At 33.0% G+C, this 106,715-nt stretch overlaps 1 protein-coding gene across 1 annotated transcript; it reads left to right on the top strand.

Moving 5' to 3' along the window:
* The first annotated feature begins 12,364 nt into the window (after window positions 1-12,364).
* LOC130450181 (centrosomal protein of 290 kDa) lies at window positions 12,365-106,203 on the top strand. The gene is made up of 20 exons (XM_056788413.1): window positions 12,365-12,574; window positions 16,242-16,327; window positions 21,650-21,835; window positions 22,956-23,091; window positions 25,252-25,388; window positions 25,662-26,048; window positions 34,817-35,001; window positions 35,055-36,992; window positions 37,991-38,285; window positions 42,228-42,827; window positions 46,491-46,663; window positions 46,723-46,932; window positions 51,211-51,424; window positions 51,480-51,658; window positions 51,726-51,991; window positions 56,076-56,347; window positions 91,797-91,963; window positions 94,661-94,856; window positions 95,693-95,968; window positions 105,961-106,203. Exons 1-20 carry the CDS (start codon window positions 12,475-12,477, stop codon window positions 106,045-106,047), a joined length of 6,090 nt encoding a protein of 2,029 aa, XP_056644391.1. The 5' UTR covers window positions 12,365-12,474; the 3' UTR covers window positions 106,048-106,203.
* The last annotated feature ends 512 nt before the right edge of the window (window positions 106,204-106,715 follow it).

Genomic DNA, 106,715 nt, shown 5'->3' with positions numbered 1-106,715 from the left:
TCTTCCTCCACAATACTTCGGTTAGCAACATCCTAATAGATATCCTACATTTTAAATTTTATCTAAATTTCTTAAAAGCTATAAGAACATTTGAAAAATATTCAAATTTTGGATCTATTGTGTTTTGTATAGATTTTCACATGACAAATTTATAATATCTTCTTCAGATTATTGCACATTTTGTAATTAGAACCTCTTGTATATTGGGATCCAGTTCATTTCACATAAACAGTAATTACCAGCTTTCCAAAGATTTCAAACGCCGTGCCATTATGTAATAATCAGCAACCTTCTTGCTGGCTATACCATAAATCAAATAGTACATCACGTTAAAGAAAAGTTGGGATATACATAGTTCATTCGTTGCTTTCCCTTATTCAATGGAGGCACTGTACCAAAAACGACATCATTTAAAATTGGTTTACGATCAAAAATTTCAGCAATCAAATTGTTTGACAGTGATATGTGGACACCTGGAGTATCATTTAAATGGTCTGTTGAATCTTCACTGTCCCGAGAAGCCCCACCACCACCTCCAGTAGATACTCAAGAGCCTGTGAAGCTGAATCAAATGATTCTACAAGTACTGGTTCGCGTCTAGAAATAATATCCATCACATCTGACAAACACGCTTTAGGGGTATGCAAATCAAACAGTTTTTTTCCTATGATAAATTATTTCAGTTCAAAAAAGATTTGCACAGTGACTATATAACATTTTGCTGGACCAGATGACTCCTCCCACAATCCGATTAACACAGAAGTCCTCTAGTGAAGACAATCGTTACATTATATCTAGACTAAAATAACCAGCTATCTTATCGACTTTACAGTTTCATGACAATTATGGTATAAGTTCAGCAGATGTGGACGATAATCTATCTATCTACAGAACTTACATCACCTCGGAATGGAGAATTCATCAGCAACAAATTAGCAGCCGTTACTTTACTTCCAATTCTTCTCGGAAAAATTTTTGTGTCTCGGGGGTCTAGGTGATCTAGAATCCTCACTCAGTTTTAAGGAATGTAAATGGAAAATGGGTCTACTTGATATTAAATTTATACCTAACAAAACGGACGAGTTGTATTTGTTTTTGAAGGAATTGGGGTTTCCGCAGTTAGTTGCTATTAATGAATACTGGTTACTTGAAAATGAGCCGTTTTTTATTGACAAATATAGAGTTATCAGCAGGGGTAATTCAGCTCACGACGGGACTCTAATTTTGTCTATATGCGAGGACTTTTCGGCTGTAATAAATTACGATTTTTTACTAATAGAAAATACTTTTGAGTTTTCCATAACTTACAACCAAACCAAAGATTTATATATTATCTGTATTCATAGACCACCTAAATCTAACACTCATTCCTTTTTCGAGAATCTTCTACATTTATTCTACGCTCTGCCTACTAAGAGCAGAATGCGGAGATTTCAACATTGACTTTAGTAATTATTGTGCCACTCGGGAATCTCTGATAAATATTTTTGATTTATATCAGCTATATATGCACGTGGATTCACACATTCGAATTACTAAAACAACTTCCTCATTACTAGATTACATAGTATCCGACTTCTCACCCCATGATGTGAATCACTTTGTAATTAATTCAGGTCTCTCTGATCATGAAGATGTATTCGCCGAATTTGTAATACCTAATAAATCTCTTGAGAAACATACTCAGTTGGTGAGGATTCACTCTAGGCAAAATTGCATCAAATTTCACAATTTATGTCTAAAAAATTATTGGATAGATTTTTCTGACGATATTGACTCTATGTTTCTCGACAAAATTATCAGGTGTTACAAAACAGCATTTTCTCTTCGCCATCGTAAAACCAAATCATCATAAATCTTGGACTACGAAAGGAACACGTAGGTACTTCATTCAAGAATATGAAATCACTCTTATATATAAAAATGTTCACAGATAATCCTCACGTACTCAATTATATCAATAACTATAGATCATTGTTTGAGAAAACTATCAAAACTATTACTAAAATCGCATCTTGAGAGTTAAAAATTTGTCGAAATTTGATCTGTTATCAATGATTTGAGAAGCAAATCGCGTTCAACAAACATTATCGATTGCGACCCAGACGAACTTAACAATTATTTTGTGAACGTTAGTAAGAATATTAGCTCTAAAATATGCACATGTTGAGATGCTCTCACTTTTATCGTTCCTTCTAAAAGAATCACTGACATTCTCTTCCTCAGACCAGTAAATAGATCTGAGCTAGAGCAAACCATACTCAGCATTCAAAACAAGACATCCTGCGGCATCGATGAAATATCAGCTGAGTAATTTTTGGGTTTACCGGAAGTAATGATTGACGTTTTATGTTAGCTAATAAATGTATCTTTTGAAAAGGGACTTTTCTCGAGTTGTCTAAAAACAGCTATAATAGTTCCTTTGTACAAGGGCGGCGAGAAAAATAACACTAAGACGTATCGTCCTATCGCATTATTACCAATCTCATCGAAGATAATGCAACGACTAATGATAAGCCGTCTATTACCCTTTCTTTTAAAAAATAAAATCCGGACAGCTCAACAATTTGGTTTCCTACCTAATAAAGGCACTAATGACGCTATGTTTTCTGTTTTGAACAAAATATATACATCGTTTAACAATAAATTTTATACGATTTCAGTTTTTTGTGCTTCCGCTATGATTTCGGTATGTTGATCATAAAAGTTTCAATTAAATTGCCAACTGGCAGTGGTGTGCCTCAGGGTTCCGTTTTGGGTCCACTTTATTCGCGGATGACACCAGTGTAACCTGGATTGGTCTAGATGTACAAGCTCTACATTCGACCATGGGCAATGATCTCATAACTAGTGAGTGCTGGTCTGACGCAAACGGTCTTTGTTTAAACACTTTTATCCTATAAAAGAGCTTTAAAACCTCTAAAACTCAACGATGACTTTATACGATCCTCGAATTCGATCAAGTTTCTTGGTCTACATATTGACGGTGCCCTTCAATAGTCTGTACATAAGGAAAACCTGACAAAAAATTAACCTCTGCTTGCTACTGTGTCTGAACAGCTCGATTCTCATACTACTTTGACAACTTACTACTCGTTATTCGAATCGCATCTTCGGTATGGTTTGCGTTTCGGGGGGTCTTGTAGTTTGCACCTCTTCGATTCTATATTCAAATTACGAAAAAGAGCTATTAGTTATATTTTTGGTTTGAGTAGTAGAACACATTGCGAATTCTATTTTAAAAAACACAAAATTCTAACTGTCCCTGCTCTCTTCCTTTTAGAATCTGTATTGTTTGGTTCGCAAGCACTTTTACAGCTCAACTGAGAGACCCATGCAATCCAACCCTACTTGAATTCATTAAACTTCAGTGCGAAAAAATTATTCAATCAGCTACTTTCTGAAATAAAAATGGCAAAAACTTTTGATAAGTTTCTAGGTTTGACAAATGCATTTCTGCTTGAAAGACCTTATTATTCTGTGGCTCAATTTACAATTTACTATAGACTCTAGAAATTGGCATAATTCAATTTGTGATGTAAGATATTATATACATTATCATTACTATCTACTATTGAATTCAATCATTATTTTGTATGTTCATTTTATGTATTTGCTTATGTAAATTTAATTATCAATACAGGTTGCAGCACAATCTTTCTTTTAAAATTTTGATGAATGCGTTGGAATAAATAATGATTTGATAGGCAATCTTGAATACAAGTTTTTGGTTTTTAACTAATATTGCCATTGCGTATTGTTCACGCCTTTGCGCATCGAACATTACGTCATTGTACCAAAGTTACTGTGGTCGGTCTATACTTCAGCGATTTCTATTGATCAATCGGCATTAACGTTTATCTTTACTGTCGATTTCGAAAAAAAATATATATATATATTAACCTAGAAAAATCGTTTTGTCAATAAATAGACTCGAGTTACATGCGAAGAATTCTTGAAGGACATTTTTAAAACAATACCATTGTATCAAATATCATAAACATGTATCATCACTATTTTACTATAAATAAGATTTTTGTAAACAACCTGACGATATTTAATGTTTATAATTAGTTCGATCTTGAGATTAATTGTATTCATTCAAATATTCAAAAATAAATTTTTTAAAAATAAATTTCGAAAACCGAAATTTATAATTCTCGTCCGGTTTTTGCATCGGAGCCGTCAATTACAGGTGATCGAGGATACACAAAATTTTCGTAAAGTCATCGTATAGGTTATATCAATATTCCAAACTCCAGTTATAACAGTTTAAGTTCCATAAATTACATCTCTCACTTATTAAGGACGGTTCTGTTTACAGAATAATCTGTTTGTATTTATTCACTAGTTACTAGGTAACGTACGTAAACAAACGCCCTTAGTTCAAAAGCATCGCTTTCGTTCATAATTTGTCAATACTTTGACAAGTATACGTTTTTAATTTACAAATTCTAACCAAAATAAGTGAAAATGGATTGGAAATATTTGTTGGCGCTGGATTTAGAAGATATAAATGACGAAGAAAAAGATGAACTGTATAATAGTATTACTTGGTTTGACGTGGACAGTGAAAGTTTAGATGAGGCAAAGTTTAAAGGGTTATTGAGGTAAGAATGATTATAACAAGCACATTTAATGCGATGTAGATATTATTAATAGTGCCAATAATTCAAGTAGATATGTTTTTTGAACATTTTTAACTCCACAATCTGCTAGTTTAGAGTAAACAATCGTTAAAAAATACATATCTCTTTGAACTATCTTCAACGTTTCATATTTATTTCCAAATTACCTATGAAGAAAAAATACGATCATTTCATATGGTATCTGATTATATTTTTGACATTGGTACGATTCCCGTGGCTAAGCCATGTTATAAATCGACCCAAAATGTGTCGAAAATTAAGAATAAAATTTTTCGATATCTCGCTTCGTTTTTGAAATATTGATACTTGAAATCGAAAGTACCTAACCTAATAAATAACTGCTCATTTTTATTCAGTAGTCTGTTCTTTTTAATATATTTTAATGTTTTTTTATTTATTTACACTGATGGGATGAATTTATAAACACTGTCGTCTTTCACTCACTTAATTAAACACAAACACTGGATTTAACTAACTTTTATATGATTAACTCATTACTACTTGTATGATTACTTTTCTAATTTATTTAAATTCACTGGTTATTCTTCTATTTTATTCTGTTCACTATGACTATTTATTATAAACTAACTAAAAAGTAAACAAACAAATGACCAATGAGTTAATAAAACAATATAAACAAACCGCCTGCTATGATAAAAACTTGTATAAAAACAAACCTCAAACGAATTCCGCGGTTTATAAAAAGTATAACAAACGTACCGCGATTTCGCCAAAACTTAGAAATCCATTATAACCGGCTTCATGTCGGGGACGAGTTCTTAGCAATATTCTTGGAATACTAGGGTAAATTATCAAAAAATTAAATAAAAAACCTTTTATTTGTTAAATTAAAATACTTGAGTTGAATTCAAAGCGATCAAATCTTCATTTTAGACGAAGTATTGAACGCCATCTGTTGTAACTTCAAGTATCGATATCTCGAAAACGAAGCGAGATATCGACAAACTGTAGTCTTTATATTCGTTTTATTTTGGCCTAATTAAGCTAAATTCCTTATTATATTGCGGCGACCTAAAAATCGTACTCTTCCTATATTTTTGTTGATATGTCATTTCGAAAACCTTTATCCGCGATAACTGTCATTGTCAAACTTGAATTAACACTTACTAATACTAATTATAGATATCTACATCTTATTTCCACCTCACACACACACTTGCGCGTGAGAAAGCCCGTCCCTCTAAGCATCCACTCCCGGATAAATCCGCGAGTGGGTGCGAAGAAGGACATTCCACCACCCCGTCATTTCGACAGGTCCTCATCCTCTTTCGCGTCGCAGTTTCGCGCGTAGAATCCTTCCTCTCCCCTTAGTTCTATGGGAGATTCTGGGATGTCTATCTTTTTTTGTTAAGAGATTAGTCTGTTGGCTATACTCTCTTGGCTTCATGGTCTGAACGTCATAATGTGTGTGTGTGTGTTTCGCGGCCTCGGGTAAACCTCTTCCCACCTTCAACCGGTAGGAAAAGATCTAATCCGAGTTTATTTCCAACTACCATAATCAATTACCTTATTTACCCTGAGATATGAAGGTGTAATATTTGTATTATTTTATAAATTTTGACCATTGCTCTTTGCTTTGTGCCATATTTTTCGATACTATATCTTTCTTTGGACTCCCTCTCTTTTATTTTTGTAATGATTTTCTTGCAATATGTTTTTTCTTATCTGTTTATTATTATTTATCCTTATTATGTGTTCCTCAAACAATTTCAATTGTTGTCCTATCGATTCTATTTTCAGCTCTTCTCTTATTACTCCATTTCTTACTTTGTCTCTTTGAATCCTTTTTATACCTGTTAAATATTTCATAAGTAAATGCTCTAGACAAGTACGGAAGCGGTTGTAACGTGTACGTGCCACGTCGTAGTATGATTATTATGTGCTAAAAAAATGTTTTGTAAGGTGATGACGACCAACGTGACGTACGTGTTTTGTTAAGAATGGTAGGGAATATCTTTTTGTTGATAAGCGAATAAGTGACAGTAGGGTAGAAATTTAATTACGGTCTGGCAGCATGAAACAAGAAATTGTATAAGCGAGAAGTTAAGTAGTGAGCCTTAATATAATGTTTTAAACAAAGCTACACATCACAGATATTTGATGTCGTTGTAGTACATTTTCCGCTAAGAAATTCTAATAAATCATTATCGATTGACGTATTTCCCATCCTGCCACTATTGACAAAATACGTACGTCACGTCTATAAAACATGTACGTCGACCGTTATCACATTTTTTTCAAAAGGCACGTATTTCATTTTTACTGTTATCGACAAAACACGTCACACCTCGTCGTCGTTATCGCAATCTGCGGTTAGGCGCACGAAAATAATACTATGACGTAGTCCGTACACGTCACTTCCGCTCCTGTACTCCTAGAGCATCCACTTTCATATCTACAGCTCCTATTTTGTTTTTGATGATTTTTGAATGTAGGTTTCATATATAAATATCGATATGAGTTTCACTATCGATTTATAGAATGTTTTTACTTTTCTTTTCTGTAATATTTATTTTTTCCATAAGTGTTTTCGAGTTCTCGAGTGCGTAGCAAAGCAGTTGCATTTGATTCCTTAAAGTCAATCAAAATATTATAACCATTACTTTTTTGGTCCTTATTATGATGTTTTTGTTTGGAACGGGCTCTCCTTTCCGATACCACTCCATGGATCCCTTTGAATGTCGGATTATAGTAAAATTTCATTGTTTCATCACTTATTACAATTGATCGGATCCTACTTTCTTTGTCCTCGCTGTAAAGTTCATAACATTCCACTCGACGCTGCTTTCGTACTGCGCTAATAATTCAAGGCACTCATTTTGCACTAGTTATCTTTCCTTAGTATTTGTGTTTTTAGAAATCCTGTTAAGATATAAAAGTGTCATCAAAGGGCATGTGCGTTCAGATCAAAAATGCCGGCTGATGTTTTAAACAAGCTACACCATTATCTGTATTGAATGAAATATTTTGTTTGATTTCGATTGTTGATTGGCCGTCCACAATTTGTTTTTCGGACCTTTGTTTAGTTTGCGTTTTTTGTATTTAAGTTAAGTGTTTTGTTTTTATTATTATTAACTATTCAAATTGATTGAGGGTGGTGGCTTTTTGGCAACCTTTTGGGGTATACAGTACAGTTTGGATATAAAAACTTACATATGAAATATCAAAAGGTAATTTTAAAAGTTTGTATGTCTACAACGAGAACGGCCAGAAAATACTATTAAAAAACGGATTGAGCAATTAATTAAAATTCTCTATTACATTTATCTTGTTATTAGAGTGGGGGATGATGTTATAGGTCATCCACAAAAACAATATAAAGTTAACTGAAAACTGATACAAGTTTGTTTTTCTTTCACTTTATTCTTGAGAGAATAGATCTACCATATCAAACTACAGGGTTATAATCTTAATCTAAACCTAACCTAGAAGAGAAGAGACAACGAGTTTCTTCATCATATCGTGCCTTAAGACAAGTCTTCTCTTTTAATTTATGTGATTTTTGGCAATAAAATCTTCTTGTTGTTCGAAGTTTATCCTAAACATAAACATTTTTTGACTTCATTTCTGAGAAGAGCAATTGGAAGCCATTCTGAAATGAGCTTTCTAGGAATCTTTCCAGTCATGAAATGGTATAACAAAGGGAAGTACTTTGAAGGAGATGAAATTTTATATTACTACTAGCTATAAAACCCGGCTTCGCCCGGGAGTTGATATGAGATGACGTGGTAGAGTCGAAATAAAAAAATAAATTATGACGTAAAAAGTAAAAAAAAAGTTTATTGAAAACGTTTTCTCATTATTTACAATACTTGTTTATAAACAACATTTTTCATTTTATTGTCCGGAGTATATATACATAAATTTTTTGAATTTCCTACTCTTGAGCAAGCTACATATAGCTGATCGTGAGAGAAGCAGGATTCTTTGAGGTTAATGCCACAATATTTTAAAGTTTGTCCTTGCGCTTTGTTAATTGTAAAACTAAAGGCTAATTTTATTGGAAACTGCAGTCTTTTAAATTGAAATGGCAATTCCGAAGAGATCAGAGGTATTCTAGGTATAAATACTGTCTGTCCTTTGGTCTTTCCAGAAATAAGTTCAGCTTCAATGATATTATCCGATAGCTGTTTTACGATCATTCTAGTTCCATTACATAATTTTGGGGAGTTGAGATTTCTGAGTAGTATCATTGGAGTTCCAATTTTCAGACGAAGGCAGTGTAATGGCATTCCTAGTACTTGTAAAGAGTTTAGAAATTCAGTGGGGAAGTTGACACTTTCTTCAATGGATACCATCGTGTCGATCGATTTATATATTTTCTCTTCACCAGGTATTTTCTTTAGAATATTAAAATTGATATCGTCAACAATATTATTTTTAGTGGCCAAAATTGCTCTTTGAAATAACCACTCTGCATTAGTATAGTACTGAATAATATTTGGATAAATTTTGTCGATTAGTTCGTCTTCAGTAGTGGCTATATTACAGAAATCACTATTAAGTTCAATGAGGCCGGTCGTTTGGTCAGTAGGATATGTACCTTCGCCGATTTGTAAAAGTATTTTAGAAAATTGTGCTGTTGTTTCATCTCTTGATAATTCAAATCTCATGTTTTTTGTTAATTGCAGTATTTGTACTTGTGGCCAGAGATGTGATTAGCTAATGACGTATAAATACACAAAATTTAATAACTTTATTATAGCAACAAATTAAATTTAAGACTTTATTGAAATTGGAATTTTAAATTTCGCGCCACTACTACACATGCTACAATTGCTCGCAACGCTTTTGGAAATGCAACCCAAACAATCGTTGTCCTGAATGAAGTTCAAATATTCGATAACAGATGGCGCCACTATACTTAATTTCCAAGTTGTAGGGTTGGAAAGTTCCTTATATCTTTAGAAACATGCCCTTTAGATTAAAACGGGAACTTTCTAGCTTCTGTAGCGGTAGCGTATGTAGTAAAGGCGCGAAATTTAAAAACCTAAATTTTTAAATATTTTGAGAACTAATTTGGATAACTAAAATTATGTCACTTTAACTCCAAAATATACGTTAAATAATGACGTATAAATACACAAAATTTAACAACTTTATTATAGTAACAAATGAAATTTAAGATTTTATTGAAATTGGAATTTTAAATTTCGCGCCACTACTACACATGCTGCAATGGCTCACAACTATGGAGACTATACACTATGACTATTGGAGTGTATAGTCTCCATAGTTGTCTTGAACGAAGTTCAAATATTCGATAACAGATGGCGCCACTGGACTTAATTTCCAAGTTGAAGGGTCGGAAAGTCCCTTAAAACATGCCCTTTAGATTAAAACGGGAACTTTCTTGTTCGAGGAGGGATAAAGGGCTATCACACCACATAAGTCCCTTTATCGTGTCGGGACTCCTTTTTAAGTTTTATCGGCACGCACATTTTATCGACTTAGTTTTATTATATACAGTGCTTTTCAGGGGCAAGCATTATGGCTTATTTAAACTTACTGGAAAAGCCACCCCCTCACCCCTAGCAGCATCCCCTTTATTTTTTTAAATTACTTGTCATATTTTTTATGTAAAATTTGGATACTCCTCTTTGAGCTGATTTCAAAAATGTATAATACTTGTAGGTTAAAGTGGTTAGTTTATGAGATAAACAATTTTTCTTTTAAGAGCACAAATTTTACTTATTATTTACTTTCACCTTATTTGCCTGTACTAAAATGGGTTGTACAACAGTTCAAACTCTTTAATCTTTTTAACTGTGCTATTTATTCTACTTAAAAAATCCAAACAACAAAAAACTCTACTTTTTATTAAAATTTGACATTGTCAACTAAAATTTGTAGTCACTATTGATAGTGTAATTTGATACATTATTTATTTTGTTTCTCCGAAATGGTTTACTCTTTGCAAGAAAGAATTGAAATTGTAGGTTTATACTACCAAAATAATAATTGTGCAAGAGCTGCTGCTAGAATATTTAACGAATTACATGACGGAAGACATGCAACTCATAAGTATGTAATTCAACTGATGGAGAAATTTACCACAACAGGGTCTGTTTGCAATAAAGTGCATAAGCGAGAGGGACTCGTAAATAACGAAGCAATCCAAGTGGCAATTTTAGGGCAAGTCAGCTTAGAGGCTCAACAACCCCAATCGTTGTCAACAATAAGTAGAGCGATCGGTGTTTCATCTTCTACAGTTTTCCGAGTTCTACATAAATTCAAGTACCACCCATATAAAGTTAAGTTGGTGCACGAGTTGAATGAAGATGATTTTGATCGTCGTCTAGAGTTTTGCGAATCAATGACGCAAATTATCAATAACAATCCACAATTGTTAAACAATATTTGCTTTTCTGATGAATGCTCATGTTCATTAAATGGCTTAGTAAGTAGGCATAATTGTAGATATTGAGCTGAAAGTGATCCACATATTATGCGTGAATTCCATACACAACATCCCCAAAAGGTAAACGTTTGGTGTGGTATCCTAGGTGACCACATTGTCGGACCTTTCTTCATCAACGGAAATTTGAATGGTGAATCATATCTTGAGTTACTCAGGGAAGGGGTTGACCCACGTATTACAACAATAATAGAAAATGATGATAACCTTTCCGAAGATTTACTGGTATTTCAACAAGACGGAGCTCCCCCACACTATGCTATGCCTGTCCGACAATTTTTAAACGAAATATTCCCCGCTCGTTGGATAGGTAGAAGGGGGCAGATGATGGAATGGCCACTTAGGTCACCGGATTTAACACCCCTAGACTTCTTTTTATGGGGGTATTTAAAAACAAAAGTTTATGCTACCTAACCAGAATCTCTGGATGATTTACGAGAGAGGATAGAAAATGAATGTCGACAATTAAATCCAGCCGTATTAAGAAATGTCAGAGAGGCATTTCAAAATAGATTATACCATTGTATGGAAGTGAATGGTACTCATTTTGAACACTTAATGTAACTTCATAATAAATAGCACAGTTAAAAAGATTAAAGAGTTTGAACTGTTGTACAACCCATTTTAGTACAGGCAAATAAGGTGAAAGTAAATAATAAGTAAAATTTGTGCTCTTAAAAGAAAAATTGATTATCTCATAAACTAACCACTTTAACCTACAAGTATTATACATTTTTGAAATCAGCTCAAAGAGGAGTATCCAAATTTTACATAAAAAATATGTAATTTAAAAAAATAAAGGGGATGCTGCTAGTGGTGAGGGGGTGGCTTTTCCAGTAAGTTTAACTAAGCCATAATGCTTGCCCCTTCCAACATAAATTGACGTGTTTTTCGATTTTTTCTAAATACCAGTATTACAAAAGTTATTAAAGGTGGATACTTTTATCTGAAAAGCACTGTATATAGATATAGATGAAGAGCATCGAGAAGTGAGATGACAGTATAGTTACATAACAAACAACGGGACAGATGGTTTAGTGAAGAAAGTTTGGCGAAAAGCAAAGCTCAGATAGGTCAGCTCAATATGGAGCGAAGATGTTGCCAATAAATGAAAATTTTCGATAAAAAACATGGAAAACAGTTAGTAGAAGAGAGTTTTAGATAAGGGAATGAGTTGGTGAACAGGCCATTTTGATGAATGGATTTTTTGTGACATAGTAATTAAATAGAATAATTTCGTAGTTAATAATATTTTTAGTGGATGTTTTTCCAAATTTTCTGAGTAGCTTTTAATTTCAATTGTTTTAATTAACTTCAAGGGCTTGTCAGGAAATTTTAAAGTATAAAGGCGAACAGGTGGAAACGTTACTTCACGAGTTAGAAGAAATGGCTGTAAAGCAAGCTGAAGATGAGGCGAGAAGGCAAGAAAGTGAAGCAGACGTGAGGAGCTCGAAATCAAGAAAGTCGAGCTCTATTGAATATGAAAGTGAGTACAATTTTGATAACAAAAAAAAATATAATTTTACATTTTATTTCGAAAAGGAAGATCGTTTATTATTTCTTATTTCTTCCCAAATTCATTTTTGTGAATTTCACTTTATACTTGGTGAAGGTGTAAAAAATAATGACCTATGACACGATGTTAAATGGTCCTTATTGAGATTTGTCATTCTAGTTGCTTTTTTATGTTATTTAGAGTATTAAGTGTAGTAAAATAGCAAGTATAATTTCTTCACTAATCAGAACAAGTCTATTTTTATGATGAGAGATTGATAAAATGAAGGAGCATTTTTTTAGTGGACAATTAAATATTATTTCAAGTTTCACCTCGAGTATTATAAATAACATTGGTATAAATGTGATGAATATATCAGGTGTATACTTCAATTTTCAGCTAATTAACCTGCTTATAATGTTTTATTTTTCCACAAGGTATATTAAAAACATTATGTTATACTTGTTATTTCGGTATAGGAGCTTCAACTTTGACTTTTAAAGAACGTTACATTCATAAATGATAGTTTTATTATAAAAAGTCACCAGTATATGTAGATCTACTTCTTACAAATCAGAAGCTGAAGTGTCTCAACCAGTATTTACATTGGTGACTCAATAATTTCATCAGGAGTTCCTTAGTGTTTCACACTTTTAGAGAATGTGGAAAGGCAACAAAATATGATGCAAGTCGCATTAAGTCTAGCGCCTTCGGGTATCTACTGAGGCGGCAGGGACCTGTATCCGTAGATAGTTTTTACTTAGGTGGATACATTCTGCAGATATGCTTTGGTTATAGTTTCCCTTCTCTCAGACCCTGAAGGTTGACCCAATAATTGGTTTTGCTTCTTTTCAATGGCATCGATTTTTAAGCATAAAAAAGCTAAAAATGTTCTGAAAATAAGCTCATAAATATGCATGAAATTTAAAAAAAGCAAGGAATTTATAAAAACGAATATCTTTATTAATATAACACAGTTTTACACAAAAAACATAAAAATAAAAGTCATTTCGTAATAAGATAATGTAAATAAAGAAACTACTTTTTCTTAAACAATCCATAAACTTACTTCTTGCAAAAAATCACTAAATAATAGGAACAAATGGAATTGTCAACAGTAAATCCCATTCTTCTATCACTTCTAGCACATATTTTAAATGAGAAAAACTTCATTCAACATCCACGCTGGGAATTGGTGCATATTAAAATTTAGGAACAGTCTATCGCAAGATCTTCAACACAATTTCTTTTAATAACATTTGCTATTTGGTTTAAAATTCTATACCCTTCATTTTTATTTAGACTTCAGTCAATTTATTAAAAATTAAAACTCCTGAAGCGCCCACGTACTTTGGAGGTCTCGTTCTTAAATGTTTCGATTATTTCCACAGCTTCTACAAGAGGAAGTGTCTTGTCTTCGAGTTTTGTGATAGCTTGGCTAACAAAGCTGTAGTTAGCCTTAATAAATGCTGAGTTTTGTTTTACCTCTTCATTTTTTACAATCTCTTGACACTTTTCAATCTGTTGGGAAGCCGATTTAGGAAACTCTAATATAATTTCCTTAAAAGACTCAAAATGATCCGCATAATAGTTGGCAGCATCCAGCCACGTACCCCATCTGGTAATAACCGGTTCAGGAGGAAGTGGTACTCCTGTCATTCTATCCCGAAATAATTAAATCCTCAATGGAGCTTTTAAGAAAACTTTCTTTCCAGTTTTAATCAAATCATTTACTAAAGGAAACATGCGGCAAGCATTGCAAGTGCAATGTGTTAAATGTACATAAAAAACTTTTAAATTTGTATAGGCCTTTAACATGTAGGCAGCCGCGTCAGAAAGCATAAGCAAAATTTTTTCACTTGGAACGGGGTTCGGCAAAAAGAATTTCGTTAACTTACCGTGAATAAATCTTGTAATAGTGTTATTATTTGTTTGTTCTAACTGCTTAGAACCGCTTAGAACCGTTGGTGGAGCCATCTTCAATCAATATTATTATCATTAAGTGCGCTATATATCGACCACATGAATCTGTAGTTTCTTCTACACAAAACCATATATAGCAAGTCAATATAGTTTTTATGTAAAGTGGATTCGGCAGGAATATGTCTGTTCGTGTATTTTTGTACAAAAGAACTAAAATTACTGTTATTTAGTTTTGTTAATGGAATATTGCAAGATATCATCATTTTACATAAATCAACGATAAATTCTTTTTGTTCAATTTTTGTTGAAGAGCCAACCATCGATTCCAATAAAGTGTGTTGTTTATTTTTTTCTTTTTTTAATTTATTTAAATTCTCTTGATGAACTGCAATTTTAGTATGTTGAACTATATTGTACTTTTTGTCGCTGTTTATCTGTAACATGATTCGATTTTTTTCTTAAAAAGTATATAAAATAAGTTAAATTTACCACTTTAAGGCAGGCCCTGCAAATTAATTTATTGTTTTCAAATTTCAATTCTGTGTAACCTCGTATCCATTCTTCTACCGATGGCTTCACTTTAGGCATTGTTACATAAATATTATACTATGTAGGAATACAATACACTCTAACCTTTCGCCTTCCGCGATTTCAACCGGGTAATACTGTTTAAGTCAAATGATATTTGGAAATCGAATAAAAGCTGCCGAGGGTATTCCCAAACTCTCCGCAATCGGCCTACGGTATTCCCCGAACAATAGACATATGCTGGGTAACGCTAGTACGATGTTGTCACATTGTGGCTTAGGTAATATAAAATCAATGAATCGGAAATATATTAAAAACTGTTACATACCGAAAAGTAAATGTATAAAATTAGCACCGAATACACCACTAATTAAAATTAAAATATGCATAAAACTGGCACAAAAAAATTAACCCTGTGAATTCTCTTATTAAAATTCATGCTTATATGTGATTAAAATAGATCTGCCATTAAAAATTACTTATGGCATAATAGTTAGAAATCCGCGCGTTAGTTATAACCACCGTATTTCTAATCACTTCCACTGTGTCCTCAACAATTTTACATAATTGTTTGTCTGTCAATGATTTAAATCAATTATATATTGAGGTTTCTCTATTATTTGGTGAAGGACTGATTTTTCAACGTTTATGCGGCCCTTCCAAATTTTTCATAATTGCACTACTTATACCTCCTCACTAAATAAAAAACCTAACAAACGTATTTCTACTGAAATTTGTCGGGAAGAGATTTTTTAAATTAGAATAAAATAAATAGCTTATGGTTATAGAATATTAATAAAAGACCAAAAACTTGTATTAGCTCACGTACATTTTTGAATACATGTCGTCAATATTTAGATTATTCTATAATAATAATTAAAATGACCGTACTTAGCTTTGGATTAGAAATTGACTTTTATCACTCTCTCGCACATAAAAATAGACTAAAAGCTAGAAACAATCATTTGATCTAAATTTTATTTTTATTATTTATCATAATACCAATAGAAAACATAAAAGACCTGGAAATCCTTTGTGAAATGATTTGCCAATTGGATTATTGGTTTACTTGCATCATTTTGATAAGGACCTATTTTGAAAGCAATGTAATAAATTGGTATTTATAACATTTTACGATTTAACGACCGATTTCCGAGACTTATTTGACAATAAATAGATATAAAGTATATTGTTATAAATTTTACAGATTTGGAACAAAAATACTTGGAGTTAAAAGTCAAACATAAAAAAGCTATTAAAATCAATGAAAAACACGAGGATGAGTTAAGCAAAGTAAGTTTATTCCCAAAAGTATTAATCTGATCTTTCCAATAACTAAGCTAATAGTGAGATTGAGTTTATGAAGAGCGCGTTTATTTTTTTGTAAGCGTTCTCTTTTACTTGTACTAGTACTACGTGTACGTGTACTTAATAGCATGTACTTTTTATTTTATCTAGTAAGTCTCTAAGGTGTATGTTTTTGTGGAAAACCTTCTACATGTCGTCTTCCAATTCCGGAGATCTCGGCCGTCCACAAGGTGGCAACATCCGACCTAATTGATGCTTAATTTATAAAAAAACATATTAAAAAAAATTCATCACTCATAACAGTTTTAATTTGAAAGTATGTAGATTTTTCAGCGACATGAATTTTTTTATAGTTTTTAACATCCTCTAGCTTATAAACTCCTGGAAAAAATTAACGCACCACTCATATTTTTTTCGATATTCTTTGATTGATAACTTACTGTGCGACAAGAAGACCATGGATCTTGTTTGACAGTGACAGTTGTTATTCAAGTTAACTGTAGTATCACATAATCTTGATAGTAATTTGTATTAAACCTCGTTTTAGACTAAAACTGTGTTAACACTTTCTTAAATAGTTCTGATTAAAGTTTCTGTTAGAATCAAGCTGTTGATGACAATTGTTTTTATTACATGCATATTTGGAAGTTCATTTGAGAGTATATCAAGTAAAAAAATGAGCCGCCAAAGAAATTCGTCAAAGGAGGAGGCAGTGCGAGTATCGACTCTCCTGAATTAAGGATATTCAATGCGATATGTCGCTGGTTTGTTAGGAAGACATTATTCCATAGCGAGGCGACATAATGAAATGGGTTCGAAGACCATCGAAGACCAAGACCAGGGCGGAAACGTTGCACTAATCAAATTGATGATCGTTTGAGGCAACGTGCTCTTAGAAACAGGAGAGTTACCAGCAATCTGGAAGCTCCTAAAAAATTATCAGACGTTCGAAATATCGATATACCGTCTCGAATAGTTAGAAGAAGTTTACATGTAGCAGGGTTAAGCAACAGAAGGCCAGTCAAAAAACGCTTTGCAGAGAACACACATTTCAGAGATTAAATTTTGTTAGACTACATCAGAATGACTATCAATGATTGGAAACGGGTTCTGTTCTCCGATGAAACTAGAGTTATCCTTAAAGCTCCAGATGGACGTGAACGTGTCTGGTGAAGGCAAGGAGAAAGGTTTGCTTGCTGTAATGTTTCTCCTAAAGTACATTTTGGTAGTGGTCTTAAACTTTTTGGAGAGGAATTTGCTTCAATGCAGGTACGGAATTGGTACCTATACGTACAAGGTATATGAATGCCCAATATTACTTAGACAACGTTATTGCCTTTTGCTATGTTTATTGGGCCTAATTTTTTATTCATGCAGGACCACGCACATCTTCACGTGGCTAGACAGGCTACTCACATGATGTCGGTGTTCCTTTATTAGAGTGGTTACCTAACTGTACAGATCTGAATCCTATAAAACATCTATGGGACTATCTCAATAAGAGGATTCGAAGTCATAGTCTCCCTGTTTCTAATCACAACCAACTCATAGAGGTCGCTATTGAAGAATGGGAGATTATACCACAAGGTTTTGTTGAACATTTCATATAAAGCATGTCGTGATGCATAGATGCAGTGATTAGAAGTAGAACAGAGCCTACGGGGTATTATGGTTGACCCATATGTATTTATTCTCTGTTACTGATTTTTTTTTCAATTTGTAGGTATGTGTGATAGCTTATTTATGCATTTCCAGCGAAAATAAACTTTTATAGAAGAAATAAGGCAAATTAAGGTTATGTTAAGGTCATTGTCGACTAACTTTTTGTTAGTCGACTAGCTGTTTAATATTATTTCAATGTAACTTAGTTTTATTTTGTGTTTATATTGTAAATATTTAGATTAATTACAGTGGTGCGTTAGTTTTGTCCATGAGTTTAACAGCCCTAACTTGGTTAATTTTTATATTCGCCAAAATTTTGAAGACATGAAAATTTTATGCTGTATAATTTTTATCCAAGATTTTTTTTCTTTTTGCCTCTTGTCGAACATTTAAAAAAAATATTTTCTTAGACGACTTTAGCCATTTCAATGTTGACAGTTGACAGTTTCACTTCGATGATTTCGGATAATTATTTGTTTTGTCTATATTAATGAATAACAATGAATGGTGATGAAAAAGAAAATATCAGCGATGAAGAGTTACTCGAATCCATGCCACCTGATCTAACCGAAGAAAGCAATGCGACCGTTCTTAATCCGTTGCCGGATAAATCTCGTGCAAGGTACGAGCTATTTATGAAGTGATGTCACCAGAAAAAGGCGAAAAACCCAACGGAAAACGTAATGCTCGCTTATTTTTCAGAAAAATCTAAAATCTGGAAAAGTTCTACTTTATGGTCTACATTTCAATGATTAAAAGTACTGTCGAAATAAAACAAGATGTTCACATCAACAAATATCCAAAACTCATCAATTTCCAGAAGAAACAAAACAAAGGGTAAACTGCAAAAAAATCAAAAACTTTAACCAGAGAAAATATAATAGAATTCTTGTTACATTCTTATGCGTCGTCTAAAAAATGTTGTGTACGCCGCGGCTGAAATACTACTTTGTTGGATACGTCTGTTGCTGGTTTCGCTTCGCTCGTCTCGCAATTTTCAGACTCATCCAACTTCCAGTCCTTGGCATACAAATAACTATTTCACATCGCAAGTATGTTTTGAAAAAAATTATTACTGTTTCTCTTTAGTTTCCTTAAAATAACATATTGCCAAAATTCATAGAAGAACGAGTGAAACATCCTTTATTGTTCCGAAATTGGTACGTGTTTTGGGCAGATTAACAAACCCCACAACACGATTTCATAGAGCCCCAAGGAAGTTATGTTACGAACTTCGCAAATAAACGACTTGAGCGACACAGATTTACCAAATAATATTATGAACAACTTACGCAGCGAAGAAGACTTGGAAGAAGTCATGAGAAGCAGAGAAAATGAAGATATTCACTAGGGCAACATAGAAGAAACAGTAGAAAGCATATATAATAAACAAGATCAAGATGACTAGCAAAAATGAGAATTAATTACTAAATAAAAACAATTACATAAGGGCCAATGACTATTTGGAGCTTGAAATAATAGAATTTTTAATGACTGGGAGAAATCACATAACAAGATGAAATTAGAAACTACTAAAATGTTATAGAAGTCAAATAATCGTTCTGGTTCATTGTCAGAAGGTACTACAATTTTGGTTGAAGCTTCAGATGTTGATAGAGGCCGCCTTGCTCCAAAAATGTATTGTTCTTAGTAATTAAAGTTAATAATGATACAATGAACGTCTAAAATGGGCCACTAAATCGATCAATTTCGAGGAATAAGCTTCTTTAAGTTGACTTACAGTATATTTCGCAATTTTCTGATAATACAAAAACATCCTTTACGAACTACCGCAAATATATCGGCAAAGGGCTCGAGTTAAAGTGTTCTCAGGTGCGACTAAAAGGTATTTTGCACTGACAATAAGTATTCCTATAAATATCGAAAATAAAGTTGATTCTAAATGCAAAAATAATCAATACATAGTTTTAGTATCATATTATGTACCCATATAATTGTTAATAGAGGTCTAAAAAAAATAATAGTCAAAAACATAGTTACTACATATGTTACCATATATGTTTTTCATTGACGACTGTTTAGCGGTAATTCCTAGTTTCAAATGCAAAACATTTCTTGATAACTTTAATAATTTAACCCAAGTATCCAATTCACTTTATAAATTGAAAACAACAACAAAATGAATTTCTTAGACGTGACACTAAATATTATACAAAAGAAACATGGTCTGGAAGATATCTTAATTATAACTCATGCCATCCCAAATCACAAAAAATAGTGTCTTTATATGATTAACAGATAGAGCATTAATATTAACTTGTCCAGAATATCACCGTGAAGTAATAAAAAAACTCGAAAATACTTTGAAGAATAATCAATATCCAGAATTCAAGTGATAGTGAAGATGAAGTCATTTCCGAACCTAAAGTTCAGAATATAATGTCAATGATTCCCAAGCAACATCAAATGCGAATGATAATTTGTGGACAGAAATTCAAAAAAACCTGAATTATTTATTTTCCAAGAAAATGTTGGTGTGAAATTGGATTCGACAAACTATACAGTACAAACGCTAGAGGATTTATTTTTTTCGGATAAATTTCTTGCATTACTTGTGGAACAAACTAATTTATATGCTGCGCAAGAAATTGAAATAAAAAAATCTAATAAGTTATCAAAGTGGCAAGTAACTTCTTCTAAAATAAAACTGATCAAGTTCGTCGTCGCGTTGATTGGAGAAGAGATTCAACCAGTTTCAAAATAAATGAAATTGCAAGAGCTTCATTATTTAGAGAGTCTACCACCTACCGAAAAGAAGCAGCGCCGACAAAGCCATGTCGTATATGTATCCAAGCAAAAAAAAATCGCAGAGAAACGCGTTATTTATGCATTTAAAGAAAAGCCAGCCCTTTGTTCAAGATGTTCAACAAACAAAATATTATTTTATTTCGTGAATTTTTTTGTTCGTTTTTTAATAAATTTTCTGTTCATGCAAGCCAGCATTGATTTTTTGTTCTTTTCCCAGAAACCATATATCGATATTAGCACTTATATATTCCGAGTTTAATCGTGGCTGCACAAAAATGGCAAGTAAACACCGGACGAAATAACTCGTCCTAGAAATCTACGAGTTATCTCGTAGTTGGCAGTCAACGTGTTAATCATGATATATTAACTTTTGAAAATGTCCCCAAAGTAGGAGCGAAACAACCTACGAACCCAAAAAATTAGGGAGAAAAAATAAATAAATTTATGCTACCAAATAAACAGCTTCAAACTAGTTTAACTAATATTCCCTTTTTGTGGATTGAATTTGTCTAAATCGCGTTGTGAATAGTACGCTTGGCTTAGATGTCGAACCCATGTGAGTGAATCTACCCACAATGCGATCTGAGTATTCTATATTACCCATAACGCGATAACCTCCTTATATTCTCGACTTTTGTCCTCAAATCGTGTTCTCGGTTTTGATAATTGGCCTAAAACATTGTGTCCACATCTCGTTGGGGGTATAATTTGTCATTGTATACACCAAGAATACACTGTATACGTGTTTTTCAGACTGATATTGAGAATATCATGGGATCATAAAATTGGGTTAAAGTTATTTCAATCCTTTATAAAAATTTTCGCATTAATTGAATGATTCTTATGAGATAATCAATGATCAACTTTTTCTTTAAGCTCAACAATAAACTCAAAGTTATCGAAAAAGAGAATAAGCGTTTACAACATGAGCTGCAGTCCGTACCACAGGAAGCGACCAGTGAATCAGATTATTCGGAGAGTATTAAAGATCAACAAAAGGAGTTGGTAGAAACTTTGCATAACAAAAATCGACAAATATCCGATTTACTACGGGAAATAGAGGTATTATTATTCTTTGTTTTCAGAAGTGGTCTTAAAGTTTTAAGAACTGTTGGCAACATAATTTTATGACGTTTTCAATAATAGGCTTGGAATATTTAAAAAAAGTATATTCTTTTTTAACGAAAATAAGTAAAAATTAACTTAACAAGAATAATGGTGTTTATTCCAATTCGATAGGATTAGTATAAACTGACTTACAAAGTTTAGAAGTCTGGATATATTTTACACCACGCGAGGTCCGTTTCAAATATGTACTACGTAATCAGCGCCGATTGTGTCGCAGAGCGGCCCGCTTGTTTGACAAAATGCTCCTGGCTAGAGTGACTTGTCGCTATTTTGACCACAAAGCGTTGATTTGTGTATAAAAATTGAGCAGGGGTTTGTACGTGGTCCATCAGATAACTTGCCACCAAAGAGATTCCCTTGCAATGGCTAGTTATTTTTCCACAAATAACGTCAAGGTAATGAGTAATAAGATAAATTGTATATCAGTTATTTCAAAGGTGTTTGATAGGAGAAGTACTTCCATGTGAAACTATTCTTTTTATTGAAGATTGGAGATACCTTGCAATTGCACCTGGCAATTCTCTACAAGGTCTAGATTCGTCCATTTTTGGAGAATTTGTCGCAAATTTGGAGCTTGGCGCCCAATTATATCCTGAAGATGCTCGACTCAATACAGAGCAATTCGACTTATAGACACTGTTTCACCGATACCTCCACGACAGATGCTCTTCCGAACTCTCCAACAAAATACCATTTAAAGCAGTATCTGCCAGACTTACTCGTCAGGCAGACGGGGTTAGGTTCGCTTGCAGATGTCCAGAATGTCAATTTATCTGGATTCTTTACTTTGGTGAAGCGCTAGCGTGCGGAATCAGTTAACAAGGCACATCTTTCCCGAACCCTACAACATAAAGAAAGGTTTACCTTTTTGTACTTGCTTCTTAAATAGAAAAAAAAAATAATCTATTTACTATTTATTCATATAGAGTGCATTCCTTTTGACATTTTGTGGATATTGTTAAAACGAATATTATTAGACAAATCAAAATTGAAAAAATATACATGATGACGCTTATAAAAGAAGTTTTGATTGTAACTGAAGCTATTTCTTTAGGAAGTCGAGAATGAAAATACTGTTTTGAGAGATAAACTATCGAAAGTAAGAGATGAACTGTCGGTAGCAACTAAAGAAATTGTCTCGATGGTTGATTCATTGAAAGTTAAAGACGAGAAATTAAGAGAAAACTCTGGTGAGTATGATAAGCAGAATCTGGAAAATCTTGAATTTGGCCCTTTTAATATAGTTTACTTGGGTTGTTTGTGTAATTTGCAATAAAAGTTTAAATTAAGTCCTATGTCGGCCTACTTGAAATAAATCTGCTGTAATTTAGGAGAAGCTTTGAAAGTTAATATCTATCAGCTAAAGTTTTATTACTATTTATTTGATTGAACTTATTTCTACATCTGAAAGATGAACCTTGTTTTAGCTACTTGCCCCAGTTCATACTCCATTTTTATGAAATATTTTTTAGTTCTATTGTCCCTACAATATAATTGTCTCTTGACATTATTCGAATATATTGTCGATAGAGCTTTTGTGTTTCGTATAATGATCCAGTTCTATTTTCCATTCCATTATTTTTTGATTACGTTTCTCTTTTAAATTCTATTGAAACTTTCGCTTTTGTTTTGACTTCTGACCATATTATAGTCGCAGTGATACATAGGATGATACAATAATAAATCTTATTATGTACGCTTCATAAAAATGTGATGAATTTTTTGAGAATCAATTCTAATTTTATATTATGAATCTTCGAAATTATAGTCTTTAAGGATTTTATAAATATAGTTAAATGCGGGGTATACTTTCCATCAGAATATTTAACTATTAAATTTACTAATAATATTTTTTATAAAAGTACAAAAACAATTCATATCTTTGTAAACGAATATACATATGAAATTTCACGTCAGTGGTTCACTTTCAGATCATTCAGTATTTCCAATTTTCCGACTTTTATCAATGTTTATGATTTGCGTTTTCTCTTTCTCACTCTATCTGCCTTGAAGTTTCTTTAAAAATTTCAGTTATCTTTAGCAAATTTGTCCATAATTTATGTTCCTTATGCTCTTACTTAGAATTACTATATTCAATGTTCTAGTGCTTTTCTTGGTTTTCTGAATTCCTTGAACTCATTACTAGAAACTCTTACTACAGTTTCTTGCACTATTTCTTCGTTATCTTCTAGATTTACTTCATCTGGGCCAGTTGTTTTCTTAAGTCCACTATTCCCTTCTCTATTTCGTACATATAGACAGAATATCTAGTGTATTCAAATATCTATTTAAAAGTTATTCAGTCAGATAAATCCTTTGATTGGTTTGGAAGATTATCAATTAATAGTAGTGCTCTTGATTCAAGTTTTTTAATACATACCAAAAATACTCAGTAAACCAATTCCGAAACATTTTCAAAGTTATCCATGGTTTATTCTTCGACTTCCAAATTACAGGCACAGTCGATTTGGATATTTGTTTAATCTCTCTTGGGGTTTCGGAATGATCAACATCAAGTAGTTCGTTGATGTTTTGCAGCTTGAAATCCTGATACACGTTTGTTTCCATGGGATACAAATGTTCGATTTGGCATTTCCAAAATAGACCTGATTCGTAAACATTAAAAACCCATAATGGATAGTCTCTCCGTTGATTTACTTATTCCAGATATTTTAATTGCCGCTTTCATATCACCACTCCGTTGCTTCTTCTTAAATATATATGTTATTAAGATCAGTGGTCCTAAAAGGCTGTTTCATTAAGCAAAAATGAGCGAGAAAGAGTTACTGGCATGCTCACTGAACACTGTCCGGTGAATTATCATCTGAAGAACATCGGTGAAACTTCTGATATTATCGTTTCTACGAGGAACCAAAGACAACAAACAAACCAACAACTCTGTAAGTTTGAGGCTGTCCAGAGGAGGTTAGCCGCGTAATTCCCAGACAGGTTGCTATTTCACTGGTAATCAGTCCGACTACACAATAGATCAATAGGTTAAAGTGTTAGCGAGATAGATTTACAGTTGTCACTCCATAGCTCGTCTAATCTAATATATGGCGCTCCGTATCAGTCTCTGTTGCTCAGTTCATCTCAGATTATTTCTAAACGCGATAAATAAGAATTAGTAGTCCTTTGTATTGTATCCTCTCTTCCAATTCTTTAGTAGCGAATAATTACTGACATGGAAATACAGACAGGGTCTCAAAAATATATTACCAAGTTAGTTTGTAGTAAATCTAAACTCTACCACTTCTAATTGTCTTATATAGATGGCCTGAATGATTTGAAAAAACTTTAATTCAAATTGAATTGACAAAGGTTAGTTAGTAACTGAATTAACTTTGTAGAGAATATTGAAAAGCTGTCGTTAGAAAATGAACATTTGAAAGAAGAATACAGTAATCTTAAACAAGAAAAGCAATTAGCTGTAGACCAATTAACCGATACTCTAAATACACTTAAAAATCAAATGAAAGACTTACAGGTAAGCTATATCAATGTCAAGAAGATATTTAAGAAATAAAAAATTAATTTATGTTAAGGCCATCGTCGGTTATGTCTTGTAAACACAACAGATTGGTATATCTTCATAAGCTGCAATAAGTTGAACTTTAGCTTCTGAAGATGCTAACGTCTCGTGTTGGTGAATCGTGAAGAACAAGACACAACCGACGACCGCTGAACAGTCCAAAAACTGTATATATTGGACGATGGTCACGAAAGCTTTAAAAAATTCAACAAATAAATCTATTTTCAGGAATCTTTGGATGCCAAAAACGAGGAAATACAAGGTCTCAAGCACCGACTAAAAGAACCAAGCTTAAACTCTTCTCTATCCAGTCTTCCAAAAGATGATCCTGAACCGTCTCAACTTGCAGCACTTCAAAGGGCTTTACACGATAGAGAACAGCAACTTTTAGAAATGCAAGTTCAGTTGAGAACAGCTACTAAAGAAATGGAGGAATCGACTACACTTTTAAGTAGATTAAAAAAACAAAAAGAGTTGGAACATGAGCGAGTTTTAGAATTGGAGGCAAATGGTGCAGAGATGAAAAATCAATTGAAAACGACACATGATCGATGTCAAAAATTACACGACAATTTGGTGTTGGCCGAAGAAACTATAAGAATTAAAAACGAAGAAGTATTTATAATTACATTACATTAGATTGGTTTAGATTCAAAAAATATTTCTTCTGATCTCACCTTACAATTTGGTTGAAAATTTTTTTATACTTATATCTGTTGTAGAATTTTTGTGGATCAGGCGAAGTAAATAATAAACTCGTATTTCAGCCTAAAAATGCCGACACGCTAGTCAGTGATGCTTTTAAACACTTCAATACTCTCCCTAAAAGTATAACTGACTAACCAACTCACACAGTCTATAAGCTATTATTTCGAACTAAACCAATTTCCGAAAACAACTTCACAAATTTAGGTTTTGGTAAAGGCTTCGTCATAATATCAGCAACCTGTTCGTCACTAGATACATAAATGACGTCAAATTCGCCCTTAGCATATACATCCCCAACAAAATGATACTTAACATCAATATGTTTTGTACGAGCATGAAATTCTGGGTTCTTTATCAACTTAAGTGCGCTTTGATTATCGATACATAACAATGGATTTTTTACATTTTCTAAACCTACTTCACTGATGATGCGCTTTAACCAAATTAAGTCTTTTACCGCCATAGCCGCACTCACGTATTCGGATTCAGTCGTTGATTGCGCGATACATTGTTGTTTTTTACTGAACCACGTTACAGCCGCACCCCCGAACTTACAAATTACTCCCGAAGTTGACTTTCGCGTATTTACGTCACTCGCGAAATCCGCATCACAGTAGACCTTAAGATGTTCCTTGAAAGTTTCCTCCTCAAGATCTCCATACAAGAAAGCTGTCTTGATGTCGAACTGTCGTAGATGAAGCTTCTCCATAGCAGCAAAACTTAACACAACACGAATAGTCTCAAAACGAGCCACGGGACTGAAAGTTTCATTAAAGTCTATCCCGGTTTTCTGCGCACAACCTTTTACGACAAGACGCGCCTTAAACCGCTCAATTTCACCATTGTCTTTATACTTGATACGAAAAAACCAACGATTTCCGATTACCTTTTTGTCAGGAGGTCTTTCAACTAACAACCACGTGTCATTTTGTTGCAGGGAGCTCATTTCTTCTTGCATAGCACGTAACCATTCAGTCGAATGTTCTGATGAAACCGCCTTCTCGAAGCTTTCTGGCTCACTCTGAGCAACCCACGCTACAGGAATACCGTAATAATCTGGAGCATTGATTTTATCCCTGGGACGTAACTGACGTGTTGTAGTTTCTGAAGACACCTCTTCCAAAACTTCTTTTGGCTCTTGCAGCATTTCTGGTATCTGATCTTCATCGTGATTTTCTTCTGATGTATTCTCAAATTGAGTTGATTTTAAAACTATTTTCTCCTCCTTAAAAATCACATCATGACTTAATACCACATCATGTTTTTCCGAAACCCAAATACGATACCCATCAAGATGTTCAAGATATCCGACAAATATGCCTTTCAATGCCTTTTTGTCCAGTTTTCTACGTTTTTGTACAGGTATGTGGACAAAACAATCCGTACCAAAAACTTTTAGGTTACCAATTCTGGGTTTCTCAGCAAACCATAATTCATATGGGCTTTGATCTTTGATTTTGGTTGGTCCTGTTCTATTCAAAACAAATACAGCAGTATTTACAGCTTCGGCCCAAAGAAACTGCGGCAAATGTGGCTTTGCATGTAACATAGAACGTGCTGCTTCCATTAAGGTACGATTTTCTCGTTCGGCACTTCCATTTTGCTCCGGGCAGTAAGGAGTTGTTATTGTATGTTTAATACCTCGTTTGTTCAGGAAATCTTCAACCTCCTTATTCACATATTCGCCCCCACCATCTGTACGCATTTCAATGATGTCTCTACCAAAGCGTGTTTTAATTTCCGCGCAAAAAAGTTCAATTTTGTCTTTGACCTCCGATTTTTCACGAAGAAAATAAACAGTCCGATAATTACTGTAATCGTCTTTGAAAAGTACATAATATCTTTTCTTACCTGGACTTTCCACTTGAATCGGTCCGCACACGTCCGAATGAATAATTGCACGCGGTTGTAATGCAATATTCTCACGTGTACCGAACTTGAGTCTGTGATGTTTACCGAACGCGCACGCATCACACAACTCATTGTTTAACTTAAGTTCAACTCCGCGATTTTTCATAACCATCTGCACGTGTCGTTTATTTTGATGACATAACCGTTCATGCCAAAGTTGCAGTTGATCATCCACTGACGCGGCAGAAGCATTATCCGGCGAAACCACTCGCATTAAAAGTTGATATAAGTTACCCGCTTCGATCCCGACAGCCACCAATTTTTTACCTCTACGAAATGTACATTGAGTACCATTATGCGTCAGAGTGAAATCGATACCCTTTTTAGCGGCTACGCGAACCGAAAACAAATTTTTCGACATTTCCGGAGTATAGAGGACGTCACATAAAGTTCCTGGGCACCACTCACCGTTTACAAATGTCTCCATATCAATGTCACCACTTCCAAAAGCTTCCACGGCGGCACCATTACCTACATAAACCATAGTTGGTTTTGCAAATTCTTTAAAATTTACAAACCAGGTCCGTCGATTTGTCATATGCTGCGAAGCTCCAGAATCAATGAGCCAATGATTTTGTCCACTCCCGGTAGTATTCCCAACAAAGGCTTCTCTCTTTTACTTGACGAGCCTTCACTTTTATTTGGACAGTCCTTTAATAGATGTTTTTTGTAGCCACACGAAAAACAACCCCGACAGTCTTTAAACGTGTGGTTGTTTTTGCGGCATAACGAACAACGCGTCACAGAATCAGCTGAAGATGACTTCCCGAAACGATTTTTCTTTCCAGCAAACTTTCCTGAAACTAACGCTACTTTAGACTCATGTTCAACATTTTCAGAATTGCCAAATCATAGTTCTTCAGTTAGTAGTCTTGTTGTCAAATTTTCTAAAGTACGTTTGCTTTGTTCTGTGGAATCCCAAGCACTATGAAAGAAGTTGAATTTAGGTGGTAATGTGGAGAGTATTCTCGTTATCAACATAGATTCCGGTATCTTACCACCCAACTTATCCATCTTGTTTGCCAGCTGCTCAAGACTTGATATGTGATGCGCAATACCACCATCATGACTCCACTTAAATTCAAAAAATTGCTTTTGTACCAACGCAAGGCTCTCTTCGGATTTAAGATCGTAAACACTGTGCAGTTTTGACCACATTTCATGAGCCGTTGTACAATTCATAATTAACTGCAAGGGTTTTGTTTCAATTGTTGTGACAATCAACTTACGGGCAAGTTTCTCTCTTTTGATCCATTTTTTAAGTATATTCTGGTAGTCCGTAAATCCTTCAGTTGGCCGTTGTTCTGTCCCTTCACAAATTTCTAACGAGTCGTCACTGTCCAATAGCGTTTGCATCACAAACCGCCACTGCGACCAGTTGTCAGCATCACGCAGTTTATCTATTTTCGGTTTGTCAATTTCCATTATGGCAAACTTGACCGGCGAACGATAGCCGAATGCACTTAGTTTTTACTCAGTCGCACCCGCACTTCACTTTTCCGTTACACCGAAAAAAAACCGAACAATTATTTACTTCCACTACACACCTGGGCCCATAACCTGTTGTAGAATTTTTGTGGATCAGGTGAAGTAAATAATAAACTCGTATTTCAGCCTAAAAATGCCGACACGCTAGTCAGTGATGCTTTTAAACACTTCAATAATATCTTACACAGGCTTTCTCCATCGGTAACGTTTCTTCTTCATCTATAGGTCTGCTGGCAATCTGCATTTTATTTTATACACATTGCTCGTGACTTTTTTTTAGTATTAACACAAGGGCTGCGATCCTAAATCTAGTTAGATGTTGTAACAAAGCTATTTTTAAATTGATGGTATTGTCTCAACTCAAATTAGTGTTCCATATAAGAATTATTACTTCCTTATAAAATAGCTTTTTAATCTCTAATTACCCTGTTGATTTTCTTTTAAGCAACTTATTCCGAATTTAGACAATTGAGGGGTTTTTTGTCTGCCTTCCTCAGATTTCGATATGACGATAATATCAGACTGCAGGTCATATAGGGTGAGTCATGAGGAACTTAATGTATTTCTACCCTAGGTAGAGTCCCTAGGAAGGATATCTTCTACTTTATTAATTTACAGACTGATTTGTGAAATTGACCATAAATTTCAGATGGCTATAATGTTTATACAGCTAATTTGATTTTTAACTGATATTAAATAAAATTAGAAATTTCAGGATTGACTTTGGAAACATTCAATATTGCACCCTGTATAATATCTTATTCAGTTTCAAGTGAACGATGAAATATTTCCAAACATTGAACAACCGTAATGACGTATATAAATACTGGGGTATTAATTTGAACAAAAAAAAAATAAATTTACGAAACACTAAATTGATTTTTTCAAAGTCGGTCCTAGAATTTCTTAGTTTAGCTAATACCAGTCAAATGATTCATAGTAGTGTACTACATCATGAAAAACTTTGAAAAGCCAAATGTTCAATTTCAGAAATAACTCTGTAAGTTAATAAAAAAGAGGAGTTAACACTTTTTAGTAACTACATGTTATCCTCCTTGAGGGACTTTACATACGATAGAAGCATGTAAAGTTTCTCATGACTCACCCTATATAAAACATTTTCTTTGTATTTATTTTTTGTTATATTGATTTAGAAATTTCCGAGCTATTGCTGACGTTTCCATTAATCCGCTTCCTGTAATGCATTTTGTGAAACTTTTTGATGTTATTCCTGTTGCCCATAAAACAGTTGAAACTTGTTCTTTTTGCCACAGTTCTCTAAGTTTTATTTCAATTGAGGTGTACTTGTAATTTTCCCTAATGTTCATAAGATATGTTCTTTCCAATTTTCTCCCCTTCTATATTTTAGAATACATGGTATCATTAACTTCTTAATCGATTTTTGCGGTGTCTATCTATTTATTCGGTACCAAACAACACTCTGCTTCATTGTCTGAAATAATCTATGTGAATGAATATAATGTCTGCTTCAACTAGTCTTCAAAGTGATGGCGTGAAAGTACTGACACCGGTGTTTTATTTGTGTTGTTATTTTTAGTGGGTTTGGGTTCTTTATTGAGAAATGATGAAGTCCAAAGTTGAAAAAATGTTCAGTTTATTGAAGGTACCTTTTGAATCGTTTGACAATACTTGTTTTCATTAACAAAACTCTTGCTCAACAATCGTCGGATTGTTGCTCAATACTCAACAATTCTTGAGATTACAAATTGGAGCACGTTTACCTGTCGTCATTTCCTTTCGCTTTTTCGCTGTCGCGAGAACATGTCTAAGAGTACTTGTTCCCTGCCAACTTAACTAAATTAAAAATTAATATTAACATGGTTACCAACTTTGAATGTATATAAAACAAAATAGTGTGAGGTAAGGATAGGATCAAGGTTGGGATAGGTCGGGTCAGCTGTCAATTTGATCAATTCTCAACAATTTGTGTATGATATACAGTTTTTATGTCGATTAATCTTCATCTTCCTTCTGATCGTTCCGTAGTTGTTCTTTCGATGCACGAGTTTGGATGTAGTTACCGGTGTTCAGTGAGGATTGTAGTTACCAGTGTTCAGTGAGGATTGTAGTTACCGGTGTTCAGTGAGGATTGTTCTTGTAAGTCTACCGAACTCATCGCGATCTGTTTTCGACAATTTTATCACAAATATATATCTAAAGATTGGTTTGGTATTATTTTAAACGAGATGCGGGAACTATGTTGCGTTTTTAGTATTAGTTTGATTTTGTTTCTATACTTTTGTTATAATTATTTTTATGTTTGTGCGGTCGATTGTTGAGTTTTAATGAAAACCCAGATATTTGTATGTAGTTGAGTGTTTTGTTTTCTTCTATTCAGAATGTTCCTATTTATATGTGTTCTGTTGCACCTTGTGGCAAAAGTTTCAATATCATCCATTCCATTAATCAAAGCAGTGCTGGAAGTCTTCTTTGGTGAGTGCACTTAGAAGCTTTGCCATTTTTTGCTTTACCGCTTCTATCGACTCAAATCGGGTCCTTTTCAAAGCAGATTTTATCTTCAGAAATAAAAAAAGTCGTACAGTGCCAAATTTGAAGAATAAGACGGGTGTTCGAGCACAGATAGCGCGTTATGGGCAGTTGCGTTGTCCTGGTGCAAAATACACGAGTTGATCTTTACAACTCGGTCCGTTTTTTACAAACTCGTTCTCACAGTGTTGTCAAAACTGACAAATAGTAAGTCTGGTTGACAGTCTGATTCTCTGGAACCCATTCAGTCATCACGATACCGTTAATGTCGAAAAAAACGATCAACATTGCTTTGATTTTTGATTTGCTCTCTCGGCCATCACTAAAGCGCTTACACCACTAAAAAAAGATTTTATATTTTTGATGGTTTAGGGCACAAGCGATGTCACATATCACTTGAAGAGTTTCGTTGGAAAATTCTTGTCTTTGGGTATTTCATTTGTTCTAATTTCTTTATGTTCATTGATTGTATGTATGTAGTCAAATTGTTTTGTTGTTTTCAGTTCGTTCCATGATAATGTTGTCTATTACAACCTTTTTGTACTTCTATTATCACATTGCGCTCTGTAAGGTCTTCTAATTAAATAATTAACAATACTCTTATTAATATAATATCTCCAATTATTAACTTTAAGAACATGGTATTATTTTGTATGTCTATTAACTCAGATAATCAGGCGCTCTTCTATGAATTCTTACTGCCTTCTTTAATCGTATTTTGTTTTTACAGCAACCATTATGTTTTTTTCATTTTGATGATTTGTTTAGTTTTTTTACTTAAGCGTCCTTGTTCTTATAATATAATAATTATAATCCATATTTCCATAGTCCATATATAGTTTTCTGCAAACGTACGTTAATACATTTTATAATTCCTACAATGCTAAGAGGTGGCATAGCGGCAGTAAACATCCTCAGTATACTCTTGAAACTACTGCAGAGAGAAGATATTTCTTACTTTAGGTCAATTGACCTTCTACTTGAATCGTAACTCAAAAAATTATGTGAGAATTGTATAATTCAAAATTATGAGAGTTGTATTATGTGATTTTTTCCATCTAGAAACCAATAAGATGCCGGTATTAATAGTTTTTACTGATATTAGATATGTCATTGAGATATATAATGCGATCCATTTGTATGGAGTAAATTCAATTTTACCGTTATTATGTACTATGTGGAAAAGCTTGGAAAGGATCGATTTTTATTCTTAAATTGACAATTTACAGTATGAAAATATTAGTCCCCTCCAGCACCCCCTCGAAAATTTTAAATGAGAAAGTGGGTCAATGGCCCCTTGTTAGAACGGGATTTTAGTTCTCAGTTCAGAAATATAAAGTTTTTATAATTTGGTGCAATTATAACTGATAAAATTAATTTTTAAGATTGCACCAAATTTAAAAGACTCATTACATTTTGCTGAACTATTACTACTACTACTGTGGCCACTCAAATCCCGTTGATTTTTGGTTTCGCCAAGAAGTATCCTCTATAGTTTTCTATCCTCAGTCATGTCTACTTCTCCAGCAAGTTTCCTTACATCTTCATCCACTTGGTCATTCCATCTTGTCTCTTCTCCCCTTCTTCTTACATGACCCAGCCTCCTAATTCTACTTTTTATCAGAGCTACAATATCTGGTTGTCTGTACCGGTCTCTGAGTTCTCTATTTTTTCAGTATTCTCCATACTCCTTCTTCGAAAACTGGCCCATATATCCTCCTTAATATTTTATTTTCAAATGTTATTAACTGCTTCTTGGTGTGCTTTGTTAGTGTCCACACCTTAGCTCCAGACAATAAAACTGGCTTTATTATGACTGTGTATATTCTTATTTTCATATTTTTTGACAGCAGTTTACTTTTAAGTAATTTTGATAGGTTCCAAAAACATCTACTGGCTGCATTTAACCTCATCTGTATTTCTTCTTTTATTTTATTGCTGCTGTTCATAGTATAATCCAGGTACTTAAATTCTTCAGTAATTTTAAAGCTGTATACCATAATGTCCATCGTTGAATGATTGGGCTCTGCAATTGTTCCCACTTTTATATATTCAGTCTTATCTTCATTTATCTCCAATCCTACTTTTCGTGCTTCTTCTAAGAATACTTGTGCCAGTATTTTCAGGTCACTCTTACTGTTCGCAGTTGAAGCTACATTATCACCATAAGCTAAAAAAATTTATTTTCCCTCCAATATTTGCTTCTCTTGGAATAGCTTCAGTTGCTTTCAAAGCTTTTTCTAGAGCAAGGACAACCCGTCTCCTTTTCTTACTTCTGTGGTGATTTCGAAGGTATATGTGTATTCTTTTTCTAGTCTGACCTTTCCTTTTAAGCCTTCAACACACATTTTCACAAGTCTTATTATCTTTTCTGGTATTTTATTCTCTCCGAGCATATCCCATATTTTTGATCTTATTAGGCTATCATAAGCCTTCCTACAGTCAATAAATAGTACTCCATATTCCCAGTACTTTGCTGAACAGACGACTAAAATATCTTTCCATCAAAGTGCCACATTTTTATTTAAAATTTTCGAGGGGGTGCTTATAATTCATAGGGGGTGCTGGAGGGGAATTTTTATACAGTAAATTGTCAATTTAAGAATAAAATCGACCTTTTTCAGGTTTTTTTCACACAGTACATAATAACACTAAATTGAATTTATTCTATAGCAAATGAAGAAAACCTTCCTTAAAGAACACCATAATTAGACATTGAAGAGTCTCAGTAATTTTATATAAATATCATTTAAATTTTTTTGTTCTAGCTCAACCATGTTCTTGAGCAACTGCGAAATGACGGTAAGATAGATTTAGCTGAAAACCTAAAGGCACATATAGGTTTCAAAACACAAATTAAATCACAAGAGAAGCAAATCATATCTTTGGTCAGAGATACCAACAGATTACAAGAAGCCATTGAGAATTTAGAAAAGGAAAATTGCTATTTGAGGTAGCTGAATTTTTAAATTTCTTTTTATAAATTTAAAAACGTGCTCTTTCCAGGGAAACTTCAGGTTTAACGCAAGAGGAAAAAGTTGATCTTGTGGGTTATACATCCAAACAAAGAAAGCTTAAAAAAGAGAATGAGCATCTGAAAAATCAACTTACAATCAAAGACGAAACTATTGTTAAACTTAAAACTGAAGTACACAAACTAAATAAAACAGTAACATCACTCACCAACCAAATTTTGGAGTTAGGACATGAGCCTTCACATGAATTCGTTGAAATGTTTTCTTTCCCAAGAGAAAATAGTTTGATCAAAAAAGAAAATAAGTCCTTAGTAGAAGAAAATGAGGCTCTGAGGAAAGGTTTACATGAGGTAATGGCTTGCATAAATGAAAAGAAATCGAAACTGGAAATTAAATCGGACACATTTGAGAAACTTCTAAGAGCTCTAGATATAAAACATATAACTGGTTGGTACCATCCAGCAATGAGGCTTCAAGCTGAACTCCATAATTTAGAAGGAATCAATACAGAATTAAGAGAACAACTCAGACAAGCAAGAATTGAGAACAAGATCATTATAATCGAGAAGGAGAATATGCAAAATAACGAAGGAGATGGTACTGATGGTACTGCTTCTGATTCCGGAATACAAAGTGAAGAAATTATTTTAGAAAATATTGAGGATAATATTAAATTGTTATTTAATAAAAACAAGAATCCTGATACAAAAGATCTTTCGAAGATACAACAGAAGATTTTGCTTTGGATAAAAACTATACTTCATTCAAAAACAGAATTAGAAGATGAAATCAAACTTGGCCATAATGAATTAATATCATTAAAAGAGGAGCATAATATTTTATTAGAAAAAACGAAAATTTTGATTAGCGAAACCGATGAGGAAAAGGTAGAAAAGATAAATGATGTTATTCTAACAAATATTGCACTAAACAGAAAAGTTGTGTATCTGGAAAACGAAAATAGGAAGCTATGTGAGAAAATTGAAATTTCACAAACCGAATTTAACAACATGCAACGCAATCATTTGCAGACCATTAACAATATTCAATTGGACAATAATAAGCTAAATGCTCGTTTGAAAATGTTAACGAATTTGAATAGTACCACAGTAGATTTTGAAACTTATAAACATATGGAGAAAAATTTGAACGAAATGACTATCAAATATAGAGAATTATCCGCCGCAATGCAAAAACAAGCGGATGATAAATGTTTAGAGTTCAAGACGCTCCTAGAATCCCAAAAATCTTTACAATTGGATAAAGAAGAGTTGAAATCGAAGTTGATGAGTTTGCTATCGAAGCAAGCTTTAATAAACATTAATGACAGCGATGATAAATCTGAAAAACTTTCTCAAAAAATCGCAGAATCTGAAGTGAAAGAAATTACAGAAAGACAACGAGCTAACCACATAAACAATTTATATGAACTAGTGAGAGAACAATTGAATAAGTCTGAAGAAAAGTTTGCAGAATTTTCTAAATTTAACGAAGAATTATTAAAGAAAAATCTGAATCTTCAAGAACATTTGAAAGAAATGGAAGAAAAAATATGCGACTACGTTGATAGAACGGTCTACGAAAAAGTGAAACAGGAAAATAACAAGTTGATAAAAGAAAACGAGGAATTGATAAAAGAAAACGCGAGTTTCAAAACACAAGATGAATTGGAGAAACGATCTAAGGAGTTTGAAAGAACTTGGAACCATTCAAAAGAACAAGAGCTGCTAAACCTGAAACACCAAATCGTTGATTTGATTTCAGTGTCCGATGAAAAAGTGATAATAGCTCAATTAAGCGACGATGTTATACAAAACAGGAAATCAGTGGAGTTTTATAAAGTAAGTGTCAACGGATTGAATGAAGAACTTGAGAAAATGAAGGATATGCATTTAAAAGATAAACTTGAATACGAAAGGGACCGAAATTTGGCAGAGGAAAGAGAACGTGCACTGAACAAGCAATTGGGGTGAGTGTATACATTTTTAAAGATATTTACTATATCAATTTTTTAAGCAAAAAAACCCTTACAAATGTTTGATGGAGATCGGATTGAAATCTCTTAATGTCGATTCACAAACTTGACATTTTGTGCGCCGTCAACTGTTGGTCTCGCCGACCACCTTTAGTAGTTAAGTTAGTAAGCGGTCGGGGACATAGGTCTTGAGATAGGCCCATTATACTGCAATTATTCTACCAAATGGCCAATATTCTTTGTAAAGCAAATCAGGCATCTTGGCTTGAACCTTTTAACGTTGCTATGCAAGCTGTATCACGCAGGGTTTTTCTAGTCATCTCCACAGAGTTTGTCTTACGAGCAGACTATACAGATATGTACTCGTAATTACTAACCAAAAATGGGTTCTGAGTTCATTGGTTGTTCTGCTGATCCCGGTGTGGCGAGTGAATCAGCCTCGCTGTTGTCCTTGTTGCCGAAGTGACCGAGTACCCGAACGCGTTGGATACATTGGGATCACTGTGTTTCTGTCACGTTGATTAAGTATCGCATGTCCAATACTCCAGTTTGGAAGATGGTAGCATGTTTCACAAGCGATTTTCGTTATTTTGGAGTGCTTTTCTTAAGTACAAGCTAACTACGGTCAGGCGCCTCATTATTTAGTATTGTGGGCTTAGAGTAACCTCAACACTGTCGGTGTTGTGTGCCTCCAAGCCTCTATTATTAACGGTCGTAGGCGCTATTCGGTAACTGCTGGAACATGCGTAAAATTAACGTGGCTACCGTCTTGTTGGGTATTTAAATCAAAGTAACCCTATATGCCCCAAAGAGGTGAACAAAATAATTAACATATGATTAGTGATATGTCTTCAATGGAAACAAATTTGATTCGTTCTTCCTATTTGCACTAACGGCCGACGGAAGATAACGTTCTTGGCATCCGAATTTCTGAAAGTTTCAAATTTTGAGTTGATTTTACCTGCATGTCGCTAACAGAGTCATCATTGCAGGCATCTGAAGACCTTATTGGGCAATCAAAGGCTACAATTTTATGGTTATGTACCGTTGACTTCTGAAGAGCTTTATATGAGTAAGATAATCAATATAAACAATCAAGAACATGAAAGTTTCCTTGCTTTACAAAAAGCAAAAGAAGCAGAAAAAGAAGTGGATCTGCTTAAGCAAACGTTGAATGTGGAATTGAATTATCTTAAACAACAAAAAGAAATTGGAAATGACAGTTATAAGGAGGAGTATAAAAAAATGGCGAATTGGATGCAAGAAAAGAAAACATTGCAAGTAAATGTAAGAAAGACTTTTTTTTAATCCTACAAGTAGGTAAAAATATATGTCAAAAAGAACAAATAAGCGATCACAGCTTAATGAAAAAAGATTCATAATAATATTTCCAAAATTAAACATTCTATGCAGCTGAAATATCCTGAATAAAGGGTGGGGTGTTTTTAGAGTACTTTAAATCGAAATCAAACAATTTATTTTTTAATATTAAATGATTCTTTTCTTTTTTCAAAGACATTAACTTTTGAATATTATCGTCGCTGCGCGTTCGAAACCGCGTAAGAGCAGTTTGTAAAGACCGCGTATTTGCTTTTTAATGATTTTACAGGAGGAAGAAAAAACTTGCTGCCAAATTCAGGCCTCCTACTGTTCCTCGGTATTGTTTCGATAACACAACTGACGTTTCTCATTGGATAATTCAAATCAGATCAAGTCTAGTATAAGCCAAAAGGCGTTTAGAATCGGCCAGCACGATATTTGAATTTTGCGCGTTTTGCTGTTACGCGGTATTTACAAACTGCTCTTACGCGGTTTCGAACGCGCAGCGACGATATATAATCTGACTCGAGGCGAAGAACTATAGCCCCGCCTAGTTTTGTCAAACTTTTAACGATTAACTTTTAAAAAAAATTGAGAATGAATGGTTCATAACTATAGCGAAAGCGAAACAAGAAATGATATCGTTGTCATTATTAACTGTCTTAGACTTTTAACAATCAGATTCAAAATACCTTTTTTTGAACTAGAAAATGTGGGTTTGCAGCTTTTCACGAGAACTGGCTGAGTGGTTGAGAAATCGCTCGAAAAATAAATCGGTCAGGAATAGTTGAGTCCTATTATTTGAGAAATCTTATTTAGTATAGATCAAATAAAAAAAAGCGCCCTCAAAACAAAAAACTTCTCTAATAACTGCAGCAGGCAGTACTCAAATAATGAAAAAAGTATAGTTCAAGAATGTGATGTAAATATTCCGTGGTGGATTATTAAAATATTGAACAAAAATGAGTTGCGTCCAAAATTGATAAAAACGCATCATAAAATTGTCATGTAGCTGTTTTTTCGCCAGCTTGCTGCTTTTAACTTGTCTGTATTCTTCAAGGATGTAACTTCTCTAAGGTAATTTCATTTGATGCAAAAAATCAAATTAGGTGGTCCCGATCTCCTTAATTGCTACTGACGCGATTAAAATCTATTTAAAAAACATTGAGTGGCACTTTACTGGTTTGGGCTATTTTTACAACATCTGGAGTCGATAGCGTCTGCAATATAGAATATCTAAGTCAATTTAGTACCAGATTTTTTAATTCATTTTGTCTTCAAGAGTATAATTATAAAAAATGAAGTACCGATACACCAAGTAGTAATTTTATGTTTAAACTTCTATATATATATATATATATATATATATATATATATATATATATATATATATCATGTGGGGCATTAGTACTCTGTACTAATACGGTTCCTTAGATTTTTTTGTCGTCAGCTAGAAACCATCCATTGACGATAATTTTAGGTTTGTGGGACATACATTCTCTTCAATCTTCTTTCTGCTAATGGTTAATAGTTTATTTATTTATTAGTTATTGTGGGCGTTGGATATATTTTTGTATCTAATGGAATGGTTCTTAATTACATCTCTGATTAGTGGGAAGTTCAAATCGCTTTGAGCTGTTTGGTTAGAAACGTACCAAGAGGCTATACTCACATATGTAGTGTTTTAGATTGGAATGTTTTTGGTATTTTCGTATTTAAAGACTTACTGCAGCCTCACAGTTCTATTCTATACGTTCAAATGATATGAATATATTTTTATAGAAGACCGAGACTTAGTTAAGACCTTTTAAGTATCCAATGCGTATTACGTAATTCCAGATCTAATTATTTTCTTTTGTTTTGGATATATATATCTTCAATGTGATATTGTTGTCTAAATAAGATTTCAAAATAAAGTATAGTTGTTCCGTTAGGTGTGGTTTCAGTTTGTAGAGGAAATCATCATCCCCAACTCTGTCGAACACCTATTGTATGTCGAGAAATACTCCAGTACCAAATTTTTTTTTATTATGTTTATTGGGAGTAGGCTTATCGGTTATTATATAGCTTCCGTTGCGAGTTTGCTAAGTATCTAAGTCATAATAAACTGAGCATCTTCCATTGTATTGGATACTGTCAGAGGCGTAATATACTATTATAGATTACTGTTGACAATACCACTACTGTTCTTGCAAGCTTCTGTAGTCAGGAGCTTTTGGGAATTTTGGAGTTCTATTTAATCGAGCTTTAGGCAGACTAAGAGATCCGTTAATGTAAAATATGGACGGACGCAAAATTCGAGTATTTTATCCAATAATATGCATTTGAAAGCGTTGAAATTGATAAATGTAAGAACAGCTTAAATAGAGACAAAGGGCCTATTCCTTAATAATGAATGTTAAGATTCCTGTCAAGGAGGTTTTCCCGGTGGAATTAATTTTCGAGGGAGAAATTTTCTTAGTGGGAAAATTTTGTATAAAACAAATAAGTAAAGTTATTAGGTTTTAGTTTATCTTCAGTTTCTGGAGACGATAATTTGGTTATCAAAACGCGCGTCAGACAGTGTAATTATGAGTGTTGGTCTAGAGGTTGAGTAAATAGTGTATTCAGTATGAATATCACCAACGGTTCCAGAAATTCCAACTTAGTTACCGTCGGTCATTGAGTTTTTTACTTTCCAAATAGTGTGATCTCACGAGAAAGGTTTTAAACCTAAGTTTGGAAGGATTTACTCTTTGTTTGATGTTGTGCTCTATTTAGTTTGTGGCTTATCCTATTAAGGTTTGTTTTGTTTAAATGATTTCGGGTTTGTTGCCATATACGTCACGTATTTCATTTTTCTTCTGCAAGCTCTCCTATATGAAGAGGAATGATTTTTTTGTATACATTTTTGGCGCTGTGGTGTTACGTCCCACCCTGCCTATTTTTATGACTGTTGTTAAACAGTTTTCGGCTTGCTCATCATCTTGATTTTCTTTTATCATTGGGATTCAGCACATTTGATATATGGTTTTGTGCGATATGTTTTAGCTTCAACAAAATCTTGGCATTGTGTTATATTTCGTTTATTTCTCGGTGGTTCTATTCTTATCATACAATGTTGTATATATTGTGATTCAAACTAATTGTTTACTATTGTTTTATTGTATTATAAAGTATAAAACTTTGGTGAATAAGTCTCATCTTCCACTGCTTGTACTAAATTTTCTAAAATTTTTTAATGGTCATCAAACCATTTTTTTCTGTAATAGTTTCCTTTGGAAGTGACTGGAACCTACTTGTGAGGATAATTTGAAATACTTTTCCTTTGACTTCTGGCGTTTAAATCTTCTTCTTTTTGCTGCTACTGTTTGCCATGAATGTTTAGTAATCTGTGAGTCTCGTATGAGTTCATGAGACATCCGATGTGTTGGATGTTGGTTGTATTTGCACTGCATTGTGGACTAATACTATGTACTTTATGTTCCTGGCCCGTTTTCTTGTAGAAAAATTATCACCAAGCATTTATATGTAACTTAGTCCATATTGACTCAACTATTTTATTTAATGAAAGCAAAACAGTTGATACGATACTAGTTTTTTTCTCCTAAAATTCCAACGATTTTATTTATTTCGATGAACGTCTTCTACGGCCGATAGTGTACTTTTTCTTTATTCAAATAATTAAGCTAATCCATTTGTTCGATTTTTATTTAATTTTTGGCTGTTGATAACAATAACATGACTATTACTAGAGTGAAGATGTTGTTAAGCCCTAGAAAATCACTTTTCCATCAAAACGTAATCGTACCATGTATATATAAATGCTGGAAAGTATTTAATTCCGAATTGATACGAAACGCGTTCGGTCATAAACGATTAGATACCTGAGTTTTGTTTTATACATGTAAGAATTTATTCTGTTTATAGGAATTGCGTTTAAAACGTCAGCTCGAATTCAAAGAAAGTGAATTACAACATTATATGGATAGAACAAAACTGCAGGATGAGCAAATAGCAAAATTAGATCATGAGCTGTTACAGATATATAGACATATTGATATATCCGACACCGATACGAACATAAAAAAAGTCTCTTCTGAAGAACCTCTTCAGAAACCAGAGTCTAAAAAATTGATAATTCCAGAACCTAAGCCTCGTACTTTGAAATTGACTCGAGCAGTTTCGGTTCAAACGAACGAAGTAGTTACTCAAACACCCACGATTCTCTTAGAAAATAACAATGTCATTGCAAATCTGAGAGGTGAATTATTTAACGTTCGAGAAGATCTCAGTAACAAAGAATCGCAAATAAATCAACTGAAGAGTAAAATCACAGAACATGAGATGACCATTAGCATGTTTCGTAAGCAAATTGGTGATAAACAGAGCCAAATATCTTTTTATGAGAGACACATAATGGAATTACAAAATAAGAAAAGTGAGATTGCAAACAATGGCGCTGGAGGAGATAATATCAACATAGGAACCGAAAGTAACGGGCAGACTCAAGAGAATTTAGTTTTAGTGGTAAGTTATTTCAAAATCATACATCAATACATTTATTTAAATTAGTCGATACTTTCGTAGTTTTTATATTTAAATTTGGCGTTTCGGTTGAGTGACAAATATGAAATAAAAACAACAAATGGTTTGATTTTTTATGTTTTTGATTTTTAGGATAGGTTAAGTTGGGTTAGATTACGTTAGCTAAGGCTAGATTAAGTTATATATATAACTGAACAAATTACTATAATTACATGCTAATTAGTATATCAAAAATTAATGAAATCTTTTCCAAATAATAAAGTTTATGTTTATTTCATTGCCTTTCAAAATGATCATTATTTGAAATATTTTTCAATGTATTTTTGAGAATCGAAATCAATACTTAACGCGAAATGATTTCGGTATCGTGTATCGTTTAAAAAAATATCTAGAATCATAATAAGATGATTACGAGGATGGTTCCAGAAATACCTGGCCTGATCTAGAGATGGCGGTATTAGAAAGTACTCAATCTATACAGCTCATATTTCAAGTTTCAAGACGTTTAGTATTTGTTTGGCGGCCATTGATAGTGAACGTTATGAATGAACTTATAAGCAATGAAAAAATTAGTGATCGTTATGTGATACAATATATTTATTTGAGAGACGTTAGATCAACCAATGTGAAAGCTGAAGTAGATTCTACTCTAGGTGAGACTGCTCGTTCATTATCAAGAATAAAATATCGGGTAGAAGAGTTTAAACGAGGCCGTATGACCTGCGAGGACCAGCATAGCATTGGTCAAACAAATGGGGTGACATATGTTGAGGAAATCCACTAAGCGGTACTGGATGATGGTCGAGTGAAAGTGCGTGGGCTAGAACCATAGAGATATTACCAATAGAGTAGGCATGCCTACAAGTGAGCGCGTCTTGTGAACGAAAAGAGAAAGAGAGTCATTCATTTGTTGCTTATTGCGCATGTGTGTCTCTGATTCAACAGGCAACGGTAAAGTGCGTACGTAACCTGTACGTCTGTAAATAATGTGATAAAGATTATTAAACATTTGTTGTCGAATATGCCTTACTACTGTGTTCTCTGCAAAAAAGAGCCAATACCTGGAGATAAAAGTGGCAGTTTTCATAAATAGAAATAATTTATAATGAGCGTAAAAAATGGCTACTCGTCTGTTATTTATTGCTGACGAATATTTTATGAAGGAGCTTACTGTTTTGAGTAAACACAAGCTTTTTGAAAACTTGAATATATTAAATTTTATTGAGTAGCAAAAATAGCTGATGTGCATGACTTAAGATTTGAAATATAATATAATCGAATGTATCGTACGCAATTATTAGCTCAACATATTTTTATTAAATATTACTTGGGAAATATACGTTTTCATTGCACTAGATTTCGTTTATCAACAGTATTGCGGGGAAGACCTTATTCTGTTTCAATTTATGCTCTGACACCGTTCCATCTGCAGGCAAGGTCATGGTATAGGTTTTTTGGGATGCCCGTGGGATAATTTTTATTGATTATCTTGAAAAAGGAAAAACTATCAACAGCGAGTATTATGCAAACTTAATGCAACGTTCGAGCGAAGAAATCAAGCGAAAAATGTCACATTTGGCTTAGAAGAGAGTTTTGTTTTATCAAGACAATGCACCAGCTCACACTTACGTTATTGCAATGGCCGAAATCAATGAATTGAAATTGCATGGACCCTCTTCGCCAGATTCTGCCTCCCAGACTTAAAAAAGTTACTTGGTGGTAAATAATTTTCCAATAATGAAAAGGTGATGTCAGCAATAAATGGCTATTTTGAGGAGGTTGACGATACTAATTATAAAAAGGGTATCGAACTTCTTGAATATCGCTGGGAAAAGTGTATAGAGCTAAAAGGAGATTACGTTGAAAAATAAATAAATGTTTTTCCAAAATTTATGTTTTTTTTTGTTGGGACAGGTACTTCTTAGAATCGTCCTTGATAACACAAGACTTTCCGATATCGAATAGTTTATACATACTATGTATCAATGATATCTTACGACGTCTTGTATAGAAACGTATTTTCATAAATGAAGCTTCTTCTTGTTTCTTTGAGAAGATTTGGTGACATATGAACCTCAACTATCTAAAGAATCTACTCCTATTCAAGAGACCCTACATTTTATATAGCAAACTGTATCTATTTCTATTCAAGCCCGACAATAATAATATCTGGTGATAATTTTACAATGACTGACTATCGCTTATGGAAACCAAGTCTTTTACTCACCTCTATAGATGTCAACTAATAATATTAACAGGAAATTATCATTCGTCATGATTTTTTATAGAGTCTTACCTCTCTCACAATCTTTACCAGGAACATAGTTTTTAACTTGAATACGTAACTCAGTATTACGAGGCATATTTTTTAAGTAAGTACCGTTTTGCGATTCCGCCGCCGCAACCCCAAGGTCGGCGTTCAGCACATGAGCGCTGGTTACATACATCTCTTGTCTACGCACTGACGCCATTACAGTCTGATTCTTCATTTTGTACGTTGTTTACTGAGTGTTTAAGATGCCTCCGACAATCGTGAGTCCCGTCGATTGTGAAGTACGGGTTGTGATGCGATTTCTTAGTGCTAAAGGCGTAAAACCGATCGATATTCATCGTGAGATTTGTGAAGTTTACGGACAAAACATTATGAGTGATGGAATGGTAAGGAAATGGGTGAGAGCATTTAAAGATGGCCGCATGATGAAGAACGGAGTGGGCGTCGTCGTCCTTCGGTCGTTAATTAAGATTTGGTGCAGAAAGTGAACGAAAAGGCGAGAGATAACAGACGCTTTACAATTTCATCATTGTGCGACTACTTTCCTCAATATTCTCGTAGTGTTTTGTATCGCATTGTGACCAAGAACTTGAAATACCGGAAATTGTGTTCACGTTGGGTTCCAAAAATGTTGACGGATTTGCACAGAACCCAACGTTTAGGCAGTGCATCGACTTTCCTTGAGCGGTACCACAATGAAGGTGAAGATTTTTTAGACCAAATTGTTACTGGTGACGAAACATGGGTGGCCTACGTTCCATCAGAATCGAAACAACAATCCATGGAATGGCGACATTCATCATTACCCAAAAAAGTGAAGTTTAAGCAAACAATTTCTACCCGGAAAATCATGTGCACAGTTTTTTGGGACAGAAAAGGAGTATTGCTAGTGGAGTTTCGGCCTCGTAATGAGACAATCGATGCAGCGTCTTATTGTGAGAAATTGAACAAACTATGTTTCTTTTGTAAATTCTCTGTAAAAATGTTTTACTTATGTTTGTAATTATGCTTCGATGTTTTAGTGACTTTTTGGGATCTGCATCTAAACAATTTAAAACAACTAAATTATATCTTCTCATAGAAATATTTATCGGACCTTCGTCAAAAATTACCAAATACTTTATTTTTCAAAACTAGAATTACGCTAGAAATTAGTCTCCAGTCAAAACCAAAAAATAAAAATTGATTCATTCGTTTCACCTATTTGGGGACACGGTATATGAAAATTGATCAAAATCTATTAATAACTTTTGGAACTGATTTTATTTTCAATTTATAATATTGTATATTCATATAAGATATTTACGAAGAACTGTTTTGATTGATGAATCAGAGTTAATTTAAATTATACTAAGTTTCAATTTCAATTTAAGAATTCGCTGAGAGATTTGAAACAAGAAATAACGACTAAAGATGAACAAATAATAAAACTTCAAACACTCTTAAAAATAGACCGAGATAAACATAGCTTAGCAGCAGCTTCCTTACAAGAAGAGCTTCAAAATATACAGAAGCAGTTGATGGACGAAAAACAGAAAGTTAAAAGGTAAAATCCAGTTCAACATCTATTTCTTTTCATTAGCATTCTATTGTAATATATTGTAGTTTAGAGGAAAATTCGATTAAAAGTAAGACAAATCGAGTAGCTATTGAACAATATGTGAATCAAGTGCATGCTTTGGAACAACATGCTTCTGAATTACACACCAAATTATCAACACTTGAAGCTCAACTTCAGTCCAGTAGACAAGAAGCGATCCGCTGGAGGACGATGGCGAACGATAGGTTAACAGCTATGGAAGATTTGAGAAAAAAGTAAGTATCACTCATTATCCAAAATTATACGTGCTTGAGTCTATAATTTCTTGTGATTCATCAGATTATATAGAAGAACTAATAGTCCAATCGATCACTAATGTAATGAAAAAAAAAAAAAAAAATAAACCATCTAAAGGGTGTCCGGTGGCAAAATTAGGATTTAAAATCTATACAAGGTCTTTCAAAACGTTTGCATGAGAGTTATATCACTGCATTAAGCGAAAAAAATTAAAAATAACCAAACAATCACATGTCTATAACGCATAGATTAATCGTAAATTAAGTTTTAGCCAATCAAATTTTGTGGAACGTTTAAGTTCCTCTCTATCGAGCGGTCGAGAGAGCCATAAAAGTATTTAGCTGCAGTCGAATCTTTGAACTTTGCGTTATAGACATGTGATTGTGATTTTTAATCGATTTCGATATCGATATGAACGTTTTGAGAGACCCCGTATAAACTACAGAAAATATTCATTTCTAGCTCAATCAATAAAATATAGACAAATGCGGGTTTTATTTTATTAAAATTACATCGTCAAAATGTTGGCCATTACGTCGGATACATCTTTGAAACCTGGCTTCTATTTTGTTTGCGACTCGCTGGAGAAGTGCCGCCGAAATACCATTGATTTCACGAACGATATTTTCTTTCATTTCAGAGATTGTAGTCGCACTTGTTTCGTACACTTTACTTTTGAAATAACCCCACAGAAAAAAGTCCGGGGGCCTGGATGGCCAAAGGATGTCACCGAAACGGCTTATTAATTAGCTAGGGAAGAAATCACGAAGCAGCGTCATGGTCTTCCTAGCAGTCTGTGAAGTGAAGGCAGGATGTTCTCTCAATGTAATTTTGATTTTTCACACATTCAATCAAATGAAAATGGGCTTCATCCCCCCAAAAGATAGTGTTGACTGTGCGAAATCACTCCAACATTGAATCACAGAAATTTTAAATGAATGAAATTTAAGATCCTTCTTCAATATTTCATGCATTATAGTTTTTAGAAGATCCAAAGCTCTCTTGCAAACGGACTGACGCGGATTATCGCACAAACTTGCCGCGACGAGTTCAATGTTTTCATTCGTTCTCAACGTCCTGCTGTGTCCCGGTCGTGGGTTGTTTTCTGCTCAACTTGTTGATCAGAATCTTCGCACCCATGATCGAATCAAATCATCACTTGAGGTGTCACGTAGCTGTCGAATATTGTAACGTGTACAAAATCTTCGACGAGCAATTTCACATGGATGTTTGGCTTTGAAATACGCTTCGATTGCCCCTTCCTCGCCCCTCCGCTCAATGGTTACGGAGAAATTCGAAATTCAAATCTAAAATCTGCCTCCGGACACCCATCAGAACTAATAAATAGACCCTATTATAAATTTTTATGGCAGCAATTACTTATGCTACATCTATTTCAACTTATCTGTTTCTTACACTGATGTTTTGGGAAAAGTAGTGTCAAGGTTGAACACGTATCGGCTTATCTTGTCTGCAGTGCAATCTGGTCAGAGTTCTCAATGCAAAACAATGACTCACCAGGCTCTAAAAAGGTCTGTCAATCAAAGTCAATCAAGAAACTTCGAATATTACAAGGGACTACTGAAATGTTTGCTTAACGATGTGTAAAAAAAGGGACTTTATAAACGAATCAATGGCCTTCTCCTTAATCATGGCAATTCCTGTTCACATCCACCTTATTCATGAGATTTAGCACCTAATATGGATAATGCGACGACAGACAGATGAAACCCATTTTACAGTGAAAAACTGTAAACCTGTCGAGTTTTCAGAAACAACACTGATTTTCATGAAAATTTGGATTTATCATCTATTTACTCTCTTTTTCAAAACCTATCCTGTGCGGAAGTATGCTTTTTACTTTTTAGAGGCGAAAAATACCCCTTTAAACAGAAAATTGAAAAATCTTGAATTTTATTTTATATGGTCAAAATAAAGTTAAAATGAATTATTTGTATATCTCTTGACACCCTCTAACAACAAATGTGACAGATAGAACTGCTTTAAATCCTCCCTTGGAAGTTACAAATTTCAAAATGAGCGAAAAACTTGTTATTTTTGTATATTCTCTTAATTTATTTGAATGAAATTATTGTTAGACGAGACGCTTCAACCCTTATAAATCATTCCTCGAGAGTATGAATTTTTTATCAAAAATAATTTTCTATTTCAGTGGCTAATATTCAAAGCTATTTGTTTTACATTCTTTGTTTTTAAACAAACTTTTTATGTATAATCTCCTCTGCACGGAACATGAACACAGGCAGTCCTAGAAAAAGCAAATCATTCTTAACCAAGTTCAATTGGAGAATTTTTTATTGATTTGTTCGTTTCTCATCAATATTTAGGAAATAAATTTGACACACTTTTGTAGCAGAAAAGTCTTTGCTTGTATTTGACTGTTCCATTGTATTATAAAAATAATTAATAAGCTATTGTAAGATGCAAGAATCACCCCTAAAAGTAACACGAAGCGTATTATAAACGAACCTTCACAAAAAATCGATGATATTTAAATATATATAACAGTGTAATAACAAATAATAAGTTATTTGTTTGGAAACTTTATTGTTGTGGGACAGTGGCAATCAAACACCAAAGTTTCTCTTTTCATAATATATTTCATGCTTTTAATAGGTTGCATCATCAGGGACTGAAATTATGGTAGAAATATGAAGTAAAAATATGACCATTGTATGTATTCAAAAATTTGAAATCACTTTCATTAATTAATCGAGAATTGCCACGTAATAACTTTTTCCATGAAATATTAAATTCATTCGATCCAAAAAAAAAAAAATATTTCTAAATTCAAATCCGTCCAATTGAAGGTTATATTAATTTAGGTTGGTTTATGTTGAATTGTTAACCACTTTGAGCAATATAGGCTGTATATATATCCTAAAAACAGGCTTGAGAGGTTATACGATGGTCACTGACCTCTTAAACTGACCATCACTATTTCAACACAAGGGATTTCATAAACTATGTTAATCAATTGTTGGTTGTTGATGTTCTATCTCATTTTATTATATATTCCTTATTTCTTAGAACTTTTGATACATTAATGCTTTTAAAATATTTTCATAAAGACTTAAAATTAGTCGAAACGTCAATTTTTATCTATCTTTTAAAAATTATTAAAAAAAATCTAATTTATATACCATAATCATGAAAATGGTTAGACTTACAATATGGTTTTCGTTTGCCCTCGTTCTTTGATTTCTTTAAAAGGAAATGGAACTTTTCTTGATTCGATTGTAACGTCAATATAAAATAGCTAAAAGTTTTCCGCGACAATCCTACAGACTGCGCCAAGTATATAGTAAGCATAATACACATAAACACGTGCGTACACTCATTCAATAAACGTACAATTACTTATATACATACACACAATTCAGTAAATACCGTTGAAATACTTTCATCATATCCCAGCTGCTATTCGACTGCATGCAGGGTGAGTCATGGAGCAGCTTTACATACTTTTACCATATGTACAGCCCCTCGGAGAGAATATCATTAGGCTACTAGAAAGTGTCAACTCCTCTTTAATAATTTGGATAAATTTTCATTGGCTATTGTATTTAGACAGCTCATTTGATTCTTAAAATTTTTTTATGGTGCAGTACTATCAAGCATTCGACTCTTATTAGCTAACTCAGAAATTCCAGGACCGACTTTGCATCAATTTAGTATTGGTATTGAAATTGAAACTTTTGGAGTTATTCGTTAAAGAAGGGTGAAAAATATGCCATTTTCCAGTCAAAACTGTAGTTTCAGCCGTTAACAATTCCGAAAGTATTAATTAATAATAATTTAAATAAAACTTTCAAGCAGAGTAACTAGTCGATCTATTGATTTCAGAGGTAACATTCAGCATAAAAGAGTTCTCCCATGAAGGGTTGCCTTAACTGCTAGTGTAAAGTACACTTCGGCACATGGTACATTTTGAAAAAGGTTGAGAATACGAATCCAAATTCTCAAAAAAAAATGTGTGTTGCTTCTCATAATTTCACGAGAAAATGACTGATAAATCAACTAAAAATGCTTGAAGTCACGGCTTGAACGTTTCTACACAAACTTTGAATTATTGTTACTTTTCAACTTTTTCACTTTTTAATTAACGTTAGTATTCAACATACTTTTTGATCATACACCGTTTATTTAATCTAGGATGTCACCAGAACTGAAATATTTTTTCGTGTCGATGTTATGGATTTTTCCTGAAACTTTTTCTAATCAATTTTTTTTAGTTTAGAGAAACAACATGAATCAGAGCTAGCGTTATATAAATCAGATGCAGAAAAACTGAGAGATCTTGGAAATGACGAAATAAATAGCTTAAGACAATTAATAATAAGACAAAAGGGAGAATTGACAGGAAGACTGGATACCGATATCCAACGATTGGTTAGAGAAAAAGATGATAAAATCCACGAAATGATTGTAAAACTACGTCAAATGAAGGTAATTTTCATACTGCCAAAACTTTCTATTACTACCCTTCATCATTTCATTCTAGACTGTCAAGAAAAACGAACAACTGGATCAAGAAATTCCAAAGCCTTCCGATGTAGAATCATCAAAGGAAATGTTAGAAAAAGAATATTTTTTACTCAAAAAACGGTACGAACAGTTGACGGTGAAAGAGAGAAGTGCGAGGAATGAAATTCGGGAATTGAAATGTCAATTATCAAAAAAGTAACTATCTATATCTGTTCTCCTCAATCTCATTTTGAACACATTTAATTTATTTTTTATTCTTAAGACCGGTTAGTGCAAGAAGTGATAAATCAGAAAAATCCATCAAAGATCAACTTCAAAAGAAAATAACTTCTTTGCAAAACGAAATTATAGACCTTAAACAAAATCTGAATGAACAATTAGCGATAAATGAATCACACAAAATACAAGCTAGTGAAGATTTTGATAAATGGAAGAAAATGAAACATTTCCAACAAACCGCCGAAAAGTTGAAGAACAAATTGAAAGAGAGAGATTGTGAGTTTGAGAAGTTGCAACAAACCAGTACAGGTAAGAGAAGAGATTTTAAAAGTTACAATCATAAAAATTATCCAGTACTTGTATTATTTAGTTTCTGTTTTCTAAAAATTTTGTTAAATAATGGAAAATTTTCAGTATTGGTATAGACAAAAAATTGTATTTGTTATTTTTATGAGTTCGGATACAACCTCCTAAATTGAAGAGGTATTCCAAAGTGCTGTTTTGTAGCAGACACAATCAAGCAACTGCTACTTTGAATACAATGTTTAAAATTATTTAATGTTTTTCAATGGCTTTCTTCCATAATAATATACATATTTTATGCATATTTGTGCATATTTACGAAAAATCCCGAAACACGTCCAAACCTTTCAAATGAAAGGCACAGCCCCCAATTTTTGAATATGAAGTATAGGCTTGTGTATGTAGTTTAAAAGGTCAATGCATTCAAAATTGTTGTCGTTTTCAAGTTTAATGCAAAAATCAAGATAAAATGAAATATTAGGATTACAGGAATTTGTTACAACATAATTAAAAACTAGAATATATTGTAAAATGTAATAAAACGTGAAACACTAAAACGAATTATGTATGTCAGTCAAATGGATGTACAATATATTCACCGTGAACGACTTAGCAACGACCTAAGTTTAAATAAGCTTATTTAACATTTTAGATATGATCGACATAATCGCAATCATGCTAATAACTGATTTTTCGTAGTTCGGGTGGATTAGATAAATATCTTTTTCAAAGCAAACAAAAATACGTCTATAGTTCTTCCAATATCAATTGCAGATTATGAAAACGAGTTCGTAACCCTTGCCGACAATTTTGTTTGATCTACCATACGCGTAGATACCTCATTTTATAAATTTATTATTACTATTCGTTAAATGACAATGTAATCATTATAAATTGGACGGGATTATACGCCGTTATTTAGTCACATGTACTTAATTGTAGTCCTACTTGGAACTTGGAAAAAATCATTATTATACCTCGCTAACTTGCGACTTTTAAATTATAAAACGTAAATAGACGAGTAAAATGTACTTGTCTGTAATGGTGTTTGGTTTAAACTGGGTACCAGGCGTGAACTGAGACCTCTTTGTACCCCATTCGTTGTTTTATCTGGAAAACGAAGTTTCAAAGCAAAAACCGTTGCAAATAAAACAAAAGAAAAAAAAACATTTCAATTCCAAAGTATCTTTATAAATAATCATGGTAGTCATAATCGTCTGAACTAGAGTCATCATTTGATTGAATTATGATGGGTTGTAAAGAGGATGATAACACATACTCATCTTCTTCTTTGATAACATGTTTAACACAGTTTTTCCAAAGCTCTTGACGGTCTGCTGCTGGAATTTTTATACACTCTTTTTACTCAGTTCTTCATGTTAACGATTCGATGTTTTTCTTGGTAAACCGTGGAGATGATGAATTTTGACACATATCGATCAAGTTCACGTGGACTGATGGTTTGTTAGATTTTACCGATTTTAAACGGGGAGTAAACATTATTATTAATTTATCAATTTGGTATGAGTGCCGTGCGTATTTATGAAATATTGATTGTTCCTCGCCTAATTGACTTCTGCAATTGATATTGGAAGAACTATGACAAAGTGATCATCATTTGGCAGGGAGCTCTACTCGACGTTTCGTTTGAATCTCGGCTAATGCGTGTAGCACTATTCGAAAACTTTATAGATCTCACCTAAAGCTTTTAAATTGAGATGAATGGTATCTTTAGAAGGTCCTAAGGAATCCAAAAATCAGCGAGTGACTGATACTAGATTGGTTTTCTATTGTAACCTCAATATCCGACTTAGATGGCCGACCTGAACACGAACCATCTTCAAGTGTCCAACCTCTACTATTAAAACGATTTAACCAATGCTGTATTGTTGGCTCAATAACTGTGTCTTCCTCTTTAATTTCACTCATTTTCCTTGCTGCCATAGCTGCTTTAAACTTTTGTTTCCATACTATTTATTATGAAAACGTACTGCGTCGTCAAAAGAAGAATAGAGAATGATTAAAACAATTGTATCTACTATTCATAGAATTATCGACTGGTCTTAATAAGTTACATGTTAAAATTCAGGCACAGGAATTTTCACATATAAAAACCTACATTACTTATGAGACACCTTCCATATTTGCCACTTCTACGTTGAATGTTTGTGCCAGCAGAAAAACGCGACCCTAGTAAACAATTTATTGCGGGATTATATGAGGCACGATTAAAAATATTCAAAATACTGTCCGCGGCTAACCAATAACATATTGTATCTGCTCTGTTATGGCCTTCCAATGACAGGAATGTTTTTAAAATGTTTCTCTTTACCGCATTTTTTTAATTTTTGGGAGGAAAGTCTCATGGTGTTAAATCTAGTTAGCGAAGTGAATGTGGACAAACAAGAAACCTTTTAGCGGCTGACACCTGATGAATTAGAAGTGATTTGTGGCACGATGCATTGTCATCATAATAATCCTTTGTGAAATTCGGAATTTTCAGATGATTCACTTAGACCAAACGATTATTTTACTCAGAATGATAGAAAGCAATTATATTCTTTCTGCTAAACTTTGGATGACGGGCCCTTTGAGGGTGAGATGAGTGACTCGTTCTCTATTAACTTATAAAGCTCTGCCGGTTAATATAAAATTAAAAAAATATCATTTCATTACTTTGTGGTGCTTTACTTATATTAAATTGACTGGGCTATATCAAAAACGTAGATTTATAGGGAATTTATTTAGCCCTTTTTTGAAGGGCAATGCTTAAAGGGTTCGAAAATGGTATCAGTCATACGTTAGGGTACGATTTGTGAGGTCATATATTAGTTATTGTAGAAGTTACAAAAAAGCAAAATATTTGTTAAAAAAATAATAACTTTTTGTTTCCCATCAATTTTTAAGTATATCCTTTATAGTTTCTCAGAAATTTTGAAGGAAAAGATTGATTTTTAAGAATTTCAACTTTAAAAATAATTTTTTTCGAAATTATGAATTCTAAATCTTTTCAACTTCAAGAAATCATTATTAGTACGTGAATTGAGAAAATCATTACTGGATTATATTTTTATTGCAACCTGGGTACTATTGCTAAGGGTGAGATTGAGGTGTTTTTCTACAAAAAAAAAAATACAAATCGATTTTATTTCGTCCATAACTTCCTTAATTTTTATGCTAGAGAGTTCTACTAACTCTCATTTTAAAGCTTTTCAAAAGTACTTTGAAAAAGATTTGACACAATTACCTCGAAAATTTGATCGTTTCTCCGTTACTCGATGTTGAATTTTAAAAGATTTTCTTTCGTAATAATAAATAAATAAATAAAATAAAATAAATTTGAGTTCATGAAAAGTCGTGGTTTTTTTTCAAGAAAAATTCAAGTTTTCAATCGCGCATAACTAAAAAACTATATATTTTTCAAAAAAATTGCTAAGAACATTTTTTGCTTACACTTGTCAACTTAAAATTTTCATTCCCTAGTTGGGATGGAGCTCACCCCTAGGGTAAAACCACACATACGGCGTAGTATAGATTTTACTTTTTGAGGTATTCCTTACATGATGTCAAAATTTCATTTAAATTGTTGCACGTTCATGGAAATCGGAGATGAAAACCTTGGCCTGGACTATAATACGTCAATGTCCCTATCTCTATCCAGAAACCAACGAGTCTGTCTTCATGCTTCTGTCACTGTCAGTTATTTTACAATTCAAAAGCTGAAGTTTAAACAGTTAAATGTTCCTACTATCCTACATCTAAATTATGAATGAACGTACGCCAGGAAAACTTAAGAGAATGAAACACTTTTTTTCTCAAACAATTAGCCGTGGGTTGTTCGCCTACATTGATTGACGCAGCTTACCACTGCATTATCAATCTAGGTGGTAGTGAATTAGAGCATCCAACTTCACTTAGTAAAAAATGAATAACGATTTTGACAAAACCATGTAGAAATAATTTGTTGGTATACGAATTAAGATCATTTCAGGATATCTTCTTTCGTAGTTTATCTCATTCCGCTTTTAGTGGAAAAATGGTATCAATAGAGTTTTGTAACTCAAGGCTATTGTTATTTCCCTTTTCATAGGTTACAGACTCCTAATAGAACGTTTGGAACGCGAAAAACGTAACTTGGAAAACAGGATACGAACTTTGAAAACTTCAAATGTAAATGTCCATGATAATGTTGAGTTAGAGATGTTTAAAAGAGAAAACAACAGATTACTTGGCGAGGTAGATGCTTTGAAACAAAAACTAGAAATTCAACAACACCACGCTGGAGCTCTAGGTGCCACAATGTTACAAGAAAAACTCGAAGGGCAAGAAAGGAAAATCGCCATTCTAGAATTATCATCAAAGGTAATGTATTATAGATGTTTTAGATCATATACACCGAAAATTTTGTCCAATGATTTATTAGAGAATATCCTAAATCGAAATTGGTTATGAATTGTTCCAATGAGTTGTAGCACAATTAATCTACAATGATCTCTTATTCGTTCTTTTAGTGTCTCAATATTTCTTAATTTGATTTTGAAAACTTTACTTTCCAAGTGGTTGTATAGAAAAATGTTTGGTAGAATTGAAATCTGGGAATCTCGGTGGTCATTTAAATGGTCCCTACCTTTTTACGCATCTGCCTAGAAATACAGAATCGAGAGACTATTATATAGGAGTTGCGAAATGGGATTGAAAGTAGGTGTTTCTATTATAGTCCTGGAACCAGTGGTAAAAAACGTGAAAACTGAAGAATATCGTTAATCAATGTCGATATTTTGATTTGAGCTCTTCTTACCCCCTTATTCAAAATCTACCCTGTGTCGGAGAGTGCTTTTTATTTTTTAGGGGTGACAACTATATCTATATCGTGCAAAATTTAAAAATCCTCGAATTTAGCATGTACTCGTATTTAAGTAAAATATCCCATGAAAATTCCACTTACTCTCTTCTACGAAATCTTCCCTGTGCTGAACCAAGACTTTTTATTTTTGGGGGTCTAAACTACCCTTTATTGCAAAAATCTCTTGTTTCGGGTAAAGTGAAGTTTAAATGTATTATTCGTAGGGTTCACGCCAGCATGGCGACATAGCGACTATTGTCGCCAAATCATCAAGAAATGTCGCCAAAATCATACACATCGACGACAAATTTGTAGCCCAAAATATTTTTAAAAAAACCTATGTTTTATATTTACTGTGCTGTTTTTGCATAAAAGAATTTATATATGCCGTAAAAATATGTATAAAAGTGTGTGTAGCATGCATATGTTAATTTTTTTACTTTTGTCTACCACGTTATATTTTTGGACCACTAAATCATACTTAGGTGGTCCTTTTGGACCACTAAATTTTCATTGCTGGTGTGAACCCTAATTATTCGTAAATCTGTTGACATTTTTAAACACGTTTATAATCACTCAAATTCATGCAACCTCTCCAAATCATATATATTTTTTTTTATTTTCTATCTTTTTGGATGTTTCATATATGTTTATTCTTTTAAATGTTTCTATTTTTGGTCTCTTCTGTTTTAAAATTAGTTTTTTCAATAAGTTTTTAAAAGAAACATGAAAATTGACGTTTCGACTTATTTTAAAATATTTTGATAAATAAGTCGAAACGTCATTAAAAATTATTCAAAAGTGTATTTATATTGAATTGAGAATATTTCGTCAGTGTTTTTTATAATATTTCAATAGCCAAACATTTCAAGATTGCAATAAAATTTTTTTTACAGCAATAATAGAAAAAAATAAAAATAGAGATATTTTTAGAATCGATAATATTTTTTATTTAGAAAATAATATAAAAAAAATTTTGATAATTATGTTTCATCATCACTAAGATATTCTTCTTCTCGTTCGTGCCTGCTGTTGCTCTATCGTACGCTCCACGTTTCGCTTTTTCCAATACTCCAAAATTTGTTCTCAGAAATTTCGAAAAAAGGCAGTTGGTTTTTCAACAATAATTCGCTTAATTTTCAATCTAGAAACTTTTTTAAGACAGCATTTTGTAGAATTTCCAGTACCTAAACGTCATATTAATTAAAACTGTTTTCAATGCAGTGTTTTAAAAAGATTGCAGCTTAAAGGGTCTTGCATAAGTCACATTTGGTAGGCGAATGTCAACTTTTAACTAATGTATCTCCTTCAATTTTTATGATACATAGATTTTAAGAAACATTTTCTCATAACATGAATAGTTTTTGGTTTATTTAAGAAGAATTCATTTTTTTTAAGATTACGGAAATGCATTGCTCAATTTAATCAGTTATTTTTTCTAAAATTACCATTAAAAACCCATCAAATCACATGAACCTTATCAATAATACACAAATAAAGTTAATTGCAAGTATGTTGCGATTCATTTCAACTAGGGTGGTAATGGCGAGGGTATAATTATTACATTTCTTCAAAAAACAATAACCTTATTTTTGGTATGAATTAGTTAACTCTTATCCAAAAGATTTTTGACAGTACTCATTTTAAATATTTTTTTATATGCTTTGAAATAGGTTCCCTGAGTTTTTTCCAGAAATTTCATCGATTTCAAGTTTTTTGAGGTTAAAAGTTTTGAATTTCAATTTCAAAATAACTATCCTTTAACGAGCAGTAACTCAGTTATTAGTGAAGTTACAGAGGTCCTTAGAAAACGAGTTTCTTTTTCTATTTTTTCATTAGATATATTTTTTTTTCTTAATAATTTTGCAGATAAAGTGAAAATGAGTTATTCATGCAAAACGGTAAAAAATATGCGTTTTTTCAATGAGAAATGAGCAGTTTCAATCATCAATAACTCTAAAAGTACCAACTTTAGAAACAACCTATGTAGAGTATAAGTTGCTTAGAATTAGTTGGTCTTTCGACCTACGAGATTATTTTGATGAAATAAATTTTTATCTCCAAGTAGGGGTGACTTTCATCCTCAATGCAAAATCACTCTTCGGCAAGGATAGATTATGAAGAAGGTTTTAAATACTACCTTCATAACAATTTTCAAGAAAATCGACCTTGATTATCAAAATTCCACGGGAAATCGGCTGGTACCTGGCCTATTAGGGATATTAGCATGTACAGGGCTAGAATACAAATAAATTGCGGCACTAATTATTTCTGTAAAAATTCCAAACATCTTACACCATTAAAAGTATTAATCGTATACGAGTAATTGGATTTTCTACAATCCCTCGTCAGAAAATTTATTATTTTTATTGCCAAAACTATTTAAATATCAAAGGAATTCTAATTATGTTAGTAGAAAAAAACATAAACTGATATCAAGTAATTGATTAATTTTATTTAGACTTTTAATTATATAATTGTTAAAATGGTTATTAACTCTAATGGCAGAGAATGAAAGACTTTCTACTAAAATATTGTTTGTCTCTAGTTAATCCAAAATTTGTTCACTAAGCAGCAGTTTTTTATCAGAATTATCTTTAAGAAGTTCTTGTAGAAACATTTAGTTGGAAAGTCTACATCTTATCAGATGAAAGCAAACAAAAACTATAATATATGCTCGAAGTTGTCACCTTGCACTTCTATAACTTACGGAGTCTACAGAGGATATTTCTTTGAATATGTACAACGATCTAAAAATCTACTTTTAAGTCATTAATTTTATCAAGTTAAATAAAATGTATATTTCTGTTAAAAAATTGATTGAAAAATTCGTTTTTGTTATCCTTAGATTATCCAATTTGTCCCTGTGAAAGTTACGGAGTTAACCATTGGGCCCGAGACGCCCCTGACCTTCAGATACTAGTGTAGAATTATATATTCCGTCAAACACACTACATGGAAATACGTAATTATCCATTCAAAATTCATAATGTTCGAATGTATAATTTGGAAAATATCTTTTAAGTTCTGATTTCTGAACTTAAATGCCTATAACTTGTTACAGAAGGAAGGTTTTCTGGAGTTGGCCCTGATATAGGAGTTGCTCCTCTGTAGGGCTGGGGTTGTGAAGGTTACGTGGGGTTGTGCTTGCTGTTCTGGCTGGAAAGAAGAAACAGCGAACAGCCATTGGCTAGAAGAAACCGAAAATAGAGCTATAGTTAGTAAAAACGGCTTTTCTCGGTTTGGGGATTTGTTTGGTTAGGTTTTGTTGGGTTTATAATTTGGCAACAACTCTTTATATAATTGCGAGATCACTATAATGATATGAATAAATGCTTGCACTAGCGTATTAGTATCTAAATCCATTACCTCTCTCGCTTTCTCCGTGAGGTTCTTATACAAATTTTCACCATCATAGTGTCGCTATTTACCAAAATCAACGATGACATTATATTTTATTTTATTAGGACACCTTGTATATATTATTATTGTATGTAAAATATCACGATTCGAAATATTGTTGGGTACGTTTGAGGATTGAAAAAATAGTATTTGAACTATTGACTTTATTCATATGTATTCATATTAACTGAATATTTATATAATAGATGTGATTTAATAATTAGTCTATTTATACTCCGGCCTTGGTTTCAAATCTAGCCATAATCCTCCTATGGGTGTCAAAATGATTCCTTTGGTTTCCATTTTTAAAGGCAGTTTAGTTTTTGTGCTGAGTCCAAATTGGAAGTTCCTCAATGTTAATGCTAGGGCAATTTTTGCTTGAATCATTGCGAATCGCATCCCTAAAATTTTGAATAAATACTACTAGAAACGATCAATCATTTCATTTTCGAAAATTTCTATTATAAACCTTTTTACCATTCTATGTAGTTTGAAGTTAAATTGGGGATTTGAAAGAACTGAAAGCATAGCGAAAGTATTGTTTGTCCTTTTTGTTCTATAGTAATAAAAAAGTCATTTCAACATTCTAGTAATGATAAAAATAGATAATAACTAGATTCTCCTAGCAGTGCTAAGTTCGCAAATCAAGAAATTGTGAAATTGCGATGACAAATTAATAAAGATTGTTCATCATAATGCAGTTTCTAAAATGGGTAATATGGCTAAATGAAGTCACTGAAGTTGATTACGCACAGATTTTTTGAACATACCGTCCGTTTCTATTTACCAGTTTCAGTTTATACACACAGCTTTATTTATAAACTCCTGTATAAATTTAACGCACCACTCATATTTTTCTTGATATTCTTTATTTATTGTACGACAAGTAGGCCATGGACTTTGTTTGACAGTGACAGTTGTTATTTAAGTTAACTGTAGTATCACATAATCTTGATAGTAATTTGTATTAAACTTCGTTTTAGACTAAAACTGTGTTAACACTTTCTTAAATAGCTCTGATTAAAGTTTTTGTTAGAATCAAGCTGTTGATTGTAATTATTTTTATTACATGCATAATTGGAAGTTAATTTGGAAGTATATCAAGCAAAAAGATTAACCGCAAAGAAATTTGTCATTTCTTCTAGCGAGGCGAGATAATGGAACGGATTCGTACCATTGAAGACCAGGACCAGGGGGGAAACGTTGCACTAATCAAATTGATGATCATTTTTTGAGGCAACGTGCTCTTAGAAACAGGAAAGTCACCAGCAATCTGGAAGCTACTAAAAAATTATCAGAAGTTCGAAATATCGTACCATTGAAGACCAGGACAAGAGTAAAAACGTTGCACTAATTGAATTGATTATCGTTTGTTGTGAAAAATGAATTACCAGATGCTAGAAATATCGATATATCGCCTCAAACGGCTAGAAGACGTTAGAAGCAGTATTAAGCAACAGAAGACAAGCCAAAAAACGTTTGCTTTGCAGATAACACAAAGTTCAGACATTAAATTTTGCGAGACTTCATCATAAAATTGGACTATCAATGATTGGAACTGAGTTCTGTTTTCCGATAAAACTAAAATTAGTTTTAAAGATTCAGATGGAGTGTGCCTGGCGAAGGCAAGGAGAAAGGTTTCTTCTAAAGTGTTTTTTGGTGGGGTTCTAAAATGTTTTGGGGAAAAATATGCTTCGATGCTCGTACGGAATTGGTCCCTATACGTACGAAGTCTATGAATGCTCAATATTACTTAGACATTATTGTCGAGCACATAATCCGTTTGTGGGGACTAATTTTTTTTCATGCAGAACGACGTTCGTCCCCACGTGGCTAGACAGGTTGTTTGCTACTCACATATTGTCGATATCCCTTTATAGTGGCTACCTAACAGTCTGGATATGAATCCTTTAGTTTAGAACATCTATGGATTATCTCAGGAACAGGATTCGAAGTCATAGTCTAGTTGTTTCTAATCACAATCAATAGAGGTCGCTATTAAAGAATGGGACAATATACCACAAGGTTTTGTTGATCATTTGATATCAAGCATGCCGCAACGCTTAAATGCAGTGATAAGAAGTTGGCCTACGCGGTATTCGAGTTGAACCATATACATTTATTCTCTATTACTGTTTTTTTTTTTAAGTTTGAAAATATGTCTATGAAAATAAGTATAATTAAGGTTATGTTAAAATCATATTCAACTAATTTGTAGGTGTTGATTATTATTACCATTACAATTACAATATTACAAAGTTAGTTTTATTTTGTGTTTATATTGTGAATATTTAGATTAATTAAAATAGTGCATTAATTTTGTCCAGGAGTTTATTTACTATGAGTAGTGTATATTCGAGTTTAAAATTGTATTAAACAAGTTAAAATTTAGGTTTACATCAGAGAGAATATGTGCTTCGAACTGAATTTGCGAAAATTATTCTTTTTATCATTATAATGTACAAGGGTGTGGTTCTGGTGTGACGTATATGCCTGAAATTGTGGTAATAGTTTGTGATAAATGGTGATTGGAAAATGAAAATCTCTGATCTGTCGAAAATCATCATGATGATAGTTACTCTTGATTTGCTGACATAAATGGAATGAATTCAAAATGGATTTATCGTCTGCTACTCGATCAACGTACATTTCAACTTCCTACACATCTGTTTTGCCTTTAATAGCTTCAGCAGATTCTTTGCCGTATCCCATATTTCGTAGGCCACACCTTCATATTATATTCAATTCCTTCCTTCCAGATCCTTGAGCGTCCTTATCTTCTGCGGTTGATACATCAATGCTTTTTTTCGGCCACCTATTCTGCTCCATCCTCATCACAATTCCATACGTTAAAATAGGTTCCACTATGACGTTGTATATTGTCATTTTTGTGTATAGGTTAACTTTTTCTGACCACAGCAATGAGTTCAGAATTTGTGTAGCTTTTTCCTTGTTTCACCCTATTCCTTATAACGTTCTTTGTTGTTTTATCTTAGGAAATTGTTTCCTAGGTATTTGAATTGTTTACATTGTCTAAACCTAAAAGCAGATATGACGATAACGTCGCCAGTTATAATAACTTGGTCGTCTGCGAAAATAAGAGCTTATCCTCTATCTCAATCCCCTTTTTCGCAATTTTAGTTCTCCAACTACTCACAGCTTCCTGAATGTATATTTTAAATTATGTGGGTGATAAACTGCACCTGTCTCAAACCTTTCGAATGCGAAAATGGTTTTTCCCAACTTAACTACACTTTTTGACTTTCTGTATATGCTCTGAATAGCTCGAACATAAAGATTGCTGAGGTCAGATTTCGTCAAAATATCAATTAGCGTTTTCAACGGTACCGTGTCGTAGGCCTTTTCGAGATCAACAAACGAGGCGAGTCGTTAAATTTCTGGCTCTACGTTTCTTTAGTATTTACTGTAACACGAATGTATTATCAATACTTGAGCGTCCCGCACGAAATCCGAGTATCAATTGACTATTATTGTTTAAGTAGACAAAAATTGGAGAAACCGAGAAAAAGTTGAGTGAATATTTTTATGTCACAAGAAATCGTTTTTAAGTGATTATTTGCTTTTAAAAATGGTGATTCGAGCACGGATAATGTTGAGCGTGCAGTGAGTAACAGCAATAAATTTTGTTTGATTTGAAGAAGCAGGGATTGAAACCACTATTGAACTTGGAAAGAGTTTTTGAGTATCATACATAAATTTTTCGTGGAATATGTACGAATAAATGAAAAGCTGGAATGTTCGATAGTTTAACAGAGCAAAGTAAGTCAGAGTAGTAGAAGGAAAATCCTTGATAAAGTACAAAGGCTTGCTGGTGTGTATATCACTGAAGCTATCAAAACTTTTCCAGCTAGTGCACTGTTAATGTTCATGTAACTCTCACCCCTACACTTTGTGATTGATAAATTAGTCCGGGAGCACATAATTAGTCCGGGAGCACATTTTTGGGATATCTAAAGTTTAGGTAAAAAGAGAATTGAGAAAAAGAAGTGATTATTATAATGAAACTGGAAACTATCAAAAATGTGGAGCAGCGATCTATTCCAATAGTTAGGCTGCTATCAAAGCATCGAGCTTCCTAGTCAACGATTCAAAAGTGATCTGGAAGTGCCATAAGAAATTCTATGATTTAAGGAAGAATAAAAAGGTTTTCTTGATTTGGATTCCTGGTCATTAGAGTAAATCAAAATTAAAGAGGGAGCCAAATTCTTACCAAGAAAGTAACATCTTCTACTGCACCAGAACATTTCTGTATTACAGGAAAGAATTCCAAGAGAAAAATTAATCTGCAAAATAATCATTGTGGCGGGTGCTTTCAAATTTCTCACGCTGTGACATCCAAGAAGTATTTGGGATTATCAAAAATATGTTAAAAATATTCCCAAAAGATTCGGTCTCGAAAAGAAACATCGGATTATCTAGTTACAGAATGATTTTCCATTACAAGCCAATGCAAAAAATGGTTTAAGCTAGAAATTGGAAGCAGCGAGGTAATTACCCCGTCAAAGCTGAGCTGAGATACTCGACTTCTTAAGGACGCAGAATCTGAAGAGCAAGCTATAAATAGTCTTCGATATAAGCAACTCTAACAGGAAGATATTATCACTTATAAAAGTTCAACTAAAATATTTAATATTTTACCTATACAGTTTCTTGGTCCATCTCCAAACGGAATATAAGTACAATCCCAAATTTTGGATTTATTTTCTTCCGAAAATCTATTTGGATCGAAAAAATCTGGTTCAGGGAAATATTCGGGGTCTCTATGTAGTCCATAACATGGTATCAGTACTGAAAGTCCTTCTTCGATTACTACATTGGAGTTTGGTACTCGATAAGTTTTGGTACACTTTCGTAAGAATACGGGAGCTGGTGGATACTTTCTCATTGTTTCTAAAACATGTACATATCAAATAGTGATATCTCAAGTAGCACAATTAGTTTTATTAACGAAAAATAACTGCTTAACAATTTTCCGAAGCTGATCGATGCTTAAAATAGTAACAAATGCGTTTATACTTTATTTAAACAGCTGTTATTCATCTAAATAGAACTATTTTACTCGACTGTTTTATTGAGGTGGACAAAACATTTACAAAAGAACAATTACGTGGAGCTCCATAAGAGAACTTTGCTCTAGATATTTTTTTCTCATAAGTCTCTAATCATTACAATATCATTAAAACATTCTATTTTACCACATTTTACTTATCATTTGAGAAAGCTACCGGTTTAAAAGTTGTATAAGCTCCACGTTAGGTGAATGATTATCACCTCGATAAACACCTGAAGATGCTAAACCTAGCAGATAATGCGGCTTGTAGATTTTGTTGCACAGAGGATGAAATCTCTATCCACATTCTCTCGAAGTGCGAAACGCTCAGGAACTCCAGAGCACTAAACCTGAGAACGCTTGAAATAGAAGACGAATATCTCTGTCAATTAAAACCATCCCACATTCTAGACTTTTTAAAAGGAGTGGTATTGATGGATCAGTTCTAAACGCTGGGTTCTCGAGTATCGTAGCAAGAAAGGGGGATATAATAGATCCTTTGAGTAGTAGAATATACGAAACCCCAAATCCGTATATACATATACATATATAGGTGAATAATATTATATTCGAGAACCTTATCATCTTTTCCCGATTATGTGCATCATGGCGTCTGTAGAATAAATATTATTGATCATAAAACGTTAAAAATCTTTCTTTCTCTGAAATTTATCAACAAACCTGTCTAGAGAATTGTAAAAAAGACCCCTCATTGAATATAAGCAAACTCAACTATTCATATAATTTTTAAACAAAAATAAATGTTCAATACCGTTAATGACTTTATCAGCTTCAATGACAAGTTTCCTAAAAATGGACTAGTACTGAACGAATAAAAAAATATTATCAATATTAATGTCCCGAGTGCATGTCAAATTGTCGACTATTTCCTTCGAAAAATTTAAGCCAACCAAAAAGCTGTAATATTTTATGTTTACCCAGCAACGATCAAATTTCAGCGATAATACTGCACTAGTGCAAATTATTGATAATTTGCACTAGTGCCAAATTTTCGTCTAGGATTAATAAACATCATTTGGTTTTAATTTTATATTTTAAGAAAAGGAACAATTATTGTTTATTTTAAATTAAATTTTTCTCAGGAAATAGTCTGCCAAAATGCCCTCTCGTGCATGTCAAATTGTCTCATAATTTCCTAAATCAAATTATCGCTTTTATTACAGCTTTTTGGTTGGCTTAAATTTTTCGAAGGAAATAGTCGTGAAAATAATATGATAATCATTAAGAATTATTACTTGAACCATCATTCATAATTACTTCACAGTGACAGGATATGGCTACGTGTAAGTTTTGTCCTCTACCTGTAAATAACCCTTAGGCAACGTGAACGATCTAATGCGAGCTCATTATTATGCTATTCTCAGTAATTTTCTCAGTTGACATTTCGTTAAGGAGATTCAGATGGCACTATAACTAACTTCTTTTTGAGATACGGTCGTTTTATAATCAATATGAGGGCCAATATCATAATAACATCACATTCTGCTCAGTTTATTGCCGTATTAGTCCAAGAGCCCACCGCAAAAAACCTGGCCCATAAGCGGACCTGCTAAAATATATTTATTCCTCTACTATTACCTGTAGTCACTAAGAAAATCACTTAGTGCCTTACATCAAGCGGTTTTTTACTGCACCTATTGCCTAACACTATGATATTAGAGGAAATCTCTTGTACGTGTCCTTTAGAAAAGAATATGTTATTAAGTGCCTCGGTAAATCAGGTGTTACCGATTTGGCATGAATTGTTTTATTTATATTTTTCGTGTATACAAACTATACCTACGCGTTAACACCTCCAACCTTAAGCCAAATTGTTCTTTGAACATTAATATATAAAAAATGTGCCAGATCCCTGTGAGGATTCAATTCCTGGCAGGATGCTTTATATCCAGTTATTCACATATAAAACCTACTACATCAATATCTTAATAATGATTTCGTTAATTAATTTTATTCATTTTAAGGTACAGAATATTGTTCAGCGCGATACAAACAACATTTCTATACTTTACTAACATTATATAAATATAATAGTTTTTTTTAACTTCTTCAGCATTGTAAAATCACATTTCCAGAACTCTTCGTTTTCCAAGGTCTGGAGTTTTATCAAAAAATGACAAATGCCACATATATTTACAATAATATTTTTCTATTTAAGGCATAATTTTTCAAATCATGATTACATTACAATATCAATAGAAGAAATTGATTATGTTAGAAAAGTACCTACATTAAATTACACCTCATACATTACTATATATTCTTTAAATTACAATCCATACATGTATTAATCGTTATCGCTTATATTGGCGTCATTATCAACATTTGAATTATCATCATTTTTATCAATATTATCATAATTTTCAACATTATCATCGTTATTCTCATCATAATTACGATTATCGGTATAATCATTAATATCATCCCTTTTAACTTCATCCAACTCCACTTAAACAAAATCTTCAACCGTTAGAAGTGTTGGATTACTTTAAAACCAAAGAGATTCAATTTCATTATTATTTATTATCCATCCAGATTGTACTGGTGAAAATCGGATATAATCTGTTTTTGTAGTATTTTGCCACACAGAAGTAACATAGATGGTTCGCAAAATTTTGATCTCCAACATGGTGGGAGTTGTGAAAATCAAATTTTTCATGAAACAGATGTTGAAGTAAATCTGTTTTGGAATAAAAATAATCTACATACATATTATTGTAATATTTCGATATACCTGCGATTATTCATTACTTCAGCTACTTTTTGTACATTATTCTTCGGAAATTTTTAAAAGGCTTTGAGCATTTAATTCTTTGACAGTGTCATTTTCGTCATTCCTAATTTATCTGAAACTACAGAAATAATTTTGGTCCTAATGTTATGACTTAATGCCCAACGTTGCCTGTTGAGCAATTAGCTGCATCTGCATTAATAGTTTGCTCGAGAGTGAGATCGACTGGAGTCCATGAAAAGTTTTTGTAAGTTCTTTTAACGCCAAATTCTTAGTTCTTAAACTCCTTTAATGATTATGAATTTTTTTGCAGATATCATATTTACGTTCAATTCAGTAATGAAATAATTTACTTTAAAATTAAAAATATATTGCATGATTTGATATTTTTAATTTCACCTCAAAATAAATAAGATTAATTAACGTAGTCATTATTAAAGTATTGATGTAAAATACTTTTTATATAACGGCAATTAAAAGAGCCACGACGTAGCAGATAGAAGCATTCCTAAAGAAGCCTTCCAGAAATTCTTTCAGTAATGGATTCAACGTTTGAGTGCATGGTTAGACAAGAACGGTGCTTTTAATACTTTTAATCATGCTTCGTATAAGCCTGCAATAATAAATTGTTTACCAAGGGCTCATTTTTTTCTGTCACAAAAGTTTAACCTACAAGTGGCAAATACAAATATATGGATACTATAATCTTGAAAAAACACTTACCGTATATTACTGTGTCTAAATAATGCATTTCCATAACGGATTCATATGTTAAGCCTTGATATTTATCAAATATCTTATCTATTTCTTCTCTAGCTCTTTCTTGAATAGTTGTATTAACAGCCATTTCGTATAAAGCGAAACTGATGGTGGTTGAAGTAGTTTCGAAACCAGCTAAGAAGAATATGAAAGCTTGTGCTGCAGCTTCTTCTATTGTTAAAGTTGTACCAGAGGTTACCTGAACAAAATTATATTACGATTTCAATGTTTACTGGAGCGTAAATAAAAAATAAAGAAGCAATCGATTTTAAAGAATGTGAAGAGCGACGAAGGAAAAAATATAGATGAAGAAAAACCAATAAACATATTTGCTTCTGATAATACTTCTCAATAAAGAAGAGATCTTCGTAACATTACGTAGATTTAGTATACATCTGGCGTCTGTTTATGTATACTTTAAGGGTATATATTGAAATATGTTTTTTATATCTGCTCTATCATCTACTTCTATCAATCTATTTTAGAGAAAAAAACGTGCAAAGAAGTATTGGAAATTGGTCGGAAAATTTTGGATCTTGCTGTTTCTAAAATAGTTGTGCTGAATTCCTCAATACAGCCCACATCTATGTCACATGGATTATTTGAATTGAGGCTAGTATTATGCCTACACCTATGTCACATGAATTGTATTGAGGATAGTATTAGTTCCACCATATTAAGGTATGAGCTGCAGCTACCTCCAACTATAGTATCGGTAGAATTTACAGAAAATAATTATGACTAGTAGTGAAGTTGGTCGAAAATACTGGAAGAAATGGTTTTGTTTCTTTGTTGGATAGTATATAATTTTTGAATATGACATAAGGGTTCGTTGAATCAGTAAAAAGAAGACTAGTTTTTGGATCGGGAATAAAAGTAATTGCGAGAATTCTTGGTATACTAACTTGAGAAGAAATACTTGCATTAGGTTGGTCAAAACCGATAAATCGACTTAAAAAAAGGCTAAGAATACTTTGCTTTCTATTGACAAATTTCGTCAAATAAGCTGGTATTTCAACATAGTAATTTCACTGAATCATTGAACCTTCCAGTTTTGTAAGTATTCTAACAATACCCCACTTTTGTTATAGATTCAAAAAATTATATATAGTGTTTATCTGGAAAAATATGAAAATATTCCTTACTTTGTTTGATTCGATTGGTACATCTTCCTCAATTTGACCATTCTGTTTTAACTGAATCAACAGCTGAAGGAAGTCTGGTCTGGTAACATTATTCTTTTCTCTATATTCTATAGTTTCTCTGACAACTTTGTTGAAAAATTTAGTTACTGTCCCACAGAATACCCCAATTCCTAAAAAACCTGCCAAAGGTGGGAAACTTCTAATAATGATCTGCAATGAAAAAAATGAATTAGGCAACAAAATAATAGAAAAGGTGAAACTACGAGGATGTATTGATATCTAGTTAGCCTAGACCAGTTCTATGCGTAAATAAAATATTGCGTTACCATAGCAACGAACAATAAATTATTAGAAGTGTAAGTGTAAAGTTTGACGTCAAAAAAGTTACGCAATAAATTAAAAGAAAAAATATGTCCACCGAAATTGTGAAAATCGAATAATTGGAGTATCGAGCCATCATCAAGTACCTGTATTTAAAAGGGTTAAGAGGTAAGCAGATTTATGAAGATAGGCTTAATACCCTTGATGATCAATGTCCTTCGAATACGACTGCAAGCTTCAAAAGAGGTAAATTTTCCATTGAAGATGATGACTGATCGGGAAGGCCAGTTTCTGTGTCAGTCGCCGAAAATATCGATGCAGTTCATGACATGATTTTATCAGACCGTCGAATTGGACTAAAACGGATATCTGAAGCACTGAATATTTCATACGGACGCATTCATCATATAGTTCACGTCAATTTGCACATGAGAAAAATTACTGCAAAATGGATCCCCAAATGTTTGAATGTTAACCAAAAGCGTGCAAGGGTAGACGCATCGCGTTCGATCTGTGTTCGATTTGAAAACGATGTAGACTTCTTAAGCCGAATTGTTAGTATGGATGAGAATTGGATACATTTCTACGATTCAGAAACAAAGCAACAATCGATGGAATGGTCACTCTCTGGTTCTCCAAGACCTAAGAAGTTTCGTGACGAAAAATCTGCTGGAAAAGTTCTTGCTTTATTTTTTTGGGATTGCCATAGAGTAATCACGATTGATTTTTGGATAATGGTAGAACAATAACTGGAGATTACTATTCAACATTACTGATCACTCTACAAGAAAAAATTGAAGAGAAAAGACGCAGAAAGCTATCCAAAGGTGTTTTGTTTTTGCAGGACAACGCCCCTGCACACATATCTCATGTTACTATGCAAAAAATTCGTGATTTAGGGTTTGTATTACTGGAACACACTTTATTCATCAGATTTGGCTACGTCCGACTATCATCTCTTTCCTCAACTCAAAAAAAGGTTAAAAGGTCGTAAATTTTCTTCCAACGAGGAGGTTATAAAAGCTGTATAGGTCTAATTTGCAGAATAAGAAGAAACATTTTTTTTTGAAAGGTCTAGATACATTGCAGGTTCGCTGTAATAAATGTATCCAATTAAGAGGAGTATATGTTGAGTAATAAAATATTTTGACATTGAAGTTTTGTTTGGTTCTATAGTAGGCTAAGAATTTTTCAATATATCCTCGTATATGGAAACATTCCAATTCTCAATTTCAGCCAGAAAAGCTATTGGGGCCGAGACCCAAAACATGAAATTCTGATTCCAAATGAAAAATAGGATCTAAAAAGGCTTCTTTACAGCAAAAACTTTTGTTCTGACGTGCAGATCAGTAAATCATTTGCATTTTATAAACAGTAAATTATGCTTTGATTGATTTAAGTCTTTTATTATGGGATATTGAAAAAAGTATTGTGATCCTTTAATGAGAGAGAAAGACAAAGTGCATCGGTATAGCTTTCTCTTGTGTTGAGTTAATATTGAAGATCCAATTAGAATGGAGTAGACAAAGTTAGAGAGTGGTATACCGATATTTTTTCTTACTTTATCAATATTACGGGACCCCTTGAACAAGCTCTCATACCTCGCTCTTTCTATTTTTCGTATTAACTCAATTATTGAGATTGAGTTTTGATGTACAATAATTTTTTTTAAGCAATAATGTTATCGTTATTTCCATTATTGGTATCAATGCTAGAAGTCTTCGAATGGTATTGCTTTAAACTGATCGGTTATAATATTTTAGATGTTCCCTCGACTTCCAATATCAAACAAGTCAAAAGGTCTCCAACCAGGATTCAAATTTCATCGTTTGTTCTTCTGCTCATTTGTGAGGTTTTTCAACACCATTTTGCTACAAATCTCTCATATGCTGGAAGAGTCTGTTATTTGATGCACAGTGTTGAAATTTAATTGTTCGTTCATTATCATGTCGTTATACGAGTGTTGTCTAGGTCTTTTAAAAAGTATTTGTGCAAACGGAAAACTTTTGATAAGCAATTTTCCTATAAGTCTTCTTCAACTTTTCGAAAGTCATAGTTGATTGCACAACGTTGCTCTAAAGTTTGACGCTTCATTTTTGTAACATAGACCAAAAACTTGGTGAACTGTAGACTGAGGAAGTGGTAGGAATAAATAAAATGGTCTAACACAGATGAGTAGACGCAAAGGTTCCAGACCGCTCATGCCACTCTCACTCATTAAATATATTATAAGACAAAACTAACGAGGGAGAGTAAGTTGTCATAATTAGAGTTTTATTAGCAAATGTAGCATATATATTTGTTAGTGATATGGTGAAGCAGATTCAAAAATTCTTTCGTTAACGCCCGGGACGATGCTATTGTTCGCATTACCTTCGAATTCGAGATTGACGTTGGAAAGTTTTTGATTTTCCTTTGTCATTGCAGGTTTAACTGGCTGGCACTATTCGAACCAATCAGAAGTCATTTCACATAACCACAAAATATTTTTTGAATTAGACATTTCATTTACATGATAAAATCTTTAATTTCTTTCAAGTATCATCAATTATTAGATTTGTTAATGTTGTTTGTATCCTGTTTATAATTGTATTTCTTCTTAAAAATGTAGTTTGGTGCACAAAAAAACTTATTATTAGTATTGTGAGCCTCTATGATTTGGTAAAATTGAAAGGGAAACGATATCGACCAATCAAATAAATAAATAGTGGTAGAAAATAAATGGGGAGATTACAATATTATAAAAAGATGATATTCCGCTCTCATTGTGCCGACGATCTCGTTGTAAAGTAGAAGAAATGTTCATTATTTGCTGTTGCTGCAAATGCATCCAATACATCATTTCATTGTCAATATATAATAATTTTTGCGACTGTATGATAGCGAATCGAAAAAGAAAACAACAAAACAACTAGCGAAAACAAATACACGCTTTCACCAATCATTTTACGACTCGACCTTCGACCTAATAATAATTTATAATATTATTTTTAATTCCGTAAATGTGACAGACTCAATAGACCAGTCAAATTCGAAGGTCATCTTGTTTTTTAGTATTTTTAATTTTTTATTCAGTATTATTCAACAATATTTGGGTGTTAACAATGTTTTATTTTGTGAGTGAAAAAGTTCGTTAGCTGACGGGAGCGAAACTAACAATTTCCCTAACAAAATGGAATCACACAAATGTAATATAGTGTTTTTTGTATAACTGCCCTATTTTGATAATTAAGTAGGGGAACATACAATGACATAAAATTTCAAAATTTATTTTAATATTTAAATATTCACAAGGGTGTTGTGAATATTTTTAACACTTTATTAAAGATTTTTTTAACACACTTCCACGTAAATAATCACTTTTGACACTGTTGACTGTCATCTCAGGTGTCACTTTTAATGACAGTTTAAGCTCATACAAATTCATGAAACCGTTTTATTTTATTTACGAGGTATATTTAAATGTCTTAGAAGATATTAACGGTTCGAGGAAAACTGGAAGTTGTCAATTTGAAATTGGTTTATTCATTCATGAAACGTTAGAAAATGTCATTGCAGGCTGGCAAAAATGCCTTTTAAAGAGTAATGTATTTCTTGGAGCTTATCGTTACAGGGTGGACAAAATATTAAATACAATATCCATTTTTGATTTGTTTTTTTCTGACCAGCTATTTTTCTGATATATACTTATTTTTAAAATTCCTAGATACCTACTCCACGTTCAGAATTAGTAAGGGGGTGAAATTATATTATATATATATATATATATATATATATATATATATATATATATATATATATATATATATATATATATATATATATATACAGCGGGGGGCTTAAAGCTTTCTTTTCCGCATCCCACATATTATATGCCACACTTTTCTATCTATCCACTAGTTTTCCTGAATAGCTTTGTCTTTCATATTTTGTTCAATATTTTCCTTCCAGGTCCTTGAGGGTCCTCCTCATATGCTTCTATTCCGCGGTTGATACATCAATGCTTTCTTCCGGAAATTCCGGGCATGCTGCATACTGGTTTAATTTTGCTATGGACTTATTTTTATGTTTGTTTTTGAGTTTTTACAAACTTTTGTCTACTAATTGTAAAAAATTTTTGACAATAAAACATTTCTCTCTCTAAATGTGTCAAAATATCTCGAAGAAATTTAGTTGTTTTCTTGAAGATCGTTTAAAATATTCTCATTTTTTTCTATTTGTACAAACTTTAAGAAGGCAACAAATTATAGCGAAAATCCCAGTACATAATAACGTTAACGATTATCGTGTTACCTATTTTAAACTATCTCTATATGGTGTGATAAATATATGTAATTGAATCACTTACTATTTTCAAAACATCGCCAATAGTTTGCGTAAACGCCCTCTTTCCCATAAGGCGAAATTCAGCATCCGGATCTGTCATACAATGACATTCTAAGCCGAACGCACATGATCCTATTACGTCAGTAGTGTATCTAGCTAATATTTCCTTTATCTCAACTTCTTTTTTGCTTTCTCCGATCTCCACTAGCTTCTTTGTCATTGCGTACCCGCATTCCACTATAGTATCAAACATATATTTCAATTTGCCTGGAGAATATGCCGGAGTTAACTTTGAACGAAGATGTTTCCATTTCGGACCTAAATTGAAAATCAATAGAATTAATGGTCAGTATTACATAAGAAAATGTAGGTGAAAGTCAAACCACAAGTATGCTCTATTGTCCGCAGTTTCTGACCGTTAACAATTTCATAGTGTACTTTTTACACACAACATCAAAAATTATAGACCCCCCCTGTACATAGTTGAATGTATATAAATTTTTACTTTAAAAAAAATACAGAGTGCTCCGGGATGTGATGCGAAATTCTCATTTGGTTTCTGAGTTACTTATATTTAAGTATATTTTCCAAATTATACATTCGAACAGTATGAATTTTTATTGGATCATTACTTATGCAGTTTTACAGGGACAATCTGTACAATCTGAAGGTAGAAAAAATTAATTTCTAAATCGATTTTTTAACAAAAAGGTACTCTCTATCAAAAATTTATGGTTTAGCCATTCGCCAGACATTCTTAAGAATTTTTTCATAAATTTTAATTATCTATTGAAAATATTTAGGAGCTGCTTGAACACATTTTTAAATGAACTGCATACTGTCGAAAATCATGTTACTTCTTTAAGAAAAAAATTGAAATGTAGAAAAATTTAGGTGGTTAGCCTATATCCAATAAAAACAAAAAATACTGTACTAAATGTTCAAAGGAGGCACCTTGCACTTCTACACACTTCCGGAGTCTACGAAGGATATTTTTTTGAACTTGATAAGCATTCAAAGATTTGGCCTTATAGTGTCATAAAGAAAGTTTATTTTATCGATCATTAAAGGTGTTGCATATACCAAGCTTTCAAGATATCCCCAAAGCATGACTCCATTGCATTTAATTCAGGGGAACGTGGTGGCCATGCAAATAGACCTCCCCGACCAATCCACCTATTAGAAAACATGTTATTAAGATGATTTTTACATCATCGTGCATGAGCCACATATCTCTGAGAATGTTTAGAGGAATATTACATAATATGGATGGGAAATCATTTTTGAAAAATTCTCTGACCATTCCGGCTATTATAAAAAAAATAAGGACCCACTAAATTCTTACCCACTATTTCTACCCACAAATTAACACAAAATCGATGTTGATTCTTTGTTTGAATTGTAACGAGATGATTTCTCTACCCATAAATGTATATGGGAATTAATAAAAACATATCGTACTTATCTAGAAACCAACGAGCGTAGGCCAGCCTTGCTGGATAATCCTCTACTTCCATGGCATGCACTTTCTGGATGTAAAAAGGGTGAAGAAGTTGCTCCTGGAGAATCCTAAGAGTAGTTGTCGTTCATACGTTAAATTGTAGTGACATTTTGTGAACGCTAGTTGTGAGATCAGCACCAACTGCATATAATACATTTTGCTCTAAAGCTGGTGTTTGTATAGTTCGTTGTTGACCTTCGCCACCTCTTTTTGGCAGGACACCTTCTATAATATATATTTTTATAAAAAATGATGGAAACTAGTTTGCTTAATTTATGTAGACAAACCTGCTTCCCTTGAGCTCCGATCAACCCTAACAAAAGTTCTACAGCCGGGTATAATTCTGCCCAGAAAGCGTTCAGTATACAACCTTCTAGCTTTTGAGTTACCAGAAGCCAAACCATACATGAAATGCATGTCCGAGATAAATTCTACCACATCGAAACTTTAAATACGATGTGATAATTAGTGATGACAGGTTTTAAAAAGATTGTCAGCAAACTGACATTAACAAATTAAGTCGCTCGCAATTTTCAATTAAATATCACGTATTAGCTGCCACTGACCTCCAGATATTAATGTAGAATTATTCATTACGTCGAATCAACTACATAGGCATTTGTAATCATCCATTAAAAACTCATAATGTATAATTTAGAAAATATATTTAAATATAAGTACAGATTTCTCTTGCAACTCAGAAACGAGGGGTCGTATGAGAAAACTTTTTTGTCATAGTTTTATTTTCACGTCATTCGGTCACTCCCGAATTTTTTTCATCAAGTCTCGGAACAGCCTATATATGTTTAAAGGAAACAAAAAAAGGGATATATCAATAAAGAGTGCTTGTCTTAGATTGATATTTAGAATATTTTTAGTGAAGTTGAAATTGTAGTTTTTTCAATTCTCGTTCTTTGTAATACTAGATCGTGAAGTTTTTCCCTCCAATTGAGCAAAATTTCTGCTTTACACAATTGGGGCATTTCAATTATCATATATCAGGGATCCTGGGCATACCTAGATCATCTGTTTCTCGATTACTTTAAATGGTGCAATCGAAAACAGACCATGTGGTGAACATCTTCGAATGCCTTTAATTTTTATTTAGTGCAATATGCCCATGAACTGGAACGTCATAGGCCTCATATCTAAGGCTCACTTTCAGTGTAAGTTTCGCCGTGTTATATCGACACCTGCAGCTTGAAGACAATGTCTTGATGTAAATTTAAGTACTGTAAGATCATGAGTTTTCGTTATACTTCCTACACATTATGCTGTCCATTCCCAATGGGCGCGAGAGATTTTTGCCCTAATGGAAATAAGTATGGTTTACAGATATGAAAATTGGATTGTTGGGGGTGGAAATCGATGTAATTTTTCCCGCAAAAGTGCCCCCTATCAAATGAAACTCGTACCGCATTGTTCTGGAATGGAATTATGTTGGACCTTCGCCCAACAAAATTTTGTCAAGTCAAGAACGCCCGAACAAAACGTGCAGGAAGGCAAAACATATCAGGTGATTGAATTTTCTAGATCCGTTCACCATCATGTTAACTTACCTTAGACTGCAGGTGTGTTTATCGCAAGGGCGTAATAGGAAAGGAATCATATTCCAATGCTCAAGCTTGTCTACATATTAGAATGTGTAGGAGGTGGAATCGACTATTGGTCGGATTTCATCAATTTCTTTAATTTACTTAATTAATTTTGCCAATAAATTTTGTCTACTTTTTCTTCAACAGGACTTTTGATGTTATTTGTATTTTCATTGTATGAGGTGTGATCGAAATATATGGAGAATGAAGTTTTATACTATTGTTGACCTATTTCAACTATTATATTTCATGCGGTTAAATGTTAAAAAAATCTGACAATTTCTTCTCAAAAAAGTAAGAGAGAAGATGTACCAAGAAGAAACCGTTTTGATACAATTGGCCACGACAGCGTAGATGAAACACGATATGAGAAAAGTTTCCTCATTTTCTTCTTCAACTTTTATTTTAATACAATAATTTGCCTTATTAGAGATCACATCTCGTATGTATCAGATTTTCCTTTCTATTCAGTGTTTTACGTTTACACCACAATAATTAGACACATAGTCAGGCATCTATGAAGAAACAAACTTTGAAAAAATCTTTTTAATTGATAGGTTATAACTGTTTTGTTCATATGCTTTTCAATCTTATTAAATACATTTATATCGTTTGCCTACATTGCGAGAAATTTCGCAATTGAGGTCATGAGTCGTGATTGAATATCTTTGGGAACGTTTCCAGAATTCATAATAGTGGAAATCAGCCCTTTGTACTGTACGGTGTATAGATAATTTGAGATATTGTGCTGTGATCCGTTTGGTTAATCTTTTGTCTTTGGTCGATTTTTTGTCAATTATGATATATATTACTTTGTTAATTATTTCGATGAGCTTATTCAGAAGATACGCCGATTTTGAATTATTTAGGTAAGAAGGTATTTTCTTTGACAACAATTCCTATTGTATTTTTGTAATTAATTGAAGCCACGTATTTTTAGAGCTACTTTTTTTGTATTGAGTAAATGATGTATTTACCTGCAATTGAGAATAAATGTGCGCTAAGAGGATCCTTTTTCTCATTATAATAAATGCCTCTATCGTAGAAATGTTGAAAATCCTTGTTCAGAATGTCTTTTATTAGCACTGGATCGAGCGGTAGAAACGCTTTACGGCTGAAGAAATATAGACCTACGTATCTAAAATCGGACATAAAAACAATAGAAGTCCATATTACTAAGTTCCATTTCTTCAATAGAGAATAACTAAGAATGATCGTGTTGATAAAAAGTAGTATATTGTACTACAAGTGAGAGAAACTACATAATTTGAAAAATATGTCTCACTTATAGTCTACTCATTTTAGATTTTATCTGCGGAATAATTCTTAGTAAGCTGAATTTTTTTAAACACCTTTATTGAGGTGTTGAAGATATGAAAAGTCGACATCGATATCGTGCAGGCTAAAAAAGTTATAAAGGTTAAAATTTCACGAAAATCAGTTTCTCACAAATATCTCGTGATCTATTATTCGAGGTCGATAACAGTTATTATAAAAATTGTTCCTAATAGAATTAAATACAAAAAATGTCTTACATTTTTCTGTAAAACCAACCGCTTTGGAGTAGCGACTATTTCATGAGGATGCCCTTGTTTGCTCACCACCTACAAGGTACAATGCAAGGCCCGTTTTTTAATCATAGTTTCACCTATACGCATAATCCATAATATTCAAAATCAGAGTTTCTTATTCAAGAATGAATAAATTGTTATTGGAATTCAGTAGGATACAAAAGACACAAATAAACTTCAGTATATAATTTTTTCTTATTCATTGTCTATATCTAGATTTACATCTACATCTTCATCATTTCGATAATTTGTTGACGCCTTGTTTAAGCATGAATGTCAACGTCAATTTTCTTAAACTTTTTAACACCTTAATCCAATTTTGTGCATGTATCACTCATTACGAAAGCTGTTTGAGAGCAGAAAACAACTAAAATAACGTGTTTAAAATTATTTCTTGAGTCACACAGTACAGATGAAGGTACAGGTCTCACAAAAATGAAATACGAAACATCTTCTCATCTTCTACAAGCCCAGATTCTTCCATCTTTGGAACATCACTCGCACATTTTGGACTCGGCTCACAAGCATACACTGAAGATGTTTGACTCAATATAGAAGAGAGCAATTCGATTTATAGGCGATCTAGAGTTGACTAGAAACTTGGACATCTCAGAACATAGACCTGTTACCAATACTACCGCGGCAAATCATCTTCCGAGTTGTCTAACATATTTCCGCCTAGAGCAGTTTTTGCAAGACCTATTCGATAGACAGACGTGGCTTTATGAATACCGACTTCACCTACAGACACTCAGAACTTCAATTTATCGGGACTCTTTCCTTTGGAGAAGTGCAAGTCTGTGGAATCCGTTACCAAGGCACGTCTTTTCTGAGCACTACAACTTGGCATCTCCACACGGCAGGCATTACTCGAATTACTTAAGTGTAATAGGGTTCACCCAGTTGTACTTGCTTTTTACATAAAAATCTGCCATTAAGAGAGGAGTTATAGTAGATTTTACATTTTTTGTTGATAATTCTACTAGGAACGATTTTTATACTAAACTCTATTGACCTCCGCGAGATATTTGGAAAAAAACTGATTTTCGTGATCTTTTGACCTTTATAACTTTTTTAGTCCGCAAGATATCGATGTTGATTTTTTACATCTTAAAATGACTGGACTATTGAGAAAGTTTCCCCTACATATATTTTTCATAGCTACAGATTAAAGGCAAAAAATTAGGAATGGTTATTTCAGATAATACCAACAACGGTTTTACTGGTAATAAATTCACCATGACCGTAGTGATGTATTTGTGAATATTTACACACGATGGTGATTGTGTTAAATTCACTTAGATCTGAAGCTTCTCATTTATTACCTGTTAAGGTCGATTTCATTTGAAAATTAGCATATGATTCACTAAGTTAACACAGAGATTGTTTATCAATTATAACAAGTAACTGGTAATATATAGAATAATTATTCAAATACATAAACTAATTTGGTTTATCTATTCATGATTTCTATTTAACGTGAACTCTTTCTTCTTTGCTTCTCAATAAAACAAAACAACACAATGAAATTATGTACTAACGTGAAATATATTCTTTTAGCATTACTGCCGAAAAATAATCACTGTTTAACACCGAGTTAAATAACTCAATTTACAACTTTGAAATACTATTTATTAATATAAGATATAAATTAATAAAGTGGTTTTGATAATCTGACTACTGTTCAAGTTCTAGGATGTCAAGACTATATAGAACACATTATGTATGTTTATGCTCTCTTAAATATTAATTCTATTGTATATAAAAGTTATAATTAATTATATTTATGGTCGTCACGTCATATCAATACAAAAATAAGTGTAAGTAATTTGATAAAATAATTAACTTCAACTGCCTAAGGGACATATGGAACCACTTAAGTAAGGTATTGAGGACGGTCAGTCTATAAAAAATGGGCAAATGTCTATTTTCGTCAAATGACAGGAAACACAATTTAAATTTGAGGAATTGGCCATTTTTGCATTTCCAGTAAATAACTTTGGCCGTGACAAAATATTTGAGTTTCAATGATCTAATAATAAGAGGACTTTGGTCCTTTTAACAATTACTATATGTCGCATCCTGAATTCAATTGTGCACTTAACTCAAATTTTGAAATTTTGGACATTGGCCTTTTTTGTTCCAAGGTACAGATATATGGTTAACAGATCTTAAATGGTTCCCATCAAGAGTGGCGAGATAATTAGCGAAAGTTTAAAAACCAAGAAAAGAAATTGGCTTGTTTTTCATATAAAAATCATTTCCTAAGTAATTGAGAGGTTTCATACTAGAAAATCAGAGTACATAAACGCTTTGCCTCAAAAATATGTAGGTTGTTAGTAAGTTTTGAGATATGGCAATTATGGTGAAAGTTTGAGTCCTTAATAATAATATTAATGGGTGTATCGTTATGACTATGGATTTTTCACTCAAAAATTGGTAATTATCAATCTGAAAAATCGTAATCAAATTTTATAGAGAAAAGCTTTCTTAGTAAATTGATGTACAATAAGCCGTTTCCTTGTAATCGTGATTTATTTTTTCAATTTGATCTAAACGTCTGATTTTTCGAAATAACAGAATGCAACCAGCAATGCGACCCAAAACTCGAAATCAGATGAAGAATTGAGCAAGCGCGGTAAACTCTGAACAACATGAGGACAATTCTAGCAATCCGCAACCTCAGCCGTGAACTCCAGACCAGAATGCTTCGACATCTTTCCTGTTCTTCTGCACAGATGCAAAAGTTGGACCATGGATGCGGCCACAGAGAAGAAAATTTATGAGTTCGACGGAACATAAGACAAACATAGAGGTCCCATAGCAAATGGGTAAATATAAAGAACTTCTCACGACAATCAAGGAGAAAAAGCTGCAGTACTTAGGACATATAATGAGAGGCGAGCGGTATGAGGTAATAGAAGGGAAGATCGAAGGAAAACGGTCGGTCGGCTGTAGACAAAAGACTTGCGCAAATAGCTCGGACAGACGTCTACAGAAATTTTCAGAGTTGCGGTTTCTCGTGCGACAATAGCCATTTGAATCGCCAGCCTCCGTAGGGAGACGGCGTCGTAAGAAGAAGACCGTTCGATTGATGCAACGTAGAATAGTCAATTCTGAATGGTACACCAATATTTGTTTGCCAGAAGTGTTCGAAAAAAGCAAGGAAACCAATCGCAGAAGACAAATCATTCTCCACTTCTATAATGCGAGCTCTCACGCATCAATTCAAACAAAAACGTTTTTGATCAGTTAGAGGTCAACATTTTTCTACACCTGAAGATGCGTTCAAATAACATGTTTTGGAGGTACCTCAATTCGAATGGAAAAAATGATTTGACAAACTTGTGATCGCAGTTACCGACTGAATCTTACTTAGTTCGTGAATGACATGTTTTTACAAAAAGCGGCAGTATTGACATTGAAAGGATTCTGAATTTCTAAACGATCACTACTCTAGATAAGCGACAATAGCAACAAAATCGCAAGCTGTATAGCTTCAGCAGTTTCTATACAATCTCGAAGTAGCTGTTATCTTATGAGAACTGTGTTCGAAGTATGTCACTCACCGGGAAGTAAAGAATAACATCAATAAAGATCGCTTGGCTTGATGCAATACAACGTGCAAAGCAATGCAAGACGTAATATGCGCAGATGACGTACAGCCGATTGCTACAAGCTGAATCTTACACTTGTAACATCATCGATTTGATGCCATATTTATTACGTGCAAGCTGCAATTCCGGGGAGAGTCTAGATACTTTTTGCTTAGCAGACAACCTCTCCATCAGGCTCCAGAAGCAAATATTCACTAACGACTTTTTTCTTTTTCATTTTACTTAGGTTTGTTATTTTCATGTTTAAACTGGTCACAAAATATCAAATAATAATTGACGTTAGAGAGTTGTTTAATTTACTTAGGGTATTTTTGTTAGGGGTAGCCTTGATGCAGTGGTAAGAGACTTACATAATGTCAAACGTGCTATATGAAATATTTTGACTTTGGAAAAAATTGCATGCAACTTCTTGCACGTTCTCTTACTCCATGTCAAGCTACCCTAAAGAGATATGAAGAGAGGCTTGAGATTTTTTCGATAAACCTCGTACTTGTTAACTAATTAGTATCATAATTATTATTACAGTATATGAACACATAAATGCAATATATAAGGTGAATAATTACCTATGTCCTTTCATTTTATCGTATATTTCTTTAATTTTATCACCCATATTTTTTTTTCTAAATATTGTATCATACATATCGCCAAAGGGAAAAGAAGGGTCAAGTTGTGGTACTCCCATATTTTTCCAATATTTGTAAGCTCTCTGATAGTGCTTATAGATTAATAGAATCAGTCCAGATATTAATAATATAGTGAGGTTTCCGATAGCGTACTCCATGATGTACCTAGATGTAAAAAAGAATTGATATAGTCTTGACTTACTTTTTGCAAGTGTAGTAGTTCGGAAATTAGATAGATAGATTGCATAAAAAGTTAAATATTCTCATAACTCATTGTAAAATAAGTGAAATTGAAAATTATGCAGTTGATAATTTGATAAAAGCAACTGTAGTGATTCCATTATTATTTCAATATCACTGTTGTCCTCAATCAATCAATATATTTTTCCCAGCTTTTCATTGAAATAATACCGATCATATTTTCAACCAATTCAACCACATTTGCATTTAAAACAAATTAAGCTCTCCAATAATCATATATCCGCCGGTCATTGTGGTATTGATTAATACTATAAAATTTGTGATGATTTTAAAATTAATTCCATACTAAAGGTTGACAGAACTTCAATCAAAGGCAGTTATTGTCTTGGATTTTATAATAGGTATATTTGGCTACGTTATCTCCAAACCAAAATAAACTGGGCTCTCACATTGATAGTCCTGATGTGGTACTTCTCGGCCCATTACTGTCTCAATCCTAGAATACTACAATGTTTCCATTTTATGTATTATTGTGTCCTAAATTTTATGATCATAAATAAATAATAATAAACTTCATTATTATGATATTTATTAAAAAAAACATATAAATTCTTTCGTCTTTGAGATCAAATATAATAATATATATTTAATTGTTTGTAAGAAAAATTTCCAAATTTTAATACAATCAGTTGAATTAACAACATTTCCCATAATATTATTAAATCAACGGCTTACGAAATTTCAGAAAATCTCATATGGTTTGGTAAAGTTTGTATCGCGAAAGCTTAAAAATTGTGTATGAAAGTAAAAATGTTTCTTCCACCCTAGTAGATTTCTCGTCAAAATGTGTAGTTTGAAATATATGGGCGTTTAGGACAGTAAGAAGAGCTGACAATTTTTTTTCGATAATGCTCCTGTGAATTGTGAATTTTTGCAAATTTTTTGAATCCTTAGCGATTCGGTTGGTAAAGCATAAATTTCAGTCAAAAATCTCATTTGATGGAAAATTTGAAAAGAAGTCTATAATATTTTTTGTGTAATCTTCAGACCCACATGTAGGCTTTCATACAAAGTTATTCATTTTGTATCTCGGTAAGTGGTCCTTTCTGAATTTCAGTATTTTTGTAGACCATTTATGTCCATTGTTTCCTATCAATTTTACTGAATGTTATGAATCGAATCACGTAAAATGAACAGTTCTATATTTTCAACCGAAGGGAAATTATCTTCTTCGTTGAGCATTTCCACATTCTCATAGAATTAGATCTCTTCTATTTGAACCACCTTGTAAAAAACTAGCGAAAAATTTACGACTCACATTTTGGCAGGTCGCCAATTAGATAAAAAATTCCACACTTGCACACACATATATTAAGCTAGATACTAATTAAATAAGTACTGAAGGGATGCTTTAAAAAAACAATCGAGTTATTATGAAATTAAAGTAGAATTTACGATACTTTAGTATCCTAAGGTTAATAACCTTTATTTACTAGTAAACTTCGCAACTCAAACGTTGAGCAAATTCTTGATGCTGTAACCCTTCGGTGATCCACTGTATAATTTCATGCATGTAGGTGGGCTCTGAATATCTTAGAGAAATATTTCATATTGAGATTATATAAAATGAGATTACTTAATAAAAATACAATATTAGAATCCAAAAATGCATTCATTTTAATGAAGTATTCGTTATATTGTAAATTTGAAAAGGACTTGAGTGATTTAAGTACCTGAAAATTCAGATAAAATTCAGAGTTTGGCTTTCAACTTTTGGCTAAGGTGATAAAACAAAGCCAATATACAAACATTTATTTCAATTTATTTTATCTTTATTCAAATTATAAGTTCATCTCTATCAATTCTTGAGTAGAGTTTATTGGCATCACCTTTTTTCAGTTATAAATAGTATTTAGTATACATATACTACTACATTATTAATTAGGTATTCTGAGCTTTTCCTTGCTCTTTCAGAGCCTTTCTTTCCATTGATTGAGTCATATGCTTGTTGGAATTCAATAAGAAGCATTCCAATATCGATTTGACATTCATGTGTTTTTCCCACTATCTCTTTATTTGTGTTTATTGCTCTATTATGGACTCATCATACGTGAAAACGCATTGGTATTCTCCTACGATGTTTTGCTCCACCCGCTAAGCGTCTCTGTAGTATAGTTGACATTATTCTAAAAACTACATTTATAAGCGTAATTCTTTTGTAGCTTTGACACTGTTGTATCGCTTAAGTAGTTAATTATCGCTATGTTTTATCACTTCCATATTTATTCTATCTTTTACATGTGTTATTCCATCACTGTTTCCAATTTTTCTTCATTCTTCATTTCCTCAGTTTCTTCCAAATTATCTCTTAAGATATCTTCTTCTTCCACCAGTTCTCCAGTTCAATTTCTCTTATTATATTCAATTTCTTTTATTATACATTTATGAGTTCTATTCACTGTTTTTCATCAAACCATTCTCTTCTTGTTTCATAGTATTTTTTTCTAACTTTTTCGTATTTCCTGTCTTCCACGTTGTTTCGTACATGTAGAACAATGAGTTTTAGTGTTCTACTAATTTATTTTAGGTCTATGTCCTTTCACCTTTTTGGTTATTTGCTTTTTGTCTGGTCTTTAAATTGCTGTGGAATTAACTTGTGTATACTAAAAACATTTTGTGCATATTTCTCTCATCATAAATCTCTCAAATTGGTTTGTTCAATGTTTCATTCCGAAGTGAAAGAATTGCTGTGCCAGGATTTACCTATGCCATTTTATATTATTTGAATTTTAAGATAAATCATGTAAAAATTAATTATAAAGCCTGTTGTTTGTTAAATTACAAGACTCGTGTTGAATTTAAACCGATAAAATCTTAATTCTAAACGAAGTATTACGTTTTGATTTCTAGTATCGATATCTCGAAAACTAAGCGAGATATCGAAAAATGTTATTCCACATTGAGTCAGTGCCACGGAATTCGTACTTTCCCCACATTTCAAAATCTCAAAAAATAATAATTAATTTTATACCACGCATGATATTTTAAATACATAGATGAATAAAAACAAAAAAGCAGTTTTTCAAATGCAAAAAATCCTTAAAAAACATCTGCAACTTTATGGAGTACCAAACACACTTATTTTACAAGTTTACGAAAATATTTATTTTAGATAGTAAAAATTATAAGAAAAACTCACGTCTTTTTATGATAATCCAATAAGAACAAATGAAAGATTCGTTTTCTTTAGATTAGGTAATTATGTTCGTTGCAAAAGATGATAATCTCACTGTCACAACAGAAAGAGTTGAATACATAACTACAGCGACTTGCCTTACTGAGTCGGCGACCTAGTTAAGTTGTATCGGTATACTCCTGAATATATTCTTACATCGATTTTAATTTTATATTTAAAAAAATTTCTCCCATAGTACTGGGAGAGAGAGAAACAGATTATCAATGTTATAAATATGTATTGGCATTGACTCTTATATAAAAAAGAAAGTCGAAATTAATATTTGAAACAAATATTTCGGATTAAATTGCATTCCAATAATTAATAACTTATTTAATATCAAACACATTTAGTAAACCACAATCAAAACTATCGAAAAATCAAGAAAATATGAACTTTTATTGGTAAAATTTGTAATTGTATCATGAAAAAATGAATAATAAAATAAAATTAACGCATACGTTGCATGTATGTTCTGCTGTTATTGTTGATTTTCAATCTTATCAAGTGTGATGCAACGTAAGAAATGTCCTACTACAATAGTCACTTACTTAATATTAAAGACAGAGAGAGAGCGGCATGTTAGTGGAATTGCACTACTGGAAAATAGAGAAAGATCATCAGTTTACCCATCTCTATCTCTCTCAACTGGCTATTGAAATCGAAATTTTTTAATCTTCTTTTTTGCCGTTCCCACCACTTGACACACCTACACCATGGCGATCTAATCAGAATAAAGAGAGATCGAGTAATGTACCGATTCTTTTTTTCTTTCTATCAGCAGTTCGAGTACACTTAAACTAGCTTTCGTACTTCACTTTCTCTATATCTAATATAAACTCTATGGAATTAGTACTCAAGGAAAATGGTTGTCCACAAGTATAAGTGGACATATTATAGTGAAAAATAATAATGATCGATTTTGCATGTACTACGAAATCGATTCATTTGGTACAAATATTGCACTACACCGGTAAATTTGTTTATAATACAATAACTTATTAGAAGTGTCAGTGTAAAGTTTGACGTCAAAAAAAGTGAACCAGAGTTACGCAATAAATTAAAAGAAAAAATATGTCCACCGAAATTGTGAAAATCGAAAAATAGGAGTATCGAGCCATCAACAAGAACCTGTATTTAAAAGGGTTAAGAGGTAAGCAGATTTAGGAAGATATGCTTAATACCCTTGGTGATGAATGTCCTTCGTATACGACCGTAAAAAATTGGACTGCAAGCTTCAAAAGAGGTAAATTTTCCATTGAAGATTATGACCGATCGGGAAGGCCAGTTTCTGTGTCAGTCCCCGAAAATATCGATCGAGTTCATGAAATGATTTTATCAGACCAAAAGCAAGGGTAGGTGCAAGGGTAGGAGCATCGCGTTTGATCTGTGTTCGATTTGAAAACGCTGTAGACTTCTTAAACCTAATTGTTACTATAGATGAGACTTGGCTACATTCCTACGATCTAGAAACAAAAAAACATGGAATAGAGACACTCTGGTTCTCTAAGATCTAAGAAGTTTCGTGTCCAAAAATCTTCTGGAAAAGTTCTTGTTTCAGTTTTTTGGGGTTGCCATGGAGTAATCATGATTGATTTTTCGAATAAGGGTAGAACAATAACTGGAAATTACTATTTGACATTACTGACTACTCTATGGGAAAAAATTAAAGAGAAAAGACGCGGAAAGCTCCCCAAAGATGTTTTGTTTTTGCAGGACAACGCCCCTGCACACAAATCTCATGTTGCCATGCAAAAAATTCGTGATTTATGGTTTAAATTACTATAACACCCCCCTTTTTCACCAGATTTGACTCCGTCCGACTATCATCTCTTTGTTCAACTGAAAAAAAGTTTAGGTCGTAAATTTACTTCCACCAAGAAGGTAATAAAAGCTGTGGAGGTCTGGTTTGCAGAGCAAGAAACATTTTTTTTTAAAGGTCTAAAGACATTGCAGGTTCGCTGTAATAAATGTATCCAGTCAAGAGAAGTATATGTTGAGTAATAAAATATTAAAATTTTGTTTCGTTCTATAGTAGGCTAAGAATTTTTCAATATATCATCGTATATAGAAAATTTACGACTGTGGAAACTTTTAGACAGCAAATTGACCCAAAATTATTAACTCGCATAGAACAGATCCAGCGTTTGGAGTCACCAAAATTGTTTGACAGTATTAGAATTTATTATAACAGCAAAATTTGAAAAAGGTCATCTTTTAAACAAGAAACTACACTTTTTGAATATAATTATTAGTTGTCATTGATAGCCATATAATTCTCAATTGTTCATCAGTTCCTTAATTGATCCGAACGAGATTTATATTTCTCTTCTATAAGTTTTAATAGTAGCCTCAATATTCGTCTATAATTCTTTACAAATATAATTTTACAAGTTGCTCACTCATCTTTCACTCCCTAACTTCTTAAAAAGAATGCCTCTGTCTTGACATTATAGTTTTATTTCCCAGCCAGTTATGTCAGGATATAAATAAACTCGCCCTTCCTTCTTCATAACTTAGTATTCCAAATATTTCCATGAGTATTTTTTCCTCTCATATTCCAACTTTTTTCTCAGTCTTTTGTTTGAGTATTCAAGATTCATAGCCATAAATTACTATTGGTAGAATTATCCTTGTATACAGAGGTCGGCAAAAGTCAAGCAACGATCTCGAAAAATAGACAGATATCGATGCGGAACGTCTCATAGATCCGTCATTTCATGTAGGATACTGAATAGACAGACGAGGATTCGTTAAGTGACCCGCAAGGGCGTGATTGCCCAAAGAGTAAGATGATTGAGGCATACTGAAAGGATACCGGGAACTATATTTGCAATAAGGGCCATTAAAGACGGGGATAGAGGTACAAAATGGAGAGGGAGACCAGAGAAAAAATTGGTAGGGAAAAGAGTTGTGAAATCAGTTTAGACTGAAGAGAAAAGAAAAATAAGCCATGGGCCTTATAGGTCTGTAGTGATGTGAAGACATATAATAACATCGGTCAACTACAAATGTACAAAATCTAATTGTTTTATAGGTGAAAAATCTATTTCGATAATTCCGTTACATATGCAAAGAACTGTGCGAAATCAAATTAATTCAACGCTCTGAAGGTATCGGAAGTTAAGGATAATAAATTCACAAACTTTATTTGATTTGAATGTGTCTGTATAATTAATTTGTATAATACAATTTAATTTTTCGACCAACGCGGATTGAGACCTCGAAAGACCTGTGGCTAAATGTCGCCAGGAATAGACAAAAATTCAAATTTCATCAAAAGATGAAAATAATTAGTCAACATTAAATTATTATTAATTTTTGTAACCGGAACAACAACATGGGCGATGCTGATCTTGAGGATCAATCTGTAGCGTGTGGAGAAAGAAGTGGATTTTCGACATCACACTGTATAGTCTTGGATTATTTTTAGGAAACGCATGAAAATTGTATCTAATTTGGAGTATTTTTAAGGTTTTCAGAAGTAATATATGACAAAATAAATCATCAACCAAATAAGTATATTTGTTAATTATGAATGACATCATAATTTAATAATCATATCAGTGGTTTAAGGGTTAATTCATAAATTAATATCTCTAAATACACTAAACCATCTGATAATTTTCTAATTTATATTTAACAAATAGAAAATTCTTTGCACAACTTATCGAAATCAATTGATATGAACAAATCTTTTTCAATGCTCAATCAAAGATAGTTTATTATTTGATATTTTAAATATTCTTCATTCTCTTTGAAACTGAAACTGAAACTTCGTGCTTAGGTAATCTTATTCAAAGATGTGGATATTTCCAAGCAAACGATTTTTGTTCACGTTAACGTTCTCCAACATGATATGTATGTTTTCAGATCGTTGCGTTTTTGCGATAAATTCTTTTGCGATAATTTGTCTTGATTGTCTTCGGCCTTTATGGAATTGACATATATATAAAATCAAAACAGAAATCTGTTTTGAGAAGAAAATTCAACTTTTTCTTAGTGTTTGAATCTTAAAATTATGTAGCAATAATCAAATAAACTGTTATTGGTTTTATTAACATTTATAGATTACAACTATAAATTGTACTTAAATTATTCAGGTCTTTTTTATTATTGATAATTTTCTCGTTTCTATGAACACATTTCTAAAAATTTTCTTTTTCATGTATTTAATTCCGCTTTTTAATATATTTCGTGGTTTGTTGATGCAGTTTTATTTTTTTGTCAAATTGATGACCTTTTAATCTATTTTATATATACTGAGATGTCTACCCTACGTAAATATACGTCAAAATCATTACAAGGTACTTTATATATAATATTACTTCTTTTGTAGGTGATCTATTGATTAATATGATCATGCGAATTGTCAATGTCAAATCATAAATAATAAAGACCGAAATAGGTCGAAATGTCAATATTTCATGTATTTTTCAAAATAAGTTTCAATTAAAGGAGATCTTAAATCAAAACAAATCATCATAAAATAAATAAGTCTAAGAAGAAAAAAGCTGGAGATACCCCAGGACCACGAGAATTGGGGCTGAAGCACTACCTAGTCCCTTATTCAACTCGGCCTTAATTTCGACCGTGATTCAAAAGAAATTTTAACTGTGGCCACAATAACACAATAAAAACACTGTTTTACTAATTCTAATTCCACAAAAGTCGAATGAATAGCAAATTAAAATCCTGAATATCATAACTTTCGATAGGGGTAAATAAATTTAATGAAATATATAGGTTTTATTCAATCAAGCAAAAATTGCAAACATTCGAAAATGTTGACAACGAAAATTTTCTCATGTTTCTTTTGTGAGAGTTTATTACATCGTATTTTTAGGGAAGTGCGGAGATGCGAACAGAGATGGAACGTTTGCAGAGTGCAAATTCAAATTTGCAGAAAAGTAACCTGCGATTGGAAGCAGAAAACTTGGATTTGAAATTGGATCTCGAAAAATGTAATAAAGAAGTGCCTCATTTACACCAACAAATTCAACACCTCGAAAAGTAAGGAAATATATTCTTTAAGACATCTAAAAGAATATTGAATGAAAATTCATCCAAAATTGACTCTCATATTTATAATATTAAGATTAAATATTCAGTACAAAGATTATATATTAGAAAGGTTTCGAAAAATCTTCTTTATTTTGTTTGTTGTATTGACGAGGAATATTATTATTACAAAGTCACCTCATAAATATGTTTGTCTTAGTAAACAGGGAGAGGATTTTAACAAGGTGGTTGTTTACCATTTCCAAACGTTTCCAGAATATATTAGTAAAACGAATAAACCTAAGACTAAGGTAATTCGATTTTTTGAAAAGTAACTACTTGACAGTGCTATTGAGTTATAACAAACTATCTAGAAACAAAAACAAAGACAAAGTATTTTTCTACATCCAAGTTGGAATTTCTGGAACCGTTGATGATGTTCATACTGAATACACTGTTTACAGCACCACTACACCAACACTTACGAATACACTGTCTGACGCACGCTTCGATAATAAAGTTTACCTTCAGTCTCTGAAGATGATAACTTGGATATAGAAACGCGCGTCAGACAATGTAATTGTGAGTGTTGGTGTAGTCATGGTGTAAACAGTGTCTTTTTTTTTCATTCGACAGATTCTTCAATACAAAAAATCAGAGCTTAAATCAGATACCACAAACTAGCATCTACTTCCTTTTCAATACTACTTAATAACGCATTAATATGTGACTGCCATCCGAAAGACTAGCTATAAAAACATCTGTTTGAGTAAATGGTAATAAAAATGTGGAAACAAATGTACGGGGAGTAATCGCGCTAAGGAAAGAAGAATTTCGAATGTACTTTCAGAAATAAAATAAATTTTTGCAAAAAAGTTATATATATATATATAAAGGGATCATTTCATTTTTGATGTATGGCGTAGGACAGCGCATCCATATAATGATCAATCGAAATTTAGCTCTGAGTCAAGTGAAGTTTAGAGTGATTGTATTGTATTGAAGTTTGAATTCGACTGCTGAGATTTGGTTGACATACATACGTACATTTCTTTGTATGAAATAGCCTCTCCTGAACCGGTCTAATTTTAAATTGATTTTTGACGCGGACTATAATTTTGATATATCAGTTCACCAGCTCTAAAATGTCTGCATGTTATTACGTGATATACTGATTCAAAGTGCAGTGGGTAAATGCAGGAGGGGTTTTTGAAGAGTGGGATTTTGCTATATATATATATATATATATATATATATATATGTAATGTATACGATACCCCAATATTCATATATATATATATATATATATATATATATATATATATATATATATATATATATATATATATATATATATATATATATATATATATATATATATATATATATATATATATATATATGAATATTGGGGTATCGTATACATTGCGACAGAAAAGATCTATTGTGTCCTTCTTTCTTGCTCCCAGGTGTAGTGTTTCACACTTCGAGAGAATGTGTATAGAGGATTCGTCCTGTACGCCGCTTTATCTGCTAGTCTAGCGTCTTCAGGTGTTTGTGGAGACGACATTGCCCTGATGGAACTCCTGTTAGTATTCGTAGATTGTTCTTACTTAGGTTGGTTATAGTTTTCCTCCCCTTTCAGACCCAATAGTTGGTTTTGCTCCTATCTACCTTCTTTTCCAATGCTTTTTTCATTGTTCTGTAACTTATACCACAGAAGGGCTTGTCTACCCTTACTTTAGTCAGCTTATCAGCTATTTCATTTGGACCTTACTCGAATATGAATAAGCGAAGGCAATTCAGGGGTTCTACTGTCAAATCTGTTAGCTAAAGTACTGGTAAAAAATGATTACAGTTAGGAAAAACTAACAAACAAAAGCTATGGGACCTGCTTTTTAGATATTTAAACAAAGTTTCATGACTTCGAACCATTTCTCTGAAGATAATTGTGATTTTAGGGCCTTTCTACATCTATGAATAGGTGTTTTCTACTTTTAGAGTCCACACAACAGCTTTAGCATAGGAATCGATGGACTGACCATAATTCAGCTTCGCTATATTCAAATAATTTACCTCGATTTCTGCTTGATTACATTTAAGCTTGATTTGTCAATGAGAATATAAGAAATCCATACTATACTGACAGAAAAAAAAGGAGAACACCAATAATTATCCCTTTTTAATAATTCTTAGTACACATATTCAGAGTTTCGTATCTTACTAATAGATAGACAATTTACTCTACCTGATGCGTCTAGGTTCATATCTGATATGGCGGTCTATATAAACTTGGGGTATTTCATTTTAAGCTATTTAAATTTCATGAGAAAGCGCTGATACTGTCTGTAGAAAATTGTGCAAATTTAAAACTTTGCTACCAATTAGATCCCAGATGTGTTCAAGTTGGGACAGATCGGGTTATCTTCATAGCCACGGTAAATGGTTTGTCGTTATAGATTCTTTAGAAACATGTGATATAGATTGTCTAGCTTAAAAATATCATGGTGTGAATGCATAAATTGGCTTCACTGAACGTAGATAATATTGAAACTCATATTCTGTTCGTGGCAAGATGAGTCAGTAGTAACAAATATGTTTAACTTGTTTGTCAGTCAGTTTAATTTCACTAGTGACTACATTATTGCCAGGAGTAATCAGATATTTCAGTGAATTGAAAACATTTTGTCATGAATCCAATTTTTTCAGTTACGTGGACGTTTTGAAAAGTGAGAATGCGAAACAGCGAGTAGATAATGGAACTGATACACAACCAGTTAGTCCAGAAACAAGAAAAGCCTCAGAATTAGAAAGGACCGTTTTCGTATTAAAAAGAGTGGTGGAAAAATTGCAGGCTGAAAATAAGAGATTGGTCAGTGGTAAAAGACCTCTTTCAGATAGATCAGTAAGTTTTGCAATATCAGAATTGTATATTTCCTCGATAGTCTTCGAAAGTTCTGATTCTGTGGTTGGTTAAAATTTGATAATTACAGCTTTTTCATTTACCATTAAATTGGATAATACTCGCTTCCATATATATATATATATATATATATATATATATATATATATATATATATATATATATATATGTATTTATATATATATATATATATATATAGCTTTCCAAATAAAAAAAGTCTTCGGTGATTCTTCAACTCATTCCAGATGGCCGAGTTCTCAATGTATATAATGGACTGCTGATGCAAATATATGAAGTTTCATAGAAGAAATCCTGGTTTAATTAACCGAAATTGGGTTCTCTTACAACAAGACTACATTAAGCGAATAAGATCAAAGAATTTGAAGGTTTTGAACTTCTACCACATATAGCATTTAGTCCAGACACCGTCAGATTATTATTTATTCATATCCATGGCGAAACTCTTAAGTGGGAAAAAATTTGTATCCACAGGAGATGTTAATTTTGTGGGCTATTTTTTGCATCTATGTCTCAAATAACTTGCTGAGCGTTGAGTTAAAACTAAAGATTGCAATGGGCTATACAGTATTGAGGCTCCTTTCTTGTATGATTGTTTAATAAACGTAGTGAATATTGGAAATCGATATTATTTCTGAGACACTCTATATATTTTCTACAATATACCATTTTAGATGAAAGCCACGTGGAGTGAGAATTTCATCATATAGTATCAGGCGTGAAAATCTACTCATAAACAACATAATAGCTAAAAATTCTATTATTTGGTTGGAATAATTCATTAATCCTAAACATTTTAGACTTCTGCCGATAAACTGAAAAGAGACTTTATACGTTTGAAAGAACAGCATGCTGGTTGTGTTCAAACGATTGAGAACCTCCAAAAAGAGTTAGAATCCACCAAAAAGAATTTACAAAACGTTACTGCATCGAAAAAAAGTGACGACAAAATTGAAAATTTATCTGAGGAATTATCTCGAGTGAAGGAACAGCTGGAAGTTAAATCAGGACTGTTAGATAGAGTGAAGATATTATTACATCGTGCTGCTGCAAAAGAAAAAGCTCTAATCCATGAAGTAAGCAACAATTTTTTTTTAACAATAGACTAAGTATGAGATGGTTGATTAAAGTTAAATGTTTCTTCACATGATAACATTATGTATAAATATAAGTTGAATATGTTTACATCCGATTAGATCGCTATCTCATCCCCATAAAAAATAATATTATGTTTTCTGTATATAACTTATATGTATAAATTATATACATATAAATATATATATATATATATATATATATATATATATATATATATATATATATATATATATAATGTATAATGTATAATGTATAATTTCGTTCACCGGGTTTTCGTTGTCTCGTTTCCCATTTTCTTGCTCCGTTCTTAGAGCTCTTTCTTAGGCTTTGATTTTTCTTATGTTTTTTCGTTCTTGGTGTTTTCATGCATATAGCTTCTTTCGGTAATCATTAGGTCTATTAATCTTATGCCTGTTATTACCTGCAGTGCCACTTCCGAGGTTGTTATGAAAGCTGACGCTACCCGCAAAAGTTTGTTTCTTTGGGATCGACTCAGTATTGCCTTGTTTCTTTTAGTAACAACTTTTAGCACATTGGTGCCCTATACAAAAGCATGTTGTGGGAGGCGCTGTTAATGCAAATAAATACAATAGGTTTTTTAATAGAGAACAAAATATAGAAATATAGATGAGTTCTCCTTCAGAAAATATCGGTGCACTACAAGGTGTGGAATATATGAGCTACGCCTTCGTAATTGCAAGGTATGTTGAGGTTTGTGTATAATAATGAATCATTTACGAAATTGCATGCATTTATGAGGATAATTAGTAAAAGAACGTAGCCAAGACGGGATATGAATTCAGAAGATCTGGAGAAGTTGTCCATTGATGGACCAAACATATTTTTTTGTGAATGAATAGAATATGTGAATTAAGCGCTCACTTGACATCAAGGAAGAAGGAAGCGTATTATTTTTAAGTATGCAACTGCTGCTGAAAGTGATGAAATAAGCTATGTGCATTTGGTGATACGCTATTTATCATAGTTCTTCAAAAATGTATGTACAAATCGAGTTTCCTTACGTTACAATAAGGATAAGTGCACAAATCAAATGGTATCGTGAATTGGATTGCTCTGATCATTATGGGGAATAGAGGCATGATGATACATCAAATCCATCGACAAGTAGAATGGAGATTTGCAGTTTTGGCGTCTGGGTAAGTTGAAGAGAGTATGGCAATAAGAACAAAGTTCTAAATATCATTTGGAGTGCTATTATTGGAAATATAACCTCCTAAAATGTTAGCAGTATTAATTTGTTCTGACATAAAAATATTTCAAACAATATCAACTCTATTTCTCCATTCATTTAATATATTAAGATTGTTGAAAATTTGGTTATAGTCTTGAAACAATTTCAGTTTGACATTTGACGTTCCTCTTCGATTGATCATTAGAAAGTTGATAATTATAATATATTTCAAGTGTCTCTTGTTACTGAGAGCTATATTCACACCATTGCGCCATACTTTGAAAAAATAACGTAGTAGTTAACCAAGAAAAAATATAATTTAACTACGATTACCTATCCAATGGCGAAGCGACACCAAGAAACTGCCTGACCACCTGAACTTCTTTATAACAAAAGGAGTGTCAAGGAACCACTGCATCGTAGAATCTAACTTTGACCTTAGTTCTGATCACAGTCCTGTCATAACTAGTATAATACTACAGTTGTCAAAAAAGCACTTCCTCATAAGCTGATCTCAAAAAATACAAACCGGGATCAATGTCGCAACTGTTTAGAAAACAACCTGCAACTGCGATTAAAATACCCAGAGGACCTGGATGAAGCAGTACAAAAATTTATAAAAATGTTACAAAAAGCTGCCTGGGAGACCACCCTGAAGAATAACACGACAGTAGATACCTCCACAAACGTACCACTACACATTTGCAAACTCATCACTGAAAAACGAAGAGCCAGTTGAACAAGTCAAAGAGCCAGAAACGTTATTGATCAATATGTATACAATAAACTGAATATGGAACTACAAACAACACTTAGAGAGGCACAAAACGATTCATTCGAGCACCACTTGACCAATTTATCCATAAATGATCAAACTCTATGGAAGGCTACAAAAAAACTAAAAAGACTCCAAGCGCACGTACCTCCTATTGTCAAACCAAAGGAATAAGGTTTTCAAGAGTGAACTAGAAGAAATAGATCAAGTAGAAAAAAATTCATTAATACTCCCTGTCAAATGTCAATTCCCATAAAACCATTCTCTCCAACACAAATATCACAAGAAATAAATATATTTAATAACAACAAAAACCTGGATATGAACTTTATAAAAGACAGATACTAAAACAATTACCACGCAAAGCTATTGTCGTTTAAACAACAATATTTTATCGTATCTTAAGCTTATCTTAATTTCCAAAAGTCTGGAAGTATGCAGAGATTATCATGGTGCAAAATCCAAGCAAACCCCCGCAAGACACCTCGTGCTACAGACCTGTCAGTTTGTTGTCAGCAAAGTCTTCGAAAGGCTCCTACTGAAAAGGATAAATACGGATCTTGATCTTATGAAGTACCTAATCATCAATTTGGATTTTAGGAGCACCATTCTATAACCCAACAAGTTAACAGGTTAATAAATAAAATCACCAAGGGCCTTGAAGACAAAAAGTATTGTAATGTGGTATTCCTAGACATCCCTCAGGCATTTGATAAGGTATCTACTCTTTAAATTAAAAAATTGTCTTTTAAGTAATGACTACCTTCTCCTCAAATCATACTAATCGAATAGGACTTTTCTGTAAAATTCACAGGCCAGAAATCTAATTTCTTTCCTATTAAATCTGGAGTCCCCCAAGGTACTGTCTTAGAGCCACAGCTTTTCCTTTTATATACATCAGATATACCAGTAACCAACAACACTAAAATAGCTTCGTTCGCTGATGATGCAGCCGTTTTAGCTACAAACGACGACCCACTAACAGCTACTGAAGATTTACAAAATCATATCGACCTGCTTAATGAGTGGTACATCAAATGACGAACTAAGATCAACAGCTAAATTTGTACAAGTTACCTTTACCATACGTCATAATATTATGCCCTCCAGTAACTATGAATACCCGAGGCAACTGAAACCGAATACCTCGGCCTTCATCTAGATCACTGACTTACTGGTAAAAAACACATTGAGGCTAAAAGAAGACAATTAGATATTGCTCGTCAAATGTATCGGCTCCTCGGACGGAAATCAAAATTGCCAATAACCAACAAATTGCTGATATACAAATCAATCCGCCGATATGGCTGTAAGGGATCCAACTCTGGGGATACGCTAAACCTTCTGCGATAAACATAATACAAAGGTTTCAATCTAAATCACTAAGAAATCTGGTGGATGCTCCGTGGTATGTCATGTGGTATGTATATCCTCCACACTGATTTCAACATTCCCAACGTCAAAAATGAGATTCAGCGCAAGGAAAGACAACGTAGAACTTGGCCCCAAGACCTACTACAACTAGCAGCATTGATGAATGCTTCCCTTTCAAGTCAAATACAGACAACTAATTTCCTCAATACTTACATGTGCTGTAGATTGCAAATATGCAAAAATGATGTTAAAAAATTTAGCAATACAAATTATTTCCATAAATCTATTACGCATGATTTTCAAATGATCAATGCCGGTAATATCTAGATTTCTTTGAATTTATCGTTCTAATTAATTGTTCTAGATTAGTTTTTCCCCATATCTCCAAAGTAAATTATACTGGTAGTGTGTGCTTTGTCTTTGTTTTGTCGGTTGTTATAGTATTGCGTATATCTTTGCATAGTATAAGTGAAAGTCAGAAATGTTTGTTTCGTAAATTGTATTATTCACAATTATCACAAGTTTAATGTGAAATTACATAATACGCGGTAATTATCGCCTTAATTCAAGGATAATAATTTAGGTCTATGTTAACTATTCGGTGATTTTGGGTCAGTTTGATTTTGGATGTCACCGATATAGAATTTTTTCCATCTGCTAGTTTTGGGTTACGATCAGATGTGGATTTACTTCTCGAGTGGTTTTATACCATTCCGTCACTACAATATAGTAGGTTTGTGTGAAAAATTTCCGACCTGCTTGACAATTTTGTGAGTCGAACTTTTTTTTAGAGAACGGATAAAATGAAGTATCGAGATATTATTAAATATTTCTTTCCACACCTCTACTCAAAAATACCGCCCACTTCTTTTGCCTCCTTCCCCATTTGGACCAAAAATATTCCTATAGTCGATACCTCACTAGGTACTACAGTATAGGTACACAGTCACTACGAACCACGAACTCATAAGTTCCATCCGCTTACCTTCGTATAGTGTTTGCACTAGTGAACTATACAGCATTCTTAAAGCTTCCAAATTTATCCTTCCTTTCCTCAACCATATTCCCATATGCACTTACTCTCTTTCGAGCATAGAGTCAATTAAAACCATATTCACCGACTATCGATTAGTCCCAAACATTCATGACATGTACCAAACTCTCATTTCTCTTTAGACAACAGTGTCTCTCTTATGGTTTACATCGCACACTAGAATCACTGGAAACAAATCTACAGATCGCCATGCAAAAGAAGACTCCAATAATCCTTCTGAAACCCTAGTTCAGCTTGCCAATGATCTGAAGACTACATCCAACAATCTTGGCGTTATATATGGAGGAAGAGTACGACCGCATTACATAACATCCAACCATCTACTTCCCTGCCGCTAAATTTTTTGAGTAGAGTAGAAGATGTGACAATAAAAAGACTCCGCATCAACCACGCAAAACTTACTCACGGCTATTTCGTGTTGACTGAGAATCGTTCTATCTGCCGAAGCTGTCACATTACTGTGTCTGTCACGCACATCCTTTTTGACTGCAGACAATATTCCACAGTACACCATCAGTTTAATCTGAAACTTAACCTCAAGGAGACAGAAATCAAGAAAATTCTGGAATTTTTTTAAAGTATGTATTGTGATAGATTTTGTAACAGTCCTTCATTCAACTTATGCATCTTTTGTACGTTTTTGTGTGCCAATGATTAGCGCTGTCCAGGCACGTTAAACAGAAATAAAAATAATATATTTTTGTTTATGAAATAAACGCAAATGAATTCAAGACACTGTATACAAAGACACCATTACGATTGTAAAATTTTGGGCGGTTGAATTCAAACGCGGCTGTATCAGCTTGACTGAAGATGAGCAACAACCAACAACATCATCGAGAAGTTTATCATATGGTACATCAAAAAGACGCATAGCCCAAATACTGACTGCAAAATTATGGGTGTCACGTTTGCTCATTTTGGACCTGAAGCGTATTCGAATGAACATTTTCCAGTTCTCATTGAAGCGGTTTAAACAGAATTATTCGGATTTTTAGTATCGATTTGAAACTATAGATAGAATCTGGAACCTCCACTACAGTTCTGGCTGGAAAAAATATTCAAAACGGTGGATTTCAAAGGATGAACCTTCTCCAAAGAGGTAATCACGGTTTTATTGGCCGGAAAAGTGATTATTTTGGGATACTGGGATTTTCTTCATCAATAACACGAGAGTAAGACGTTTCATTGCTTGATAAGGTGAAAGAAGAAATTGCAAGGAAGTAACTGCATTTGATGAAAGAAAGTGCTTTAACAGTAGGACAACAACGCACCTTCTCACACGAATTGTACTTCCAATTGCTTGACCACCCACAGTATTCACCAGATGCGGCCTCCGGCGAATTTTTCCTTTTGAAAATAAAGGAGTAATCAATATTTGAACGAGTTAAAAAGATTAGAGCATAATTGAAACAAATGTATATGCTAAAAAGTGAACTTTATTGGAAAATAAGGATTATTTGTTTTTTTGTTAGGCTAGAACCTTTTTACACAACCCTCTTATTATGGGTATGTATCTTATGCTGATAGAGATTGGAGGCCAGATAGTTTTGGGGAAGGTCATGGTAGGTCTTTGATACTGAACAAACTCTTTACGCTATCACTACACCAACATTCTCAATTACATTGTATGATGTGAGTTTCAAACTATTAATATAAATCCCGTACTTTGATATTTGTTCCTCTATTTCCCCAAGTTTAATTTCTTCTTCTCCCTCTCAATAGGACCAGGTTCTGTTCAATCCTATACGTTTGGCCCTCTTTCTGGATCTTCCTGGTAAGCTGAACTCCAGCTTCTCGTACCATCTCTTTGGTGGTCTGAGTGTGTTCGGTCTCTGAGTTTTAGCCCACTTTGCCCATCTGTCTTCTGGCATTCTTTCTATGTGGTCCTTCCAGAATCTCTTTCGTGCCCTGACCTCTCTCACTACACCCTGTACGCCCAATTCTTCTCTTATGTCATCACTCCTTATTCGGTCCCTGAGGGTGACTCCCTTGATGGTTCGCAGTATTTTCATCTCTTTGGTTCTCATTACTCTCTGGTTTCTGAAACATATGTGAAAATAGGTCTCAAACACGTTTTATAGATTCTGGTCTTGCTCTATAGCTCTCAGACAGCCGCTGACTTTTGATGCTTTCATCGCTTGTGTTCATGCCTTTTAGAAAATCCTACACTCCTCAAAGAACCGATACTTTGGCCTCGGAAGTTTAATTTAATGTAATCTCTCCAAAACAAAGTACTTATCTAAGTGAATAAAAAGCAATTTTAAGACAAGGAGTTTGGAATTATTGTCTCAAAGTAAGAAGTTTGCATTTATATAGAATTTTTCTGGTCAGAATAATAGGAAAATACCATTGTTATTACTAACGTGACCAGACGTCCTGCTTCCGGTCAGACAGTTCCGATTTAGTGTGTCATATTCCGGCGTTACTAAGATTCCCGTGGGGACAGCCACATATCTCACTTTAATTTGATTGAAATTTTGATATAAAAATACTCATACATCATTTATAGCTGAGATCATTTTAAAATTTTTATGGAATATAAATAATCTCTTGTCTAGAAGACAGTTTAATGTCTGAAACGTATTAAATAGAGGAAAAGATATGCGTCAACTTAGTTTCATCAACGCGTCGGTTATCTTCATGAGTGTTCGTGAACTGTCGTTCAATCTTGGGCTTTGCATTTTCCGCTGAATTTGGATTTGTTCATTTTATACATGTATGACTTATCGTCTTTTCCTTGTTTACAAGAGACATTGTGTTTATTTTCGTGTTAAAATGCATAAACGGAGCTCAACAGTGAGTTAGAGACAGAGTTTAAGTTTTTAAAGAAAACTCGTAGTGACTCAAATAGGGTTCAATGTATTTAAAGGAGTTGATCAGATGTAAACAAACACACAAAAATGAGAATGAAAAACTCTACAAACATTACTGTATGACATTGCATAGTACTGTCTGACATTGCATAGATCTACCATTGTCTAAACAAGGAAGGGCACAACAAATTTTCATTTTTGGGGAGAGGGCCTGTCCATGTCTTCCCCCCACTTTTTGAATCTAAGCGTATTTTCCTTCACTTGGCTAGAATACCTGAATAATACATTCTCTAACTTGGTACATGGACTGAATAAAAGAATTATATTGCAAATGTTATTATATGTTATATATTTTAATGATATCTTTATTAGAATCTATAGACCGATCAGTATAATTTAATGTTTGAAGACGATTTCATGCAAATGTTGACCGCGGCTCCGCTTTAGATAGCTCATACGCAAGGTCCAATTTTGACACACACTCTCTCCAACATATCAGCCGGTATTTCATAAATAAAAGCTTCAGCATTGGATTCCAGTGCATCAATCGTTGCTGGTTTATCCTTGTAGACATTAACCTTAACATGGCTCCACAAGAAATAGTCCAAAGGCGTTAAATCACACGATCTAGGCGGCCAATTGACGGACCCCAAACGTGAGATGAACTTACCGAAGGCGGCTCTTAATTTGGTCATTGTTTCGCGTGCGGTGTGGCATGTGGCCATGGTTGAAACCACATATCAGGTATGTCCAATTCTTCCATTTTGGGTAAAAAAAACGTCAATCATCATACGGTAGCGCTTGCCATTTACAGTAACGTTCCGGCCATCGTCGCTTTTGAAGAAGTACGGCCCGATGATGCCACCGGCCCATAATCCACATCAAAGAGTTTTTCGGGATGCATTGGTAGCGCTTGCAATGCTTCTGGCTGGTTTTCACTCCAGATGCGACAATTTTATTGTTAACGTATCCTTTCCACCAGAAATGAGTTTCATCCGTGAACCCAATTTTTCGATAAAAAAGTGAATCTCCCTCCAACTTCGCCAGCGCCCATTCACTAAACGTTTGACGTTGTGGGAAATCGTGTGGCTTCAATTTTTGCACACCTTATAAGGTTTTACACCCAAATCCTTTCGCAACATTTTCCACGTAGTGGGGTAACAGGCACAATTGCTGCGAACGGCGGCGAATCGACATTTCATGGTCATGAGTAACACTGGCAGATACAGCCGCAATATTTTCTTCGGTCATCACTGTACGTTTGTGTGTTAGATGTTTAATGTCCAATAGTATAAAGTGGGTTCGAAATTTAGTCACAAGCTTCCGAATAGTTTCCTCAGTAGGCCGTCCAAACTGCCCATAAATTGGAAAAAGTGCGCTCTCAACCGAGCATGAATTTTGATAGTAAAATTCAATAATTTGCAAGCGTTGTTCTTTCTTAAGTCGATTCATGATTAAATTATAGACCAAACTGAACAGGTTTGACAGACACAATTCACGCGTGATCTGTCAAAGACAGTGTTGCCAAAAATATACCAGCTATAAAATCACTCGTTAAAATGCCAGTTGACTGGAAAACTTTTCTAGTTTATTTGAATAATTTTTAAAGTAAAGGTTGTTTATATACAGAAATCTGCTTTCTCTGTTACCATAATTATCCCAAATTACTCTCAACTTTTAGTTCTTTTGCTGCCTAGTCTAAATTTTAGTAAATTACATAACTGCAATAGCTCTGTATTGAGTAATCCCTCCTTCTGTCTTCATATCTATGTTATTAATCAAATTAAACAAAAAAAAATATCCTATTGAAATGTTTATTACAAAATTCCATTGATCAATACAATTTTAATATCTATAATTATAAAACCAACAATATAGTGTAAAATTTCAAGATTGTATAAACAAAAATGTAAATCTTGCTACATCTGCTACATTTCATTTTTTACTCAATAGAAACTACAATCCTTTCTAAATATTATCTAAATATTGTCCACCTGTAAACATACATCATACACTTACCTTATTTTTCTTCAAGAAAATTATTTGAAATTTTAAAACAGGAATGAAAATCAGGAATAAAACTAATTATGTCATATTGGAACATAATAAAAGAGATTCTCCATGCCTCCGTCCCTAATTTATGATCTTATATGTGTGTTCTTCCCCCTGAGTCATAAAAATTGTGCTATCATTTCAAATAAGCTGTAGTAAATTATACAGTAATTTTTTGTTTTATGAAACTAGCCGCTGGTTCGATATATATCTACGTTCGTCGCAAATATCTTATAACTTATAAAATTTCAAATACTAACGGCAACAGGACTTTTCGGGAACAGAAACCCTGGTTCAGATAGATCACTAATCAGTTGATTGCGAATCCTAACCCAGAACTTTATAATAGATTCTAGATGCTCAATAATTGTCATTGAGCAGTTATCAACCCCTTCGCTCAGAATAATGACGGTGTTTATGAGAACTAATAGTAGATAGTCATTTTAAGGGAATAAATAACTTTTGAAGTTCATAAAACCATAGTCAAAAGAAACAACCCTTCAGTTGATTGCATTAATCCAACCTTACATATGACTACGATCGAATAACTCGATTAGTTTTTGAATAACAATGAAAGTGATCCGGTTCAATTTCCGAACATCAGATCATAATCAGATTAACCCATAGTTTCCGAAAATACTAATATAAATAAGGTCTTTCAAAAAATAATTTGATTCGTTAGATTCTAGTTTATATCTGCTTTTCAGATTGCTGAATTGAAGAGCAACAAAGATGTACCGATAAGTACTATTCCAGAGGAGTCTGAAGAAACTAGTACTGATTCCGAAACATAGATTGCTGAATTGAAGAGCAACAAAGATGTACCGATAAGTACCATTCCAGAGGAGTCTGAAGAAACTAGTAGAGATTCCGAAACATAGATATATTTTATATTTTAATATGTTTATACCGTAATTCGATTTTAAGAATAAACTTTTCAATTTTTTCATGAACAAGTTAATTTAAATCACAATTGTAAATTTAGTAAGACTCCTCAATTATCAGAAGAGAAATTTTGAAGGATAAATTTAAATTCATATGTTACAAAGGCATAAAAAAGAACTGAAATTATCTAAAATTATGATACAATTACCTTCCCAAAAGATTAAACTAAAGACGTAATCACGTAAAATTCGCTCATCAAACATACAGAAGGAAATACATAGATATTTGATTCGTATTCAAAATGTACATTTCAATGCAAAGTTTTCATTTAACTAAAAATAATGTTCATATTAAAGAAATGAGAATAAAAGACCTCAAAAGAATAAAAGGATATTAGTGGAATGTTACATGTATTTTTCTCCTACCTATATTCTAAATAACACATTTTGACACTGAAAATAACATTTTTCAAAAAAAATATTGAATTTTCCATAAATATAAAAATTAGATAATAAGATAACCACTCCATAATATACTTTATTTTGATAACTACTATATGTTGAATATGTTTCATGTG

Source organism: Diorhabda sublineata, chromosome 11, assembly GCF_026230105.1.
Source record: "Diorhabda sublineata isolate icDioSubl1.1 chromosome 11, icDioSubl1.1, whole genome shotgun sequence".
Taxonomy (NCBI): Eukaryota; Metazoa; Arthropoda; class Insecta; order Coleoptera; family Chrysomelidae; genus Diorhabda; species Diorhabda sublineata.
Note: the sequence above shows the minus strand (reverse complement) of the source record. Positions and strands in the feature narration are given on the sequence as shown.

What these genes read in the sequence shown, in the direction of transcription:
- LOC130450181 (XM_056788413.1), top strand. Translation starts at nt 12,475, where the DNA reads ATGGCTGTAAAGCAAGCTGAAGATGAGGCGAGAAGGCAAGAAAGTGAA. An exon ending in GAAATTAAGAGAAAACTCTG is followed by an intron (nt 23,092 to 25,251) that starts GTGAGTATGATA and finishes TTAACTTTGTAG; the next exon opens with AGAATATTGAAAAGCTGTCG. An exon ending in AAATGTCAATTATCAAAAAA is followed by an intron (nt 51,659 to 51,725) that starts GTAACTATCTAT and finishes TTTATTCTTAAG; the next exon opens with ACCGGTTAGTGCAAGAAGTG.